The sequence below is a fragment of the Nicotiana tabacum genome, chromosome 11, assembly GCF_000715075.1.
Source record: "Nicotiana tabacum cultivar K326 chromosome 11, ASM71507v2, whole genome shotgun sequence".
NCBI lineage: Eukaryota > Viridiplantae > Streptophyta > Magnoliopsida > Solanales > Solanaceae > Nicotiana > Nicotiana tabacum.
The window spans coordinates 117,774,177-117,918,355 of record NC_134090.1 but is presented as its reverse complement, the minus strand read 5'-3'; positions in this window follow the sequence as shown (position 1 = coordinate 117,918,355).

Sequence of the window (144,179 nt, the reverse complement as noted above, 5' to 3'; positions counted from 1 at the left end):
TTTTATATGAGATTAGGAAAATTATAAGTTGAGAAAATATATGTATTTTTACATGAATATTTTAATAAAATAATAATGTAATATTTATTTTATATGGCACCACATAACTATGATAGTAAAGTATCTTATAGTAAGATATATATAAAGTGTATTAAAATAAGTAGTATTTTAAGTTATTTGAGATAATTTTTAATTATGTAGATAAATTTTATATACATTAAGTACTAAAATATAGGGATAAGCATTTGATTTATACCTTTTGTTTTAATAAAAATTATGTGTCAGAAATGTAGGACTTCCACCGCCAATACATGGCTAGGTGGAAGCCATGCATTTAATGACCATTTGTTCTCATTCTTGGAAAGAATATAATAACGTATACACTTCAGTTGGGGCGTGACAAGATGGGAAAGCTTTTTTAAACGTTAACACTTCATTTGGTGAGAAAAAAGATTTAAAAAACGTTCAGCACCTCTTAAGGATTTATTTCATTTGTTCTAAGAATTCATGCCAACAGTTTGAGCGTAATTCTTTTGAATGTGATCCAAGTTTGAATGTTCATCTACGACCTTCTCGAGTTATTATGAGTAATTAAGGTATGTTAAGGCTATCTCTTCTTTCTCTTAGCATGATCTATACGACCAAATAAAACAAGCAAATACACAACTTTCATAAATGACTCGATTCCTAGAAATACTAAAGATGCTTATGTTCTTGATTCCCCATGTGTCATATTATTCTATCATCTGTTTATGGGTCTCAAAAATACGTAAGTTGGTAAAGTTTACTTCATGATATTAATCAAAGGCGTGACTAAATTTTTTTTAAAAAATATTTATCTTCTTAAATTTCATAAACTTAAATACATACGAACTTTTTATTTGTTTTTTTATAATACATGGGTTATCCTTTGGTATTTATGCATCTTTCCATAAAAATATGGGAAGTTTTGTGGTTGCATAATGTGACGACCCGACCGGTCGTTTCATGAGTTACCACTCCGTTTTCTCCATTTCTACTACTTATTGCTTTGTTTATCGGTATTATGCATTATTGGGTTGGTTGGATCGGATTCGAAAAGGTTTTGGTAAGGTTTGAGACACTTAGTCTCTTTTGAGTAAGTTTAAGTTGAAAAAGTCAACCGGATATTAAATTATGTGTTAAAGGGATCGGATGTGAATTCCGATGGTTCGGATAGCTTCGGGAGGTGATCTGAGACTTAAGAGCGTGATCAGAATGTTCTTTGGAGGTCCGGAGTAGATTTAGGTTTGAATTGGCAAAATTGAAATTTTGGCATTTTCCGGTTGATAGGTAAGATTTTCATATAGGGGTCGGAATGGAATTTCGAAAGTTACAGTAGGTCTGTTGTGTCATTTGGGGTTGCGATCGCGTAGGCTTGTTTGGGGGCTGAGGCAGAGTTTCCCTACGTAATCGCGTGGAGTTGGTTACGATCACGTGGGTTTGTGTGGTGTATCTTCGCGTTCGCATGAGTCTTGTTGTGATCGCGTGGGTCTGAGTGCTAAGGCTTCGCGATCGCGTGGTGCTTTGTGCGATCGCGTAAGGTTAAGTGGGGGCAGTCAACATTTGTGATTTGCGATCGCGAGGCTATTTCCGCGATCGCAGTGAAGCAAATTTAATAGCTTGGCAGCATGTTTAAAAAGGCCATTTCCGCGATTTTGAACCTAATTTCCTCCATTTTTGGGTGATTTTGAAGTTTTTTGAAGGGAATTGAAGAGGGAATCAAGGAGGAACACTTGGAGATAAGATTTATGGACTTTGTATTCAATCCTAATGTGTTTTCTACCTAATTAATCATGGAATTTAAGCCTAATATTGAAGAACTATGGCTTGTAATTGGAGACCTATAATTTGGGATTTGTGGGGTCGTTTGTGGTTGGATTTTGGTGCTTTTGATATGAATGAACTCAGGGAGTGATAAAGAGTCTATTGATGTAATTTTTATCGAAATTTGAGACGTGGGCCCGAGGGTCGGGTTTGGCCAATTTCGGAATTTGTATTGTAATTTGATTTCTTTCAAGTGGGCTTTGTTCCCTTCGCATATTTTGATGGTTTTGCACTGATTTTGGTTAGATTTGGAGCATCCGAAGGCCGATTCGAGAGGCAAGGGCGTCGCGGGCTAGAGTTTGGACCGGATAGAGGAAAGTAATAATTGTAAATATTGTCTCGAGGGTATGAAATCCTAGATTTCACATCGTTCCGCTATATTGAGGTGACGCACACGCTAGATGACGAGCGTGGGGTCGTGCACCGTTGGGGATTGTGACTTAGTCCATCCCGGATGACTGTTTTACTGCGTTTTGATTGAAAACTGTTTGCAATCTTCATGTTTTGGGCTGAATGCCATATTTGGGTCTCGTGCCAACTATTCGGACCCTTATGGGATTTTTACTGCTATTTCCTCACCGTTTTGATTTTATTTCTGCATTCAGTCATGCTATATCCTACTGTTTTTATAACTCAACCATATTTACTCTGTTTTAACACTTTAAATGATATTTTGCGGTGAGCATCATAATTTATTGTGCCCGAGTGGCTTTTAGAGATTTCTGACTGAGTAGGGCCGGGGACCTGTGTTGTGAGGATTATTATGGGATCAGGTTGCACGTCGCAATAGTGTTGTACTGATTATGATTATGAGGCCGAGGACCTGAGTTGTATGCCACAAGGTGGCTTGATATGAGGCCGAGAGCCTATTGATTATGCCACGAGATGGCTTGATATTGTGCTTGAGCCGTAAGGGGCCCTTCCCGGACTCTGTACACCCCCAGTAAGCGTGGGTACCCATTGTGATATGAGATATAATCCGAGGGGCTGGTGTTGTTCCGTGTTATTGCCCGATGGGCTGATTCTGTTGACATTGTGCCCAAGGGGCGGATTTTATGTATTTATCTTTTGTAGCTGCTTTCCATTTGCTTGTTTAACTGTTAAAAATGTGTTTAAAGAAGCTTATTCTAAACTAAGGAGTTTTTATGAGATTTCATTGTTTCATTGCCTTTTATTGATTTTACATCGCTTCTTTATAGAATGTTATTGTGTTTTACGTGATTTCTTATCGCTCACTCTTCATTTATTGTTATTACTCACTGAGCTGGAATACTCACTTTACTCCCTACATCCTGTGTGCATATTCAGGAGCTTCAGGTCCCGCCAGTGAGGGTTGATTGCTCAACAGGCTATTCGGAGTCCACTAGGTAGCTGCTCAGCGTTCGCAACCCAGTGTTTCTCCCTCTTATTTTATTTCCCTTATTCAAGTCATGTAATAGATTATATAAACTCTTTCATAATCTTAAACTATGTTAGATGCTCATGATTGGTAACACCGCGATGTCGGGATGTGTTTGGTTTTCCGCAGTTGTTATATTTTCTCTTTATTATGGGATTTATCATTATTAATGACTTAATTATGAATTATTATCTATCAATTTAATTGGGTGTTGAGTCAGCTGGCCTTGTCTTCACGAGAGGCGCCATCACGACCAGGTCTAAGTTTAGGGTCGTGACAAGTTGCTATCAGAGGCTAGGTTACATAGGTCTTACGAGTTATAAGCAGGTTTAGTAGTGTCTCGCAGATCGGTACAGAGACGTCTGTATTTATCCTCAAGAGGCTGCAAAACTTTTAGAAAAACCTCATATTCTTGAAATTCTTATCGTGTGAATCTGTTGATCCGAGTGCTAAACTTCTGTTATTCTATTCTCTCACAGATGGTGAGGACACGCGCTACCAGTCAGGATGGATGACCACCAGTACCACCAGCTGTAGCCACTAGAGGCCGAGGACGTTGTCGTGGTCGCGGTAGGGGTAGGGGTGTAGCCCGTACAACAGCTAGGGCAGCACCTGCAGATCCACCAGCCGCCCTAGTTCATGATCAGGTCCCAGTTGTGGACGCTCCAACAGCACTAGCTCAGGCACCAACTGTGCCCATTGTGATTCCAGGTCTTCAGGAGACCCTGGCCTAGATTCTATCAGTATACACTGGCCTAGATTAGGCGGTCTTAGTTACTACAACCGCAGCTACTTCTCAGGCTGGGGGAGGCACTCAGACTCCCGCCGCTTGCACACCTGAGCAGGTCGTGCAGGGACTTCAGACACCGGGGGAACATCAAGCCCAGCCAGTTATAGCTGCTCAGGATTATGTAGCTCCTGCCATGCCAGAGGGCGAGCAACACAAGTTGGAGAGGTTTCATAGACTTCATCCTCCGACTTTCAATGGTGCAGAAGGCGAGGATGCCCATGGATTCTTGGATAAGTGTCAGAGGATTCTTTGCACAGCGGGTATTCTAAAGACCAGCGGGGTTGCTTTCACTACTTTTTAGTTTTCTGGAGCTGCCTTCACTTGGTGGGAGGCTTTTGAGAGGCGTAGGCCTGTTGTGCAGCACCCCTTACCTGACAGCAGTTCTTCGTTCTCTTTTTGGAGAAGTATGTGCCGCAGTCTCGCAGAGAGGAGTTGCGCAGACAGTTCGAGTGGTTGCATCAGGGAGAGATGACTGTGAGGTAGTATGAGATGAGGTTCTTCGAGTTAGCTCGTCATGCTATTTGGTTGGTTCCGACACATAGAGAGAGGATTAAGAGGTTTGTTGATAGCCTCACATACCAACTTCGTATTCTCATGACAGGGGAGAGGATGTCTGGTGCTACTTTCGAGGAGGTTGCTGACATCTCTCATGAGATTAAGTCAGTTCGTCTCCAGGAGCGAGATAAGAGGGAGTCCAAGAGGCCTCGAGGATCTGGTAGTTATGGTGGTGCTCCTTCGAGAGGTCAGTTTCAGCACGGTAGATGCCGTCCATTCAGGTATGCTCAACCAGCTCGCCCAGGTTATTGTGGGGCGTCATCGGGTCATGGTTCTCACATATCTCATCAGGGCCACTCATCACTTAGTTCCCTTCTAGCTCAGAGTTCTTCCCGTGCTCCATTAGTTCAGGGCTCTTCTATGCCAGGTGCATCTGCTAGTCATTCCGGAGCTAGGGGTTCCCTTCAGTCCCCGTCTCCAACACCCGGGAGTTGCTATGAGTGTGGAAAGATGGGGGTTCATCTCAGCAGAGGAGTCAGCCATCGGCTTCAGCACTAGTTACTTCACCACCACCCGCCCAACCAGCTAGGGGTAGAGGTCAATCAGCTAGGGGTCGCCCTAGAGGGGGAGATCGATCAGGTGGTGGTCAGGCCCGTTTTTATGCCCTTCCAGCTAGACCTGATGCTATTGCTTCAAATGCCATGATCACAGGTATTGTCTCAGTCTGCCACAGAGATGCCTCTGTATTATTTGATCCTGATTCCACTTATTCTTATGTGTTATCATACTTTTCTCATTATTTGGATACGCCATGTGAGTCTCTTATTTCTGTTCATGTATCTACTCCGGTGGGCGATAAAGTTGTTGTAAACCGTGTGTACAGGTCTTGTGTGGTGACTATTGGGGGATTGGAGACCCGAGTGGATCTTTTGTTGTTATGTATGGTAGACTTCGATGTTATATTGGGCATGGATTGTCTATCTCCGTGTCGTGCTATTTTGGACTATCATGCTGAAACAGTGACTTTGGCTATGCCGGGTGTGCCACGGATTGAGTGGCGAGGTTCGACTGATTATGTTCCCAGTAGGGTAATTTCATTATTGAAGGCCCAACGTATGGTTGGGAAGAGTTGTCTTTCGTATTTAGCCTTTGTGAGGGATGTCGGTGTAGAGACTCCAAGTATTGATTCTATTCCAGTTGTGAGGGATTTTCATGATGTGTTTCCTGCAGACCTGCCGGGCATGCCACTAGATAGGGATATTGATTTTGGTATTGACCTGGTGTCGAGCACTCAGCCCATTTCTATTCCACCGTATCATATGGCACCAACGGAGTTGAAGGAGTTAAAGGATCATCTTTAGGAACTCCATGATAAGGGGTTCATTCGGCCTAGTGTGTCACCTCGGGGTGCGCCGGTTCTATTTGTGAAGAAGAAGGATGGCACTATGAGGTTGTGTATTGATTTTAGGTAGTTGAACAAAGTAACAATTAAGAACAAGTATCCTTTGCCTCGCATTGATGATTTATTCGACCAGCTTCAGGAGCGAGAGTGTTCTCCAAGTTTGATCTTCGTTCAGGTTATCACCAGTTGAAGATCAGGGACTCGGATATTCTTAAGTAGCGTTCATGCATTTGATGAACAACGGTTTCTGGCCTTATCTCGACTCGTTTGTCATAGTCTTCATTGATGATATTCTGGTGTATTCGTGTAATCAGGAGGAGCACACAGAGTATTTGAGAGTTGTGCTGCAAAGACTGAGGGAGGAGAAGCTTTATGCAAAATTCTCCAAGTGTGAGTTTTGGCTCAGTTCAGTGGCTTTCTTGGGGAACGTGGTGTCTAGCGAGGGTATTCAGGTTGATCCGAAGAAGATAGAGGCAGTTCAGAGTTGGCCCAGATCGTCCTCAGCCACAAAAATTCATAGCTTTCTTGGTTTGGCGGGTTATTACCGCTAGTTTGTTCAGGGATTTTCATCTATCGTATCGCCCTTGACCAAGTTGACTTAGAAGGGTGCTCCTTTCATGTGGTTGGACGAGTGAGGAGAGCTTTCAGAAGCTCAAGACAGCCTTGACCACAACTCTAGTGTTAGTTTTTCCATCAATTTCAGGTTCATATACCGTGTATTGTGATGCTTCGAGAGTTGGTATTGGGTGTGTGTTGATGTAGGAGGGTAGAGTTATTGCTTATGCTTCTCGTCAGTTGAAGCCCCATGAGAAGAACTACCTTGTTCATGATTTGGAATTGGCTGCCATTGTTCACGCGTTGAAGATTTGAAGGCATTACTTGTATGGGGTGTCTTGTGAGGTGTTTACTGATCATTGTAGCCTCCAACACTTGTTCAAGCAGAAGGATCTCAATTTCAGTCAGCGGAGATGGTTGGAGTTGCTAAAGGATTATGATATTACTATTTTATACCATCCGGGGAAGGCCAATGTGGTGGCCGATGCCTTGAGTAGAAAGGCAAAGAGTATGGGGAGTTCGGCATATATTCCAGTTGGGGAGAGACCTCTTGTAGTTGATGTTCAGGACTTGGCCAATCGGTTCTTGAGGTTGGATATTTCAGAGCCTAGTCGGGTATTGGCTTATGTGATTTCTCGGTCTTCCTTATATGATCGAATCTCAGAGCGCCAGTATGATGATCCCCATTTGCTTGTCCTTAAGGACAGAGTTCAGCACGATGATGCCAGATATGTGACTATTGGTGATAACGGAGTATTGAGGATGCGGGACTAGATATGTGTACCCAATGTAGATGGGCTTCGGGAGTTGATTCTGGAGGAGGCCCATAGCTCGCGGTATTCCATCCATCTGGGTGCCGCGAAGATGTATTAGGATTTGAGATAGTATTATTGGTGGAGAAGAATGAAGAATGATATTGTGGGAATTGTAGCTCGATGTCTCAATTGTCAGCAGGTGAAATATGACCAATCAGAGACCGGGCGGCTTGCTTCAGCAGATGGATATTCTAGAGTGGAAGTGGGAGCGGATCACCATGGATTTTGTAGTTTGATTCCCACGGACTTTGAAGAAGTTCGATGCTATTTGGGTGATTGTGGATCGGTTGACCAAGTTCGCGCACTTCATTCTTGTGTGTACTACCTATTCTTCAGAGCGGTTAACAGAGATCTATTTCCGAGAGATTGTTCGCTTGCATGGTGTCCCAGTTTCCATCATTTCAAATAGAGGTACTCAGTTTACTTCGCAGTTTTGGAGGGCCGTGCAGAGAGAGTTGGGTACTCAGGTTGAGTTGAGCACATCTTTTCACCCTCAGACGGACGGGTAGTCCGAGCACACTATTCAGATATTGCAGGATATGTTGCGCGCTTGTGTCATTGATTTTGGTGGTTCATAGGATCAGTTTCTACCGCTCGCGGAGTTTGCATATAACAACAGTTATCAATCGAGCATTCAGATGGCTCCATATGAGGCTTTATATGGGAGACGGTGTAGATCACCAGTTGGTTGGTTTGAGCCCGGCGAGGCTAAGCTTTTGGGTACAGACTTGGTGCAGGATGCTTTAGACAAGGTGAAGATAATTTAGGAGCGCCTTCGTACAATGCAATCAAGGTAAAAGAGTTATGCTGACAGGAAGGTTCGTGATATGTCCTACATGGTTGGGGAGAAGGTTCTATTGAAGGTTTCACCCATGAAGGGTGTTATGAGATTTGGGAATAAGGGTAAATTGAGTCCTTGGTTCATTGGTCCTTCTGAGGTGCTTCAGAGGATTGGGGATATGACTTATAAGCTTGCTTTGAAACCCAGCTTGTCAAGTGTGCATCCGGTATTTCATGTTTCTATGCTCCGGAAGTATATTGGGGATCCGTATCATGTTCTAGATTTCAGCACGATTCAGTTAGATGTTGATTTGACTTATGGCGAGGAGCCAACATCTATTTTTGAGCGTCAGGTTCGAAAGTTGAGGTCAAAGGATATAGCTTCAGTAAAGGTGCAGTGGAGAGGTTGGCCCGTGGAGGAGGTTACCTGGGAGGCCGATCGGAAGATGCGGAGCAGATATCCTCACCTGTTTGAGGCTTCATGTATGTTTCTTGACTCGTTCGAGGACGAACATTTGTTTAAGAGGGGGAGGATGTGACGACCTGGCCAGTCATTTCATGAATTACTGCTCCATTTTTCCCATTTCTGCTTCTTATTACTTTGTTTATCGGTATTATGCGTTATCAGGTTGGTTTGCTCGGATTCAAAAAGGTTTTGGTAAGGTTTGAGACACTTAGTCTCTTTTGAGTAAGCTTAAGTTGGAAAAGTCAATCGAATGTTGACTTATGTGTTAAAAGGCACGGATGTGAATTCCGATGGTTCGGATAGCTTTGGGAAGTGATCTAGGACATAAGAGCATGATCATAATGTGTTTTGGAGGTCCAGAGTAGATTTAGGCTTGAATTGGCAAAATTAGAATTTTGGCGTTTTCCGATTGGTAGGTGAGATTTTGATATAGGGGTCAGAATGGAATTCTAAAAGTTGTAGTAGGTCCGTTGTATCATTTGGGATGTGTGTGCAAAATTTTAGGTCATTCGGATGTGGTTTGATAGACCTTTTAGATCGAAAGCGGAATTTGGAAGATTTTGGAATTCTTAGGCTTAAATCCGATGCAAATTTGGTGTTTTGAGGATGTTTTGAGCATTTCGAAAATTGGAACAAGTTTGATTGATGTTATGGATATGTTGGCATGTTTGGTTGAGGTCTCGAGGGCCTCGGGTGAGTTTCGGGTGGTTAAACGAATGAGATTGCATTTTGAGAAGTTGCAGATTTTGCTTCAGGTCTGTTGCAGACCTTTTGTTCTTCGCTATCGCGTATAAGGGGTTGCGATCGCGTAGGCTTGTTTGGGGGCTGAGGCAGAGTTGCCCTACGCGATCGCGTGGAGTTGGTTGGGATCGCGTGGGTCTGTATGGTGTATCTTCGCGTTCGCGTGAGTCTTGTTGCGATCACGTGGGTCTGAGTGCTAAGGCTTCACAATCGCGTGAAGCTATGTGCGATCGCGTAAGGTTAAGTGGGGGCAATCAGCATTTGTGATTCGCGATCGCGAGTCTATTTCCGTGATCGCAGTGAAGGAAATTTAATAGCTGGGCAGAATGATTAAAAAGGCCATTTCTGCAATTTTGAACCTAAGTTCCTCCATTTTTGGGCGATTTTAAAGCTTTTTGAAGGGAATTGAAAAGGGAATCAAGGGGGAACACTTGGAGGTAAGATTTATGGGCTTTATACTCAATTCTAATGTGTTTTTTACCTAATTAATCATGGAATTAAAGCCTAATATTGAAGAACTAGGGCTTGTAGTTGGAGACCTAGAATTTGGGATTTGAGGGGTTGTTTGTGGTTGAATTTTGGTGCTTTTGATATGAATGAACTCGAGGAGTGATAATGAGTCTATTGATGTAATTTTTATCGGAATTTGAGACTTGGGCCCCAGGGTCGGGTTTGGCCAATTTCGGGATTTGTGTTGTAATTTGATTTCTTTCAAGTGGGCTTTGTTCCCTTAGCATATTTTGATGGTTTTGCGCTGATTTTGGTTAGATTTGGAGCATCCAGAGACCGATTCGAGAGGCAAGGGCATAGAGGGGTAGAGTTTGGACCGGATAGAGGTGAGTAATGGTTGTAAATGTTGTCCTGAGGGTCCCCGAATTTCACTTCGTTGTGCTATATTGAGGTGACGCACACGCTAGATGACGAGCGTGAGGTCGTACACCGTTAGGGATTGTGACTTAGTCTATCCTGAATGACTGTTTTACTGTGTATTTGATTGAAAACTCTTTGCTATCATCATGTTTTGGGCTGAATGCCATATTTGGGTCTCGTGCCAACTATTTAGACCCTTAGGGGATTTTTACTGCTATTTCCTCACCGTTTTGATTTTATATCTGCACTTAATCATGCTATATCCTACTGTTCTCATAACTCAGCCATGTTTACTCTGTTTTAACACTTTAAATGATATTTTGGGTTGAGCATTATATTTTACTGTGTCCAAATGGCTTTTAGAGATTTCTAATTGAGTAGGGCCGAGGGCCTGTGTGTGAGCTTTATTATGGGATCGGGTTGCATGCCGCAACAATGTCGTACTGATTATGATTATGAGGCCGAAGGCCTGAGTTGTACACCACAAGGTGGCTTAATATAAGGCTGAGAGCCTATTGATTATGCCACGAGATGACTTGATATTGCGCTTGGGCTGTAAGGGGCCCTTCCCGGAGTCTGTACACCCCAGTGAATGCGGGTACCCATTGTGAAATGAGATATAGCCCGTGGGGCTGGTGTTGTTCCGTATTATTGCCCGAGGGGCTGATTCTGTTGACATTGTGCCCGAGGGGCGGACTTTATGTGTTTATCTTTTCTAGCTTCTTTTCATTTAATTGTTTAACTATTAAAAAGGTGTTTAAAGAAGCTTATTCTGAACTAAGGAGTTTTTATGAGATTTCACTGTTTCATTACCTTTTATTGGTTTTACACTGCTTCTTTATAGCATGTTGTTGTGTTTTACGTGATTTCTTATCGCTTAGTCTTCATTTATTGTTATTACTCACTGAGTTAGAGTACTCACTTTACCCCCTGCACCCTGTGTACAGATTCAGGAGCTTCCCGCCAGTGAGGGTTGATTGCTCAGCAGGCTATTCGGAGTCCACTAGGTAGCTGCCCGGCGTTCACAGCCCAATGTTTCTCCCTCCTATTTTATTTCCCTTGTTCCAGTCATGTAATAGATTGTATAAATTCTTTTATACTCTTAGACTATGTTAGATGCTCATGACTGGTGACACCCCGATGTCGGGCTGTGTTTGGTTTTCCGCAGTTGTTATATTTTCTCTTTATTATGGGATTTATCATTATTAATGACTTAATTATGAATTATTATCTATCAATTTAATTGGGTGTTGAGTCAGCTGGCCTTGTCTTCACGAGAGGCGCCATCACGACCAGGTCTGGGTTTAAGGTCGTGACACATAATAATACTAGGGATGTTAAATTTGTTTTTTTCCCTTTATTGACCATATTATGATTCCCCCTTTTGCCATAGATTAAGGTAAAAGATCCAAGATATTATTTATTATCCCTTGTAAAAGAAAAGATATTAATTGTCGTCCATTTATTTAAAATGTATAGGTGGTAATTAGTACACAAATACAATTAGTGGGAGTGAGGAAATTATGGAAATATGTGTTGAATTCTTTTGCTTAGGATGATTGAATTTCCTAGCTTGTATTCTGGTTTTAAGCTTCCAGCGATTCTTTTCCTTTGCTCCCAACATCATTTTTTTTTTGTGTAACTTTTTGTTTATTTTATATTTGAAACTGTTGCAGCTCATTGTCTCTCTGCCGTTTTATTCCGGCGTTCCTGTTTTTGTACATGTGAAAGCTTAAGTGGCAAACATGTGTTTATTTGTTTTCCTGGGGAAGATAAGATGACCTTGGAGCCTCTTCTTTAACTTTGCGAAAAACATTAGCAAACTGCAGTGTTTCTTTCTAAAATGAAACGAGATTCTTTATTTGAATTTCATGGCATGAATTCTATAGTTCAAGCAAACTGAACAGAACGTATATTTGTTGATTTGGTTACTTGCAAAACAATATTTGTTGATATGGATTCTATGAGATATAATGATGCTTTATACTTGTAAAGTGAATAAAATAATAAATAAACATAGAAGATATGATGTTGCTTAACAAAAAAAAGAATATTATCTCTTTTTGAGAGATTTTATTAACGTATTTCATATGCATTTCATGCATTTATACTTGCACATTGACGCATGACAAGATGACATTATATACGCGTATATATATATGTATATATGGGATATGTGAAAGGTTATGACGTTATATATGCACCACCACCTGATCAGCCGGTATACGTTGATGATTTGCCCACAGTGGCCAAGATAATATGATGGGATGTCCTCAGAGGCTTGATGTCACGACCCGAGTTCGCCCTCTGTGAAATATCATGACGGCACCTAGTCTCTACGACTAGGTAAGCCTAAGTATTTGCAAAAAAGGAAAAAATAAAAGATAAAACCAGCCAAAAACTGCAGATAAAACATAAATAACATGTTTAAGGTGACGCTCGGCATATACAAATATAAACTCTTAAACTGAATCAACTCCCAAAACCCGGAATCTTATGAAATCACAAGTTGTTGCATAACTACAAGCTTTCAAACTCGAGAATGTCTAAACAATAATATATACAGTAGAGCTAAAGCTAGAGAGGAGAATAGAGAGGGACCCCTCGGTCTGCGGACGCGGCAGATATACCTCGAAGTCTCTGGAGATCGCCTCGCCTCACTGATAGTATGGCTGAGCCAAAGAACCTGGATCTGCACATGAAAAACATGTGAAGAAAAGGGCATGAGTACACCACAGCGGTACCTAATAAGTGCCAAGCCTAACCTCGGTCGAGTAGCGACGAGGAAGGTCAGGGCCTTACTAGTTATAAATGAAAAACAAGATAAAGCAGTATAGAATATGACAATATAATTAAAGTGCTAACAGTCTATAACGAATAAAACCACAGAAAGAATATAACTTAGTACACATAAATAACAACAGGGGATCTCCCGGGATATCGTCCCGTAGTCCAAATCATAAATTTGCAAGAGAAACTCCCGGAATAACAATCCGTAGTCCCAAAGTAAATATCCAGTACGGGGAATCTACCGATGTTGTCTCGTAGTCCCAATCATAAATGTGCAGGGGATCAACCAGAATACCGATCCGTAGTCCCAAAATAAACAAGCAGGGGGATCTCCCAGGATATCATCCCGTAGTCCCAAAGTAAACACACAACCATCTCAGAAAAGTATACAGTTCTATTCAAGAGTTAGAGAGGAATTTCTACTCTAACATGTTGCACAGAGTACAAGTAGGCAATTAAAGCAGGTAAGACAATTAAGTCACGTATGCATGCTTTTCCTAATCTAAACAAGAGGCTTCAAGTACAAGTATTTGCTAAGCTACAAGAAACATGGTATTAGCTTAATGAAAATGGGATTTTCAACAATTAGCACATGTACAACTCGTCACCTTATGTACACAGAACTCATATAACAATAATACCAAATCCTAAGGGGAGTTCTCTCACACAAGGTTAGGCAAGCCACTTACCTCAAACCAGCTCAATCAACTCGAAATCATGTTCTTGCCATGAGTACCCGACTCCAAATGGCCCAAATCTATTCAAAGTAATTGCATAATGTAAATATAACTTCAAGTAACTAATTTAACTAATTAATTCGAAGCTAACACGCGAAATTAAGAAAATCACCCAAAAAGTCCCTCGGGCCCACGTCTCGGAATTGGATAAAATTTACAAATTCAGAACCCCCAATCACTCACGAACACACTTGAACAAAAATTACCAAAATCCGACGTCAAAATCCCACTCAAAACTTGAATTTTCAGTTGGGGAAACCTTCTCCCATTTTCCAAAATTTTACCCTCAATTTCCTTAATTAGAAGAGGAAACAACAATAGGTTATAGTTCTAGGATCAAAATCAAAACAGAAAACGTTACCCAATGTTTCTCCTTCAAAAACCCTCGAGAAATCGCCCTCAACCGAGCTCCAAATTATTTTTCCAAGTTTTGAGTTCAAACCCTCGTTCTTCCCTTTTTCTATCTAGCGATATCCACTTCTGCGACTATGGGACCGCACCTGTGATCCCTCTTCTGCGGCAAATGAACCGCACTTGCGACTTTTCATTAAAGCCCAAACTTCCGCACCTGCGACCTCTTACCCGCAGTTGCGATGCCGCTTCTGCGGTACCTAGGCCACATCTGCGACCAGTTTCAATATTGCCTCAGACCACACCTGCGGTCCCAAACACGCAGGTGCGATTATGACAGGTTCAGCAAAGTTTCAGATTTTTCTAAGTCCAATTTAACTTCCGTTAATCACCCAAAACTCACCCGAGGCCTTCGGGACCTCAACTAAATATGCCAACAAGTCACATAACACTATTCAAACTTGTACCAACCCTCGGAACACTAAAAACAACGCCGAAACACCAAATCACCCTCGGATTCACGCCTAAGGATTCCAAAACTTCCAAATTTCGCTTTCGGTCAAAAAGTCTATCAAACCTCGTCCGAATGATCTGAAATTTTGCACACACGTCCCAAATGACACCACGAACCTACTCAACTTTTCAGAATTCCATTTCGCCTCCTATATTAAAATCTCACTATCAAACTGGAAACTTCAAAAATTCAATTTTCGGCATTTCAAGCCTAAATAAGCTACGGACCTCCAAAACACAATCTGAACACGCCCCTAAGCCCGAAATCACCCAACGGAGCTAAGGAATTGACAGAATTCCACTCCGAGGCCGTCTTCACACTGCTCCGACTACGGTCCAAATTCTAAAGCTTAAACTCTCATTGAGGGACTAAGTGTCCCAAAACACTCCAAAATACAAGACTGTCACGGCCCTAAACCCAGACCCGGTCGTGATGACGCCTCTCGTGAAGACAAGGCCAACCGACACACTCCCCATTCATTTTTAAGCAATTAAATAATAGAACTAAGTCTTAATCATAGCAATAAATCCCAAAAGAAGGTAAATAATTCAGTTTGCAGAAAAAGAAAGACATAGTCCGACATCGGGGTGTCACCCGTCATGAGCATCTATAATAATACTACAAGTCTGAAAGAGTCTACTCCACTATTACATAACTAAAACAGAAGGAAATAAGATAGAGGGAGAAGCACTGAGCAGCTACCTAGTGAATCTCCGAAATCTGCTGGACAACTCTCAACCCTCGCAAGCAGGACCTGATGTGCCTGAATCTGCACACGGGGTGCAGGGAGTAAAGTGAGTACTCCAACTTAGTGAGTAATAATAATAAATGCAGACTGAGTAATAAGAAATCACGTAAAGGCATATCAACAGGTTATAAAGAAGCAGTAAAATCCAGTAAAAACAATGAGACTGTGAAAATATGTAAAGTCACTTAAGTTTAGTTTAAACTTCTTGAAATGCCTTTTTACCAATTAAGTAAGTAAAGGACAAGCAACTAGGAAAAATAAACACATAAAGAACCGCCCCTTGGGCACAATACCAATAGAATCAGCCCCTCGGGCAACACATGGAACAATACCAGCCCCTCGGGCTATATCTCACATCACAATGGGTACCCGAGCTCACTAGGAGTGTGCAGACTCCTGGAGAGGCCCCTTACAACCCAAGCGCAATGTCAAGCCATCTCGTGGCGTGCAAATCTCAGGCCCTCGGCCTCATAATCATAATTAGTGTTTCCTCACAACATAGGCCCTCGGCCTTACTCATTCACAATCTCACAAGCAACTCGGGCAATAGTAAAACTTGATGCTCAGCCCAAAATATCATTTAAAATATCATTTTAGGTGTTAAAATAGAGTAAACATGGCTGAGTTATGAAAACAGTATAATATAGCATGACTGAGTACAAGTATAAAGTCAAAACAGTGAGGAAATATCAATAAAAATCCCCTTAGGGTTCAAATAGTTGGCACGAGGCCCAAATATGGCATTCAGCCCAAAACATGATGATAGCAAATAGTTTTCAATCGAATACGCGGTAAAACAATCATTCGGGATGGACTAAGTCTCAATCCCGAACAGTGCATGACCCTACGCTCGTCATCTAGCGTGTGTGTCACCTCAAAATAGCACAACGATGTGCAATCCGGGGTTCCATACCCTCAGGACAACATTTACAATCATTACTCACCTCTACCCGGTCTAAATCTCTAGCTCGTGATGCCTCTACCCCTCGAATCGGCCTCCGGATGCTCCAAATCTAACCAAAATCAGTGCAAAACCATCAAAATATGCTAAGGGAACAAAGCCCACCCGAAAGAAATCAAATTACAACACAAATCTCGAAATTGGCCAAAACCATCCCCAGGCCCACGTCTCGGATTCCGATAAAAATTACATCAATGGACTCCTTATCACTCCCCGAGTCCATTCATACCAAAAGCATCAAAATCCAACCATAAACAACCCCTCAAATCCTAAATTCTAGGTCTCTAATTACAAACCCCAGTTCTTCAATATTAGGCTTAATTTCCATGATTAATTAGGTAGAATTCATATTAGAATCGAGTATTAAGTCCATAAATCTTACCTCCAAGTGTCTCCCCTTGAATCCCTCTTCAATCCTCTTCAAAAAGCTCCAAAATCGCTCAAAAATGGTGGAAGTTAACCCCAAAAGCGCAGACAAGATGACTATTTAAACATTCTGCCCAGGCCTCCAAACCTCTTCGCGAATGCGGTCAACGCCTCGTGTTCGCGAAACACAATCTAACTTTGACCAACACTTCCTCTTACGCAAACACGACCAGTCCCTCGTGAACGCGATGGTTCCACAGCCCAATCTTCGCGAACGTGCTCCCTTTCTCGCGAACGTGATGAACAATTCCACCTGAACCCCAACTACTCAATTTCCTCTACGCGAACGCGGCACAACCTCGCGAATGCGATGTACACGATCACAACCCTTCGTGAATGCGGAGCCTCCCTTGTGAAAGCGAAGGCTATATTCTCAGTCTCTCCTGCTAACCCTCCGCGAACGCGAAGACCTACTCGCAAACGCGAAGGTCATTTGTCTGCAACACTGAACATCAGTTTTCTACATTTTTCTAAAACATGAAATGGTCCGATTGACCACCCGAAACTCACCCGAGGCCCCCGGGACCTCAAGCAATCGTGCCAACATATCCCATAGCATTGTTCAAACTTGTTCCAACCTTCGAAACGCTCAAAACAATATCAAAACACCCAATTCGCATCGGATTCAAGCCTAAGAATTCCAAAATCTTCTGAATTACGCTTTTGACCAAAAACCCAACAAAATCACGTCCGAATGACCTGAAATTTTGCAAACACATCCCAAATAACACAACGGAACTACTACAACTCCCGGAGTTCTATTCCGACCCCTATATCAAAATCTCACCTATCAATCGAAAAATGCCAAAATCCAATTTCGTCAATTCAAGCCTAAATCTACTCCGGAACTCCAAAACACATTCCAATCATGCTCCTAAGTCCCAAATCACCTCCAAAAGCTATCCGAACCATCGGAATTCACATCCGACCCCTCTAACACATAAGTCAACATCCGGTTGAATTTTCCAACTTAAGCTTCCTCAAAAGAGACTAAGTGTCTCAAACCTTGCCAAATCTTTTTCGAACTCGAGCCAACCAACCCGATCACATATAGAACCGATAGACAAAGCAATAAGAAGCAAAAATGGGGGAAACAGAGTGGTAACTCATGAGACGACTGACCAGCTCATCACATCCCCCCCTAAACAAACGTTCATACTCGAACGAGTCAAAAAACATACCTGAAGCCTCAAACAGGTGAGGATATCTGCTTCGCATCTCATGCTCGGTCTCCCAGGTAGCCTCCTCCATGAGTCGACCTCTCCACTGCACTTTCACTGAAGCTATATCCTTTGATCTCAACTTTCGAACTTGACGCTCCAAAATAGTTACTGGCTCCACATCTTAAGTCAAATCATCATCTAACTGAACTGTGCTGAAATCCAGAACATGAGACGGATTCCCAATATACTTCCGGAGCATAGAAACATGAAAGACCGGATGCACACTCGACAAGCTGGGTGGAAAAGTAAGCTCATAAGCCACATCCACAATCCTCCGAAGCACCTCAAAAGTCCTAATGAACCGAGGACTCAATTTACCCTTCTTCCCAAACCTCATAACACCCTTCATGGGTGAAACCTTCAACAGAACCTTCTCACCAACCATGTAGAATACATCCCAAACCTTCCTGTCAGCATAACTTTTTTGTCTCGACTACGGTGTACAAAGCCTCTCCTGAATTACCTTCACCTTTTCTAAAGCATCCTACACCAAGTCTGTCCCTAATAGCCTAGCCTCACCCAACTCAAACTAACCAACTGGAGATCTACACCGCCTCCCATATAAAGCCTCATATGGAGCCATTTGAATACTCGACTGGTAGCTATTGTTATAAGCAAACTCTGCAAACAGTAGGAACTGATCCCATGACCCTCCGAAATCAATGGCACAACCACACAACATGTCCTCCAATATCTGAATAGTGCGTTCGGACTGCCCGTCCATCTGAGGGTGAAAAGGTGTGCTCAACTCAACCTGGGTACCCAACTCTCGCTGTATCGACCTCCAAAACTGTGAAGTAAACTGAGTGACCCTATCTAAAATGATGGAAACTGGGAAACCATGTAAACGAACAATCTCCCGGATATAGATCTCTACCAATTGCTCTGAAGAATATGTAGTACACACAGGAATGAAGTGCGCGGACTCGGTCAGTTGATCCACGATCACCCAAATAGCATCGAACTTCTTCAAAGTCCGTGAGAGCCCAACTACAAAGTCCATGGTGATCTGCTCCCACTTCCACTCCGGAATATCCATCTGCTGAAGCAAGCCACCCGGTCTCTAATGCTCGTTTTTCACCTGCTGACAATTGAGACACCGAGCCACAAATCCCACAATGTCCTTCTGCATTATCGTCCACCAATAATGCTGTCTTAGATCCTGATACATCTTCGTGGCACCCAGATGAATGGAATACCACGAGCTATGGGCCTCCTCAAGAATCAACTTCTGAAGCCCATCTACATTGGGCACACATATCCGTCCCTGCATCCTCAACACCCCATCATCACCAATAGTCACATCTCTGGCATCATCGTGCTGAACTCTGTCCTTAAGTACAAGCAAATGTAGATCATTATACTGGTGCTCTCTGATAGATCATATAAGGAAAACCGAGAAACCACGCAAGCCAATATCCGACCGGGATCCGAAATATCTAAACTTACGAACCGATTGGCCAAGGCCTGAACATAAACTGCAAGAGGTCTCTCCCCAACTGGAATGTATGCCAAACTCCCCATACTTACCGCCTTTCGGCTCAAAGCATCGGCCACCACATTGACCTTCCCCGGATGGTACAATATAGTGATATCATAATCCTTCAGTAACTCTAACCACCTCCGCTACCTCAAATTGAGATCCTTCTGCTTGAACAAGTGTTGGAGGCTACAATGATCAGTAAACACCTCACAAGACACACCATACAAATAATGCCTCCAAATCTTCAACGCGTGAACAATGTCTGCCAACTCCAAATCATGAATGAGGGAGTTCTTCTCATGGGGCTTCAACTGACGAGAAGCATAAGCAATAACTCTACCCTCCTGCATCAATGCACACCCAATACAAACTCTCGAAGCATCACAATACACGGTATATGAACCTTAAACTGATGGCAAAACTAACACTAGAGTTGTGGTCAAGGCTGTCTTGAGCTTCTGAAAGCTCTCCTCACACTCATCCGACCATACAAATGCAGTACCCTTCTAAGTCAACTTGGCCAAGGGCGATGCGATAGATGAGAATCCCTGAACAAACGGGCGATAATAGCCCACCAAACCAAGAAAGCTACGAATCTTTGTGGCTGAGGATGGTTTGGTCCAACTCTGAACCACCTCTATCTTCATTGGATCAACCTGAATACCCTCGATGGACACCACGTGCCCCAAGAAAGCCACTAAACTGAGCCAAAAATCACACTTGGAGAACTTTGCATAAAGCTTCTCCTCCCTCAATCTCTACAACACAACTCTCAAATACTCCGCATGCTCCTCCTGACTACGTGAATACACTAGAATATCATTATTGAAGACTATGACAAACGAGTCGAGATAAGGCCGGAACATGTTGTTCATCAAATGCATGAACGCTGCTGGGGCATTGGTCAGCCCAAAAGACATCACCAAGAACTCATAATGACCATATCGGGTCTTGAAAGCTGTCTTAAGAATATTCGAGTCCCTGATCTTCAACTGGTGATTACCCGAACGGATATAAATCTTGGAGAACACTCTCGCTCCCTGAAGTTGGTCGAACAAATCATCAATGCGAGGCAAATGATACTTGTTCTTAACTATTACTTTGTTCCATTGCATATAGTCAATGCACATACTTATAGTGCCATCCTTCTTCTTTACAAATAGAACCGGCACCCAAAGGCGACACACTAGGGCAAATAAACCCCTTATCAAGGAGTTCCGGAAGCTGCTCCTTTAACTCCTTCAACTCCACTGGGGCCATACGATACGATGGAATAGAAATGGGCCGAGTTCCCGGCACCATATCAGTATCAAAATCAATATCCCTATCTTGTGGCATGCCCGGCAAGTCTGCAAGAAACACATTGGGAAAATCCCTCACAATTGGGACAGAATCAATATAGGAGTCTCTGCACCGACATCCCTCACAAAGGCTAGATACAAAAGACAACCCTTCCCAACCATACGATGGGCCTTCAAGAATGAGATTACCCTACTGGGAACATAATAAGAAAAACCTCGCCACTCGATCCGTGGCATATCCGGTATAGCCAATGTCACTGTCTTAGCATGACAGTCCAGATTAGCACGACACGGAGATAGCCAATACATTCCCAAAATAACATTGAAGTCCACCATACATAATAATAAAAGATCCACTCATGTCTCCAGACCCCCCAATAGTCACCACACACGACCGGTACACACGGTCTACAATAACAGTATCGCCCACCAGAGTAGATACATGAACATGTGAAACAAGATACTCACGGGGCGTATCCAAATAACGAGCAAAATATGATGACACATAAGAAAAGGTGGAATCGGGATCAAATAATACAGAGGCATCTATGTGGCAGACTGAAACAATACCTGTAATAACAGCATCTGAAGTAATAGCATTGGGTCTAGCTGGAAGTGTATAGAAATGGGCCTGACCGCCACCTGATCGACCTCCCCCTCTAGGGCAACCCATAGCTGACTGACCTCCACCCCTAGCTGACTGGGTGGGTGGTGGTGAAGTAACTAGTACTGAAGCCGATGGCTGGCTCCTCTGCTGAGATGAAACTGCAAGACGACGAGAACACTACCTCCACATATGACCCATCTCTCCACACTCATAGCAACTCCCGGATGCTAGAGACAGTGATTGAAGGGAACCCCTAGCATTGGAATGACTAGCAGATGTGCTTGGCATAGAAGAGCCCTGAACTGATGGAGCACGGGACAAACTCTGAGCTGGAAGGGTACTAAGTGATGACTGGCCCTGACGAGAACAGTGAGAACCATGACCCGATGATCTGCCACGATAACCTGGGCAAGCTGGCTGAGCATGCCTGAATGGATGGCCTCTGCCGTGCCGAAACTGACCTCTCAAAGGAGAACCACTATAACTACCTGATCCTCGAGGCCTCTTGGCCTCCCTCTCCTTTCGCTCCTGGCGACGAACTGACTCAATCTCACGATCAATGTCTACAACCTCCTCAAAAGTCGCACTAGTCACCCTCTCCTTGGTCATGAGAATACGAAACTGATAAGTGAGGCCCTCAACAAACCTCTTAATCCTCTCTCTATCTATCAGAACCAACCAAATCACATGACAAGCTAACTCTGAGAACCTCATCTCATACTGCATCACAGTCATCTCTCTCTGATGCAACCACTCGAACTGCCTGCGCAGCTCCTCTCTGCGAGACTGCGGCACATACTCTCCAAAAAGAGAACGGAGAACTACTGCCAGGTAAGGGGTGTTGCACCAACATGCCTATGCCTCTCAAAAGACTCCCACCAAGTGAAGGCAGCCCCAGAAAACTGATAAGTAGTGAAAGCGACCCTGCTGGTCTCCAGAATACCCGCTGTACAAAGCATCCTCTGACACTTATCCAAGAAACTCTGAGCATCCTCGCCCTCTGCACCACTGAAAGTTGGAGGTTGAAGTCTACCAAACCTCTCCAACCTACGTTGCTCGTCCTCTAGCATGGCAGGAACTATATAGTCCTGAGCAGCTGCAACCGGTTGGGCTGGATGCACCCCCGGTGGTCCCTACACGACCTGCTCAAGTGGATCCCTCGGCCTGAGAAGTAGTTGCGGCTATAGTAACTAAGATCGCCTGAGCTAGGCCAGTGCAAACTGATAGCATCTAAGCCAAGGCCTCCTGAAACCTGGAATCACAATGGGCACAGCTGGTGCCTGAGCTGGTTCCTGAGCTGGTGCTGCTGGAGTGTCCACAGTTGGGACCTGATCCTGAACTGGGGCGGCTGGTGGATCAGCAAGTGCTTCCCTAGCTGCTATGCGGGCCACACCCCTGCCCCTACCACGACCACATCCTCAGCCTCTAGTGGCCATAACTGGTGGTACTGGTGGTCGTCCATCCTGACTTGTAGCGCGTTTCCTCACCATCTGTGAGAGAATTGAATAACTAAAGCTTAATACTTGGATCAATAAATTCCCACGACAAGAATTTCAAGAATACGAAGTTTTTCCTAAAAGGGTCTGCAACCTCTCGAGGATAAATACAAACATCTCTGTACCGATCCGCTAGACTCTACTAAACCTGCTCATGACTTGTGACACCTATGTAATCTGGGCTCTGATACCAATTCGTCACGACCCTAAACCCGGACCCGGTCGTGATGGCGTCTCTCATGAAGACAAGGCCAGCCGACACACTCCCCATTCATTTTTAAGTAATTAAATAATAGAACTAAGTCTTAATCATAGCAATAAATCCCAAAAAGGTAAATAATTCAGTTTGCGGAAAAAGAAAGACATACCCCGACATCGGGGTGTCACCAGTCATGAGCATCTATAATAATACTACAAGTTTGAAAGAGTCTACTCCACTATTACTTAACTAAAACAAAAGGAAATAAGATAGAGGGAGAAACACTGGGATGCGAATCGCCGGGCAACTACCTAGTGAATCTCCGGAATCTGCTGGACAACTCTCAACCCTCGCAAGCAGGACCTGATGCGCCTGAATTTGCACATGGGGTGCAGGGAGTAAAGTGAGTACTCCAACTCAGTGAGTAATAATAATAAATACAGACTGAGTAATAAGAAGTCACGTAAAGGCACATCAACAAACTATAAAGAAGCAGTAAAAGCTAGTAAAAACAATGAGACCGTGAAAATATGTAAAGTCACTTAAGTTCAGTTTAAACTTCTTGAAATGCCTTTTTAACAATTAAGCAATTAAAGGATAGGAAACTAGGAAAAATAAACACATAAAGAACCGCCCCTCAGGCACAATACCAACAGAATCAGCCCTTCGGGCAACATATGGAGCAATACCAGCCCCTCGGGCTATATCTCACATCACAATGGGTACCCGCGCTCAGTGGGGGTGTGCAGACTCCTGGAGAGGTCTCTTACGGCCCAAGCGCAATATCAAGCCATCTCGTGGCGTAAAAATCTCAGGCCATCGGCCTCATAATCATAATCAGTGTTTCCTCACAACATAGGCCCTCAGCCTTACTCAATTAGAATCTCACAAGCCACCCGGGCAACAGTAAAACATGATGCTCAGCCCAAAATATCATTTTAAGTGTTAAAGCAGAGTAAATATGACTGTGTTATGAAAATAGTAAAATATAGCATGACTGAGTACAAGTATAAAGTCAAAGGAAATATCAATAAAAATCCCCTAAGGGTTCAAATAGTTGGCACGAGGCCCAAATATGGCATTCAGCCCAAAACATGATGATATCAAACAGTTTTAATCAAATACGCGGTAAAACAATCATTCGGGATGGACTAAGTCTCAATCCCCAATAGTGCACGACCCCACGCTCGTCATCTAGCGTGTGTGTCACCTCAATATAGCACAACGATGTGCATTCTGGGGTTTCATATCCTCAGGACAACATTTACAATCATTACTCACCTCTACTCGATCCAAATCTCTAGCTCGCGATGCCTTTTCCCCTCGAATCGGCTTCCAGATGCTCCAAATCTAACCAAAATCAGTGCAAAACCATCAAAATATGCTAAGGGAACAAAGCCCACTCTAAAGAAATCAAATTATAACACAAATCCCGAAATTGGCCAAACCCGAGCCTCGGGCCCACGTCTCGAATTCCGATAAAAATTACATCAGTGGACTCTTTATCACTCCCCTGAGTCCATTCATACCAAAAGCATCACAATCCAACCACAAACGACCCCTCAAATCCCAAATTCTAGATCTCAAATTACAAGTCCTAGTTCTACAATATTAGGCTTAATTTCCATGATAAATTCGGTAGAACTCTCATTAGAATCGAATATTAAGTCCATAAATCTTAAATCCAAGTGTTTCCCCTTGAATCCCTTTTAAATTCTCTTCAAAAAGCTCCAAAATTGCTAAAAATGGTGGAAGTTAACGCCAAAATCGCGGACAAGATGACTATTTAAACATTCTACCCATGCCTCCAAACCTTCTTCGCGAACGCAGTCAACGCCTCGCGTTCGCGAAACACAATCTAACTTTGACCAACTCTTCCTCTTACGCGAACGCGACCAGTCCCTCGCGAACTGGTTCCTCAGCCCAACCTTCGTGAACGCGCTCCCTTTCTCGCGAATGCGATGAACAATTCCACCTGAACCCCAACTACTCAACTTCCTCTACGCGAACGCGGCACAACCTCATGAATGCGGTGCACACGATCCAAGCCCTTCGCGAACGCGGAGCCTCCCTTACGAATGCAAAGGCTAAATTCTCAGCCTCACCTGCTAACCCTCCGCGCATGCGAGGACCTACTCACAAATGTGAAGGTCATTTGTCTGCAATACTGAACAACAGTTTTTGCATTTTTCCAAAACATGAAATGGTCCGATTGACCACCCGAAACTCACCCGAGGCCCCCGGGACCTCAACCAAACATGCCAACATGTCCCATAACATTGTTCAAACTTGTTCCAACTTTCGGAACGCTCAAAACAATATCAAACACCCAATTCGCATCGGATTCAAGCCTAAGAATTCCAAATTCTTCTAAATTACGCTTTTGATAAAAAACCCAACCAAACCACGTCCGAATGACCTAAAATTTTGCACACACATCCCAAATGACCCAACGGAACTCCAAAACACATTTCGATCACGTCTCCTAAGTCCCAAATCACCTCCCGAAGCTATCCGAACCATCAGAATTCACATCCAAGCCCTCTAACACATATGTTAAGATCTAGTTGACTTTTCCAACTTAAGCTTCCTCAAAAGAGACTAAGTGTCTCAAACCTTACCAAATCCTTTCCGAACCCAAGCCAACCAAATCGATAACATATAGAACCGATAGACAAAGTAATAAAAAGCATAAATGGGGGAAACAGAACGGTAACTCATGAGACGATTGGCCGTGTCTTCACAAAGCCGAATCCTCTCGGCAATAAAGAGAAGAAATTTACATGTGCATTATAGTATTGGTAAATATTCTAAAGAAAAGGGAATTAGTAATTGTTGAATAGTATGTATATGAGTTAAAACTTCCACTTCCACTTTTGTTCTAATTCTGTATATCACGTGGAGTAGTACAAATAATTTCGAGAAATATTTGGTTCTGATATATATATTTCTCTACCCAATTTAGAGGCTAAGTATTTTTGTTGTTTTGACCAAAGTTAAACACTAAAATGAAGGTTTTTTCTGCTACTTATATTTTCCTTTTGAAGTATTTTCTTAGAGGTATTGTCACACCTCCTTTTTTCACTATACCCCCGGAAATGGTATATGAAAGTTTTTTTCCAATTTAAGTAACAATCGAAACGGGATTTATTGTTAAGAGATTCAGAGTCGCAACTTGGGAGATTTATGGTGTCCCAAGTCACCGATTGAATCCCGAATCGAGGAAAAGCTTGACTCTGTTTAACAGTCCGCGAACCAGAAATTCGAGTAAGGAATTCTGTTAACCCGGGAGAAGGTGTTAGGCATTCCCGAGTTCCGTATTTCTAGCATGGTTGCTCAACTATTATATTCGGCTTAATTATCTGATTTTAAACAATTATGAACATATGTGCAAATTTTAGTTTTAACCGCTTTTATTCATTTTTTAAAGAAAATTGCAACGTTATTAAAACACGTCTCGAACCACGTCACATAAATGCATCCGTGGTTTTTGACATATTTTATGTGGATTTGGGTCACATAAATGTGCACCCGAGTTTAGGAAAGTAGATTATTATATACGCGCCTAAAGCAACTACGCGTTTGCACTGTGCGAGGGCCATGGAATTTTGCTAAATGGCACGCCTCGGTGTCTAAAGAGCAAACACATTAATTAAATGAAGGCCGTGCATTTAAAATTTTATTTGGCACGGCGTGCCTCAAGTCTAGATTCGAAAAGAAGGCTGATTTAATTAACTAGAAGACCTAAAGAAATTCGCATCTTTTATTCTGAAGCTAAGGTTCATTGAGCTTAATACTTAGTGGGTTGATATTAAAAACTGATCCCTTGATTGTTTGATGAGACTAAGGCCAACAGCAAGCCTTATAGCCTTAAACAGGCCAGACCTGACTGGATAAGCAATACGTGAAGGGCCCAGGAATATTCCAAAGAGACGGCAATTTAGCATAATAGGTCCAAGAGGCCCATCTCGATGTACTGCCTGTTGCATGCCCATGCTAAACCCCAAATTGATGACAGGGAAAGTATGGTGTCAACCAAAAATATCCAAGACTATCATGATTTAAACAGCCTGTTGCAGTTAAACAAAACACTAAACTGAAGTTGAAATTCTCAATTAAAGGTACCAAAACCTCATACTAACAGGATACTATGGGAATGCACAACTAGAACAAACTAACTTATGTAAGTTTAACAATCAATCACAAACTGGTTTTAAGAGAATAATTCCGCAGGTGAAAAGACATACTATTACACTATTGATTATGGTATAATTAACAATCTATTACAGTGATCCCATGGCACACATTGTCCAAATAACCATTTCAGTACCTCGAACCTATATGATGAGAACTTCAATTCATTTGAATCCAAACCTCACACTCATACTCCCTCAGCATCAAACTGACAAGTAGACATAAATTCACTTTATGATATTCAGCAACGTGAGAAAGGGCTATACTAAACATGCATAATATAGGATTACATACTTAATAATACGGAGATAGATGAAATAGTAGAAATAAACTTGAAATACAACTTGCATCTCAAGTGTTTCATATTAAAAGTGCAGATTCACATTCACATGTTGTCTATGGTTCCCAAAATATACCTGGAAAACAAAGAAAATAGGAAAAACGAGGGATCAACAGCAGCAGAGTAGTATCAGCAGCAATATAACAGTGTTTACACAATTGAATCCAACCCAAACTTCCAAAAACCAGCTTCCAGCAGTTCAAACCAAACTTCTAAACCCAGATTAGAGCCAGGTTTCCGCATAGATGCATAACTTTGGAATTATTTTCAGGAAAGTTCTGGAGTAACAAAGATTCAAAGAGCCAAAACCAAGAAACCAAAACCAATTCGAACAATTTTCAACATTTCTAGGAAATTTCAGAAAGAAATCAGTTACTTCTCCAATTCAGTATATTTTGTTTTCTCTTTTCAATCTCTCTAGGGTGTAAAAACTGTGTGTTAAGTGAAAAGAAGTCTTCGTTTATAAGGCTAGGGGTCTGTTGTGTGCCTTCCAAGGCAAGGCAATCAGGTTTTTCCAAAATACCCTCACAGGGCATCTTTTAAAATTGATTTTTGGACAACTGTCCATTTCCTTCAGATATTTTCAATTTGTAGCCTGTTTTCCCTAATAATTTTGGGCAGCTGTCCATTTAGGAAGCTTCCCCATCAGTTATTAAAAGATTCTTTAAGTTAAACCAATCTGCAAAATTACCCCTAAAGTTCCTAATTATTCACTCACCCCCCTAAGTTCTGAATTCTCACAATCACAACAAACAACAAACAAACGAAAAGACACCTTCAGTTGGATTGAAAACCAATGAAATTCAAACAATTGTTGAGTCATATTAAATCATGAAGAATTAGTCTGCTACAAAGCCCTACAATGGAACTTTCAGAAATACTAGAAAGCTGACGATTCTAGAACATGCTTGAATGAACTAACAAATACAACTACACCCTAAGATCCTTCACACATAAACATGAACTCAGAAAATGCTCTTGAAACAGGAATTAATGCGGACGATGAGCTATACTTGGCCAATCTCAATGCTTCAGTTCCGAAATTAATTCATAAATATAAACATGAAACCTTGCAGAAAGAAGAAAATCGTACAAATTGAGACCAAGTTCAACTAAAACCCTATGAAACTGGTTGTTATTAACAATCTAGCAAACAAGTTAACTAATAAACTTAAAACCAGAGACGCAATGCAATTGAACAAGAAACGAATCTTTTGAAGAAAGAAACCAGAAAACAAACAAACAAACAAAAGAAAAGATCAAACGAAAAACAATCGACATAAAGAGATTATCCCAAACCTGCTTCAGCAAAAACCTGCATGAACTTGAATAAACCTTGTGAAGAAGAAAGTGAACCTTTGACGGTCATTAATCGATTGTCCTTAACAAAAGACAAATGATTAATGATGGTTTGGGTTCACTCAACCTTGCTGAACCAGAAAAGAACACAAGGCGAGACCTAGGGCATTCCGGACTTCTGCTCCACCACTGACGAGCAAATTTGATCGCAAATGCGACCATCTGATCGCAAATGCGACCATCTAATCGCAAATGCGGAGGGGCCATAGTCGCAAATGCGACGTATGCCTCGCAAATGTGAAGCCCTTATAAATTTTGGGTGGTCGCAAATGCGAAGAAAGCAGATTTCTAAAGGGTTCCCAATTGCGTACCCTGGTCGTAATTGCGACATCAGCAACCAGGGTTCGCAATTGCGACATCTGCAACCTGCTAAATCATAACTTAGACGCATTTTTCAACCCTTTTCAAAACCTAAACACCTTTGGGAGATTTTTCAAAGACAAGTATTCTTCAAAATCGATTGTAAGTCATTTCTAATGTCGCGCCCCCTTTTTCTCACGAAATCGGGTTTGTGACATTTAAGAGGACAACTCGTTCTCTTTTGGGAATTGGGTTTGGATTGAAGAGTCGCCACCTAATGATTAAAGTGCATTAGGACACTAAGAAGGATTTTGATTTGGAAAACCAGAGATTGGGTAAGGGCTAGAAATTATCCCGAGGGGAAGGTGTTAGGCACCCCTCAGGATCCACTAGTGTGGTTCCCGGCCATGCTACAATTGTGACTTTAAGTACAAATAAGCAAATAAAGGTTTCAAATATGAGAGATTGTCACACTATGGCTGCAAATAAATTAAAGTTTGAAGAAACAAAGAAAGATGAAATTTTGAGGAAATAGTTTGAAAACTCTGAAAAGTAATAAAATAAACAAGTAAATGGAAGGGGGTCCTAGGTTTACAAATAATATAGATCACATCAATGCAATACCCGGTAATCACTCCTCAGAAGAGGGGTTACACGTGGTATTAGCGCACTGGTCATCATATCCATATCTACCCTTTTCCACCCCGGTAAGGTATTAAAACGCGGAATATCGTTACTTATTGCATGCTCTTACCCGTCCCAATTCTATCAGTCCCGGAGGCATTTGGGACTACTAGTCCTAAAGGGAAGGGAGATTGGGCTTTTATGGTTTAAAGGACAAAATCTAGGGTGACAAACAAAATACATAGAGCAGATATAGGAAAACACATAACAGTTGAAGGCTCAAATAGGCCTCCTCAACTTAAAGATAGATTGTTTAGCATGTCTTGCATGTACTGGTTATGGTCTGAATTAAACTTAAAAATGTTAAAGCAGGTTGATCTATCACATATTTTCAGATAAGAAGTTCGAATTAGGCCTTCCCGCTGGTTGTAATTATCAAAGACTGGTGCAGTTATAACCTTTACCCTAAAGCTTGCCTAGGTGAAACCTATATGCATGATATTTATGCATAAAAGAAATATACTGATTTTAAAGAAAACGACTTATTAATTGCAGGAACATAAGTTTTGCAAATATTAAGCAACGTTACTATTGATTTTTAGACATATAAGTGAGATAGACAATTCAAATTTGGTTGATTAGTCCTATAGGCATGTTTTCTAAGCGTTATTGATTTTAAAACGTTTATAGTCGAAATAAAAATGCAGGAGTCCTATAGGCATGGTATCTAAAATGTTGTTTGTTATTAAAAACTGTGAACATGTTTGCCTAGTGATAGATGCATATGCAGAATTCAAGAAGTCCTATAGATATGTTATCTATATGATATGCATCATTATGAAATGTAGAACCCATAGACATGTTTTCTAGATAATACAGAAATGCATAAATAAACAGGATTTCTATATGAAAATGCAGAACCTATAAACATGATTTCTATATGAAATGCAGAACCTATAAATAGGATTTCGGTATGAAAATGTAGAACCTATAAACAGGAATTCCATATGAAAATGCAGAAACTATAAACAAGATTTCTATATGAAAACGCAGAAGTGAAAGCAAGGCATGATTGCAGAAGTATAATAAATACCTATAAACATGATATCTACCCCTTTTGCATGCATGATTTACCCTCCCCTTTTCACTAAAAGCCCCAATAGTTATTACAAATTATTACAGCCCAGAATGAATAAGAAAAGCAAAATTACATCAGATATTAAAGTACAACCAATGGGAGCCTAATTCAGACTCCAGGTCTGAAATATGAAATGAACCAACTCCAAAGATCAAATTTCCATAGCCTTTCTCCTATTTGGGATGTGTCGGAGTTCCCTAAGAGTCTCAAGTGGACTCCGGGCAGTGATTACACACAAATATATTGCAGAATTGAGTTTTAGTGCAGTGTGGAAGGGCCAACCCTCAAATGTCCAAGTTCAGAGGGAACTCAAGGTCCCAAAGCAAGGCTCATAGGAGGGGGGGGGCAGAACTTAAAATCTAAGAGAGAGTGTAAGTGCAGAGAGGGGATTCTGGGGGAAATCCAAGACAAGTTAGTGGTCATACCTAGAAGTTGGAGTGTCGGCACACCCCAATAGCCTGTTAGCCACATTGTTTGGGAGTTAGGATCCCCTAAGGGATCAAGTCCAGACATGAACAACAACTTGGATGTTGCCATGTTCTGAACTTCAACTCAAACACATAGAAGGGGACAGGGGTGCAGGTATTCACAGTAGAAACACATGCTAATTAACATTAAACATAGGCAGTAAAGTAGACAGGGGTGTAGAAGTTGTAAAATAAACACATTGGGATGAGGCTGAAAATCAAACTATAACATACCAGTTTCAGGGAAACAAGAAAAGAAAGCAGTAGTCTTGTGAAGCCAAAGTGCAAGCAAATAGTCAGAATGCTATGATTAGAGAACTATGATACTTGAGTAGAATAAAAGTGTTAAATTGAGAGTGTCCTGGTGAGCAAGGAGTTGTGCCCCTTTTATAGTGTAGAAGGCAAGAAGAATAAGGTAGGAGAATAGTTTTAAAATCATTTACAAAAGTTCCCCTTTAATTGAGGGATTCTGATTTCAAACGGGTAAAAATAATTAAGGAAAGAGATTGATCAAAACCTTTTCCAAAGCAGTACAAGAAGGGTAAATACACAGAGATTTATTTAAGGAAAAAGTCTGATAGCACACGGTTTGCGCAAGTAAGGAAAGGAAATTAGTTAATAGCCAAGAAATCAAAATTGAAGGCTTTGTACGAATAAACCAAGTCAGGAAAAGTGAGGAAAGGTTTTACTTAAGGGAAATCAGTAACAATCAATCAAACCTAAAAAAAAGGATTCTGAATCAATCATAAGTTGGAAAGACTTTTGAAGAAAGGTTCAACACACATATAAAAGCTTACAAACATGCTTAAACAAGAAAAAACTGTCATGCTAATCAGAAGAGTCTAGCATAGAAGAGTCTAAAAGTTCAAAGTCATAAACAAAGAAATTCAAACTTAGTTCATAGACTCAGAATGAGTCTAAAAGAGTCAAGGGTTCCAAAATAGAACCTTAGTCCAAACACAAGATCACCTTCGTCAAAACCCCCAAATTCTAGGGTTCCTACTTCGAATTAGATACAGTGACGAGGAGGCAAGTTATTGAAACAGGCTCAGAGATCTCTTTCAGAGACTCATGAGAAAACAAACAGATACAATAGCATGTTCGAAGTAAACAAAGTGAAGAAACTGATTTGAAGCATATGTTTAAGAATAACCTGGGACTTAAACAAGTTCAGAAGAGAAAAAAGGTAGTATAACACTTACGAAAATAGTAGAGGAAACATGTGTAAAAGGAACTCAAACAAAGGTCCAGTAAAGGCAACAAAAGACTTAAGAATTTAGTAGGAAATACATACAGTAGGAGAACATAGAATACTAGAAAAGTATATCAACAAGACATATAGGAAAAACACAACAGGGTGAACATTTGAGCATAGTGTAGAAACACAGTAGAAAGACAAGGCACAGAAGAACATATATAGTAGAAAAACATAGGAAAGCAGTAGAAGCACATGTGTGACAAATACACACAAAGAAAAAGGAAAAGAAAAGTCGGAGAAACATTTTGAACTTTTCAGAAACCCTAAATCGAAGAGAAGTAATTTTTTGAAAGAAATATTGGGGAAATCGTTTAAGAACTCAAGTAGAGCACATATATATAGCAAATCTAAGAAAAATCAGAGAAAACCTCGAATAACTAGGCTTTTAGAGGAACCCTAAACGAGAAAGGCTTGGAAAAAGGTCCGATCTTGAGTCGGATGAGTCAGAAATAGGCTCATAATGCTTGGATATGCCAGAGCAAGGTCGGAGAGGCCATAGAACCGTGAATCGAAGAAGATCTGAATGGACACCGTTGAGGTCAGACCTCGAAACTTCGAGCACCAAGCATTCAAAAGCGGAGGGAGGTGAGTATAGGCCATCCATGGCCTGAGAGGCCATGGATTCCGGTGTGATTGAGGTTGAAAATGGTAGAAGACGATTAGGGTTTCAGGAACCTTCGAGAGAGTTTGAGAGGAGAGGATTTCAGAGGCGGTTATTGGAATGAAATGAGGGGATTAGGGTAGTCATTTGTGTTTAATTATGGAAGGGCGAATAGTGGTCATTGATAGGGTAGGTGGGGAACCGGGTTAGGTCGTTTGAATTGGGTTAGGGGTCGGGTTAAATGGAACTGGGCTATTTCAAAATTGGGCCTGAAATTGGGTCAATTAAGGGGATCAAATTTGGCTATAATTGAAATAAAAATGGGTCAGATTTTAAATAGCCAGTTTTCCCTTTCTATTTTATAAATAATAGTAAGAATGGTTTTGAAAGCAAATTAAAAGTATTGGATCAGTTAATAATATATAAATATTAATTTAAAAATATTGGAACCAATTTCATAAATATAAAATGCTATTAGTCTCAAAATAGGCTAAAATTGCAATTATATATAATTTAGCTTTTAAAATACCAAATAAATTTGTAAAAAATGTATAAAATTAATCTAGCTATATTTTGGTATAAATATGAGAATAAAATAAATTATTCACTAAAATGATAATTTTGGGAATAATTATTGGTTTTTGTATTGCTAAAATGGGCAATAAATCAGTTTAAAAATCTTTTGAAAATTGGAAAAAATATTGAAACACTTGGACATACTTATATATGCGTATATATGCTATTTTGAAAGTATTTTCATGTAAAAATACATAGGAAAAAATTGGGTATCAACAACTGCCCCTCTTTACCCATGAAGGATGAAAGAGTTGTCGGGTAAAGATATGATGGCCAATTTGACCGAATGAAACGATTTGAAGAACTTGACCGTGCTCTGGTTCCTGAGCTGCCTACATATCCCTGGTCTTACAGGAATCAGGCCATGTGTAGTTCAAGATCCGTCGGCGGAATATGCCGATGGAGATTACTTCAAAGACAGACGCGATATTTTGGTTGGGATGGATGGTTAAAGTCTAACAGGGCTGCGGGAACTGGAGCGAGATTGCTCCTGTTGAGACGGATGTTGCTAGCCGGTTTACCTGTAAATAAGCAACACAAGTGTATGTTGTACGAAACATTAAACATGATGCAAGTTCCCGTCGGATCATAAATGCTGTCTTTGGACGGTTAGGATGACGTCCTCAGACCATGACGTCCTAGGACATGGAGCATATGATAAGGATTCGCAGGCTATGAAATTATGTTCTCGGGCTATAAGAATGATGCCTCCGAACCATGATGCCTTTGAATAATGATATGCAAAAGATAAAAGGGGTCCTCAGGCCATGAAATGGCATTCTCGGGCTATGAAAATGGTGCCTCTGAACAATGACACCTTTGGACAATTTGGCGATCTTTCAGCCCATGAGATGCAACAAGTGGTGATCTTTCAGCCAATGAAATGCAATAAGTGGCGATCCCTTTCAGCCGGTGCAGGATGTAAATAAAGTGGCGATCTTTCAGCCGATGTAAGGAATAAATGAAGTGACGATATTTCAGCCATGCAGATGTAAATAAAACGGGGATCTTTCAGCCGATGCAAGGTATAAATGAAGCGGCAATATTTCAGCCATGCAGATATAAATGAAGCGGCGATATTTCAGTCATGCAGATGTAAATGAAGCAGCGATCTTTCAGCCGATGAAATGCAATAAAGCGGCAATCTTTCAGCCATGCAGATGTAAATGAAGTAGCGATATTTCAGCCATGCAAGGTGTAAATGAAGTGGCGATATTTCAGCCATGCGGATGGAGGTAGATTTTAACCTCGGAAGGCAGAATGGTAGCCTTATGTGATGCAGAGAATGCAGATGGAGACAGAGCTTAGTCTCGGAAGGCAGAATGGTAGCCTTATGCAATGCAGAGAATGTAGATGGAGGTAGAGCTTAACCTCGGAAGGCAGAATGGTAGTCTTATGCAATGCAGAGAATGCAGATGGAGGTAGAGCTTAACCTCGGAAGGCAGAATTGTAACCTTATGCAATGCAGAGAATGTAGATGGAGACAGAGCTTAGTCTCGAAAGGCAGAATGGTAGCCTTATGCAATGTAGAGAATGCATATGGAGACAGAGCTTAGTCTTGGATGGCAGAATGGTAGCCTTATGCAATGCAAGATAAAAAGCGAATAGTAGTAAAATTTCTTAGCTGATAGCTGATTGCGATATTGTGGCTGATGGGGATGTTGTGCGTGGATAGAAAACTATGAATAGGTGTGACGGTTCTGAGGGTTGTATTCCTGAAAAGTATGAGTGTATAAATGTGCTCGATGATTTCGCGACTTGGGTGCCTGCATCCAAAGAAAAATCGTGAGTTTTGTAAAGGGGGAAGGTTAGTTCATATTCTCGTTCACTTCGCTTGTCCTGCTTCTCTCTGTTTCGGTGATACTGTATGCATCATTGGGGCAGCTTTGCTAAACAAAGAAATTTTGATAATAGACATGCATGATTTAGTAAAAATATAACATAAATAGTTTTCTTTAGATGAACCGACGACTGCAATGTGGTTCAAGACATTGCAACCTCTCTTGCTCCGGAATTTTGAGGGTCTCCTCAAAATTCAGCCCCAGTTTACTGGTCTGGTATTTCTGACGGCTGCTTGCGGTAAATGGTTGAAATCGGCTTCGAAATTTTGAGGATCCTCCTCAAAATTCTGCCCCAGTTTCCAATTGTGGGGGGGGGGGGAAATGAAAATTTTATTGCATTGTGACCGAACCCATAGGACTGCCTACGTATCCCCTCTTAAATGGGAATCAGGTCATGCATAGTTCAAATTACATCATAAAGGAAAGCATAAAGGTGACACATAGTATTGCTTGACTGCGTCTGAATTGATCGTCTTTGGCCAAACTTCTCTGTCCATTTCTGCAAGTATGAGGGCTCCTCCTGATAGAACCCGGTGGACCATGTACGGACCCTGCTAGTTGGGAGAGAACTTCCCTTTGGCCTCATCCTGATGTGGGAATATCTTCTTTAACACCAGTTGCCCCGGTGTGAATTGTCTCGGCTTGACTCTTTTGTTGAAGGCTCTAGACATTCTGCTCTGATAAAGTCGACCGTGGTAAACTGCATTCATTCCTTTTCCATCTATAAGAGCCAGCTGCTCGTAACGCCTTTTCACCTATTCTGCATCATCGAGTTCTACTTCCTGTATGATCCTCAAGGAAGGAATCTCTACCTCGGTGGGAATGACCGCCTCTGTGCCATAAACCAACATATAGAGAGTTTCCCCGGTTGATGTACGAACTATGGTGCGGTACCCCAATAAAGCAAATGACAACTTTTCGTGCCACTGCTTATGCTTTTCTATCATTTTTCTTAGTATATTCTTGATATTCTTGTTGGCAGCCTCTACGACTCCATTCATCTGAGGTCTGTAGGCCGTAGAATTCTTGTGTTTGATCTTGAAGATTTCACACATGGCTTTCATCAAATCACTATTGAGATTGGAAGCATTATCGATAATGATTGATTCTGGAATTCCGAACCGACAAACGATACGGTCGCGGACAAAGTCTGCCACAACTTTCTTAGTCACTACCTTGTACGATGCTGCTTCAACCCATTTGGTGAAATAATCAATTGCCACTAGGATGAACCTATGCCCATTTGATGCGGCAGGTTCGAATGGTCCAGTAACATCCATTCCCTAAGAGGCGAACGGCCACAGTGAGCTTTTTGCATTAAGCTCGTTTGGAGGCACCTTTATCATATCTGTATGTATCTGACAGTGGTGGCACTTTCGAACATACTGGATGCAGTCCGTTTCCATAGTCATCCAAAAATAACCAACTCAGAGTATCTTCTTGGCTAGGACAAAGTTGTTTATATGCGGACCGCAGGTTCCGGCATGGATCCCTTCTAGCAATTTAGATGCTTCCCTTGCGTCGACACACCTTTGTAATCCCAGATCCGGAGTCTTCCTATATAGGATTCCTCCGCTGTGAAAGAAATTGGTATACAACCTTCGAAGTGTGCGCTTCTGAGTAGTGTTTGCAAGTTCTGGGTACTCTCCTTTTGCCAAGTATTCCTTGATATCGTGAAACCAAAGCTTTCCGTCTACTTCTTCCTCGACATGAGCACAGTAAGCTGGCTGGTCATAGATCTTTACCGGAATATGATCAATGAAGTTTTTGTCTGGATGTTGTATCATGGATGATAGGGTATCCAATGCATCGACAAACTCATTTGGACTCTGGGAATATGCTGGAACTCTGTCTTTGTGAACCTCTTTCTCAACTTCTGTACATGATGCAGATAAGGGAGTATCTTGGAGTTCTTAGTCGCCCATTCTTTTTAGACCTGATGTATAAGCAAGTCTGAATCCCTGATCACTAGCAACTCTTGAATGTTCATGTCAATGGCCATCTTGAGTCCCAAAATGCAGGCTTCGTATTCGGCCATGTTGTTGGTGCACGGGAACCTAAGTTTAGCAGACACCATAATGCTGGCCAGTTTCTGATACTAAGACTGCTCCTATTTTCCAACTCTGAAATTAGCTGCTCCATCGAAAAATATTCTCCAACCGTCATAGGATTCTACAATATCTTCTCCTATGAATGATACCTCTTCATCAGAAAAATACCTCTTTAGGGGTTCGTATTCTCCGTCCACGGGATTCTAGGCAAGATGATCTGCCAAAGCATGTCCTTTGATTGCTTTCTGAGTTACGTAGACAATGCTGAATTCGCTCAGCAAGATTTGCCACTTGGCCAGCTTGCCAGTGGGTATGGGATTTTGAAAGATGTACTTCAACGGATCCATCCTTGATATGAGATACATAGTATAGGCACAGAAATAGTGCCTCAACTTCTGAGCTACCCAAGTCAGAGCACAACAAGGGCGTTCTAATAGAGAATACCGGGCCTTGTACGGGGTGAACTTCTTGCTGAGATAATAGATGGCCTGCTCCTTCCTCCCTGTTTTTATCATGTTGCCCAAGAACACAACTGAATGCTCCATCCAGCACTACAAGGTAGAGTAATAGGGGTCTACCTGGCTCGGGCAGGACCAAAACTGGCGGTGTGGACAGGTACTCCTTCATTCTGTAGAAGGCCCTTTAGTAGTCATTAGTCCATCTGGTACCGGCGTCCTTCTTCAACATATTAAAAATTGGCTCACAGATGGAAGTAGATTGAGCTATGAACTGGCTGATATAGTTGAGTCTTCCCAGGAAACTCATCACGTCCTTTTTATTCTTTGGCGGTGGCAATTCTTGAATGGCTTTAACCTTTGATGGATCTAGTTCTATTCCTCGACAACTTAAGGTTGTACCTTCTCAGTATACTGAAGAACCTCCTCAAATCTTCCATATGATCAGTGACTTTCTTGGATTTGATGATGATATCATCTACATACACTTCGATCTCTTTATGTATGATATCAGGGAAAATGGTAGTCATGGCCCTCATGTAGGTGGCCCCAACATTCTCTAACCCGAACGACATCATTTTGTAATAGTACATTCCCCACGGTGTAATGAAAGCCGTTTTCTCAGCGTCTTCTTCATCCATCCAGATCTGATGATACCCATCAAAACAATCCATGAATGACTGCAACTCGTGCTTGGTGCAATTGTCAATCAGGATGTGTATGTTTGGCAAGGTGAAGTCATCTTTTGGACTGGCCCGGTTGAGATCCCGATAGTCGACATAGACTACGACCTTCCCGTCCTTCTTCGGCACTGGCACGATGTTGGCTAACCATGTCGGATATTCTACTACCCTAAGAACCTTAGCTCTGACTTACTTAGTGACTTCTTCCTTGATTTTCAAACTCATGTCAGGCTTGAACTTTCTGAGTTTCTGCTTTACCGACGGACATGTTGGATCGGTTGGCAGTTTGTGAGCCACAATAGATGTACTCAGACCACTCATGTCATCATACGACCAAGCGAATATGTCTTCATATTCCCTTAGAAATTATGTGTATTCCTTCTTTTCTGATGGCGATAAATGGACACTGATTCTCGTTTCTTTGACGTTCTCTGCATCTCCCAGGTTAACAATCTCGGTCTCATTCAGGTTGGACTTAGGTCTATTCTCAAAATTTTCAACCCCTTTAACAATCTCTTCCGGTATATCATCTTCCTCTGAATCTATATCCATTTGTTGCGTTGTCTCGTTGCATGTCACAGTCATCGGTTCATCAAGATAAGTAATAGTGATGTTGTATAAATAAAGTAAATGAGAGAAAGTAATAAGAGTAAGATTTATAAGTAACTGAAGTTCTTTGATAAATTTCATAACTGGTTTGAACATTGGACCTCTTATTTTAAAAAAATGTGAAAAGAAAGTCAACTAGCAAAAATAAAAGATAATGCATGGTGCTTTGTTCAGTCTTGCTACCCCGAAGCTTTTCGGGCTCTGGTGGTTCTGACGGTCCAATTGTTGAGGCATATTCCTCGGCTTACGACTTGTATAGAAGGGCCTTCCTCCCCCTCCTCCTCGAAAATGATACAACAATCCATGTCATCGTCTTCCAAGAACAAATTCCTCATCGCTGCCAGTGCTTCCTCTTCTTTCGACCCATATATGACATCGACTGGCTGGAAAGTCTGTTCCCAATGGGGTATCGGCTGCTCTAGTGGGTAGTAAGGACTGCGCCATGGTGGTGACTAGTTGTTAAGCTCTTCCCAAGTGTACTCGTATCCCAGACCGAAAGTGGTGCCATGGTTCTTCAGCTTGATAGGTTTGGTGATTAATTGAAGGTTCTTGCCAAGTCCCTTGATAGGTTCATATCCGCTCTAGTTCAATATGCTTTTAATTTTGTTGTCCCACCATTTGTCCTTATCAATGGCGTTGACTCACTCGATGTGGTGGTAGGTTTCCCCGCCTATCTTTCTTTTACCTCCGATCACTGGGATGGTTTGGCGACTGTATATGGGAATGCTACCGTCATCGTGAATGATCACCTCTTGGTGGTTCCACTCAAACTTCACTGCCTGATGTAGGGTCGATGCTATAGCCCCAGCGGCATGAATCCAAGGCCTTCCCAAAAGAAAGTTGTAAGATGCTGGCACGTCTATTACTTGAAAATCAACATCAAACCAAGTAGGCCCCATTTGCAGATATAAGGTAATTTCCCCAATAGTGGACCTTTGGGAACCGTCAAAAGCTTTGACATCAATGGCCCCATCCTTGATCTCATGCAGGTTCTTTCCCAATGTTCTGAGCGTTACCAATGGACAAATATTGAGGCTGGACCCTCCGTCAATTAGGATTATGGTGATGAAATAATCCTCACACTGCACAGTGATATACAACGCCTTGTTGTGACTCAACCCTTCTGGCGGCAACTCATCCTCATGAAAAGTGATCTTGTGACTCTCCAATACCTGCCCTACCATGTTTGCTGTTTCTCCTCCAGTGATGTTGCTCGGTACATATGCCTCACTCAGCACCTTTACAGAGCATTCTTATGTGCATTGGAGCTTTGCAGCAAAGCTAGGATAGAGATTTGTGCCGGTGTTTTGTTCAACTGATCAATGAATGAGTCCTCCTTTGCTTGTATCTTCCTCGAGAGATCATCAGGCCCGGTTTCAGTGATGGTAGGCCGACCAGAGGTCTGCTTGCTTGGCTTAGCCAAATGTTTTGGAGTATAGACCCTGCCAGTTCTTTTCATACCTTGTGCCGCAACTGCTTCTCCGGATTTGGTTTTCCCTTTCCTTATTGCCTCGGTTGTGTAGTCCTAAGGGATGGCCTTTGTATGGAATGGGGTTATAGCCGACATTGCTATCAGAATGGTCACTTTTACTCCAAATGGAGTAGGTGTTTTGGAAGGTAACACAACAACTTCAAATGGTGCAGGTGCATTTGTTGGAGACCCAAACTCGACCTCAATCGGTGTTGGCATCTTTGTAGAAGAGGGCACTTCAAACTCAAGTGGTATGGACATATTCACTTTGGAATCCCCATAAGACTAAATCTGGACTACAATCGGATTAAGGGTGACTGTTGGTTTCTTTGGCTCGTCACCTTCTGCGATCAATCCGATCGATCCCTTAGGGTCCCAATCATCCTCTATCTCAATCATGTGAATGCCTCCACCCTTGTGGTCGGGCAGAGGGTTTTTGCGGACATTCGGAGCAGGCTTCTTTGCCACAATAATCTTGTTATCGATCAGTGCCTGGATCTTATCTTTCAAAGAACGACATTCATCAATCGTATGCCCTTTCATGCCAGAATGGTATGCACAGGATTTATTAGGATTGACCCATTGGGAAGGGTTTTCAGGAGTTATAGTGGGGATAGGGGTGACATAACCAGCAACTTTGAGCCTTTCATACAGCTGGTCAATTGGTTCTGCAATGGCGCTATATTGTTTGGGAGGTCTGCTGTCAAAATTTGGTCGGGGTCTAGGAAAGTTTTGGCGAGTGGGAGGTGATTGATAGTGAGAGAGTTGAGTATTGTAGGGTTGGTAGACATGTGCTGGTTGGGAATATCTGGGTGAAGTAGGCTGATATGTGGGCGGTGGAGGTGATGGGTAAGTAGGAGGTGGAGCTTGGTAAGAGGGCGAGGGTGCTTGATAATTTGGGGTAGGTTGATATGTGAGTGGAGGCATCGAGTAGGTTTGGTATTTGATAGGGAACTTGGTTCTCTGTGCAGCAATCACGGCGCTCACGTCCCTTTTCTTAGTCGTGCCACCATACTGTAGAGCTTTGTTGGTAGCCTGCAAAGCCTCAAAGTTTGTGACCATACCACTTTTGATGCCTTCCTCGATCCTCTCACCTAGCTTGATGATGTCGGAAAATTTCTGGCTTTCAATCAGCATCAACCTTCCATGGTACTACGGGTATTGATATCGGATAAAAAACCTATTCATTTGTTCCTCTTCTAAAGCCGGTCTGACCTTAGCAGCTTCTGATTTCCAGCGAGTAACATACTCGCGGAATGTCTCCGCGAGTTTCTTCTTTAGGTTCTGGATGTAGAACATATTTGGCGCATTTTCTGTGTTGAACCTGAACCTGTCCATGAAATCAGATGCCATGCTTACCCAGTTCGATCACTTCTTCGGATCTTGGTTAATGTACCAAGACAGAGCATCTCCCTTCCGACTCCTCATGAAAAGTTTCATGCGAATCCTTTCGTCCTTCCCTACTCCGACCAACTTGTCGTAGTATGTTCTCAAATGAACTCTGGAATCCCCTGTGCCATGAAACATCTCGAACATAGGAGGTTTGTACCCCTCAGGCAGTTCGACATCTGGTTGTATGAAGAGGTCTTCGTAGTTCAACCCTTCAATCCCCTTGCTTCCTTAGATGCCCTGAATTCGGCTAGTCAATTTCTTGAGTTCCTCTGCCAGGTTCCTGATAAGTGAGTCTTTATTATCAGACTCGGGGGTGCTTGAGATGAGTTGAATGGAGCTTAGTATGGTTTCCACATAGATGGGCCTGTTTTGGTGAGTGTGGAGATGGTTGTTTGCGGGGTTCAGTGGTTCAGGGATGAGTAGTGGAGTGTTGTTGGAAGTGTGGCAAGTATTGCAGTGATGATGGGGAGTGGGATGGTTTGTGGTTTCAGAATGTTTTGTAGAGGTATGGGGTTCTGAGCGTTAGGAAAATTGACGTCTGGGGTGGTGAGGGAAAATGATAAGCTTGCCAAATTCCGGACCTGATCAAGTTCCTCTTGAAATTTCAATAGTTTTTGTTTGAGTTGGGATGCACTTTCTTTGGAGGCCTGAGTACCCTGAGTGATTTCTACTCGTTCAACCGAGTTCTCCTTTCTGATGCTGCTCAGATCTTCCATCTTTCCCTTGTTCCTGTTTCTGACGGGACTAGGAGGAGGAGTGGGTGGAGGGCCCTTAGATCTTGTGGAGTATGATGACGATGCCAGAGTGCACCAACTAACCTTTGGGGAGGGGAAGAAAACAAAAGTAAAACAAAAAGGTAACAAGTTAGTGAGGATTATAAGAAAAATGTTGCGATATTTAAACACATAGTTCAAGAATGTAAGTCGTGTCCTAATTTGGGAGCCTCGTTGTGCCCGAGGTAGGCCTAACGACAAGTTGATTTAGAGAACTTATAATGCTAAATGCCTCATTTTATTGATGAAAAGTAGACGAATCCCAAATCGACACTAAATAACAGGAAATAAAATATCACTAGTGGTCATGGGCCTTATTAGATTCATAAAATGAAAAGTAAATTCCTATCTATTTGGTCCCAGAAGGACCTTCCTCAGGTTGGATGCTCTCTTTGATCAGATCCTCCAATTCGCGTAGGTTCATCAGTAGAAATGCGTTTGCTATGTGTTCTCCTTCATTTCCTTCAGCGTTCTGGCAGTCAGTGACTCTCTTCCTCACTTTCCCTTCCAATTCCAGCAGGCTGCACTCTAGATATTCCAACTTTTTGCTAGCTTTGTGTCACGACCCAAACTGGAGGGCCATGACTAGCATCCGACCATACTTGCCGAGCACCAACGTACATTTCATCTAACCTTCATTATTATCTTTTAGGGATGACAAGATCAATATAAATGGTAGACCTGGATCATGGACAACCAGCAATAAAATATGACGGCATGAACATACATAGCAGGGGATGACCAGACAATCAAGAAACTACATATAAGGTATGAGCTACCACGCTACCATGAAAGACTATATAACAAAAACCAGCCGACAAGGCATACCAAACTATACATGAGTCGACACTTGTCTATGAGCCTATAAATGAACATAAATGCTACAACATAGCCGGAACAGGGCCCCGACATACCCATAATGTCTATAACAAAAATGCATACCAAGACCAAGGCAAGTCCGAAGAAGAGATCTCGCCAATCGCCACTGAACTGGACAGCCTACTGTGGTTGGGGAGCTGCACCTGCCTGTCTATCAGGACCTGCAGCACGACATGTAGCATCCACAAATAAAAGGACGTCAGTACGAATAAAGTGCTGAGTATGTAAGGCAGGAAACCATAAATACGATCAGTAATGTAAGCAAGGATAGAGAATATACAACCTGTAACATCTTAGTACCTCTGAGAGCTACTGACATGAAATGCATGATACATATGTATAAATACATAAACCTTTAAAACATTCACCTCTGTGGGCATCATCATCATCATATCGTACCCAGCCATAATAGGCTCGGTAAAAAACGTACCCGGTCATAATAGGCTCGGTAGAATCGTACCCGGCCACGTGGAGCTCGGTAAAACCCAACTGATCAGTGGTTGCACAATAGGTGTCATACCCGGCCAACTATAGCGTGGCTCGGTAGAGTAAAATAGATACATATATATAATGCATGCTCGACTCATGGAAATCACATTCTAAACCTTTCAGAGTGACGTAAGGTCGGTATCCTCTGTACACGTTATTAGGACTAACTCTTCACTATGAACCTTATAAGAATCAGGAAGTACCAACAACATTGATAACATAAGAATAAGAGAAGCAACATTAACATCAATCGTTCCATAAGAGGGAAAACAATGTAAGTACTGCTAGCTTCTAAGAGTAGAGTATCTTGGAAGCTCGTTCATTACATTATGTACAATCGGAGTCTTGCAAAAGAAGAAAAGGGATAGCCTCACATACCTTGTATATACTGCTCCAATCTCAAGCTATGCAATTGTCAAAACTCCTTAGTCTACAATAAGAGAAACGATACTATCGTTATCATTTAAGCGTCATAACTATTATGTATCGACCACAACCTATTTTACGATGAAACGGACAGCACCTCCCCTATATATATGACTTCACACCATTCAAAACAGTCACCAAACAGCCCAAACAACATCAATAATAAACATATTGAGCCTCCCAAAATAGTCCACGCACGGCCTAATCACTCCATACATACGACGACCACCGTAGTCGTGTCAAACGACCCGGAAATGTTACGAATAACTATCATCCCACAACCCTACATATATATGGTGTTTCTCCACACCCTTCCTCCTCCAAAACTCCACAAAACAGTAGTAAAATACGCAGCCCAACAGCAACGCAAAACAGTCCACAAAACAATAACATTACTACCAAGCCTTTCGATATATATTTCACAAGTTCTAGCTTCAATGGCTTAGCCGCAACTTGGATAATCTTAAATACATATAGATTAATAGGTTCCTTACCTTTATACAGAAAGGAAAACTCCAATTTGACCTTAAATTTCCATGAAATATCCCTCCAATGCTGCCACAACAACAAATAAGCGAAACTAGCGATCAATTAGTGTTTTTCGGCACTAGAATCACTTTAAAAGGCTTGAAATCACCTAAGATTGATATTAAGAACACGAGGGAGTATTTACAGAGCATAAAACCTTTAAAACAACCTCCCACACGAGCTGGAACGACACAAAAATGAGCAACAACAAGAAGAACAAGAGACTTACTAGCGCCGCGGAATTCCCGACACTTGATTTGTGTTGTTTGCCCTTTTTTGGGGTCTTGAATCTTGAGAGAACCTTGAGAGGATGTTCCTAGGGTTCTAAGGTCTGAAAATAGTGAGATGAAATGACTTAAAATGGGTTGGAGGCATCCTATATAGGTCCAAATATCTTAAACCGCCTTAGTGGGCCCCATAGAGAGGTGCTTGGCGCAGTCTCGCGAAAATGTGAATATCTCTCTACTCCGAGATCGTATCGATGAACGGTTTAATGCGTTAGAAACTAGACTCATATATCTTAATTTTTTTGGTATATCACCCCGTAATTCCTTGTAAATTAGGAGAAAAGATTAGAAACATTTGACCTAATGTTTAAGTAACATTATGAACCTAAGTTGAGACAACTTTTGTCGACTTTTGTTTCATAATTCGTTTGACTTCAAGACTTATGATACAGATATTATATGATTAAAATACCTTAATACATGACCTCTTGAGTGTATTAAGCACGGCTAGATTTACCTGAAAATACGAGTTACAACATCCTTGATTCATTTAACTTCTAATACTTGTTAATCACCCTTATACACTCTTGTATCACTTAAGACCAATAGGATTGACTTCTTATCATCTCAAAGATAATTCCTTCTTGGATTTATGTTAACTAATATATGGAATGAACTAACACATGTGGATATGGGTTGTAACACTTTGGCGTCCCTCTCTTTCCACTCGTTGATTTGGCCATTTGATGGAAGACTCCTCCACCAGTTTAGCAAGAGTGGGGGCGGGCTAATCATACCAAAACTAGGGACCTCGTGCCTCATTTTCTGCAAAACAAACAAGGTTAGGCCCTTACCCCCACCAGACTAGACTATTTAATACCAACAATTAGCATAAAAGCATTTAATTCTCCAAATAAAAGCATAGAACGTGGTAGTGTCCGTTTGGGTTTTTGGAAAACCTAGTGGACTTTGGACGAGGCTGTCTTAAAGAGTCATTATGCGGACAACATAACTGACTCGGCTAAGTTTGACCATGATGCATGCACAATTAAATAGAGTAAGGTTTCTATGGGGTATTAGACTGGTACCCTTGAGCGGATAACTCAAGAGGGAAAGGCACAGAACCGTCAACTACACCGTTGATCGACTGGTTTTACCGCAAATATGCCTTTGCCGGATTTAGGGGTGATAATATCGGAAGAGTGAAACCACTCATTATAAGCGTTGCTATGGTATTTTGTTTGGCACGAGTGGAATATGATGTTGAATATGCAGTTACAATAATTAAACAAGTTGTCACGTATTTGCACGTTCATAAAGTAATAATTACAATAATTCCTCAGAATTTACAACGGTAATGAATGAAAGTCGTAAACAAATAAAGGAAAGAAACAAAGAGCCAAGTCAGTTTCGTAGTAGAAGAAGGGAAATAAATATTTAAAGGCATTAAATAAAGACATGTAAAGTAGCATAAAGTCACAAATAGCATGAAATGGTAAAAGCCTGAAAGGTATCCCCAGCGGAGTCGCCATGCTGTCGTGCCCCCTTTTTCTCGCAAAATTGGGTTTATGACATTTGGGAGGACAACTCATTCCCTTTTGGGAATTGGGTTTGGATTGAAGAGTCGCCATCTAATTATAAAAGTGCATTAGGACACTAAGAAAGATTTTGATTTAGAAAACCAGAGATTGGGTAAGGGCTAGAAATTATCCCGAGGGGAAGGTGTTAGGCACCCCTCAGGATCCACTAGTGTGGTTCCCGGCCATGCTACAATTGTGACTTTAAGTACAAGTAAGCAAATAAAGGTTTCAAATATGAGGGATTGTCACACTATGGCTGCAAATAAATTAAAGTTTGAAGAAATAAAGAAAGCTGAAATTTTGAGGAAATAGTTTGAAAATTGAAAAGTAATAAAATAAACAAATAAAGGGAAGGGGGTCCTAGGTTTATAAATAATATGGATCACATCAATTCAATACCCGGTAGTCACTCCTCAGAAGAGGAGTTACATGTGGTATTAGCGCAACAGTCATCATATCCATATCTACCATTTCCCACCCCGTTGAGGTATTAAAACGTGGAATAGTTTCGTTACTTATTGCATGCTCTTACCCGTCCAAATCCTATCAGTCCCGGAGGCATTTGGGACTACTAGTCCTAAAGGGAAGGGAAATTGGGCTTTTATAGTTTAAAGGACAAAATCTAGGGCGACAAACAAAACACATAGAGCAGATATGGGAAAATACATTACAGTTAAAGGCTCAAACATGCCTCCTCAACTTAAAGACAGATTGATTAGCATGTCTTGCATGTACTGGTTATGGTCTGAGTTAAAAATAAAAACGTTAAAGCAAGCTGATTTATCACATATTTTTAGATAAGAAGTCCGAATTAGGCTTGCCCGCTGGTTGTAATTATCTAAGACTGGTGCAGTTATAACATTTACCCTAAAGCTTGCATAGGTGAAACCTATAGGCATGATATCTATGCATAAAATAAATATACTGATTTTAAAGAAAAAGACTTATTAATTGCAGGAACATAAGTTCTGCAAATATTAAGCAATGTTACTACTGATTTTTAGGCTTACAAGCGAGATAGATGATTCAGATTCGGGGTATTACTCCTATAAGCATGCTTTCTAAGTGTTATTGATTTAAAAATGTTTATAGTCGAAATAAAAATGCAGGAGTCCTATAGGCATGGTATCTAAAATGCTGTTTGTTATTAAAACCTATGAACATGTTTTCCAAGTGATAGATGCATATGCAGAATTCAAGAAGTCCTATAGACAGGTTATCTATATGATATGCAGCGTTATGAAATGCAGAACCTATAGACATGTTTTTTAGATAATACAGAAATAAACAGGATTTCTATATGAAAATGCAGAACCTATAAACAGGATTTCTATATGAAAATGCAGAACCTATAAACAGGATTTCTATATGAAAACGCAGAAGTGAAAGCAGGGCATGATTGTAGAAGTATAATAAATACCTATGAACATGATATCTACCCCTTTTGCATGCATGATTTACCCTCCCCTTTTCACTAAAAGCCCCAATAGTTATTACAAATTATTACAGCCCAGAATGAATAAGAAAAGAAAAATTACATCAGAAATTAATGTACAACCAAGGGGAGCCTAATTCAAACTCCAGCTCTGAAATATGAAATAAACCAACTCCAAAGATCAAATTTCCAAAGCCTTTCTCCTATTTGGGATGTGTCAGAGTTCCCTAAGAGTTTCAAGTGGACTCCGGGCAGTGCTTACACCCAAATATATTGCAGGATTGAGTTATAGTGCAGTGTGGAAGGGCCAACCCTCAAATGTCCAAGTTCAGATGGAACTCAAGGTCCCAAAACAAGGCTCATAGGAGGGGGGCAGAACTTAGAATCTAAGAGAGAGTGTAAGTGCAGAGAGGGGATTCTAGGGGGAAAGCCAAAACAAGATAGTGGTCATACCTAGCAATTGGAGTGCCGGTACACCCCCAACCAGCCTGTTAGCCACATTGTTTTAGGAGTTAGGAGCCCCTAAGAGATCAAGTCCAGACATGAGCAACAACTTGGATGTTGCCATATTCTGAACTTCAACTCAAACACATAGAAGGGGACAAGGGTGCAGGGATTCATAGTAGAAATATATGCTAATTAACATTAAACATAGGTAGTAAAGCAGATAGGGATGTAGAAGCTGTAAAATAAACACATTGGGATGAGGCTGAAAATTAAACTAGAACATACTAGTTTCAGGGAAACAAGAAAAGAAAGCAGTAGTCTTGTAAAGCCAAAGTGCAAGCAAATAGTCAGAATGCTATGATTAGAGAACTATGATACTTGAGTAGTATAGAAGTGTTAAATTGAGAGTGTCCTAATGAGAAAGGAGTCGTGCCCCTTTTATAGTGTAGAAGGCAAGTAGAATAAGGTAGGAGAATAGTTTTAAAATCAATTACAAAAAGTTCCCCTTTAATTGAGGGATTCTGATTTCAAACGGGTAAAAATAATTAAGGAAAGATATTGATCAAAACCTTTTCCAAAGCAGTACAAGAAGGGTAAATACACAGAGATTTATTTAAGGAAAAAGTTTGATAGCACACGGTTTGCGCAAGTAAGAAAAGGAAATCAGTTAACAGCCAAGAAATCAAAATTGAAGGCTTTGTACGAATGAACCAAGTCAGAAAAAGTGAGGAAAGGTTTCACTTAAGAACAATCAATCAAACCTAAAAAAGGATTCTGAATCAATCATAAGTTGGAAAGCCTTTTGAAGAAAGGTTCAACACACATATAAAAGCATACATACATGCTTAAACAAGAAAGAACTGTCATGCTAATCAGAAGAGTCTAGCATAGAAGAGTCTAAAAGTTCAAAGTCATAAACAAAGAAATTCAAACTTAGTTCATAGACTCACAATGAGTCTAAAAGAGTCAAGGGTTCCAAAATAGAACCCTAGTCCAAACACAAGATCACCCTCATCAAAACCCCCAAATTCTAGGGTTCCTCCTTCGAATCAGATACAGAGACGAGGAGGCAAGTAATTGAAACAGGCTCAGAGATCTCTTTCAGAGACTCATGAGAAAACAAACAGATACATAAGCAAGTTCGAAGCAAACAAAGTGAAGAAACTGATTTGAAGCATATGTTTAAGAAAAACCTGGGACATAAACAAGTTCATAAGAGAAAAGAGGTAGTATAACACTTAAGAAAACAGTAGAGGAAATATGTGTAAAAGGAACTCAAACAAAGGTCCAGTAAAGGCAACAAAGAACTTAAGAATTTAGTAGGAAATACATACAGTAGGAGAACGCAAAATACCAGAAAAGTATATCAACAAGACATATAGGAAAAATACAGTAGGGTAAACATGTGAGCATGGTGTAGAAACACCGTAGAAAGACAAGGCACAAAAGAACATATATAGTAGAAAAATATAGGAAAGCAGTATAAGCACATGCGTGACAAATACACACAAAGAAAAAGGAAAAGAAAAGTCGGAGAAATATTTTGAACTTTTCAGAAACCCTAAATCGAAGAGAAGTAATATTTTGAAAGAAAAATTGGGGAAATCGTTTAAGAACTCAAGTAAAGTACAAATATATAACAAATCTAAGAAAATTCCGAGAAAACCTCGAATAGCTAGGGTTTCAGAGGAACCCTAAATGAGAAAGTCTTGGAAAAAGGTCCGATCTTGAGTCGGATAAGTCAGAAATAGGCTCATAATTCTTGGATATGCCGGAGCAAGGCCGGAGAGGCCATAGAACCTTGAATCGGAGAAGATATGAACGGACACCATCGAGGTCAGACCTCGAAACTTCGAGCACCAAGCGTTCAAGAGCGGAGGGAGGTGAGTATAGGCCATCCATGGCCTGAGAGGCCATGGATTCCGGTGAGATTGAAGTTGAAAATGGTAGAAGATGATTAGGGTTTCAGGATCCTTCGAGGGAGTTTGAGAGAGTTTAAGAGGAAAGGGATTTTAGAGGAGGCTGTTGGAATGAAATGAGGGGATTAGGGTAGTCATTTGTGTATAATTATGGAAGGGCGAATAGTGGCCGTTGATCTGAATAATCAATGGCATAGATTTAAGAGGGTAGGTGGGGAACCGGGTTGGGTCATTTGAATTGGGTTAGGAGTCGGGTTAAATGGAACTGGGCTGGTCCGAAATTGGGCTTGAAATTGGGTCAATTAAGGGGATCAAATTTGGTTATAATTGAAATAAAAATGGGTCAGATTTTAAATAGCCAGTTTTTCCCTTTCTATTTTATAAAAAATAGTAAAAATTATTTTGAAAGCAAATTAAAAGTATTGGATCAGTTAATAATATATAAATATCAATTTAAAAATATTGGAACCAATTTCATAATTATAAAATGCTATTAGTCTCAAAATAGGCTAAAATTGCAATTATATGCAATTTAACTTTTAACATACCAAATAAATTTGTAAAAAATGTATAAAACTTACCCTAGCTATATTCTGGTATAAATATGAGAATAAAATAAATTATTCACTAAAATGATAATTTTGGAAATAATTATTGGTTTTTGTACTGCTAAAATGGGCAATAAATCAGTTTAAAAATCTTTTAAAAATTAGGAAAATTATTGAAACACTTGGATATACTTATATATGCATATATATGCTATTTTGAAAGTATTTGCATGTAAAATTACATAGGGAAAAATTGGGTATCAACAGCTAACTCGTTTCATTAATCTTTAACATCTTTTCACATGATTTCAACTCATAATAAAGGGTTTTCATGGGGGAAATTGGGTGTTTTGGGTAGAACTTAGGTTTTTCAAATTTTGGAGATTTGGACCTCGATTTGAGGTCTGATTTCAAAACAAATTATATATTTGGGTTCGTAGGTGAATGTGTAATTGGGGTTTGGTACGAACCTCGGGTTTTGACCATGTGGGCCCAAGGTCGATTTATGACTTTTTGGGAAAAACTTTAGAAAACCTATTTCATGCATTAGAATTTGATTCATTTAGCATTTATTGATATAATTAAGTAACTTGTGGCTAGATACAAGGGGATTGATGGTTGAATCAAGAGGTAAAGCGGTAATTGAGGGTTGAATTGTGTTCGTGACATCGAGGAAAGTGTTTGGTCTAACCTTTGCTTGAGGGATTAGGAGTCGTGTCTTATTTGCTATGTGTTACTTGTTGAGTATGATGTATAGGCATGGTGACGAGTATCTATACGTTGGTGTCAAGCATGCCCGTGAGTCTTATACTATGATTAATGTGACTCCGTTATGTATTGTTCATGCCTTATGTGATGATTTCTATTGTTGAACAAGGCTTGTGAAAGTAATATTGGTAATTGAACATTGAAGAGCGTTGGCTCAAGTTTTAAGATGATTTATGGAAGTATTATTGGCAATTGAACATTTTAGAGCATTGGCTCAAGTTGTGAATTGAGTTGTGAAGTAAATGTGAAAAGAGAAGAGGATTATGATATTGTCTCCCTTGCCGGGATGTTGTTATTTTTAATGTTATCTCCCTTGCCGGAACGTTATTTCTTTTGATATTATTTCCCTTGCCGGGATATTATTGTTGTACTACTATTTCCTTACCGGGATTTTACTGTGATTTTATTGATTCCCTTGCCCTTATTGCTTTGTGATTGTTGTTTGGGTAAGGAAGAGTGTTAAAGCACGAAGGATAATGTCGTGCATGATATTTTTGAGAGAGTGTTATTGCATGAAGGGTGATGTCATGCTGCACGATGTACCATTCTATGCCTTTATATGAGTGATAAATGCACGAAGGATCATACCGTGCCATGATTATGTGAGGTAAAAGCACGAAGGGTGATGCCGTGCCGATTATATTAATTCTTATGGTGAGGACGAGAGTAAAACCACGAATGGTGATGGCGTGCACTTGACTTGATTTTTCTGATTCTTGCTGATAATTGAGTTATGGTGTTCTTTACGTTTATTTACTGATTTTCTGTCGTTATTTGATTTTATTGTGATGTTATTGATTCCCTTGACCCAATTGCTTTGTGATTGTTACTTGGGTGAGGAAGAGTGTAAAGCACGAAGGGTGATGCCATGCATGATATTTGTGAGAGAATGTTAAAGCACGAAGGGTGATGTCGTGCACTTGTCTTTGATTTCCTGATTTTTATTGATAACCGAGTTATGGTTTCTCTACATTTAACTGTTGGTTTTTTGTTGATACTTGTTGTACCCCGTAGCATGATTCTCCCTTCCTATCTTTAATTGTGAAGTTCAGCCTTTATTTTCCGTTGTATATGATTTAACTGCACATGTTTATTTGGTAGTCTGGTCCTAGCTTCGTCACTACTTCGCCAAGGTTAGGCTAGCATACCAGCACCATTGGGTCAGTTGTGCTGATAATACACTCTACACTGTGTACAGATCCCAGTGCTGCAACTTTTGGACCACTGTGAGGTTGCTGCCTTTAGTCCAACAGGCGACCCGAGGTAGTCCTGCTGGCGTCTGCAGGCCTTGGCATCTCCTCCTATATTTTTATTCTGTTTCTTTCATGTATTCCAGAGACAGCGTTGTATTAATATTTCAAACCTTTATTTGTTGTATTCCTAGACAGTCTGTGAAATTGTGACACCAGTTCTGGGTAGTTTATGCTTAAGGATTTGTATTGGTAATATTTTAATGGTTATATTCTGTTCTTTCGCTTATTAATGTTGGTTCATAATTGTTAAATGATTAGAATGGGAAAAAGGTAAATAATGCAAATGGATGGCTTGCCTAACTTTCACTAGTAGGCACCATCACGACTTCCGACGGTGGGAAATCCGGTTCATGATAAAATCCCACACAACCGCTCACCCAGAGCATGTAGCTATCACAAATAATTCAGGCAACTAATGCCTCAACCAAGTTTATATAAGACACTTACCTCAAACAAGCTAAATCAAATGTCGTGCAAGCCAAACAATACTCTATAAGCTCTATCCCACACAAATCGACCTCCGAACAACTCGAAACTAGCCAAAAGTAACTCAAAACATCAAATAACACCATAGAAGACAAACCCAAACGATAAAGATTGAATCTTTAATCAACTTCTCAAAGTCAACCAAAAAGTCAAACTCGGGCCTGCATATCGGAACCCGACAAAACTTACCAATTCCGGCAACCCATTCAATTACGAGTCAAACCATACAAATTTCACTCAAATCTAACTCTGAATAGATGTTCAAAACCCAAAAATTCACTTTAGGAAAGTTTAGATAAAAACCCACAAATATCTCTTTTGAAATCATCAAAAATGCCAAAATCGAAGATAGAATCATGGAATAAAATCAAAACTAAGTAAAAAACACTTACCCCAATCCATGTGGTGAAAATCGCCTACAAAATCATCCAAATCTAAACTCCATATCTCAAACTATGATAAAATGACTCAAGGCCCCGAAATAGAGTAATTATAATCACTGCTTAGATATATGAATCATGATAGAAGAAATACCATCGTGATCGCAAGAAGAAAAACTCACACTACCCTGAGACACTCTATGTATTTGTGAGTCCACTCACGCGAACGCAATGCCCAAAAATGCACCACGGATGCACGGAAAAATTCACGCGAATGCGAAAGAGGATTCACCAGCTCCCAGTTGCCCAGCTCAACACTACGCGACCCCGATTCTACTTACGAGAACGCGATTCTCATGTCCCCACAACTTACGCGAACGTAGTCTCCCAGATGCGGTCACAATGAAGAAAGTGCCCAGCTCCAGATTTTGCCTATGTTATCGTGTCTATATCTTCACAATCGCCAAGAATAACTGTGACACTAGATAGCAGCAGTAAACCAGATATGCATAGAGCTCCGAAATGATCCAAAATTTGTTCGAAACTCATTCGAGCCCCTCGGGACCCCGTCAAAACATGCCAACAAGTTTTAAAATATAACACGGACATACTCAAGGCCTCAAATCACACATTACAACATTAAAATCACGAATCGCACCTCAAATCAAACTTTATGATTTTTTTAATTGTCAACTTCCCAAATTTGTACTTAATCATATCAAAACAACCCGGAATGACCTCAAATTTTTCACACAAGTTCCAAATGACATAACAAAGCTATAAAAATCCCCGAAACAACAATCCGAACCTGATATCATCAAAGTCAACTCCCTCTCAAACCTATAATCTTTCAAAACCTTCCAATTGCCAACTTACGCCAATTAAAACCAAAACCTTCAAGAAACATCCAAACGTAAATCAGAGCATATGCCCAAGTCCAAAATTACCATCCAGACTTAACAGAACCATCAAAACTCTGATCTGAGCTCAAATATACAAAAGTCAAACTTGGTCAACTTTTCTAACTTAAAGCTTTAACATGAGATTCATTCTTCCAAATCAATTCCGAATCACCTAAAAACCAAAACCAACAATTCATAGAAGTCATAATATATCATATAAAGCTACTCAAGACTTCAAATAGTTGAACAGAATGCAAATACTCAAAACGATCGATCGAATCGTTATAATAGAGTATAATCGAGTCTATTTGCTATGTGAACTATGTATTAGGGGCGATGTATATGCAAGATGACGGGTGTATATGTGTTGTCCATGGAATAAGCATGCGGTTAGAATTAGCCTTAATTATGTCATGTTTTTTGTGTATTTGTCTTCCATGCTTTAGATAGATCGTTTAATTCTTTAATTTCTCGTATTCATATTGTTTTCCTATAATTGAGGATGTTAAGATATTTGTGTTGAGATCGTTGAATTGTTGATCAGTTGTTGGTGCTAATTTGTTGGAAGATTCTCACATGACAAGTTGTGTTCAAATATTATTGTTGATGTTGAATTTGCTTTCACCTTTATTAGTAATGTGTTGTATGTGATTGCTTGGTGACAAAGAGAGAAATGCATGATGGGTGATGCCATGCCATTATTTTTGAATTATCATATGAGAGTGAGAGTAAAAGATCAAAGGGTGATGTCGTGCAATTATTTTTACATTATCATTTGTGGATGAGAGTAAAAGCACGAGCAGCGATGTCGTGCAATTTTGTTGATTTCGTTGCTCTTACTTTGATATTTGAAATATGGACTTATCTTTTTGGTTTTGTTATTTACTTTTGAAAGAGGATTACTCGGCGGTACTTAATTGATGTTTTCATTTTATCCTTCCTTTCATGTGTACTTATTATCTTTTTCACTTGTCATTATCCCATTGTTGTATTTGATACTCTATTTGTCATTTCGTTATTTCTTGATATAATTGCATAGGTTTATCATAGGTGTCTTATCTTAGCTTCGTCACTACCTTGTCGAAATTAGACTCGACACTTACTAAGTACATTAGATCGGTTTTACACATACTAAACTTTTGTGCTTCTTGTGCCGATCTAGATATCAGTACCAGCAGGTCCTGAAAGATGCTTAGCAGATACTGGGAAAGTGATTCGAGGTAGAGCTGCATACTATTTGCAGGACTTGATTCATCATCTTATGTCTATAATATTGTCTCAATTTTGTTTTAGATATCATTGTATTTCTTTCAGAATAGTGTGTGTAGAAAACTCTAGAAGATCATGTACTTGTGACTTCACCTCTTGGGAGGGTTGAACGTTAGTATGGATTTTTGACTTATATTGTTCACTTTAAAGTTGCTTTTACTTTTTCTTATTATCTTGTTGACTAGTTGTTTACCTTGAAAAAGGTAATTACAATTAAATTTGATTTTGTGGTTCTAAAAATACGTTATCTATTTTTATGCTAGTCGTTAGGAAATAGATGATAAGTGTGAGACTAGAAAATAATATGAGAACTTGAAAATTGTGCATTTAGGCCAACCACGTGGTTGAGAATCGGGGCCTCGAGCCTGACTATACGGGGCCTCCAGGTCGAGCTTGATGCTAAGCTATGAACGGCCGATGAAGGACTAACAGTTTTGAGAGCTTTGACGAAGGCTCTTTATGGACAATAATGAGCAATTAATGAATAACAATAAATAGCACACTACAAATGTAAACAATAAATGTAAGCAATGAAATCAAGATAATATGTTTAAGTTAGAGAGCAAAGAGAATGTTCTTGTATTGAATGTAGTGAGTAGTATATATCCCTACAAAAATGACAAGGATCCCCTTTATATATCAAGGGGAATCCCAATATAGTACAAGTGCACTTATTACAAAGATATATGGCTGCTACAACCATTTAATGCAACAGTACAGGCCTGAACTAGCCTAAGAGATTTGGTCATCTTTAGTCACGTGCCTTGAGAATCTCCCACGCGTTCAACATAGCTGCTGATTTGTATGGCCTCGAGGTCGATCATTGAGAACCCTCGAGGTTGAGCCCTGAGCTGAACTTCGAGCCTTCTGGGGGTGGTATTTACGAGGTGCCTCATCGGTTGCAAAATCGGACCCTTAGATTTTTGTCGTATATAGATAGTCCCCGCGTTTCTTAGATTAAAATGATAAGAAATGATTTTGACACGGATGTCCTCGAGCCTCTCGTGATGACATCTTGCTTATGATGTAAGCTTGTGTGATAACTGAGACGTCCTATCGATACATCTTTCTAGAGGCATTCAATGTAGTGCTGATTTATTCTCTCAAAACGATAATATCGCTGCCGATCCGTTTCCCAAAAAAGCATTGATTTCGACTGCCGATACTTTCCCAAAGACATTAATTACACCGCAGTTACGCTACCACCTTCCTATAAATGGAAGCTTTCTTGAACCAAACTTCATTCGGTCATTCTTCAATAGCTTTCAATTCCTTTTCTTCTTCATCCTTATCCGACTCTATTTCCCATGTTTAACGCCCATGGCCAAAAGGCCACACGGCGGTGCCTTCGCCAGTTATGTTATGGCTCTTTATCAGAGCTTTCTCCTACTGAGTGGGATTGCACTGGTTTGTTGTTGTTATTGTTGGCCCGAAACAAAGAGAGAGAAATCTTAAATTATCTTCATATTAGAGGATATGTGGACTGTAAACTGCTGCTCATCTCTCTTAACTTCCACTTGGTGTGGCGCTTCACTCATTTTGCTTTCCATGGAGTGAGGTGGTGCCATCTATTAACTCTTGCATCCCACACCGGTGCAATGTCTCAAGAAGTGGCTCCCTAATAGTAGTGTTGATGAGACACATACTCGCCAAATTATTCACCCAACCACTTCTTCATCTCTTCATCTTTTTCCGCTTCTTCTTCATCTTTTCTACTTCTTCTTCATCTTTTTCTACTTCTTCTTCATCATTTTCTACTTATTCGACATCCTTGAAGATGTCGTTTGAATGATCGGGATGAGGCCCCCGAGGAAATGGTTCTCGAAGATCTGAGGGTGTACCCCCAGAGCAGATTAGACTTTTAGCCTATATATATATATAATTTTACTTCTTTGTTTCTATGTAAGGACCCTCCGTGGGCTTTTGTAATCATCGTTTATTAATACAAAATGCTTCTTCAATTTGTCTCTGATTTGTGCTGAATTTCCCTTTATTTACGTTTGTGAAGAATCTGAGCACATGACTCCACCGATTGGTCCGAATACTAGGCCTGAGCATAGGTATTCGCTCGTTTCCTGATTGATTAGTATGATATTCCCTGAAGCCCTTACTGTTCCTCGGACTAAGCCTGGTTTGAATCGATGCAAACTTAGGCAGCCGGTCCCCCGAATTCGAATTGAGTGAGAATATGGCTTCGAATTTTAGAACGAAACTTAGCATTTTAGGCCTTGTTGATAGTCCTCGAGTGGGAAATTGCTCAAACGCCTGAGGATAAAGATAGCCCTAAGACTTTCACAGACAGTCCCCGAGTGAGACTTAGCTCGAGCTCCGGCGGCCTAAAAAACCTGATTTGAACTTAGAGTGAAGATAGCCCTAAGGCATTATTGACAACCCTAGACGAGGATATGAGTAGACTCGGGTGGCCCCTGTATTAAAGTAATCGAGAAGGCATTTAACTTGATCTGAAGGTGAAAACAGTTCTAAGGCTTTACTAATAAACTTCGAGTGATAACTGGCTCGGGCTCAGGTAGCTCGAGGGCCAAAGGATCGGGTGAATGACCCGCACTTGTAATAGCAGAAACCCGCGAGATAGGGTACCACCTTAGGGTTAGGTTTATATGGATAGCTCCTTAGAGCTTATTTTTTGTTTTGACAGAGATCCTCGAGATCAGGCACCATCTCGAGGCTTAGAATGATTTTGATGGCTCCTTAGAGCCTACTTTCATTCTGATAGAGATTCTCGAGATCGGGCACCATCTCGAGGCTTAGATTGATATTAATGGCTTCTTACAGCCTATTTTCATTTTGATAGAAATCCTCAAGATTGGGCACCATCTCGAGGTTTAGAATGATATTGATGGCCTTTTAGAGCCTGTTTTCATTTTGAAAGAAATCCTCGAGATCGGACACCATCTCGAGGTTTAGAATGATATTGATGGCCCCTTAGAGCCTGTTTTCATTTTGACAGAAATCCTGAGATCGAGCACCATCTCGACGTTTAGAATGACGTGGGGGATTTTTGCTCCCTCAAATGCTGTACGTCAGTGCTTATCGTATGAAATGACCGAGGTGATCCTGCTGGTACATCTCCCCAGAAGTGATAATGACCTAGTTGGAATTAATTAGCCTTGTATGGTAGGTAGACAATCGCCGCTTGCTCTATATATGAGTTTATTTCCTTCTTTTCTGAGGATTTCGCTATTTTGATCCGCTATCCCTTTTCTTAGAGTTCTTCTTCCTTGCATCAACTTTTCCATCATTTTAATTCAAAGTTTTTGCCAAAGTTTTCATTTTCCTTCTCTTGTTTTATTATAGCCATGGCTGCTACACCTAAATCCGTTCACCATGAAGATGAGGGTTTCACTTCTTCTTCCCGCTCAATCGGTGGTACACCGACGGTGTCTGGTGAGCCAATCTCAAGATGCTTTGTCTCGAGGAGAAACCTTTCGCTAGAAAGGCCTCCCAATGTCGAAGGCCATTGGGATCATGCATCAAGAATTACTTCATCAATAGGAGAGGAACACCTCGAGCCAGTGAGGAGAGACTGTAGATGGGGAGAAAATGTGGTAGTGCAGGTACCCTCCCCGGAAGAGAACATTACGGCTTACACATAGGGTTTTTTACATGTATACATGTACCCCTTCACATTGGTTCCTATCGACATAGTCGTGCTTGACTTCTATCGGAGATATCGGGCTACCCTGGCACAAGTTCACCCGTCGTTCTGGAGGACAGTGCTGATGATTAGGTTCTTCGCGGAAGAAGCCGGGCTCGAGTTCACCCTTAGCCATCTCATCAGATTGTACTGATCCTTTCATTGTCGGGGCCTGATAGCTTTGCGATGCCGATCTACTAGACCCTTCGTTGTTGATGATGAAGAAAACGGGGACCGAGGATGGATGAATCGATTCATCCGAGTAAGGACTGTCGATGTTATCCCCATGGAGTTCCTGCCATTTTCTAAGGAATGGAATGTCACACGTATGTGGTACATTTGTGATTTTGTCATTTTTTGCTTGTGATGGAGATGGATTTTGTAAAGGTGCTTTCTTTTTTCCCTTTTGCAGCAGCCCATTAGATGTCATACATGGTTCCCAACTTGGTGGATTGGGCTTGAAAGCTGGCGGCTCATTCGACCTATGACGAGTGCAAATGGCTTATTAGATGCTTGTGATTGGCTTTCTTTGGAAGGCACTCTGTATATACTAACCTCATTGCCACTGGTATCGGAGAATTTCCTGAGGTGAGATCGTTCTCCCTCGGAGAGGAGGAGGGCAAAGGTCCTCATACTGGGACAAGTCCTGCCCAAAGGCCCAGAGAAGATGTCTCAACCGAGCTCGCAAAATGCGAGGTGTTTGACCTTGGAAAAAAAGTCCCTTCTTTGCCATCGTCTTCTTTTCCCGTTGAAGGTACTTCGAGGGAGAAGGATTCTTTGTTGCAATCTTCTCTTCCCATCGAAGGTACTTCGAGGGGTGTTCGAGGCCAGGGGCCACCTGGCTCAAGCGATGTCTCGAATGATCGTGTTCTTATTGAGAGAGGTTCTACTGGGGCCGATGAAACCAGGCCTGTAGATGCGCGTTCGACCTTTGAGGAGACTCAACGGCTCTGTTCTGTTGTGAGTTTTGGCCGATTGTATTAGTTTTTCAATTTTGCAATCTCACTCTCTTATTGAGCTCTTTTTTTTTTATTTTTTTAGGCCTTTGACAAACTCAAGTCCGAGCTGCTCCGCCGTGAAGCTAGGTTGAGGAAAGCTTTGGATGGGGAGAAATCCCTTATGCTTCTTTGTGATAAGAGGGGAGATGAGCAGTAGGTAACCTTTGTTCCGAGGGAATGCATGCTTTTTCTTCTAACCTTAGGGATTAATGTTTTTGATCCCTTAGTTGCAGAGCAAGACATAGGATTTGGAATGCCTTTGGGGCGAGGTTGGCCAAGCCAAGAACGAGTGTAGCGAGCTAAGAGCTCAAATAGATGCCCATGATGCGGCAAAGAAGAATGCTCTTGCCAAGGTTTCTACACTCGAGGTGCAACTCTGAAATGCCCGTGAGAATAGCTCGGTTCAGACGAGCACGATTGCAAGGCTCAAGTCTGACCTTTTGAAGATAAAGGCCGAGGTCGTGGATGCCCGGGCTGAAGCTGAAGGTATTCAGGCTAAGGCCGACAAGAAAGTGGTTGTTTACTTAAAAGACATTGTTGATATTCGAGCAAAGTTGAGAGATGCTTCTGATTGAGAGAGCAGAAGCAATGAGTATACCCTGTGCACATCTCGGAGGGAAACCCTTGAAAAGATTCACGCCAGGGGGTTCGATCTCTCGGAAGAGATAGCGCATACCAAGGCGAATGAATATGACGCCAAATTTCTCTTGTCTAATGCCAAAGATAGTGGAGAGGAGGCCGATGGGGCCGCAATCCCCGAGGGGAAAATAGACTAGGCTTTTTTCTATTTGTTTTTTTGTATAGTATTCTTAGAGAACTTTTTCAATGTAGCCTTGCATTGTTTTATACGTACGTATATGAAACGAAATCTTTTAGTTTTCTCCTTTCATGGATATCTATTTGCTCGTGTATGTCTTTCTTTGTCTCGAGTTTTGACATTTTTTGTAAATGATTAGCCAGATAAATTGGCCTTTGCAAAAAAACTCTTGGGTTTGTAACTTGTCCCCGAGGCTTGTCGGGGTGGCTCGTAGGCTCTCATGCGTTGGGTCGGTATGACCTCTTAATATAGGTTGGCGTCTTGGCTCTTATGCATTTTCCCTTGGGCATTTTTAGTTAACTGTTTTGGGTTCGGTCTCCGAGTCGAGTTCGACTCGAGCTCATTGGCCCTTAAGCTTTTAAGCTGGCCCTTAGGCTCTTACGCGTTGGGTCAATACGACCTCTTATATAGGATGGCGATAGTGGCTCTTATGCATTGGGTCGGTACGACCTTTAATTTTAGGCTGCGACAGTGGTTCCTACGCATTTGGGTTAGTACAACCTCTTATGTAGGCTTTTTTTTCCCTCGCTAAAGACTTTTGAAGTATTTGTGTTCGCCCGACTCTTCGACGATTCGATAAGAACCTCGATTGTGAGCCATTAGGTAGCGGTAATTGAGCACCTCGGGAGGTTTCGCTCGACTTTTGAATTGTTTCGAAGCTTGTTGTTTGGAGCTGATATAATCGATGCGCTTTTGCTTATGCCGAGGGTAGCCTGATTAACCGGTTCTTTTCGAAGTTTTTTCGAAGTAATTAAAGGCCTGTGATTTTATAGTGACGGTCGAGCGTCCCCGTGTTGCATTAGTTTTGTTGGTACAGCCTTGTGACCGTAGTCATTATATTTGGCTGGAGCCTTTCAGTCCCAGAGTGAAGTAGTTTTTGCATCTATATCGATGGTATGACTTTTTAGGGGTCTTATAAGTTTGGATATATAGCCTTAACTTTAAGATCGAGACTTATGCCTTGTGTAAGGCCTTACAAAGTTTAGCATGCCTTGTTTGAGGTCTTACAGATTTGGTTATTTGGTACAAGTATGATTCATGCCTTGCTTGAGGTCTTACAGATTTGGTTACTTGGTACAAGTATGATTCATGCCTTGCTTGAGGTCTTACAGATTTGGTTACTTGGCACAAGTATGATTCATGCCTTGCTCGAGGTCTTACAGATTTGGTTTTTCCTTATAAAGGCCTTATGAGCTCGGGGTTGCCCGCATGGAGTCTTATAGCCTCGACTCTTCAAATCGAAGGGGAGATAGTCCCGAGATATTGAGCGTTTTTTAGCTCTGGAGCCAATTTTTATAAACTTGGTGTTGCCTCATTGAAGCCATTTGAAAGCACCATACTTTTTTGAAGCGTAAATTGTTTCGATGGGGGCGGAAATATTCTTTGATTACTTGGCACAAGTATACATGTTTTTGCCATCAAGGGCTCAATTATTCTATGCGGACACGGTTCATTCGACCGTTTGTCCCGGTACATCGTTTTCCTATCGAGACCCTTTTTGGTTTATCTTGACTTCTCCGAGAAGGTGATCTTTTGGGGGGATGCCCCTAGTGTTCGAGGTTAATTGAAGAGAATCCTTGAATACTTGTTAGGTTTTCCTTAGGTAGCATGTAGATGTTGCCTCGTTAAAAACCTTGTCAGTAAAACCCTTCTTAGGATAAAACTCGATCGAAGGAAAAGAGTGCAACGTATGCTTTTGAAACCTTAAGGTCTTCGAGCTGGAGGGCGCTTCGACTGTTTTGATTAGTCATCTATGCAAAGGTTAGTGTGTGGTGTACATAAAAAGAGAGATTGGCATACCTTAGTGGCGATGGGGCTTCTAGCCTTGATATGCTTTCAATGTTTTCTCCGGGGAAGCGGCATGGTCCTTTGCTTGTTTTATTCGGGTATAGCCGAGAATGTGTCCCGTTAATGCTATTTCATTGTTTTCTTATCCTGTGGCTCCTTTGATGTCGAAGGCATCGATGTAGGTATTATGTCGTGTACTGGGAACATCTTTTTTGCTGCATTCTGTTCTCCGTACATGGTTTTTACTCCATCCTTAGTCGGAAACTTCATCATTTGATGAAGGGTTGATGGTACTGCTCTCATGCTGTGCATCCATGGCCTTCCGAATAAGGCGTTGTACCTCATATCTCCTTCGATGACATGGAATTTGACATTTCGGGTCGTGCCGGCCATATTGACCAGGAGGATGATTTCCCCTTTTGTTGTTTCACTCGCCATGTTGAATTCGTTAAGGACTTGAGAGGCAGGCACGATCTGGTCGAGCAGTCAGAGCTGCTCCACGACCCTTGACCTGATAATATTGGCCGAGCTACCTAGATCCACAAGTACATGAATAATTTGAAATGTATTTACAAGAAAAGAAATTACCAATGCGTCGCTATGAGGCTGAGACAAGGTCTCGATGTCCTCGTCACTGAATGTGAGAGCGTCCTCGAGTATGTAACCTCGAGTTTGCTTTTCCCTGGTGATGGATATTTTTATTCTTTTGATAGTGGGTTCCTACAGGATCTCGACTCCTCCCATAATCATATGGATGACATGTTGCTGCTTATCCGCTTCATTTTTCCTATTCGCCTCTTTTTCCCGGAACTGATTTTTTTGGCCCGGTCGCTAAGGAACTCCAGGAGGTTCCCTTTGCTGAGTAGTCGGGCTACTTCTTCTCGGAGTTATCTTCAATCTTCAGTCCTGTGACTGTGTTTGCCGTGAAATTCACACGGTACAGGTCTTGGCACCTGGTGTCTCTGATTTTGCTAATAGCGGATACGATGTCTGAAATGTCAACGTTGAAGTTGTATTCCGACAAGCAGGGTGCCTCCGTCGGTCCTATGTTCCTATTGAATTCGAATCTACTCACGAGTCCCCGAGGGTTCTAACCTCGGTCTATTCTTCGATTATTTTAGGGTATGCTACGCCTTGGGGTGTCTCTCCTATCTTCAGTGTACGGTTGGTACCTTTCCTAGTTTGGCTTTGGCTTTTTTCCAGGAGTCTTCTTGGATATACCTAGCCCGAGGGGGCTCCCAGTTGGTCTTCTTCGACCCTGATCTTCGATTGGTATTGGTTATGGGCATCCGACCAAGTCACGACAGGATATTCAACCAAATTCTGCTTCAGCTGCTTCGAAGCCACCGAGCTTCGCTCATTCAAGCCTTGGGTGAAGGCCTATACTGCCCAGTCATTGGAGATTGGTGGTAATTCCATTCATTCCATTTGAAAGCGAGATACGAACTCCTGCAACATCTCGTTTTCCCTTTGTTTGATTTTGAAGACGTCGGATTTCCTTGTATCCACCTTGATGGCACCAGCATGTGACTTTATGAAAGAATCTACCAGTATGGCAAATGAGTCTATTGAATTCGGAGCTAGGTTGTGATACCACATCATGGCCCCCTTTTAAAGTGTCTCTCGAAACTTCTCCAACAGGACGGATTCGATCTCGTCGTCCTTCGGGTCGTTTCCCTTTACGACACAAGTGTAAGTTGTGATGTGCTCGTTCGGGTCCAAGGTTCCATTGTCTTTTGGTATATCGGGCATTCTGAATTTCTTCGGGATAGGCTTTGGAGCAGCATCTGGCGGCAATGGTTTTTGTACGACCTTCTTTGAATCAACACCCTTCAGAATCAAGGGTGCGCCTATGATCTGGTCGACCCTCGAGTTGTGGGTCTCTACCTTTTTGTCGTTGGATTCTATCAACTTTTCGCCCAACTCAATCGACTTTGTGAGGTCTTCGAGCATCTTCATAATAGCGGGGTCGGCTGCTGACCCGTTGTTGCTCGACCTTTCAAGTACCTGTTCGGTTTGAGGGGCCATTTTCGGGGCCGCTGTACTTGGGGGTTTTTGGTGGCTTTGAAATTGAGCAATTGCCAGCTGTTGTGCCTGCAACATCTCAAAAATAACGTGAAGGCTAACCTCTTGTTCTTCCCGAGCTAGGGTTTTCTGAGATTCTTGTTGGTATCCTTGGCGTATGCTCCTATTAGTGTGGGAGCCTATATCGATGTGTTGGGCATCGCGTGAGACCATATCCGCAGGGATAGGCTCTGGCGCGTCCTCAGGGTTTAGTGGTGGTGCACCAATACCTAGAACAGCTACACCATTCTCTCCATGGTCCTCAAGACCGTCGTTTTCATATGCATTCACTGAGTTAGACATTTTGACCTGAAATCAAAGATTCTTGGACAAGAAAAAGCGTGAAAGATAACTTGCATTATGTAGTAAACCAGCAAGAAAACAATCACTATTATTTTTAGCCCCACGATGGGCGCCAAACTGTTTACCTTGAAAATGGTAATTACAATTAAATTTGATTTTGTGGTTCTAAAAATATGTGATTTGTTTTTATGCTAGTCGTTAGGCAATAGATGCTAAGTGTGAGACTAGAAAATAAGATGAGATCTTGAAAATGGTGTGTTTAGGCAAACTGTGTGGTTGAGAATCAGGGCCTCGAGCCTAACTATATGGGGCCTCAAGGTCGAGCTTGATGCTAAGCTATGAACGGCCAATGAAGGGATAATAGTTTTGAGAGCTTTGATGAAGTCTTTTTATGGCCAATAATGAGCAATAAATGAAGAACAATAAATAGCACACTACAAATGTAAATATATGTAAGCAATGAAATCAAGAGAATATTTTTAAGTTAGAGAGTGGAGAGAATGTTCTTGTATTGAATGTAGTGAGTAGTATATATCCCTATAAAAATGACAAGGATCCCTTCTATATATCAGGGGGAGTCCCAACATAGTACAAGTACATTTATTACAAAGATATAAGGCTGGTACAGCCATTTAATGCCACGGTACGGGCCTAAACTAGCGTTATAGATTTGGTCAGCTTTAGTCACATGCCTTGGGAATCTCCCACTCATTCAACATAGCTGCTGATTTGTATTGCCTCAAGGTCGATCATTGAGAACCCTCGGGGTTGATCCCCAAGCTGAACTTCGAGCCTTCTAGGGGCGGTATTTACGAGGTGCCTCATCGGTCGCAAAACCAGACCCTCTAATTTTGTCATATACACTAGTCATTTATTGCTATTCTTTTGTATTGTTTTATTGTGTGTTAGAGTGCCTAGAAAGCGGTGTTAGGCGCCATCACAACCCCGGTTGGTTGGAACTCTAGGTCATGACAAGTGTATTTTAGAGCCCTAGGATGCATAGGTCTCACGAGTCATGAGCAAGTGTAGTAGAGTCTTGAGGATCGGTACAGAGACGTAAGTGCTTATCTAGAGGCTATAAGGATTTAGGAAATTTCATTTCTTTCTTCTATATCGTGCGACTTTGTTATATCATTAAGTTTGAATCAGTCTTCTATTATTCTCTCACATATGGTGAGGACGTGTACGTCATCCGTAGCTGATCAGGAGCCGGAGCCCTAGATTGAAACCACTACCAAGGGTAGGGGCTATGGCCAAGGTAGAGCCAAAGATAGAGGCAAAGCTCAACCTAGAGCGTGTGTGGAAGCACCCGTTGTCGAGCCTCAGATAGAGCAAGATGATGAGATCCCATTTCCGACAGAGCCAGTAGGACTAGCTTAGGTCCCGAAGGGGTTCACCGCTACCCTAGTGCTTCAGGATGCCTTAGACCGCATCTCTGGCCTCACGAAGAGCATAGCTTAGGCTGGTGTATTTATTGTGGAACTAGTCATTTCTCATGCCGAAGGTGGAGCCCAGACTCCCGCTAATCACACTCTAGAGTAGATGGCTCATGGGCATCAGACCCCAACAATTCTACTAGTTGGGGCGGTTAAGCCTATTGGTGCTATAAAATCCGAGGATAGACCCGCGATGTCAGCTGATGAGCGAAGAGGTTGGACAGGTTTACCAAGTTGTATCCCCCTCACTTTAATGGTACACCTTTTGCGGACCCCCATGACTTTTTGGATCGTTGCTATGAGATTTTGCGCAATATACAGATACTGGAGTCCAACGGAGTTGATTTCATAGTATTTCAGATACATGGTTCTGCCAACAGGTGGTTGAAGATGTGTGTGCAGGGTAGGCCTACGGGTTCACCTCCCTCACATGGGCTCAATTCTCAAATATTCTTAGAGAAGTTCCTTCCCTTCACTTAGAGAGAGGAGTTGTGCGGTCAGTTTGAGCACCTTCAGCAAGGTAGCATGACTGTTACTCAGTATGAGACTAAATTTGTAGATGTATCACTCCATGCAGCTATCATGATCTCTACTGAGAGGGAGAAGGTGCAGAGGTTCATAGATGGTCTTATATATGGCATCAAACTCTAGATGGATAGAGAGACTGTGGATGAGATTTCTTTTACTCGGGTACTTGAGATCACTAGGAGGATCAAGCGCATCAGAGGCCATGCTAGGGAGGCGACCTCTAACAAGAGGCCCCATCACTTTGGAGGATTTAGTGGTGCCTTGTCTGCAGGAGTTCCTTTGGTAGAGGCTATCCTATTAGGCTGGTTTAGTCAGCTCTGCAGGTCACCCATGGTGCTTCAAACAGTCATAGACTTATGGACCAAGTCCTAAGCAACTAGCATACAGTGCACCTCCAACTCTGGTTAGTGTACCTCCAATACAGAGTTATCAAGGTGGTTATTCAGGTCAATAGGGACAGTTCCAAGGTCAACATTCATGTCAGCTGAGGGCTTGTTATACATGTTGAGATTTGAGACACGACACAACGATTTACCCCAGGTCACATAGCAGTATGTTATAGTAGAGTACTCGTGCTATGACCTTGGCAGTGATAGCTCCACCACCTGCATAGCCATCTAAAGGCGGGGGTCGGGCAGCCTGAGGTGGAGACCATTCATTTAAAGGTGGATGCTAGTTAGTGAGAGATCATCCAAGATATGGAGGACAGGTTGTTGGGGCTCAACCCCGTTGTTTTGTATTTCGGGCTAGACGTGAGGTGAAGTCCTTTGATGTAATTATTACATGTATTATCTTCGTCTATCATAGAGATACTTTCGTGTTATTTGATCTAGGCCTACATATTCTTATGTGTCTTAATATTTTACTTTGAATCTAAGTACGCCTCGTGATTCTGTTGATGTTTCTATTTCTGTGTTTGCACCAATTGGAGATTTTATAGTAGTTGAATGAATATACAGGTCTTATGTTGTTACTATTAATGGTTTTGATGTATTAATTAATCTTTTGTTGCTGAACATGGTGGATTTTGAGGTCATTCTTGGTATGAATTGGTTGTCCCCATATCACGTTATCTTGGATTTTCATGCTAAGACTGTGACAATAGCCATGCCTAGTTTCCTAAATTAGAGTGGAGAGGGACTCTCAATTACACCACTAGCAGGGTGATTTCACATTTGAAGGCTCGACGTATGGTCGAGAATGGGTGTTTGACATATTTCGCTTATATTTGTGATTCTAGTAGGGAGGTTCCTTCTATGGATTTAATGCTAGTTGTGAGTGAGTTTTCGAATATGTTTCCTACAGATTTGCCGGGTATGCCACCCGATAAGGATATCGACTTTTGTATTGATCTGGTTTAGATCACTTAGCCTATTTCTATCCCATTGTACCATATGGCTCAGCTGAGTTGAAAGAATTGAAGGATAAGTTGCAAGATTTGCTTGACAAAGAGGTTATCAGACCGAGTGTTTTACCTTGGGGTGCTTTAGCGTTGTTTGTAAAGAAAAGGGATGGATTGATGAGGATATGCATTGATTATCGGCAGTTGAACAAGGTCACTATTAAAAATAAGTATTTGTTGCTTAGGATTGATGATTTATTTGACCAGCTTCAGGGTGCCAAGGTGTTTTCCATGATTTATTTGAGATCTGGCTACCATTAGGTAAGTATTAGGGTATCATATGTCCCTAAGACAGTTTTTAGGACTCGGTATGAACATTATGAGTTCTTAGTGATGTCATTTACCTTGACTAATGCTCTAGCAACCTTCATGGATTTGATAAACCGAGTGTTCATGCCTTATTTGGATTCCTTCACAATTGGATTCATTTATGATATTTTTGTTTACTCTCGCAGCAGAGAGGAGAATGAGCAACACCTAAAAATTATACTTCAGACTTTAAAGGATCATTAGATATATGCCAAATATTTTAACTGTGAGTTATAGTTAGACTTAGTTGCTTTATTGGGTCATGTTGCGTCTTCCGAGGGTATCAAAGTGGACCCTAAGAATATTGAGTTAGTTCAGAACTGTCCTAGACCTACTTCACAATAGAGATTCAGAGGTTCTTAGGTTTGGTAGTTACTATCGCCGGTTTGTGGAGAGGTTTTCATCTATTTCAACCCCATTGACCAAGTCGACTCAGAAGGTCACTCTTTTCAGATGGTCCGGCGAGTGTGAAGAGAGCTTTTAGAAGCTCAATACTGCCTTGACTACAACCCTAGTATTGGTGTTGCCCACAGGTTCAAAATCCTACACTATGTATTGTGATGCATCATGTATTGGACTTGGCATGGTATTAATACAGGATGTTTGGGTGATTGCTGTTACACCCTGCAATATTAAGATGATGTTACATCCTGTAGTATTATATTACGATGATATTACACCTTTCAGTATTATATTACGATGATATTACGCTTTGCAGTATTAAGTTACAACAATGTTACGCCTTGCAGTATTACATTACGATGATGTTACACTTTGCAGTATTAAGTTACAACAATGTTGGACCATGCAGTATTACATTACGATGATGTTACACTTCGCAGTATTAAGTTACAACGATGTTGCACCCTGAAGTATTATAAGTTGAATTTGTCGTAAGGTAATTGACATCAGTCCAAGTAAAAGATTATTTGGAGATTATAAGGATTATGCTATTTCACAAGTGATGACTAAATACGGGAAGGTGAAAGGGGAAGCAAGTCAAAGAAAATAAATTTTCGTCAAAGTTTGACATTTTGGGGTAAAATACGGCCCGAGCTAAAATACCTGGTATTTATGGACTAGTATCATACAAGGTACTACATGACCATGATAGTAAGGTGTACAAGGTATGTTAAAAGAGAGAAGTATTTTAAGTATGTTGAGATAATTCTTAATTATGCGGATAATTGATTAATTACGAGGTACCGGGACATTACCTAATTAATCCAAATATTTGGATCAGTAATAAATCAAAATGTGATAGCAAAGGAATCATGATATTGTTACTCATAAGTCACTATGATTATGTGGCATGTCTTAAATAGCATGAGTCATACTCATTAAATAAGGAAAAGACGCATATTTACTCTTAAAGAACATGATTCACATCCTTTTAATAAAGAAAGTTACATATTCTTCACTAAGAACAGTAAGTCCAAAACTCATTCTTATATGCATGTAATATGAATTCCAATGTCTGTTTGTGTGTTACACACATAAATCACATGTCAAAGATAAGATCTTCAACAAATGCGAGCTTCGCTTTTGCAAAGTTAGGCTCGCATTTGCAAAGGGGGGATGGAAATTGAGAGCTTCACTTTTAAAAAATAGTGGTCGCATTTGCGAGCTGGATGGCATCGAATTTGTGATCAATGTGTCGCATTTGCAACTCAACGCTGGGTTGGACAGCCTTCACAAATGCGAAGGCTGTATCGCTTTTGCGATTGGTAGCCATTATGCAAATGATAAGCTTGTGTCGCAATTGCAAAAAACTATAGGGCTCAGAAGTTTTTTGTTTGGATGAATAGTGGTTCACTTTTATGAACATCACAATTTCGAATATTTGCATCTGGGTAAAATGTAAAAATTTCGGGACTTAGCTCATTTTACAGCATTTTTGAACCCCTAGAATTCATAGAGGCGATTTTTGGAGAGCAATTTCTTCCCAAATTTATAGGTTAGTAATCTTATCCTGTTTTTGTTCAATGTCAATTACTTTTTCATGAATTTTATCATCAAATCTATGAATTTCTAAGTAGAAATTGGGGATTTTGGATAAAAATTAGGAATTTTGTGAAATTAAGATTTAGACCTCAAATTGATGTCAGATTTTGAACCAAATCACATGTCCGGCCTCTAGGGTGAATTGATAATCAGAATTAAGTCTTAATTTTAAATTTTGACCACGTGGGGCCTGGGTTAACTTTTCCTTGACTTTTTCAATTATGTAAAGATTGAACATTTTTCATTTGTGGGTAATTTCTAAAGCTTGTTTTGAATTGTTTGAATGATATTTGACTAGATTTGCTTGTTTGGAGGTTTGTTCTAAAGAAAAAGTCATGTATGTTAGATTGTTGATTGTGTTCCAGAAGTGGCAAGTGTCTTGGTTAACCTTGATTTTAGGGGAATAGGGTAGAATCGAGTCTATTTTCTATGTGTACTATGTGTTGGGGCGGTGTATATGCAAAGTGACGGGTGTATATATGCGTTGGCCATGGGATAAGCCTGCAGGTTAAATTATCTTTAATTATGCCATGTTATTTGTGTATTATGTCTTTCATGCTTTAGATAGATTATTTAATTCTTTAATTTCTCGTATTCGTGTTATATTTCTATGATTGAGAATATTGAGATATTGGTGTTGAGATCGTTGAATTGTTAATCGGTTGTTGGTGCTATATTATTGGAAGATTCTCATATAAAAAGTTGTGTTCAAATACTATTATTGATGTTGAATTTGCTTCACCATGATTGGTAATGTGTTGTATGTGATTGCTTGGTATGGAAGAGTGAAATGCACAAAGAGTAATGTCGTGCCATTATTTTTGCATTATCATGTGAGGATGAGAGTAAAATCACGAAGGGTGATGCCGTGACATTGTTTTGCATTATCATGTGAGGATGAGAATAAAATCATGAAGAGTGATGTCGTGCAATTATTTTACATTATCATGTGATGATGATAGTAAAAACACGAAGGGTGATGCCGTGCAATTTTGTTGATTTTGTAGCTCTTACTTTAATATTTGAAATGTGGACTTGCTTTGTGGTTTCATTATTTACTTTTGAAAGAGGCTTATTCGGTGGCACTTACTTTATGTTTATGTTCTATACTCCCTTGCACGTGTACTTTTTATCTCTTTCACTTGTCATTATTCCATTGTTATATTTAATACTCTATCTGTTATTTCGCTACTTCTTGATATATAACTGCACATGTTTATTGTAGGTGTCTTGTCTTAGCCACGTCACTACCTCGTCGAGGTTTGGCTCGACACTTACTGCGTACAATAGGTTGGTTGTACTCATACTACATAGATCCGGACATCAATACTAGCGAAGTCCCGAGGGGTACTTAGCAGATACCGGGCAGGTGATTCGAGGTAGAGTTGCATCCCATTCGCAGATTCTATTGTATTGTTTCCATTTTATTCGGACAGTGTTGTATTTCTCTTCGAACAGTGTGTGTAGGAAAATCGAGAAGCTCATGTATTTGTTGTTGATACCTAATTTTTTCCTATGATATTTTAAAGTGCATATAACCTTCAAAACTATGCATTAGCATCAATGGATATTTTTTCATAATTTCTATATTTTTAAATTAATTTATTTTAGTATTTTATTTGTATAAATAATTATAAAACTACATAACAAATGATTTTAAAATATTTCTTGATTTAATATTACAAATGATTTACACATTCTGGTTACAATTGCACTGATTTTGCAATTATAGCTCACGTACACATCACTGCATGATCTTACCAGAAATTGGACCATTATATTTTTCAAATATTGAATAATTATTTTGAAGCACTTCTATGCATGAAAATTATTTTTTCTCATTGTTAATTATTTTATAAAATAATTATTTATTCAATTACTTAGGTATTTAACACATAGCCTTTTAATTTCTCTAATTTGTCGGATCCAAATACCAGCCCAAGTTCCTAACCCAATTCACACAGGCCCAAATTAATTTAAACCCGACCTAGGCCCCTCTAATCCTGGTCGTTGATCTCTGAGATTAACAACCCGTATTTGTTCTTACCATTTTAATTCAAAACGACCCCCCCTAACCTAATTCATTTCCCACCTTACTAAGTCGTCACCCTTTCCTTTCTCTCTCAAATGCTCTCTATCTGAACCCTAATCCTCAGGTGTCGTCACCGGCTTAGCCCTCTGTTCTATGATGTTTCTTTATCGTCTTAGGCCTATATTGGCCTCCTACTTGCTATGATTCATCAGTTTCCTAGATCCTTGAGAAGATCTCAAGGGACCTAGGAGGTCTAGTTTGCAGCTTTGATCTCTTTGCTTGTTTCAGGCCATTTGCTCAACCATGAGTAAGAAACCTTCCTTATTTTGCTATAAATCCATGTTTTTCTAGGCCTATGTTCTCGTCTCTATTATGCTTTCTAAAAAAACCCTAATTTATTATCTCCGTGTGAGACGAATCGAGCAACTCTTACATGATTTCCTTGAAATTTTTTGGTTTCAACTGATTTTCCGACTTTTCCTTAAACTAGGGTTCATTATAAGTCATTTTCTCAAGGTCTTTTTGATTTTTAAATGTTTAATCGATTATCCATTAGTGTTCATGCCTGATTTACGCAAAAGTTGCTTAAACCCTAGTCGATTTATGTGAAACTCTGATTTTTTGGCTTTTTGCTTCGATTCAAAGTTTTTCAATGTTGCCAGTTGTATTGATTCACTACGTATCTTCGACCTACACGATTTCCTTTGTCAAATGCATTGCTCTGTGATTTTTTGCCCTAACTAGTCTCTATTAGGGTTTTTGAATCAATTTTCCGGTTAACTTCTCTATGTTTATAAAATTTTACTTAGTCTACTTTATTTATGGGAATCGATATATTCTTTCCAGAATTGTTGTTAATATAGTTGATTGATTTGCTCTGTTAAGAATATGTACTCCTAAGTCCTGCCAGTTTCTATGATTACGACCCTAACTAGTTCTTCTTGCCTTATTTGATTGTTGTATATTCACTGATTCCTTTACATGATTCTTCCATTAATTAAACCCCTGATTATTTTAGTCTGAAGTTTTTTATTTGGTTTGATTTGAACTTATTTCCTTAATTAGACCTCTGATTCTCTACTCCTTTATTTAGTCTGATTTGAACCTCTTGCCTTAATTAGATCCTGTCATTGCCGTTGGCTAATTGCCCTTAATTAAGGGGAAGACTATGTGGAACCTCTTTGTGTGATTGATTCTGTGATCCCTTAATTGTTTACTATTGATTCATTTACCTTATTTGCTCTACTCTTGAACTACTATATAAACTCTCTTATTTAACTTCTTAACACACGAACACAAGTTCAAAGAACATAGACTCACACTCAAACTCTCTTTTCTTTCTCTGCTACATGTGATATCTCTTGATCTAGCCCGCTGAAAGCCAAGGTTAGATATTGGAACTACACCTTCTTTATATTCTGCACTCTTTTCTTCAACTGGTATTTCTCTAGTTAAATTTTGATACCCAAACTCAATGTGTTTTATTCATGTACTAGTTCATTGACTATGAATTCAACCTGTCTTCCTGTTTACTTCTTTGCTTAGTGTCACACCTCCTTTTTCGCCCGTGCCGCCCGCAAAGGGGCGCGGAAGGAAGTTTTTCCAATTAAGGGACAATCGAAATGGAATTTATTTATTTATTTCAGAGTCGCCACTTGGGAGATTTATGGTGTCCCAAGTCACCGGTTGAATCCCGAATCGAGGAAAAGAATGACTCTCTTCAACAGTCTGCGCACCAGAAATCCGGATAAGGAATTCTGTTAACCCGGGAGAAGGTGTTAGGCATTCCCGAGTTCCGTGGTTCTAGCACGATCGCTCAACTGTCATATTCGGCTTGATTAACTGATTTTGTACAATTATGAACCATTGTGTAAATTTTAACTATTTACCGCTTTTGTTATGATTTATTCAAAGAATTGCAACGTCGTGAGAATGCATCTCGAATTGCGCCACATAAATGTACCCGCAATTTTTGCTACATTCCAACTTCGTTGAGATTTGGATTTGGGTCGCATAAATGTGCACCCTAGTGTAAGGAAAGTAAATTATTAAAGGCGCGCCTAAAGCGACTAGCGTATCATTTATTTTGGATAGGGCCGTGAAATTTTGTTAAACGGTCCATCCCGAAGTCTAAGTAATTTTAAAATAAATATTTATTGAGGGCCCCGCAATTTTGTATTTTTTTTATGCGGCGAGGCTCATCTCATTCTTATTATTAAAAGGGCAATCCTAAAAGTGACTAAAGTTTTCTATTAAATTTGTCTCTAAACATGAAAGAAGACAAAGTCCTAATTAGTTTACATGCTTGAAAAGTCCGGGCCTTTTAATAATTTTTTTTTGCATATTTGATTAGTTCTGAAATGTCGTTACAGAGTAAAACGTACAGGAATCCTGGCATGTTCCGAGTCACGAGAAATTGTTAACCCACCAACTCACAACTGCCTATCCTTACTCGTTACTTTAACTAACAACCTTAGACTTACAATCATGCTTCTTTTTCCTTAACATGTTGCAGTACCCTTTTTAAGTAACAATTGATGGCAAAATTAATGCTAAGATCTAGTTGACCAAGAACTCACACAATCATGCTATAATCTAAGATTAGTTAACAATCTACTAGCTATTTCAGGGATCCAACCACAAGTGCTGCTTTTTAAATTATCGGAAGTTATATCCAATATCCATTACGTGGTCAAGTTATGATTGAATATGAGCTAAACTACGTTATTCTAACAACACGATTTAACGCATAGCAGTTTTCTGCAGCCCATTACAAACAACTAGAATGATGAAACTATATTTTTCACAGATTACAGATTCAGTAATGTTTTAAAAAACTAAATAAAACAGTAACAACAAGTTTCAAACAAACAGATTGCTTTTCTGGTTTTCATTTCAACTTCAACTTTTCACATGAACTTATGCTTCACATTTCAGCTTACAACAGCCATGATAAAGTTTTGTACCTGGTAGAAGAACAGAAATATAGTAGAAGAGGAGTCAGCAGTAGTAGCAGTAGCACAGCAGTAGATTCAACAACACAGCAGCACCCAAGGAAACCAATAATAATAACCAGTAGGAGACAGCAAGAAGGACCCAGCGACAGATTCTTAAAACCAAACAGAAACCCAGGAGTAACCCAGTGGAACAATGCTTAACCAATAGAAAACTAGGGACTAACAAGCTGAAATCCAGCAGTACCAACAGAACACAAACAGGTGCAAGAAACAGTAATTCTGATTTTCGTTAAACACTCAAAGGCAAAGACAAGCTGAAGTTCTTTGATGTAAAGCTTAGCCTATATGAGGATCAACCGGCCTTAACACTCTTGTTTTTCTTTTCTCTCTCAAGATCAGAAAAACCAGCCTACTTTTTTTTGCTTTTTTCTTGATTCTCAAATCTCCCTCCCTCCCCTTTTCTAAATGAGCCTCTTTATAGGCAAAAATAGGCAAGCACCAGGCTGCCTTCACCTTAACTCTGCCCATACCCCTTAAACATATCAGAAATGCCCATGACATTCCTGACAGCCCCCTCCCCATACCGCATGCTTTTCTCTTTTTAATCAAAGTTATGGGTATTTTAACTTATTTTAATCAACCTCCCCATGCCATTAAGTCTTGTTCCCCACTATTCTTAAACAATGTATCAGTTTAATGGTATTTTAATACCCGATTGACAGTCCCCTTAAGTTAATTCTGTCACACCTCCTTTTTCCGCCCCCGCGAGGGTGCAAGGGAGTTTTCTCCAATTAAAGGACAGTCGAAACGGGATTTGTTTGTTTGTTTCAGAGTCGCCACCTGGGAATTTTAAGGCGTCCCAAGTCACCGGTTTTAATCCCTGAATCGAGGAGAAAATGACTCTGTCTATTTAACAGTCTGCGCACCAGAAATCCGGATAAGGAATTCTGTTAACCCGGGAGAAGGTGTTAGGCATTCCCGAGTTCCGTGGTTCTAGCACGGTCGCTCAACTGTTATATTCGGCTTGATTATTTTGATTTGTAAAATACATTTTTATTGCATGATTTTATTGTTACCGCTTCTATTTATATTTAAAGACCCTTCTTTGAATCGAATCACGCGTACGTATATTCGTGTTATAAATTATATTTTTTTTAAAACATGCGGAGTTGTGTCACGCGCACGTGTACACGATAATATAGATAATATATTTATTAAAACAATTATTTTCGAAATTGTGCTTAAATAAAATCAAAAACATTCACCCTTTTTGTATAATTAAGTAGTGAACCTCACATCTCGGGGTTTTATGAAATTAATAATGATATTCTCCGAGGAATCTCTTTTATTAAATATTCGATCGAAGTTGCGCGAACGCCCGAATTGCTTTTAGAAATATAATCAGGTTACGCGAACGTATCCCTAATCACAAAAATATTCTTGATAAGGTTCTCTACAAATTGTTATTACGTGTTGACCGCGAGCCTTATTTTACACATATGAATCATATATCTCAAATTTTAAAGAATTAATGGCGTGAAGAAGAAAACAGACAATATGTATCTAAAACTAACATTTTTTGTGGATACAACATTTGGATGTCCATAAATCGAATGGTGTATAAAATTGGGAAAGAACTTAAAATGATAAACAAATTAATAGTTTCTGCAGAATCTTCATTGTTTCATTTAAGGCGAACTCTTCTTCTATATATCTTTTACATAAAATGCCACGATTTGTTTATAAATCCCATGTCCTTCTCATGTATTTGTTTTAGTCCAAAGTTATAATTATTTAGTTGATTTTTGATTACGAAGATTGAGTTTGAGATAAATAAACCAATTCTTATTCTCTGCCTATGCGAATATTTGCAAACACTAACTCTATATTTTGTAAAAAAAAATCATCGACATTATTTCATACATTAAAAGAAATGAGTTGATTTAACTACGTCATTTGTTATTAATAAAGGAATTAATCTACCAATTGATTTAATAAGACGACATCATCTAGCCTTAAACAAAATTGGATATTTGACAAAATAAGCTAGTAATGTAATTTCTGGGTATTTCCGTACTATTCTTTACTTAGCTAACAATATCACAAGATTTAATTAATGGCCAATTTTCTGCAATGTTCCCTATCAATTCAAACAGTAAATGTCATCACTAGTCCTCAAAACATATAAGATTATCGTGGAATTTACTACTCCAGAAGGTTAATTAGTTAACAGTTTATCATGTCAAGTATAATAATATACTAACCAATTAAAACAAAACTGAAACTTAAACTAATAAAATTTAAATGAGTAGAAGACATCCTTATATTTCCAACTTCATTTACTTGCCATGTTGAAGCTTTTCATGACATGAATTTACAGATATGTACCAGATATTGGAAGCAAAAGAAAATGATGATGAGAATCAACAGCAATACTAACAGTACAATAGCAACAACTGCCCAGCAACAGTAACAACCCAGTAACAGACCGGTGGAGTAGTAATCCCAAAAACAAAAGCTTTAAGCTTTAAATGAAACAACAACCATTAATACTAATTTCAAATAAAGAAAGAAAGCAGTAGATTTTTTTTAGTTTTATTTTTATTTTAAAAGCTTAAATATTTTTCGGAATTTTTCTCTCTTCTATTCTCTGTCCGTTTTTTCTCTCTATCTGTGTGTGTATTTTTTTCGTATCTCTCTCTATTTCTGTTCTTGTCTTGTGTTCAAGACTTCATATATATAATCTCATCCCATAAATCTTTTAATCAATTAAATCAATACTTTTTCTCTACCCAACCCATTATCTTTCCACTCATCCCCATTACATTAAATAAACATATCACACCACCCCATTATATTTTGTCCCCCATGCTTCATTTAAAATAATGCAAGATTCCCCCTTTAAATTAAATCTTGTCCCCCCTTTATATTAAACAACTATATCACAACACACCCCATTTCATTTTGTCCCCCATGCTTCAAATAAACAATTTCAAAATGTACAATTCCTAAACTACCCCTCACGACCTTACTGAAATTACCAAACTACCCCTGAACGTACTACAAATTTACCAAACTACCCATCAGCTATAACACATCAACTAATCAAACTTAACCAAAATATAGACAATATGATCAATTTCTAACAATGTTCAAACAACAATATGAACACGGATGAACATCATAACAACAATATCACATGAACACGATTTTAACAATATTTCAACAACAAATCACATGAACACAAATTGAACAACAAAGAACAACTAAAATTTGATTGAACAATATTTTAGCAACAAACAATCCTATTTTCGGATTCAACAACTACAACAAACAAGTATATTTAGATTTCTAACTTCAATCATATTGAACTTAAAATCAATTCTAACAACATTACAACCAACAATTCCTATATTAAACTTTATGAGATAAATTCAAGAAATAATCACAAATGGTAAACAAGAAATCAAGCTATACAAATTTCGGATTCAAGAACAAACAAACATAATATGAACATGAATTAAATCTAAAAATAAAAACGATGGATTCAAATGATTAAAACCAACATACTTCCCTTATTACAACTAAATTCTTTAGACAAATAACAAGATCGACGAAGAAACAATTATGAACTTAAACTTGAACTTAACAATATTAACAATTTCTAACAATACATAAACACATGAAACAAATTGAAGAAATAGTTAATTAAATTTCAATTTGAATCTAACAAACATCAAACTAACAAATATTCACTTAAACAATAATACAAACATGAAATGAATATGAAAACAACTAATTAAACTTCTATTTTGAAATCTGAAAATTAATTTAACAAACAACATGAACATGAACAAAACCAAAAATCAAATATCTAAGCATAGACATGAACAAAACAAACATTCGCCGATTTTAGATTCGAAAAATATCAAAACAAAATACGGACAAACATAAAACTCAAAATCTACTAACCGGATCGAACGACATACGTACGGACTGTTTTGACAACCCAAGCATCGAGTGAATGACGATGAACTTGGATGGAAACAATTTGTCCGGAAACGAATCTCGCACCAAGATAACTTGACGCCGAAGACGACCACGAACGGACGACCAAAGAAGGTGGTCGTTTGGCATCGTTTAAAAACGAAAAATGGCAGCCCGTCACAAGCAGAAGGCAGCAGCAACTCGATTAGCGAAGAAGACGCATCTACGGCAGCCATGGATGGAGATCGAAGCTCGAGCTTTGACGAAGAACGGAGAAGATGAAAGCAACCACCATGGATGACGATGGCAGAAGCTGTGACGGGCAGTCGCGGGGAGCTTGGTGTTGAAGATGATGAGCGCGATGCAGTAGCTCGGAGACAGAAGTAGTCGCGGAAATCTCAACTGTGAGCTTTCATGGTGGAGCTCGACGGATTGGTTGTTGGTTCGGTCGCGTTTGGAGTTCGTTTGGTTGAGCCGGGGTCGTGAGGGTGACGTGCGTGTGTGTGTGTGAGTGTGATGTTGGGCAGCCATGGTTGAGCTTTGAGGGGGAAGCCATGGATGACCTTGGAGAAACTTGAGGAAGAAGAAGAAGATAGGAGGGGGCGGATGACTTCTTAGTCTTTTTAGGGTTTTTTCTTCTTTTTTCTTTTGTTTTGTGTTGTAAAATGTAAGACAAAGGGGTTTGGGTCTTTTGGATTATGGACTGGGTCGACCCAGTTCGAAATGGACTGGGTCGTAGGGAAGATTGGGCCATTTTTTGGGCCGGTGGCTTGAAATCGAAGAAGAGGCCCAATTCCGACTTTCTTTATATTTTTGCTCTCTTTTCTTCTTTTATTTCTCTAAAACTAAATTATAAAAAATACTTAAACTATTATTAAGAACTAAATTAAGTTATAAAAGCGCAAATTAACTCCCAATAACAATTAACGCACAATTAAGTAATAATTAAGCATAAAATTGTACATTTGGACATTAAATGCTAAAAATGCAAACGATGCCTATTTTTGTAATTTTTAATTTTTTGTAAACAAATTTAATTAGCAACAATTATAGAATTAAATCCTACATGCAAATGCGACATATTTTTGTATTTTTTTTTATTAATTTAGCAAATAAACACGCACAGACAAATACAAATAATTATTCAAAATATCACAAAATTGCACACCAAAGAAAAATCATTTTATTTTTTGAATTTTTTGGGAGTAATTCTCATATTGGGCAAAAATCACGTGCTTACAGCTGCCCCTCTTTGCCCGAAGACACGAAGGGTTTTCGTGCAAAGATAAAGCGAGCGATTTTTGCCCATCCGAGTACTCCGTTGAAGCATTTTTTTTTGAAAAAGATTTGACCGAACCTTTGCTTCAAAGGTTTCCTACATATCCTGGGCTAAACAGGAATCAGGTCAATGTAGTTCGGAAACTTTGGTAGCTGGGACTACCGTTGGACTGCACTGTTACTGTTGTTGCATGCTATTACTACTGCTTACCGATCTCCTTGTTACACCATGCTTAAAAGAAAACAAGAAGTTAAGCTATACTGCAATTTTTCTTGTTGCCTTGCTTTCTTGTCTGCTTGCATTTTTTCCGGTGCTTTTCTTCTTTTTGACACATGCACTTGAGTTTGTGCTGTGACCTCTTATTGCAACCTTCTGTTTCCCGGTGCTGGGGATTTTTATTGTTTCCTGCTGGGAATTCCTATTGTAACACTCTGTTTTATTGTCCTCTGACTTGATCTTGAAATGTATGCCTCTGTTATCTGGGCGGGCTCCCAACTTCAATACTTGAAAATTAAAGACTTGAAATGTATGCCTCTGTTATCTGGGCGGGCTCCCAACATCAACAACAACTTTAGAAATAAACGTCATTCCTCTCTTCAGGCGGGCTCCTGACTTCAACAACAACTTTGAAAATAATCGTCATTCCTCTCTTCAGGCGGGCTCCTGAATTCAACCAATACATCGCCATTCCTTTCTTTAGGTTGGCAAGATTTCAACAATTTTTTAAAAAACGCCTTTCTTCTCTTCAGGCGGGCTCCTGACTTCAACAACAACTTTGAAAATAATTGCCATTCCTCTCTTCAGGCGGGCTCCTAACTTCAACAAATTTAAAATAAAATCCTATTCGAGGGCGGATGAACCCGAAATATCCTATTCGAGGGCGGATGAACCCAAAATATCCTATTCGAGGGCGGATGAACCCAAAATATCCTATTCGAGGGCGGATGAACCCAAATATCCTATTCGAGGGCGAATGAACCCAACAATATCTTATTCGAGGGCGGATGATCCCAAAATATCCTATTCGAGGGCGGATGAACCCATAATATCCTATTCGAGGGCGGATGAACCCATTATATCCTATTCGAGGGCGGATGAACCCAAAATATCCTATTCGAGGGCGGATGAACCCAAAATATCCTATTCGAGGGCGGATAAACCCATCGTATCCTATTCGAGGGCGGATGAACCCAAAATATCCTATTCGAGGGCGGATGAACCCAGAATATCCTATTCGAGGGCGGATGAACCCAGAATATCCTATTCGAGGGCGGATGAACCCAAAATATCCTATTCGAGGGTGGATGAACCCAAAATATCCTATTCGAGGGCGGATAAACCCATAGTATCCTATTTGAGGGCGGATGAACCCAAAATATCCTATTCGAGGGCGGATGAACCCAAAAATATCCTATTCGAGGGCGGATGAACCCAAAATATCCTATTCGAGGGCGGATGAACCCAAAATATCTTATTCGAGGGTGGATGAACCCAAATATCCTATTCGAGGGCGGATGATCCCATTTTCAAAATCTTGGAATTGTCTTACCTCCGACTGTTTTTCTTTGAATCGTGTTGTCTTGCTATCTCTTAAAACTTGAATTGATTTCCTCGTTCTTCCGAGAAAATTTTCGACAATGGCAGAAAATCTTCTGCCCCAGGTTTGGTGCTTTTCCTTGTTCTCCAGGTGGACGCCTGACTTCTGATATTTCAACTGTTCTTTCTTGTTCTCCACGTGGACGCCTGACTGCTATTTCAATTCTTCATCCTTGTTCTCCAGGTGGACGCCTGATTGCTATTTTTGATAATATCTCTTGTGGCACGCAGTTCTGGCATCAATGCCATTTCCTTTACCTGTTTCAAATCAAACAAAATTGTTAGTTTAAAACATGGTGGTTGGTTGTGATACTCCTACTGGGATGGCTTTCCCTTTCTCTCTTCCTTGCTCTGTGCTCCACAACTTGTTGGGGATGATATTATGTGCTGGGGATAATCCCTTCCTGCTGGGGATATCCCTCTTCTTTCGTGGCATAGCTCGGAAACTGGCATTTCCCCGACCTTTTAGTCTAGCATGAATTTCCCCAAATCATGCACACTGCTTTCCTTGCTTTGTTCATGGGCCTTGGCCTTGAGGTTTATAACTTTTGGTAAAGGCAATGGTATCCCTCTTGACACTTGTCAATCTTTTTGTCAACTCCCTTTTGGGGATATCTTTTTGACACTGGCCTCGCGCTTGTTCCTTGACGACTATACCATTTGGGTGCACTAGTCAGATCTCATTTTGGAAAGCTGATGGCCTATTTTGAAGTCAATTCACACTTGTTCTGACCAAACAGACTCTATTGGAGATTTTTCTATGAAAGGAAAAAGATAAAAGGGAACAGAATAAAGACAAAAGAAAAGATGACTCTTTAACAAAAGAAATTATAAATAAAAACCTATCAAATGCAGACACCGACTCTAATGGTCATGACATGCGCCTGTGGCCTATCCTCTACCGTTAATCATCTTTCAAGATCTTCAATTGGCGATTCCCCATCTGATTCTCAATCTTATTCGACTTGTAGTGCCCGAAGGGTTTTCACTATCAAGTCTCTCTCATTTTTTGTTCTTTTCTCAGCTTTCATCGCCTTATGGTGCCTGTAAAGGTTTTCACCAATAAGACTCTCGTTTTATATCACTTTCCAGCTGTGGATTTTGGAGTGTTGCCGGTATGACTCTCTCTGCTGGAGATTAGAGTTCTTTCTGCTGTAGAACAAAAATGTTATGTTCGCCGGTAAGACTCTCATTTGTCTGACTTGGCATCTTTTGCAGACTGGTCAGAAGGTCTTTCTTTGGACCGTAATGTGGGTTTTTCGACAGGCTAGAAAGAAAGGGTATTAAAGGCTCAAAAACAAAATAAACTTGGGGTTTAAAATTACAACCTTCGGAAGCAATTTTGCTTACAACGAGCACAACTCTTGCCCCAGTTTCTTGCTTGGGGATTATTTATTTATTATATTTTTTTAAATTTTTTAATTTTTATTACACCATGTACACTGTGACCATTGTGGCCATTATGCACCCTATGACCGAGCCGTGAAGCGCCTACGTATCCTCTTTGAGGAATCAGGTCAAACGTAGTTCCCAATTCCTCTTTTTTCATTTGACTTTCCTTTGTTTTTTTTTTTTTCATTTTTCTTTTTTTTTTTTTTTGATTTTGTCTTTACCTTCCAGGCTCGTATTTCCTAGTCGTTGCTATTGATTCCGAACGAGGGGTATGAAAGAAAATAAATAAGGCTCAAAAGGGGTAACGAAGGATAAAGTGTTTAGGTAGCAGAATAAAATGCCTTCGTCATTCCAGTCTTCAAAACATGCCAAGTGCAAACAACACAATTGAACATAGATTTATAGTCTCTTCCGATGGTGCTGGACTTAACAATTATGTTAAACACTTGCTTTTTCATTTGTCATTTCTAAAGCACTGCTGGGCGACACTCTCACTCTCATGCACGACCCTCATGCCAATTTGGCGAATCTTTCATTTAACGGTTTTCTTTGTGTTTTACTTGCCCTAATTCCACCTGACTCGGGCTTCAAATAATCTCACACCGTTCTTATTTCCTTTAAATGGTCTGATCACCTTTCCGGAGTTTTATGATTAACTATTAAGACTAGGACCAAACTGTGTGCGCATGTCATGTCCCTAGAATCGGCATTGAACAAAAGAAAAACAAAAGATGACTGGAAACAATAAAAGACCGGCTTTTGTATTAGACTACTGGTGAAATGGTTTGAATAATAAAACAAACAAAACAACCAGAATAAAATCCTAACACAACCTCGACAAAACTTAAACAAACTGATATGACAAACTGGAAAGATAAGAAGGTTTGACACAAGACAATATTCGGATTACAACCCTAAGAATAATCCGGACAACAGAAATGACAACAAAATAAGCCACCATAAGCTTCTCTCTTGCTAACCAAGGAACGGAGCGTCCTCCCACTTTATCAAAATTGGCATCTTAGCCACTGAGCTTTGCATTAATATTGTCGAGACCATTGCCAACTTCAATATCATCAACCTTAGTCAACAAGTCCCAATAGGATTCGAGTGTTTCTGTTATCAAGCCTGATCCCCGCAAAGTGTGCTTCTGGGTCTTGTAGTTTCGGCTTACCACAAACAAACCACCTTATTTCTTTGCGATTCAAAAGCAAAACATGTTAGAATGGACTCCGTCGGTCCCCATTATTAATAACATCTTTTTTTCATTTTCTTTCTTTCTTTTTTTTCGATTTTTTTTTCATTTTTTCTTTTTCATTTTTTTTTTCATTTTTTTTTGTTGTGGTCGAATCTTATGGAGATTGCCTACGTATCATGACTCCGCATGAATCAGACCTTGCGTAGTTCGGACCAATAAAAGATAAGCAATACTAATCATTTTTTTTTCAATTTTCATATTGGGTTTCAAAGGTTTAAAAAATGACCTGCAAACTTGAAAATCAAACGACCCACATATTATAATCAAAAGTTTTACAAACTCCAAAACAAACGGCCAGCTTCCTTTCTCCATTTGACAAATGCAACCAAACGGTTATTTTTGCAAATGTGGCCCCTTCCAAATTTTGAGGCCGGAGAGGATTATTTTTTGACACTTTACACACTTGTCCATTCTTTTACGAAAATAGCCTTTCGACAACTGAAAGGTACTCTGAGGCTATTTCGGCAAGAACGGTTTAAGACGCGGCCGAAGCTGGCTCGGCTTATTATGACAAAATTCAAACGGTATTCACCTGACCGCTGACTCTTTGTTTTTTTTTCAAATTACAATAAAAACCAGGTGTTGCAACACGGCCCTTCAGCGCCTCGGGGACGAAGATTTTTTAAGGCTGTGTGGGTCAACTGAACCAAATTTTAAAAAAATGACCCAAAGGTGGCTGTTTATGCAAAGTCAGCCTTCCGGCGTCCCTTTCGGGAACATTCGGCTATGTCTTGATAAAACAGCGTCACCCGACTTCTTTATGACTAAATTAAAATTTGACATATTTTTTTTTCGGCTATTTTTAGCAAAAGGAGAGGTTAGACACCACCCGACTTATTTATGACAAAATTAAAATTTTGACATGTTTTTTATTTATTTATTGGTTTTTGGCTATTTTAGCAAAAATGGGGGTTGGACCCGATGAGGGTTGCCTACGTATCTCACATCCGGTGAGAATCAAACCCGCGTAGTTCGGGCCATTAACCGAACTATTTTAAAACAGAATTTTTTTTTCAGCAACAAATAACAAAACCACTTTCAAAGCATGACTATTTTCATTTTCTTATTTTGAATTTTTCAGAAACGAATAAAAAAAACTATTTTAAAAGTAAGACTCTTTTTCATTGTCATTTTCAGGGGAAGACAAACTATTTTCCTTTATATATATATATATATATATATATATATATATATATATATATATATATATATATATATATATATTTTGAAAAATAAGACAGAACAACGATTTTTTTTCTTTCTATTTTTTCTTTGGTTTTAATAAAACAAACTAATAAAACATTTTTTTTCATTTTCTCAAAATTTCGGCAGAGTTTTGACAGTATTTGGGCATTGGTTTTTTTTTCAAAAATAAACAGTCAATTCCCTAACCGCTATTTCTTTTTTTTCAATTTTAAAATATTATTCATGATATTCAAAAGTCAGTCAACACACAAATCCGGATCAAATAAATGCGCAAGTAGCAGCAAGTAAGATGCATCAGGATGGTCTTTTTTTTTTGGTACACCTGTCCTAGACAGACCCAACCCCTGTGTTGAGTCTCCAAAGTCAAATGCACGTGATGCAAACAATCGCTCCTACTCGGGATCCGGCATGAAGCTGAGTTATTCTAAGTGAAAAAACCTGAGGCATATTGATCTAGCCCTGGCTTACCCAAACGGACAGTTTGAGCCGAAGCGGGGGCAACGTACCGGGAGCACGAAAGTCTACCCGGCCTAGTTACTTGTCCCAACTTTGTCTTATTTGGTATGACTTTAACAGAAAGGTGGGCCACGCGCACGTGTGCACCATAAATTTAGAAGACTCAGAAAGAAGGGGGTTTCGTAGCAGTTGTATATATTCATGATTCAAATAATATTAAAGCGGTAAAAGTGTCATTTAGCACATTGGGCATATATAAAAAAAATCAGATAATAAATAAAGCCAACTATAACAGTTATTTTAAGCTTGAATTCTTAAACCCTGAACCAGTGGTTCTGGGTGTTAGTCCGTGGTGAGTCGCCAGAGCTGTCACACCTCCTTTTTCCGCCCCCGCGAGGGTGCAAGGGAGTTTTCTCCAATTAAAGGACAGTCGAAACGGGATTTGTTTGTTTGTTTCAGAGTCGCCACCTGGGAATTTTAAGGCGTCCCAAGTCACCGGTTTTAATCCCTGAATCGAGGAGAATATGACTCTGTCTATTTAACAGTCTACGCACCAGAAATCCGGATAAGGAATTCTGTTAACCCGGGAGAAGGTGTTAGGCATTCCCGAGTTCCGTGGTTCTAGCACGGTCGCTCAACTGTTATATTCGGCTTGATTATTTTGATTTGTAAAATACATTTTTATTGCATGATTTTATTGTTACCGCTTCTATTTATATTTAAAGACCCTTCTTTGAATCGAATCACGCGTACGTATATTCGTGTTATAATTATATTTTTTTTAAAAACATGCGGAGTTGTGTCATGCGCACGTGTACACGATAATATAGATAATATATTTATTAAAACAATTATTTTCAAAATTGTGCTTAAATAAAATCAAAAACATTCGCCCTTTTTGTATAATTAAGTAGTGAACCTCACATCTCGGGGTTTTATAAAATTAATAATGATATTCTCTGAGGAATCCCTTTTATTAAATATTCGATCGAAGTTGCGCGAACGCATAATCCGAATTGCTTTTAGAAATATAATCAGGTTACGCGAACGTATCCCTAATCACAAAAATATTCTTGATAAGGTTCTCTACAAATTGTTATTACGTGTTGACCGCGAGTCTTATTTTACACATATGAATCATATATCTCAAATTTTAAAGAATTAATGGCGTGAAGAAGAAAACAGATAATATGTATCTAAAACTAACATTTTTTGTGGATACAACATTTGGATGTCCATAAATCGAATGGTGTATAAAATTGGGAAAGAACTTAAAATGATAAACAAATTAATAGTTTCTGCAGAATCTTCATTGTTTCATTTAAGGCGAACTCTTCTTCTATATATCTTTTACATAAAATGCCACGATTTGTTTATAAATCTCATGTCCTTCTCATGTATTTGTTTTAGTCCAAAGTTATAATTATTTAGTTGATTTTTGATTACGAAGATTGAGTTTGAGATAAATAAACCAATTCTTATTCTCTGCCTATGCGAATATTTGCAAACACTAACTCTATATTTTGTAAAAAAAATCATCGACATTATTTCATACATTAAAAGAAATGAGTTGATTTAACTACGTCATTTGTTATTAATAAAGAGAATTAATCTACCAATTGATTTAATAAGACGACATCATCTAGCCTTAAACAAAATTGGATATTTGACAAAATAAGCTAGTAATGTAATTTCTGGGTATTTCCGTACTATTCTTTACTTAGCTAACAATATCACAAGATTTAATTAATGGCCAATTTTCTGCAATGTTCCTTATCAATTCAAACAGTAAATGTCATCACTAGTCCTCAAAACATATAAGATTATCGTGGAATTTACTACTCCAGAAGGTTAATTAGTTAACAGTTTATCATGTCAAGTATAATACTATACTAACCAATTAAAACAAAACTGAAACTTAAACTAATAAAATTTAAATGAGTAGAAGACATCCTTATAATTCCAACTTCATTTACTTGCCATGTTGAAGCTTTTCATGACATGAATTTACAGATATGTACCTGATATTGGAAGCAAAAGAAAATGATGATGAGAATCAGCAGCAATAATAACAGTACAATAGCAACAACTGCCCAGCAACAGTAACAACCCAGTAACAGACCGGTGGAGTAGTAATCCCAAAAACAAAAGCTTTAAGCTTTAAATGAAACAACAACCATTAATACTAATTTCAAACAAAGAAAGAAAGCAGTAGATTTTTTTAGTTTTATTTTTATTTTGAAAGCTTAAATATTTTTCGGAATTTTTCTCTCTTCTATTCTCTGTCCGTTTTTTCTCTCTATCTGTGTGTGTATTTTTTTCGTATCTCTCTCTATTTCTGTTCTTGTCTTGTGTTCAAGACTTCATATATATAATCTCATCCCATAAATCTTTTAATCAATTAAATCAATACTTTTTCTCTACCCAACCCATTATCTTTCCACTCATCCCCATTACATTAAATAAACATATCACCCCACCCCATTATATTTTGTCCCCCATGCTTCATTTAAAATAATGCAAGATTCCCCCTTTAAATTAAATCTTGTCCCCCCTTTATATTAAACAACTATATCACAACACACTCCATTTCATTTTGTCCCCCATGCTTCAAATAAACAATTTCAAAATGTACAATTCCTAAACTATCCCTCACGACCTTACTGAAATTACCAAACTACCCCTGAACGTACTACAAATTTACCAAACTACCCATCAGCTATAACACATCAATTAATCAAACTTAACCAAAATATAGACAATATGATCAATTTCTAACAATGTTCAAACAACAATATGAATACGGATGAACATCATAACAACAATATCACATGAACACGATTTTAACAATATTTCAACAACAAATCACATGAACACAAATTGAACAACAAAGAACAACTAAAATTTGATTGAACAATATTTTAGCAACAAACAATCCTATTTTCGGATTCAACAACTACAACAAACAAGTATATTTAGATTTCTAACTTCAATCATATTAAACTTAAAATCAATTCTAACAACATTACAACCAACAATTCCTATATTAAACTTTATGAGATAAATTCAAGAAATAATCACAAATGGTAAACAAGAAATCAAGCTATACAAATTTCGGATTCAAGAACAAACAAACATAATATGAACATGAATTAAATCTAAAAATAAAAACGATGGATTCAAATGATTAAAACCAACATACTTCCCTTATTACAACTAAATTCTTTAGACAAATAACAAGATCGACGAAGAAACAATTATGAACTTAAACTTGAACTTAACAATATTAACAATTTCTAACAATACATAAACACATGAAACAAATTGAAGAAATAGATAATTAAATTTCAATTTGAATCTAACAAACATCAAACTAACAAATATTCACTTAAACAATAATACAAACATGAAATGAATATGAAAACAACTAATTAAACTTCTATTTTGAAATCTGAAAATTAATTTAACAAACAACATGAACATGAACAAAACCAAAAATCAAATATCTAAGCATAGACATGAACAAAACAAACATTCGCCGATTTTAGATTCGAAAAATATCAAAACAAAATACGGACAAACATAAAACTCAAAATCTACTAACCGGATCGAACGACATACGTACGGACTGTTTTGACGACCCAAGCATCGAGCGAATGACGATGAACTTGGATGGAAACAATCTGTCCGGAAACGAATCTCGCACCAAGATAACTTGACGCCGAAGACGACCACGAACGGACGACCAAAGAAGGTGGTCGTTTGGCATCGTTTAAAAACGAAAAATGGCAGCCCGTCACAAGCAGAAGGCAGCAGCAGCTCGATTAGCGAAGAAAGACGCATCTACGGCAGCCATGGATGGAGGTCGAAGCTCGAGCTTTGACGAAGAACGGAGAAGATGAAAGCAACCACCATGGATGACGATGGCAGAAGCTGTGACGGGCAGTCGCGGGGAGCTTGATGTTGAAGATGATGAGCGCGATGCAGCAGCTCGGAGACAGAAGTAGTCGCGGAAATCTCAACTGTGAGCTTTCATGGTGGAGCTCGACGGATTGGTTGTTGGTTCGGTCGCGTTTGGAGGTCGTTTGGTTGAGCCGGGGTCGTGAGGGTGACGTGCGTGTGTGTGTGTGAGTGTGACGTTGGGCAGCCATGGTTGAGCTTTGAGGGGGAAGCCATGGATGACCTTGGAGAAACTTGAGGAAGAAGAAGAAGATAGGAGGGGGCGGATGACTTCTTAGTCTTTTTAGGGTTTTTTCTTCTTTTTTCTTTTGTTTTGTGTTGTAAAATGTAAGACAAAGGGGTTTGGGTCTTTTGGATTATGGACTGGGTCGACCCAGTTCGAAATGGACTGGGTCGTAGGGAAGATTGGGCCATTTTTTGGGCCGATGGCTTGAAATCGAAGAAGAGGCCCAATTCCGACTTTCTTTATATTTTTGCTCTCTTTTCTTCTTTTATTTCTCTAAAACTAAATTATAAAAAATACTTAAACTATTATTAAGAACTAAATTAAGTTATAAAAGCGCAAATTAACTCCCAATAACAATTAACGCACAATTAAGTAATAATTAAGCATAAAATTGTATATTTGGACATTAAATGCTAAAAATGCAAACGATGCCTATTTTTGTAATTTTTAATTTTTTGTAAACAAATTTAATTAGTAACAATTATAGAATTAAATCCTACATGCAAATGCGACATATTTTTGTATTTTTTTTTATTAATTTAGCAAATAAACACGCACAGACAAATACAAATAATTATTCAAAAAATCACAAAATTGCACACCAAAGAAAAATAATTTTATTTTTTGAATTTTTTGGGAGTAATTCTCATATTGGGCAAAAATCACGTGCTTACAAATTCTGATAACAACCCTGTCAAATGCCAACACTACCCTTAACCCCCTGAAGATTTCTGTTATGCCCTAACTCTTAATAGCCAGTATATAAACTCTTCTAAATTCAAATTAATCACTAATTCTAGCTATGACCAATTCAATCCTGTCAAACACACAAAATGATTCCAGGCAGAAGGGATGAGGGAATGATGTTCATGTGCCTCAATCACATAAGAACAGAAAAGAGGCAGAAATGACAAACACTGAACAATTTGTGGTTCCCTAGTTTTTTTCAGTGAATTCAATTGACGATATTCATTTAGTTAACTATATGAGCTACAACAGATATCTAACAATCAAAATATCTCAAGCGGGTTACCAAATCAGCTTCAGTGATTTTACCAGGGAACCTTGATACGAACTAGACTATTCTACGACTCTAAACAGGATGGACACACAAACTCACAATAACAATGAATAACAAACAAACAGAAGCTAATTTGAACCATACAAAAGGTCTTATGAAGCCGGAGAAAATTGAAAGAAAAATAACAGAAAAATCAAACAAATCAACTAGACATGTAGACAAACACAAATAGAACTCAAACAAGGGCAGAAGGGAAAAAACAACTTACCTTGGAAGCTCAAAAACAAACGACCCAGGCTCGAACTGGACTTGACCATTTGAGGTCTAACAGACTTTAATTGAAGTGTCCTCAACTGAGAACACCTCGATTAAGGTCTATTAGACCCAACTCCTCCTTTAAATTGGACAGACCCCCCACGGTTTTGAGTTCTAGGGTTTATACGGTCCGATTTGGGGCTCGAGGGTCTCCACCTAGATTCGAACCAAACCAAGCTTGGTTTGGTTAGGAGTGAGGCCAGGGGAGTGAACGGTGTGAATCTGGGGTCGATTGGTGTGGATCGGGTTTTTGCTCGAACCTTCAAACGAAGATTCGAGACGTTCGGGGAAGATTCGAGGTACGCTGAGTGTGGATGTGGAGAGAGGGGATCATGGTGGTTCAGGGGTGTTAATTTCATAGCCAATGGCACTGTTGCCGCCGGATTTCAAGCGAAGGGGTGGGGTGGCGGCTAGGGTTTCCATGGGAACCTGCCTCTGAGCTTCAGAGAGACGAAGATGGGGGTTTGGTTTGGGGGGCGTGGGGTGAGGGATTGGAGTTTTTATACGGGGTGGGTGGTTTGATCCTGGCCGTTGGATCTAGTGAGATCAGTGGCCAAGATCTTTTCGTCAATGGGAACGACGTCGTGTGGTTTAATTGGGGGTCGGTTCGAATGGGTGATGGGTCGGGTACAGGGAACTGGTAAGGGATGCGATCTTGAGCCGTTGGATTCATGGAGATGGATGGCTCGGATCTAAAATGCTTAAAATGGCATCGTTTCTTTCGTCTGAGAGGTTGGGTCATGAACTGGGCACAAGGGCATTTGGACTGGGTCTAAGTATCGATTGGGCCTGATTCCTATTCAAATTTTTGGCCCAATCCGAGTTTTCATTTTTCAACTCTTTTGTTTTTCTTTTTCTACTTTTAATTAACAATCAATAACATTCTAAAAATAATCTATAAACCCAAAATTAGCCTACAAAATGTCTATTAAACCTTAACAATAATTAACGCACAAGGTCAAATATTTAATTAAAAAATAAAATTACACAACGGCACACATAAATGACAAAACGCAACAAATACATATTTTTGTGATTTTTTTTCTTTTAAAATAAAATATGGCTTAATTAATTCCAAAATGTCCAATTAAATCTTAAATGTGCATGCAACATGTATTTTTGTATTTTTTAATTAATCACCACAAGGGAAAACATTTACGGACAAAATAATCACCAAAATGTCACGCAAATTCTCAAAATTGTACACAGATGAAATTTGTTTTTTTATTTCTTTTGGAGTAGTTTTTGTGAAGCAAAAATCAAGTGCTCACACTTAGCATGTCTAAATTCTGCCATGTTCAATGTATAACTAGTATGTCTACACTTTACCTATTTATCTGATACTTGACCAGCCTATTTATTAATTTCTGTTTAATCCCTTAACTATGTGATCATGTTGGTTACTTAATGCATGTGATTGACCCTACTTCTGTGTCTGATTATGTCCACTACATCCTTGATCCATGTCTTAATTACCTATTATCCTAGTTAACTTGTTAAGGCTATGAAGCTCCTATGTGTTTCATGCATTTTTTGTTCCCCCGTACCTTTTTCATTTACCCTTAACGTGATTTCCACTTGTCCCTAATCCCTTTTACCCCTGTGTGTAAACCTTCTTGCTAAGTGCTTGTGAATCTGAGTATTCTATGGTTGACTGGCTATTTACTGAATCTGCTCTTTTCAGAATTGATCAAAAACTATGTATTCTTTTAAAAATTGGTTTTTCATTCTTAGCATCTTCTTAAAATTGGTCTATTTTAGAAAATCTTTTTCACTCCTAAAAGTTATCTCCACACTGTTTTTCACTAAGTCTTTCAAAACTACGTCAAGCACTCACTTACTCTTAGATTATTAAGTTTTGCCCCTCTGGTATGTGTACTGCTTAGGGATCCTTGAGATCTCTCTAAACTCTGGCATAATAGGGCTGGCTCTTCCATAATGCACATAACCAGTCCTTATTTGAGAAAAGTCTTGGTGTGAGTACTGCCCGGGATCCTCGAGGTCCTTAGGAAACTCTAACACACCTGGACACAAATTGGCTATGAGATTTTTGGCACTTATGACTACACTGAAGGCCCGGTACTCCCAGGTTTACTTTGGGCCTGGTTCAGGGCCCCTATAGTATAAGTTTACATTTCATTTATGTAATTTATGCAATCCTGGACTGTAATAATCCTTTGTAAACAGATATTGGGGTAACTAGCAAAAAGGGAGGGTAGCTATAAGATTCTATGGGGTAAACTGGGTGAAACCATGTTTTAGGTTTTACATTATGATGAGTTGTAGAAATCATGTTCTAGGTTTGTGTGATGCATCATATATCATGCTTTAGTATTGTTATTCGCATTAAACCATGCTAAATTTGTACATTAGATACCCTATCTTAGAACGATCATGTTTATCGCTTCTACATATTACATGTTATAGTTTATCACTTCACTTCTGATTCTGCATAAGTCGCCATCATTTAGAAATCATGCCATTAAGTTACTAATACTGCTTAATAAAAATTATCATCTTTATGCATTAGAAATCTTGATTTAGGACTTTGTTTTCGTTGGCTCTAAACCATGTCTATGTCATTTCGAATAAATAACTGTTTATGAAAAAGGTTAAAAAAATAGCCTCATGCATAGGAATCATTATATGGTAGAAATTAGTAAAAAATCACTTGTTATGATGGTCATCATTTAGATCAGCATGCCTATAGGTTGGGATAATTCCAACCTGTTTAAATTAGTTCCCAGATTATGACTGCATATAGACACATGCCTAGGCAAGCCTTAGGCCATTAAATAACTGTGAGATCAGGTTCTATTTATGTGTGAAATTGTCCAGGCTTAATAGGCTATAAAACCAGTAGGCAAGCTGGTTAGGATTCTGCCACCTCCCCTTAAAACAAATGTTGCATATTCTGTATCTGTAATGTTCATCTAGAAATCATGTTCCTAGGCTTTCTAAATTTCTTTAAAATTAGTTATTTGAGACGTGCTATGTATCTGTTTATGTGTGTAGGCAAACATGAGCTCTTAATCACTTCCCTGTGTGACAGTTATATGTGTTCTTTGTTGTCGCTTAGATTTTATCTTTTAAATACTTTAGGAGTGTCTAGAACTGCCTAAGCATAGAGGTCCTAAACTCCTCCGGGACCACGAGGAAAGGACGGGTAACAGCATGCTTAGAGTTCGTTAATCAAATTCGCTTATATAACCACTAAAGGGAGGGTAATGGGTAGTAAAAGGATATGATGACTTGTGCACTAATGTCACGTTTAGCCCCTCTAGCTAAGGAGGATTACCGGGCATTGTATAGATTGATCCTATAATCTAATCAACTTAGGACTTCCCTTCCCCAATTCATTTATGTGTGCTTAGACCATCTAAACTTTCTTGATTGTACATGTGTTAGACTGTGAAACTACCTTTATTTGCAAATGTATGCTTAGACCGCTTACTTGTTAAATGACTAATTTACATAATTAAGTTCGGCCGGGACCCACCGTTGTGGACTGCGAGGGGTGCCTAACACCTTTCCCTCAAGGTTATTTCGAGCCCTTACCCTAATATCTTGTAATGCAAACTTATTAATTGAGTCAATTACTCTAGGTGCCCTAACGCACCTTAATCCGTTAGGTGGTGATTCTTCAAATACCCAATTCCCAAAAGGAAATGAGTTGTTCCCCCATGAACATCGAAACCTGGACTCCCCGTAAAGGAAAAAGGGGGCTCGACAGCATGGCGACTTTGCTGGGGATATTTTTAGGCTCTTACCATAACGAACTTAGTGTTTGTGAATTAGTCTTAAGCATGATTTATCTCGTGCACCCTCCCCCCTTTTATTTCAATTTAACTGTTTATTTATGATTTCTTTTATTTCCTGAAACTGACTTGTCTCTTTGTTTTCTTTTTCCGTAACTGTCTCTCAATTATTTAAATGCTGCATTTATCATTTTTTTTATGTGCAAATACTTGAAAACATATTTTTTAGTGTTGCATAAATCATGCTCAACATCATATTCCACTCGTGCATAATCAATACTATAGCAACGCTTGATGAGTGTTTGCGCAATTCCCATATATCACCCTTTTAAATTTGGAAAGGCGTATTTGCGGTAAAACTAGTCGATCAGCGGTGCGTTCGACAGTTATATGCCTTTCCCCCTCAAGTTGTCCACTTGAGGGTCAAAGTCTAGACCTCTATAGCAACCTTACTCTGATTAATTGTGCATGCATCATGGTAAAACTTAGTTGGGTTAATATGTTGTCCACGTAATGACCCTTTAAGACAAACCTCACCCAAAAGTCCATCGGGTTTTCCATAATCCCAACGGATGCAATCATGATTGTGTGCATTAATTTGGAGAAATAAGTGCCAATATGCTAATCATTGCTGTATAAATAAACGAACCTGGAGGGGGAAAGGGACTAACTATCTTTTGTTTTGCAGAAAATGAGGCATGAAGTCCCCAAATTCGGTATGGTTGGTAGCATACCACCACTTTTGCTAGATTGGTAGAGGGATCTTCCCTCAAGTGACCAAAATCATATGAAAAGATTCTTAGGGAATTTGCCGTCACTGTTGGATCTTCAACCAAACAAAATGTTGATCGAGACCGCCACTCTGTTTTGGGATAAGGAAAGGGTCGTGTTCCGATTTGGGGATATAGAAATAACTCCCCTCCTAGAAGAAATAGGAGTATTTGCCGGGTTGCCTTGGGATAGCCTTGGTTTGTTAGCACCTGAAAATCGCACCGGTAGAGGATTCCTTAAGATGATGGGGCTGAAGAAAAATGATAATTTTGAGGGCCTGAAGAACTCCTATGTACCTTTCGACTTCCTATATGAAAGATACGGTCATAGAAGTTCTTACCGTATTTTTGATGATGAGTTCTCAATCACCTCCTTGGGTTGGGTTCATCGTAGGGTCTTCGTGTTCATTGTGTGTTTCTTGGGCATGCTGGTTTTCACAATCCAAGGGGATATAATCCATACCGGCTGGCCATGGTGGCCAAAACTTTGATGGACGGGATCGAGGGGCAGACATATACTATTGTCCCTATGATCGTTGCGAATATGTACCGGGCCTTGGAACGCTGTCATAAGGGATCCAGAATTTTTGACGGTTGCAATTTGCTGCTACAAGTGTCACACCTCCTTTTTACCCGAAGGGAGGGTATAGGGGAGTTTTTCCAATTAAAGTGACATTATTCAAAATAGGATTATTTATTTATTTCAGAGTCGTCACTTGGGATAATTTATGGTGTCCCAAGTCACCATTTCAAATCCCGAATCGAGGAAAGATTGACTCTGTTTTATAATCTGTGAACACAGAAATTCGGGTAAGGAATTTTGTTATCCCGGGAGAAGGTGTTAGGCATTCCCAGGTTCCGTGGTTCTAGCACAGTCGCTTAAACTATCATAATTGGCCTACTATCTAATTTTAATACATGTTTTAACCTATGGTACAATTTAACTTATTAAACCACTCTTAATTATTTTTAGGAAGATTCAACGTTATTTAAAACACGCCTTGAACCACGCCACATGAAATGCACCCGCGGTTCGCGACACGTTCTATTTAACGTTGTTGAGATTTGAATTTTGGTCACATGAAATGCACACCCGATTTTAGGAAGGTAAATTATTAACTAGCGCGCCGAAAGCAAGCCACGCATTTGAATTATTTTCCTAATCTTTGAGATTGTTATAAGGCCAAATTTAGGAACAAGATATTATTGGGGCCAAGGACTGGCTAACATGATCTACTACTTGGCCTAGATTCTTTATAGTTCAAGACACACCTTATGGCCCATTCTTGTTCCTTGTCAAGAAAGAAACAACTTCAATTTTCATCCGCCCAATTAAAAGTATTTATTCAAGAACCCAAGACTACATGCATCACAATCGAAATAAAAACTAATTAAAATAATTTAAATGAAAACTAAGACATGCTAATCACAAATCAACCAACACGCGCACCGAGCTATCATAACACAATAAAATGAGAACGAAAATTAAGAAATGGACTTTTTATTGATGAACCAAAACGGAACATCGAATCGACACCGGAACACTTGGCACCCAAACTCGATCAATCAATTATCACAGTTTGCAACTCCTCCCTGTAGCGAGTCTCACAGTTTGCAATCAAACGCGGTCAATCAAACGCGGGTAAAATTTCCAGAAGACAGAATATTGACCGAAAAAGGGCAAAGCCTGAAAATTCCATCGAAGTTAATTAAGGGTTTTGTTTTTCTCTCCCCAATTATATCCTCCTTTCGAAAGTATATTGGAGAGTATCGCCTATTTCTCCTTTTCACAATTAGGATGTCATATTGTCATTATTCCATCTTGTTTTGTGCAAGAATTCTTGTTCGAGTATACTATCAGGTAAGCAAGGCAAATCAAGGGAGATTTTTCATTACATGTTGTCGTTTCTTAGTATAGGTAAAGGGATTATTCTTTGGGAAATGGGAAATTGGGGTGCTGCCCCTATTTTGATGAAGGACGCCGTTCTCTTTTAGAGTTGTAGGAATTGAAAGATTAGAGTAGGGTTTCTATAATTGGGTATTTTATATGAAAGTGGGAAAGGATGATGGCCATTGGATTAGAAGAAAATAGAAGGCTAGGATTAAATCTTGCACTTAAATGGGCTAATGGGTTGGGAAGAATGGGCTAAGGGTAATTGGGTTGGAACTTGTCTTTTTGTGTCTCAATTTTGGGCTAAGAAAACTTCAAAAATTATTATTCAAAACCATAGCTAAATTTCCTTAATATAAGATAACTATACTACATGATGCAAAAATAAATTCTAATTAATTAAACTAAACTATATTAAAACATAAAACTATTACATATATTTTTGTATTTTTCAAGATTATATAAAGATAAAAATAAGGTACTATCTTTTTGTATATTTTTTTTACTTTATGAAAGGTACATAAAATAAAACAATTTTGTAATCTTCATTTTCTTGTAATAAAATAAAGTAAAAGAGTAAAAATGAGTTGAAATAGCTATATTGGGCCAAAATTAAATATTTACGTGCTAAAATATGAAAAATCTTGGGGAGGGTCAAAAATCACATGTCTACAGCTGCCCCTCTTTGATTGGAAAGACGAAGTATTTTCAGACAAAGAACGACTAGACAGGTTTTTTGACCCGACCCTTATTTGGAGAGACTAAAACTAAGAGAGATGGGGAATGTGACCGAGCCCTGATATCTGAGCTGCCTATATATCCTTGGCTATAAAGGAATCAGGCCATGTGTAGTTCAGAGGTGAGTGAGATGATGGAGTGTGCCGAGGTGGAGAGCCGGTCGAGGTGCCGTTCCATCGAGGTTCCGATCCGTAGTCCCATTATTACATCAAATTCAAAAATGAAAAAGATTAACTAATCCTATCAGCTATGAGTTACAAGATTCCTATCTATGAGTCTTCTGAAGCTTGATCTTGAGTCTTGGTTGGTTCTTCATGCAGACCCTGATCTGAATCTTGATGCTTGTTAGCTGCAGGTGTTGGTTCAATCTTCTTTAGCTTTTCAAATCAAGACGGGACATGCAGAGCTTGTGACCTCATTCATGGCTTGAGCAGCTCACATCTTTCATTAACTTCTGCATTTGGATTCACTTCTTGTCTTTCTTTTTGTTTTTTTTTTGTTTTTATTCTGGATTGTGACTAACTTCTGTTGATCATCAAGGACTGCTGACTCGCATTCTTGACGCGAGCTTCTTTTGTTGCTGACCCGAATTGCATTCTGAATTGAATTCCCTCTTTTTTTCCAGGTGGGCGCCTGATTGCTGAACTTGAACTGTCTTCTCTTGTTACTTGACACTATTTTCCCTTGCACCTTGAACCATTTTCCCCTGAAACTTGAACTGTCTTCCTTCGAAACTACTTTCCCTTGAAACTCGAGTTGTCTTCCTTCAACACTGCTTTTCCTAGAAACTTGATTTGTCTTCCCTTGTTCTCCAGGTGGGCGCCTGATTACAACAAAACAGACAAAACAAAAGAAATTTTTTCTGCCCCAGTTTGCACTAGGAAGATTTGTGAGTTGTTAGCAAAATTGTAAACCACTTGTACTATTGATGCAATGAAGAGAGTAAACTAAAGAATAGACTATGAAAACTATAAACTATGCTTGACTAAAGTAAATACTGACCCTATTCTCCAGGCGGAGCCCTCCTGATTTCAGGAAAACTAAACATTGATAATCTTAAGAAAACTAGAAAAATGACTCCCCCTTTTTTTTCAAATCCAGACTTCCTTTTTTTTCAAGATATCCTAGGAGAAAATTCGTCAGACTAGGTTTTCTATCTTAGGAGAAAGATTCATCAGACTAAGACGTTAATCCTAGGAGAAAATTCATCAGACTATGTCCTTTTTCTCTTTTTTTTGTTTTTGTTTTTAGTATCTTAGGAGAAAGATGCATCCGACTAAGACGTTTATCCTAGGAGAAAATTCATCAGACTAGGTCTATTTTTGTTATCTTAGGAGAAAGATTCATCAGACTAAGATTTCTATCCTAGGAGAAAATTCATCAGACTAGGTTTTCTATCTTAGGAGAAAGACTCATCAGACTAAAATTTATATTGGGAGGAAAATCCATCAGACTAGGACTTTTATCCTAGGAGGAAAAATGTAAAGATCAATGGCAAGATTTTATGCACAATAGTAAGACAAATAGAGGCAAAGATTTGAGAAACTTCCCTTTGTCGGCTCTTCTCGTCTTTTCTTTTCCTTCTCTTTTTTTTTGTTTTTTTCTTTTCTTTTTCTTCTTCTTTTTTTGTTTTTCTTTTTCTTTTCTTTTTCTTATTTTTTTTCTTTTTTTTGAAACACTCTCCTTGCACTGCTTTGTTCCTGTTTCACACAAAGAAAAATTGGTCAGTGTTCAAAATGGTGGTCGGTTTGTGGTCTTGAGTCTTGAGCAGCTTGGCTTTCTCTCGATCAGCCTGAGTCAGTCTCAAGAGACTTTTGTTCTGCACCAACCTTGATTGTTTCACACTCAGTACCATTTGTATTTGTATCTCAAACAGCCTTATCCCAACTGGAGATCTTTGCTTAGGTGACCTTTTCTGATATCTTGAATGACTTCCTACCTTTGAACAGTTTGTCTGTCAGAGAGAATCACCAGTTATCTTTCTTGCGCCGAGTAAGCTGACAAGAGTCTTTTGGGGGAGCCTCTGCATGAATCCTCAAGGCACTTTGACAGTAACAACTGAGTGCGGGCCAAATTTACTTTATGCAACTGAAAAGCTGGTAGCAGATTTTGAAATCTTTTCTTGCTTGTTTTGACAAGGACTGACTTAGAGTGAAGGACACAAATGATGCAAAGAAACAAGTATTAACAAAAAATGCCCACTATCAGAAGGACAGAAGGAAGAGTTTTTTTTTCTTTTTTTTTATAACTAGCCTTAATGATTATGACATGCATTTTGGACTCAACGGCCTGATCTATAAAACTAATTCAATCTTCCCTTTTACCATTCTTATGACCTTTGAAGTCGGGCTTGTTTATGCCAATTCTTTGTATCAGCTTCAAGACTCACTGTCGATTAGTGGTGCCCCGAGGGATTTTCACCAATAAGCCTCTCTCATTTATTCATCTCTGCTCACTGTCGCCTTACAGTGCCCGTGAGGGTTTTCACTAGTACGACTCTCTCATTTTTCTTTTTCTTTTTCTTTTCTTTTTCTTACTTTTTGTGAGTAACTTGACAGTGTTATATGTCGTGTGACAACCGTTTCTCATTGCATACTTCTCTTGGCACTCTTGAAGGCATATCGGGAGTTCTTTATTTGGACGGTTTTGGATAGGGTTGAAAAGAAAGGTCGGCGTGAAGACTCAAAACAAACTCAGAACGAGGGGTTGTAGACTTACAACTCTTGAAATCGACTCTTTCAAAAATGAATAAAATCTTTGCCCCAGTTTTAGCTATTGGGGATTTTTTTTTGGATTTTTTTTTGAATTCTTATTTGGTTGGACCGAACCGTGAGGCTGCCTACGTATCCTTATTTTTAAGGAATCAGGTCGAACGTAGTTCAAACATCTGACCTAAACTATTTTTCATCTTTCCTTCTGATTCTCTTTTCCTTTTTCTTTTTCTTTCTCTTTTCTTTTTTTCCTTTTCTTTTTTTCTTTTTTTCTTTTTTTTGTTTGCCCCAGCTTCTATTTTTGAGGGCATGGACCTTTGATAATTCCTTTTTTTTCCTCAGAACTTTCTAAGAGTTGCCCCAGTTTGTACTCTTGGGACATGAATTTTTTTTCTTTTTTGTTTTTTTTTTACTCTAAACTTGATTCCAAAAAAGGGTAGTCAAAGAAAAATAACACAGGCTCAAAAGGGGTAGCAAAGGATATAAAGTATTTGGGTAGCAGAAAAAGGGCCTCCCAACCTCAAGAATGTCAAACATGGTATCTTTTCGCGATCACAACATTGACGAACATGTCTGTCTTCTTGGTGTGCCGTGGTCACAGGACATTTTTTCACCCCTTAGCGACAAACTTTCCAACAAACATCAATTGATTAAACATCCTCAAGCCCGATCTTCATAATAATTTGAAGGTGAATTTTACTCGACATTTATTATCCTCCCGACCGCATGCATGTCATGTCGTTAAAACTAGCGGGAAAAGAACTAAACATGGAATGACACAAAAGGAAAAACTGTATTTCATTGAGTAAACAACAAGACAAACAACCTAAAATTCGAGTTACAACCCTAAATAACTTGGCTAATGAAAATAGCAAAAGAACAGAAATACAAAACTCACACAAACGAAATGGAGGGATAGAAGGGCTTGACTCAATAAAACAAATAAAATCTGGATCACAACCCTGAAATAACCCAGATAATAGAAAAAACATCAAAACAAACTACTAAGATTCCTTCCTAGTGAGGAGGGAATGACTTTACAATTGATAAGCTTGACATTTAGCCACAAATTTGCTCATCAGAATCAGCAGAGCCTTCTCTAATTTCAAAATCATTAACTTCAGTTAGCAAATTCCCGAGAGGATTCTCATACTCCATGTCATCACGCATCATCCCCACAAAGTGTGCATAATCATGTGCAGGTAAAGGATTTTGCACGATATTCTGGGTGCCATTGTCTTGGATAACAATCAGTTTTTCCTGGATCATCCTTTCTATTTCTCTTTTCAAATCCCGACAGCTTTCAACATTGTGCCCCTGGGAATTGGAATGGTATTCACACCTTTTAGAAGGGTCAAAGCTTCTTGCACGTGGGTCCACGTGATTTGGAGGAATAGGTGCAATCATGTCATAATGTTTTAATTTCTCAAACAAGCTTGCATAGGACTCTCCTATTGGTGTAAAATTATCTTTCAACTTTTGTTCCCCTCTATACCTCTGGCCTGGATGTGGGTTATAGGGTACCTGAAAATTTTGTGGAAGCTGGTGGAGATTTTGTGATGCTCATGCTCTCCTTCTGGGGTGTTTTGGTGGCTGGACAACATACTGATGTGGAGCGACAGAGTATCGTGGGTTCTGAGGTAGATAGCAATGCTCAGGGGAGTCATGGAAAACTTGAGGAGGCTGCTCATACCTTCGAGATGTTCTCCTAGGACCTCTTCTCGACCCTGATGTCATCATGATTTCTTCAACCTTCTCATTTGTGTCACTAAAATTATCAAATTCAACCCGGACAGCCTGAGTTGCGGCTTTAAAAACTGCTTGACTTATAATTTTGCTTGTCTTAAGACCATTATCTACCATTTCTCCCATTTTGATTGCTTCCGAGAAGGATTTGCCAACTGTGGACATCATGTTTTGAAAGTAATATGGCTCTTGCGCTTGAAGGAAGACAGTGATTAGCTCGTGTCATCCATGGGTGGCTTAACTCGAGCTGCTTGCTCTCTCTATTTAATGGCATATTCCCTGAAATTTTCACTTGGTTTCTTCTTCAGGTTTGAAAGGGAAATGCGGTATGGGGCAATGTAGATGTTGTATTGGAACTGTTTGACAAAGGCATGTGTCATGTCATCCCAGACATACTAGCGAGATGTGTCTTGATCCATAAACCATTCGGAGGCTACTCCCGTAAGGCTTTCCCTAAAATAAGCCATCAACAATTCTTCATTTCTTCCCGCACATGTCAGTTGATTGCAATACCTTTTCAGGTGGGCTATGGGGTCTCCATGTCCATCATACTTTTCAAATTTGGGAGTCTTGAAACCAGGTAGAAAGTGGACATCGGGGAACATACATAGATCTTTGAAGGCAACACTTTTTTGACCTACCAACCCTTGCATGTTTTTCAACCGTTGTTCTAAGCTTTTCACTCTTTGGGTCATTTCTTCCTGTACCATCTTTCGGGCAGGTTTCTCAATGTTTGCAGGAAGATCAAACGAGTACGAGTGGTACTCAGGAGAGTGGTACTGCTCTTGCTGTGTAGCGAATTGTGACTCATGACGAGGCTGTCCTTGACCACTGGCCCATGCTTGACACATTTCGGTCATTTGCTGTTTAAGTATTCTATTTTTCTCAAATACAGTAGGCTCTTGTTGAACCCTCTGACCCTGAGTCTCTTGAGCACTTGTAACAGCTTCGATGTCAGTTATCATTTTTTCTTGGATCTTGTGTTTCCGGCTTACCACAAATCGACCACCTCAACTTTCTTCACAATTCAAATCAAAAACATGTTAGAATGGACTCAGTCGGTCCTTATTATTATCAATATTTTTCATTTTGTTTTTCATTTTTCTTTTTTTTTTCATTGTTCTCATTTTCTTTTCAATGGTTGATCGAACCTGATGTGGGTTGCCTACGTATCATGTGGGAACATGAATCAGATCTTGCGTAGTTCAGGAAGATTATGAATAAAGTAAATAAACTAGCTTCTTCTTTTTTTTGAATTTTATCGAAAGAAAGACTTATAAAGAAGAAAGGGAATATTTTTGGGATTTTGATTCTTCTTCAAAATTTTTGCAAAGAAAGACTTCTAAAGAAAAGAGATATTTTTTTTGAATATTGACCTCTTTTTTTGGAATTTCGAAGAAAAACTTCTAAAGAAAGAAGAAAATATTTTTGAATTTTTGGACTTTTATTTTAAAATTGTGAAAGAAAGACTTCTAAAGAAAATATTTTTGAATCTTGAATTTTCTTTTCAATTTTTGAAAGAAGAATGAAAATATTTTTGGATTTTGAGAAGGAATTAAAAGAAAATATTTTTGGTTTTTGTTTTTAAAAAAAATGGAGTCTTAAAGAAAGACATTTTTAAAGAAGGAAGTAAAGGAAAATATTTTTGGATTTTTTTTTGAAAATGGTGGGCCGGAACCGATGAGGTTTGCCTACGTATCTCACATCTGATGAGAATCAGACCCGCGTAGTTCGCCCAGTTTTGACAGAACAGGAAAACATGACACTTGAAAATTTTGGCTCGTTTTGAAATGACTTTTTTTCAAGAATTTTGGTAGATTTTCATAATTTTCTAAATACCTACCTCTCACTTTTTGTTTCTTTTTTTTATTTCTCCTCTTTTTTTTATTTTCTTTTTTTCTTTTTTTTTCATTTTCTTTCCATATTCTAGAAGCCAGTCAACATGCAAGCCGAAACAGACAGATACGCAAGTAGCACGTAAGATGCATCAAGATGATCTTTTGATTTTTGGGTACACTAGTCCTAGACGGACCCAACCCCTCTGTTGAGTCCCCAAAGTCAAAATGCACATGATGTAAACAAGCGTTCCTACTAGGGATCTGACATGAGGCTATGTTATACTAGGTTTAAAAACCTGGGTTTATTTGTTCTAGACCTGGCTTACCCGAGCGGACAGCTCGAGCCGAGGGGGGCAGCGTACCGGGAATACAGAAGCTTCACCGGCTTTGTTACTTGTTCGTACCTCGTTCTAAAATTGGGATATGACTCTAACAGAAAAGAAGTCACACGAAGTGCACACTTCCCAGATGATTTAGAAGACTCAGAGAGAAGAGGATTTCGTCACAATTTATATACATTTCAAACAATATTAAAGCGGCATTTAACACATTAGGCTCAAACATGTAACAAAATCAGATAATGGATAAAGCCAACTATAACAATTATTCTAAGCTCGAATTCTTGAACCCTGAACCAAAGATTCTGGGTTCGATCCCCAGCAGAGTCGCCAGAGTTGTCACACCTCCTTTTTACCCGAAGGGAGGGTATAGGGGAGTTTTTCCAATTAAAGTGACATAATTCAAAGTAGGATTATTTATTTATTTCAGAGTCGCCACTTGGGATAATTTATGGTGTCCCAAGTCACCAGTTCAAATCCCTAATCGAGGAAAGATTGACTCTGTTTTATAATCTACGAACACAGAAATCCGGGTAAGGAATTCTGTTAACCCGGGAGAAGGTATTAGGCATTCCCAGGTTCTGTGGTTCTAGTACAGTCGCTTAAACTATTATAATTGGCCTACTATCTGATTTTAATACATGTTTTAGCCTATGGTACAATTTTAACTTATTAAACCACTCTTAATTATTTTTAGGAAGATTCAACGTTATTTAAAACACGCCTTGAACCACGCCACATGAAATGCAGCCGCGGTTCGCGACACGTTCTATTTAACGTTGTTGAGATTCGAATTTGGGTCACATGAAATGCACACCCGAGTTTAGGAAGGAAAATTATTAACTAGCACGCCTAAAGCAAGCCACGCATTTGAATTATTTTCCTAATCTTTGAGATTGTTATAAGGCCAAATTTATGAACAAGATATTATTGGGGCCAAGGACTGGCTAACATGATCTACTACTTGGCCTAGATTCTTTATAGTTCAAGACACACCTTATGGCCCATTCTTGTTCCTTGTCAAGAAAGAAACAACTTCAATTTTCATCCACCCAATTAAAAGTATTTATTCAAGAACCCAAGACTACATGCATCACAATCGAAATAAAAACTAATTAAAATAATTAAAATGAAAACTAAGACATGCTAATCACAAATCAACCAACACGCGCACCGAGCTATCATAACACAATAAAATGAGAACGAAAATTAAGAAATGGACCTTTTATTGATGAACCAAGCTGAAAATTGCAAATCAATCGGGCTAAGTAAGGCAACAATCCTTGGACAGAAATACCGAAATTACAAAACGGAACCTCGAATGGACACCGGAACACTTGGCACCCAAACTCGATCAATAAATTATCACAGTTTGCAATTCCTCCCTGTAGTGAGTCTCACAGTTTGCAATCAAATGCGGTCAATCAAACGTGGGTAAAATTTCTAGAAGACAGAATATTGACCAAAAAAGGGCAAAGCCTGAAAATTCCATCGAAGTTAATTAAGGGTTTTGTTTTTCTCTCCCCAATTATATCCTCCTTTCGAAAGTATATTGGAGAGTATCGCCTGTTTCTCCTTTTCACAATTAGGATGTCAGAGTGTCATTATTCCATCTTGTTTTGTGCAAGAATTCTTGTTCGAGTATACTGTCAGGTAAGTAAGGCAAATCAAGGGAGCTTTTTCATTACATGTTGCCGTTTCTTAGTATAGGTAAAGGGATTTTTCTTTGGGAAATGGGAAATTGGGGTGCTGCTCCTATTTTGATGAAGGCCGTCGTTCTCTTTTAGAGTTGTAGGAATTGAAAGCTTAGAGTAGGGTTTCTATAATTGGGTATTTTATATGAAAGTGGGAAAGGATAATGGTCATTGGATTAGAAGGAAATAGAAGGCTAGGATTAAATCTTGCACTTAAATGGGCTAATGGGTTGGGAAGAATGTGCTAAGGGTAATTGGGTTGGACCATGTCTTTTTGTGTCTCAATTGTGGGATAAGAAGACTTCAAAAATTATTATTCAAAACCATAGCTAAATTCCCTTACTATAAGATAACTATACTACATGATGCAAAAATAAATTCTAATTAACTAAACTAAACTATATTAAAACATGAAACTATTACATATATTTTTGTATTTTTCAAGATTATATAAAAATAAAAATAAGGTACTATTTTTTTGTATGTTCTTTTACTTTTTGAAAGGTACATAAAATATAAAAAAATTGTAATTTTCATTTTCTTGTAATAAAATAAAGTAAAAGAGTAAAAATGAGTTGAAATAGCTATATTGGGCCTAAATTAAATATTTACGTGCTAAAATATGAAAAATCTTGGGGAGGGTCAAAAATCACATGTCTACAACAAGTTTGGCTATTAGAACATCTCCAAGGGGGTTAATACCGCCAAGAGTTTCCACGAAGGCCATGGAATGACCACATAGCCTTCCACCACCCTAAGAGAATGAGTTACATTCCGGACATGTTTCCTCAACCTAAGGATGCTATAGGGTGGGTGCAGTTCTTCAACAAGTTGACTGAGGACCAGGTTCACTGGATGTTCGAGTGGTTCCCCACCGACGAGTTCATCATTAGATCCAGAGACATCCCACATTTGGTGTTGATTGGGTTAAGAGGGATATTCCCTTATGCTCCCCTCAGGGTTATGAGACAGGCAGGCAGGAGATAGGTCATACCACGCGTTGCTAAAATGAGTCACTTTATAGCTGATTTCCAGGGTGACGCCATCCCATATAAGAATAAAGCACAACATATGTGGACTTTGAAAATTATTGTGGAGAAGGATACCATCGAGTTGGGCCGATATCATGCGGGTCATTCATTCTTTTACCCCTCTTGGTTGGATGATAATCTATCAGGAATCTTCGAGCCAAGGGTTGGTCCAGGAAACAGGGTCAGAGATGAGTTTGTCGAAGCAGAGGTAAAGTACAACAAGCTGCGCAAAAGAGTTCGAGAGTCTGAAGCTGAGTATATGGCACAGCATAAGGCCAATATGGAAATGATTAACGAGTGGAAAGAAAGAGCTATTAAGTCCAGCGAAAGGCTGGAGTATCTGGAGTATAGTTTAATGGAATTAGAAGGGAAGATAAGAAAGAGGATCACCAACTCCCAGAACGCTGAGGGAAACGAAGGAGGGTTGGCAAGGGCATTCTTACTGCTGAACCTGCGCAAGCTGGGAGAGTTGATCGACAACAGCATCCGGTCTGGAGAGGGTCCTTCTGGGACCAGGTAGATTAGGATTACTTTCTTTCTTCTTAAAATGTAATAAGGTCAAGTGCCATTAGCAACATTATCTTATTTAGTGTCGTTTTGGGTCGTTTATTTTTACATTAATGAAATGAGGCAATTATTGGCACTGAATTTCTCCAAATCTATTTGTCGCTAGGCCTATCTCGGGCACAAAGAGGCTCCCAAATTAGAACGTGAATTTATATTCCCGCAATACGTGTTTAAATACTGCAAACATTTCAGAACCCTTACTAACTTGTTTACCTTTTGTTTTTCCTTAATTTTATTTATTACCATCCCCTAAGGTTGGTTCGCATGTACTGGCATCATCAGCATATCACACCAGATCTAGAGGCCCTCTAACTCCTCCTCCTCCAAGTAACACAAAGAGAAAAGGGAAAGCTAAAATGGATGACTTAAGTTGTATTGGAAAGGAAAATGTTGAGAATGTGGAAACTTCAGACGGTCGGAGTACTCTGGCACCAAATGATTTAGTTTTGAGGTTGGAACAAAAGATACTAGAGTTACAGGGAGAGCTTGAGCAGGTCCGCAACTTGGCAAACCTGTCCCTCACCCTGAATGTCCCCGACATCAACCAAAAAAACACTAAAAATCTAGCACCTCCCCAAAACACACCAAACCAGCATCCATAAAACCTTCCCGCACCGCATCAATATGCAACGTCACCTCAAAATCTCAATCCCTTACCGATACCAACTCCGACACAACACCACCATCAACTAATCCAGTACCCACCAACCACTACTTATCACACTCCCCAGAACATACCACAACCCATTCTCGATCCTTAAAACTCAACCAATGACCACCACTACACCCAAGTTCCTGGCACTCACCAAAACAACCTTATATATGTGGAAACCATACCTCACTTTACTCAACCAACCTCATATACACCATAGGCCACTGAGAAGGACCTATTCATCAAGAACATGGCTGAGGAACTCAAGAAATTGACAAGTCGGGTTCAGGGTGTCGAAGGAGGTAAAGGGATAGAAGGTTTGAATTATGAAGACCTATGCATACAGCCAGACGTAGAACTGCCAGAGGGTTACAAACCTCCCAAGTTCGAGATGTTTGACAGTACAGGTGATCCCAGGGTTCATCTAAGGACCTATTATGACAAACTCGTCGGGGTCGGAAAGGATGAAAAGATTCAAATGAAGCTTTTTATGAGGAGTCTTACGGGAGATGTTTTGTCCTGGTACATCAGCCAGGATCCTAAGAAATGGTCCAACTGGGTGAGTATGGCGTCAGATTTCATGGATCGATTCAGGTTCAACACAGAAAATGCACCAGATATTTTCTACATTCAGAACCTGAAGAAGAAGCCCACCGAGACTTTCCGCGAGTATGCTACTCGATGAAGGTTGGAAGCGGCCAAGGTCAGTCCAGCATTGGACAAAGAGAAAATGAACAACTTCTTCGTCAGAGAATAGGATCTGCAATATTATGAATGTTTGATGGTTATTGAAACCCATAAATTCTCTGATATCATCAAACTTGGTGAAAGGATCGAAGAAGGCATCAAGAACGGGATGGTAACAAACTTTGAGGCACTACAAGCCACAAATAAAGCACTACAATCAGGCGGGATATCGAAAAACAAAGACGTTGGGGCAGTAATGGTGGTTCAGGGCCCAAAATCGCCACTCACATATCAAACACCTCCGCCCACATATCAAACACCTCCACCCACATACCAAACACCTCCACCCACATACCAAGCACCTCCACCTACATATCAACCATCATCTCCCAGATATTCCCAACTAGCCATTATCTATCACACCTATAATTCCCAACCACCTTATTTCCAGTCACCTCCAACTCACCAAAATTATCCAAGACCACGAACCAATTTTGACCGCAAACCGCCCAAACAATACACTGCTATTGTTGAACCCATCGACCAACTGTATGAAAGGTTGAAAGCCATTGTTACATCACTCATATTCCCATTGTGGCAGTAGAGAACCCATCCCAAAGGGTCAACCCAAACAAAACCTTTGCATACCATTCCGGTATGAAGGGGCACACCATTGACGAGTGTCGAACATTGAAAGATGAAATCTAGACACTGATTGACAACAAGGTCATACAGGTGAAAGAAGCTGCACCCAATATCCACAACAATCCTCTGCCGGATCATAAGGGTGGTGGGATACATGTGATAGAGATGGATGAAGAATGGGATCTTGAGGGGTCATTCGGGCTTATTCGATAAGGTGATGAATTTAAACCCGCAGTCATACTTACCCCTATTGTAGTATAGACTCAGTCATCAATCGAGGTTGAAGTAGCTACATCGGTTCCATTTGAGGTAGAGGTAGCTCCACCTGCGGCCACCCCTATTCATTTGAAGTGGAGGTGACCACACTTTTCACAGTGACAGTATCAACCACACCTCCTTTCAATTCAAAAGCAATACCCTGGGATTATGTTGCCGAAGCTAGGCGAAAAGGAAAGGCAAAGATGGAGGAATCCGATGCTGCACAAGGAATGACTAGGACCGGAAGAATCTATTCACCTGAAAACTTGGGAGGACCAAGTAAGGATTCCACTGCCAAGCAGCCTATCATTAAAATAGGACCAGATGACCTTTGGAGGAAAGTACAAGCAAGGGAATATTCTGTCATTGATCATTTGAACAAAACCCCAGCTCAGATATCCATCCTATCACTGTTGCAAAATTCAAAGGCGCACAAGAATGCTTTGATGAAGGTGTTGAGTGAAGCTTATGTGCCCAATAATAACACCTGCGGAGAGATGGCCAACATGGTAGGGCAGGTGTTGGAAAGTCATAAGATAATCTTCCACGAGGATGAGCTACCGCCTGAAGGGTTGAATCATAACCGAGCATTGCATATCACGATACAATTTGAAGACAAATTCATTGTCAGGGTCTTGATTGATGGAGGTTCAAGCCTCAATATTTGTCTGTTGGATACTCTGAAAAGATTGGGCAAAGTTTTCCATGAAATATGGGTAGGAAGCATGAACGTGAAAGCCTTTGATGGGTCTCAAAGGGCCACTATTGGGGAGATTAATCTTTGTCTGCTGATGGGGCCAACTTGGTTTGATGTTGAATTCCAAGTGCTTGACATATCAGCTTCATACAATCTTCTATTGGGCCGACCATGGATACATGCCATTGGGTTTGTGGCTTCCACACTACACCAGGTCGTGAAATTCGAATGGAATCATCAGGAGGTGATCATTCACGGCGACGGGAGTAACCCTATTTACACTAGTCAAACTATCCCAGTTATCGAGAATAGAAGAAGGCTAGGAGGGGAAACCTATCATCACATCGAATGTGCCAATGCCGTTGAGAAAGATAATGGTGAAGTAACAAAATAGAAAGCATACTAGCATGGTCTGGGTATGAACCCGGTAAGGGGCTTGGGAAGAATCTCCAAGGCATCACCAAACCAATATAGCTGAAACGTCATAGTACTAATTTCGAGCTCAGATACTAGTATACATGGTAGGATTATGATGATTGGTCACCTCCATGGCGTGGACCTTATTATCCTCTCAAGAAACTAGTGCCACATCCGGGTAAGACTGTTCACCAAGCTGATACAATATGGGGAACTGCAGAAGAATGAGCATTAGCTGGGCTGAGGAATCTATTCTTGGAGGACGAAAACATGGATTACAGTGCAATAATTGAGGAGAAGGAGGAAGAAGGCCTCACTGTTCAGACTATACAGAATGGAGTTGTTCTCAGGAACTGGACTGCCACACCATCTCGGGCCCGCTGAGTCCCTAGGTAGCTTGGAAATCAACTTAATTTTATTTCTATAGCCATTCTAGGCATCTAAGATTTTCAATAGTTTAGTTTTTAAAGACTTACTTGTTTTAAATAAATGCTCGGTTCATCGAGCCATACTTTTTTTGAATGTTTTCGGTGCTAATCAATGCATTGCTATTTATTGTTCATCATTACCTTTCACATTTTTCTTTCTACAGTGTTATTATTACTTTTCCTAATGAACCAGTGACTGTGACATGTAATAAGGCAACGCAATATAAGGATAGTGACTTGGATGGAAAACCTTGGCTCCATGACATTAAGGAGTATTTAGCAAAAGGGGAATACCCAGAGCATGCGAACCATACTCAAAAACACAGACTCCGGAGGTTGTCCAATCACTTCTTCCACAACGGAGGAAACTTGTATAGGAGAACTCCTGATCTGGGATTGCTAAGATATGTCGATGTAAAAGAGGCTTCTAAGCTACTCGAGGAGATACATGCTAGGACCTGCGACACGCATATGATGGCTTTGTCTTGGCCAAAAAGATACTTAGGGCCAGTTACTTTTGGATGTCTATGGAGACAGATTGCGTCCAGTTTGTCTGCAAATGCTACCAATGTCAAGTGCATGCCGATATGATAAAAGTGCCACCAAATGAGCTCAATGCAACAAGCTTACCTTGGCCTTTTGCCGCCTGGGTAATGAATGTCATCGGTCTGATCGAGCCCACTACTTCAAATGGGCACAGGTTTATTCTAGTGGCCATTAACTATTTCACAAAATGGGTAGAGGCCGCATCCTACAAAGCTGTAACCAAGAAGGTCATCGCAGACTTTGTCAAGGATCGTATTGTTTGCCGATTTGGAGTCCTCAAGTCCATTGTCACTAATAATGTCGCCAATCCCAACAGTGATCTGATAAAAGCCATGTGTGAAACTTTCAAAATAAAGCACAAGAACTCCACAGCATACAGACCTCAGATGAATGGAGCCATAGAAGCCGCCAACAAAAACATCAAGAAAATACTAAAGAAGATGGTAGAAAACCACAAACAATGGCACGAGAAGCTACCCTTTTCTTTGTTGGGATACCGCACTATAGTTCGCACATCAATCGGGGCAACTCGTTACTTACTGGTTTATGGTACCGAAGTTGTCATCCCAGCCGAGGTAGAGATTCCTTCTCTAATAATCATACATGAAGCCGAACTCAGCGAGCAGAATGGATAAGGAGCTACTATGAGCAATTGGACCTTATAGATGGAAAAAGAATGAACGCAGTATGTCACGGTCAACTTTATCATAACAGAATGTCCAGAGCTTTCAACAAAAGGGTCAAACCAAGACAGTTTGCACTAGGATAGCTGGTGTTGAAGAAGATCTTCTCACATCAAGATGAAGCCAAAAGGAAAGATTCTCCCAACTAGCAAGGTCCTTATATGGTTCACAGGGTAATAACAGGAGGAGCGTTCATACTTGCAGAAATGGACGGAGAAGTCTGGCCAAAACCTATCAATTCAGACGTAGTCAAGAGATACTATATTTAGACTATTTACATTTCTTTATCAGATGTAATTGAATTGCGCTTGACCTGATTCCCATTTAAGAGGGGATATATAGGCAGCCATGTGGGTTCGGTCATATCATAATAAAATTTCCATTTTCCCCAGAATCAGAAATTAGGGCAAAATTTTGAGGAGGACCCTCAAAATTTCGGAGCAAGTCCAGCCAACACCATTGCATGTCAGAAAGTCAGAAATTGGTTTAGAAACTGGGGTAGAATTTTGAGAGAGGTTCTCAAAATTCCGAAGAATGTCCAACAAGTTTGTTGCTCACAAACGACTGAAGGATCATCTACCAAACTGGGGCAGAATTTTGAGGCTTAAAATTCTAACATGATAAAGTTGTGATGTCTCTGAAATGTGTTACAATCACTAATTCATCTAAAAATATTTGATATTTTACCATGTTTCTAAAATAACTCAATTTTTATCAATAATTGCATATTTTCGAAAATTCTATTTCCGTAATAGCTAGGTGTTACCTAGGGAAACTCAAACAAGGCATCTAGAATGGAGGAACAAGGCCAGCAGACAAAGGCACGAACCAACCTCCCTTTACAAACTTACAATATTTCTTTGGACGCAGGCACATCTGACGTAGCACTAGCATTTGCAAATATATATACACAGAACAAAATACCTATCAATCAGGCCACCAGACACTGAACATGTCTCTATCTAAGAAATACTCTACTCTTATTTGACACTTGTTCTTTGCATGGGACTAAGCCTTGTCCTGCATCTTGTATGGGACTAAGCCCTGTCCCTAATCTTGCATGAGGCTAAGCCCTGCCTCCATATTTGCATAAGGCTAAGCTCTGCCTTTCACTTGTATGGGACTAAGCCATGTCCCAAATCTTGCATGAGGCTAAGCCCTGCCTCCATATTTGCATAAGGCTAAGCTCTAACTTTCACTTGCATAGGACTAAGCTCTATCCTGAATCTTGCATAAGGCTAATCCCTACCTCCATATTTGCATAAGGCTAAGCCCTGCCTTTATATTTGCATAAGGCTAAGTACTGCTTTCTCTTTGCATGAGACTAAGCTCTGTCTCCATTTGCATAAGGTTAAGCCCTACTCCATATCTGCATAAGGCCAAGCTCTGCCTTCCATTTGCATGGGACTAAGCCCTATCCCGCATCTTGCATGGGACTAAGCCCTGTCCCGAACCCCGCATGAGGCTAAGCCCTGCCTCCATATTTGCATAAGGCTAAGCTCTACCTTCCACTTGCATGGGACTAAGCCCTGTCCCGAACCCTGCATGAGCTAAGCCCTGACTCCATATATGCATAAGGCTAAGCTATGCCTTCTGTTTGCATGGGACTAAGCCTTGTCCCGCACCTTGCATGAGGATAAACCCTGCCTCCATATTTGCATAAGGCTAAGCTCTGTCTTCCATTTGCATGGGACTAAGCCTTGTCCCGCACATTACATGAGGCTAAGCCCTACCTCCATATTTGCATAAGTCTAAGCTTTGTCTGTCATTTGCATGGGACTAAGCCTTGTCCCGCATCTTGCATGAGACTAAGCTCTGTCTCCATTCTGCGTAAGGATAAGCACCGCCTTTGCAAGGGACTAAGCAATGTCCCTCCTTGCATGAAGGTTGCTCTATTCCGGCACTATCTATTTGCTCCTCTTTCGGTCTATGCTTTGCCCTCAACCTCACAAGACTAAGTTTTGTCTTGTTAATCTTAACATTATATTGTTGCATCTCATGGGCTGAAATATCACCAACCTGTCCAAAGGCGCCATAGTCTAAAAGCATCATCCTCATAGCCAGAAGACACCATCCCATGGCCTGAGGATTTCTCAAATTTGCATATCATTATTCAAAGGCGTCATGGTTCAGAAGCACCATTTTCATGGCTCGAGAACATCATTTCATGGCCTGCGAATCTCTTATCTCACAATTCATGGCCCAAGACATCATGGTCTAAAGACGTCATCCGCACCGTCTAAAGATAATCTTTCATGGTCCAAAGGGAATTTGTATCACGTTTAAATTTTTGTAGTAATCTACGTACTTGCATGTATCATATTTTTAGTTTGCAGGTGATCTCGGAGGTAACCGTTTTTCAAACGGGAGCAACCGTTCGCTCCGGTTTCTGTTCATACCATTTTCATTTCGCCGTTCATAACCGATTCTCATCAGCTACCCATCTTACCTCATGATATCCAGCCTTCTGCCTTATAATACATCTGATACACTCTAGACCCGTAATCATAACTCCATCCGACACTACCCTTCACAAAAGAACCTTCGCTGAAATTAACAATCATTCCTATAACAACTCCATCGGCTTCATTCACCGGTGGTCCAGAACTATACATGGCATAATTTTTATAAAACCAGGGATATGTAGGCAGCTCAAAGACCAGAGTCCGGCCTATATCTTTCAAAACAACCTATTCGGTCAAAATTGACCATCATTTCTTTACCCGAAACTCTTTCATCCTTCTCGGATAAAGAGGCGCAGCTGTTGATACCCAATTTTTTCCTATAATAATTTTAAGTGCATACATACCTTCAAACTATGCATTAGCATCAATGCATATTTTTCCATAATTTTTATATTTTTAAATTAATTTATTCTAATATTTTATTTATATAAATAATTATAAAACTACATCACAAATGATTTTAAAATATTTCTTGATTTAATATTACTATTTATGGCCCTATTAAGTCTAAATTTTTTCACAAATGGCCAAATTTACAACTTTTGGTTACAATTGCACTAATGTTGCAATTATAGCCCACGTACACATCACTGCATGATCTTACCAGAAATTAGTCCATTATATTTTTAAAATATTGAATAATTATTTTGAAGCACTTCTATGCATGAATATTATTTTTTCTCATTGTTAATTATTTTATAAAATGATTTTTATTCAACTACTTGGGTATTTAACAAATAGCCTTTTAATTTCTCTAATTTTTCGGACCTAAATACCAGCCCAGGTCCCTAACCCAATTCATCCCAGGCCCAAATTAAATTAAACTCGACCCAAGCCCCCTATCTTGGCCGTTGATCTCTGAAATCAACAGCCCGTATTTGTTCTTACCATTTTAAATTCCAAACTACCCCCTTCTAACCTAATTCATTTCCCACCATACTCCTCAGGCACCGTCACCGGCTTAGCCCCCCATTCTATAATGTTTCTTTGTCGTCTTAGACCTATACTGGCCTCCTACTAGCTATGATTCATCAGTTTCCTAGATCCTTGAGATCTTCTCAAGGTACCTAGGTGGTCTGGTTTGCACCTTTGATCTCTTCGCCTATTTCAGGCCGTTCTCTCAACCATGAATAAGAAACCTTCCTTATTTTTCTATGAATCCATGGTTTTCTGGGCCTATGTTCTCATTTCTAGTATGCTTTCTAAAAAAACCCTAATTTATTGTCTTCGATCTTCTCAGGTTTGTTGTAATGACTCGACCAGTCGTTTTAAGAATTAACGCCCCAATCCCCTATTAACTATGTTCCCCGTGCTTGTTTCTGCTATTGAGAGTAGCCGGGAGGATTTATTTGGAGTTTTGGAGAGTTTTGGGACACTTAGTCCCTAAAAGAGAACTTAAGCTTTAACATTTGGACCGTAGTCAGAGCAATGTTAAGACGGCCTCGGAATGGAATTCTGTTGGTTCCGTTAGCTCCATTGGGTGATTTCGGGCTTAAGGGCATGTTCGAATTGTGTTTTGGAGGTCTATAGCTTATTTAAGCTTGAAATGCCGAAAGTTGAATTTTTGAAGTTTCCGGTTCGATGGTGAGATTTTGATATCGGGGTCGGAATGGAATTCCAAAAGTTGGAGTAGCTCCATAGTGTCGAATGTGACGTGCCTGCAAAATTTTAGGTCATTCGGACGAGGTTTGATTGACTTTTTTATTGAAAGCGTAATTTGAGAGTTTTTGGAGTTCTTAGGCTTGAATCTGATGCTAAATTAGTGTTTTGATGTTGTTTTTAGCATTCCAAAGGTAGGAACAAGTTTGACTGATATTTTAGGGTTGGTTGGCAGGTCCTGGGGGGCCTCGAGTGAGTTTCGGATGCTTAACAGGAATTGAATTGGACTTAGGAAAATTTGATATTGGTTGAACCTGTCATAACCACACCTGTGTGAATGGGACCACATGTATGGCACTCCAAAAGTGGCTAAGGGATCGCAGAAACGGGATTATACCAGGCCCCAGAAGCCACAGGTGCGAGGGATTGGACGCACCTGCGGGACCGCAGGTGCTGTAAGTGAGTCGCAGAAGCGGAATCTGAGTTTTAATGAATTGTCGCAGATGGGAATTTAGTTCCACAGAAGCGGGTCCGCAGGTGCGGTCCCATGGCCGCAGAAGTAGATTTGCTGGGCAAAAATAAGGCATTTGAGGGTTTGAAATCAAAAGTTAGAAAATCGATTTGGAGCTCAGGAGAGGGCGATTTTGGGAGGATTTTGAAAAGGAAATCAGTGGGTAACAATTCCTAATCCCTCTCTAGGTCTATTTCTATAATCTAATTTTAGTTTTGTCATTTAATTTTAGATTTGGGATGAAAATTGAGGAAAAGTGGAGAAAGGTTCTTAGGCAAAATTTTGGGATTTTGATCTAGATTTTGATGTCGGATTGGAGTAATTTTGGTATAAATAAACTCGTGAGAGTATGAGGATTCTAAATTTGTAAATTTTACCCGATTCACGAGACGTGGGACCGGGGGGGCATCTTGGTCATTTTTCCTAATTTCGCGTATTAGCTTAAAATTAATTAGTGGAATCAGTTATTTGTAGTTACATTTACATTATGCAATTGATTTAATTAGTTTAGGCCATTTGGAGTAGAGTATTTGTGGCAAAAGCGTGGTTTCGGGTTGATTTTGAGCCGGTTCGAGGTAAGTGGCTTGCCTAACCTTGTATGGGGAACTCCCCTTAGGATTTGGTATTGTTGATATTTGAGATGCCTTGTACGTGAGGTGGCGAGTGCGTAATTGTGCTAATTGTTGAAAATAATATTTTCATTAAGTAACTATAACTAGGCTTGGCACTTACTGAGTACCCTGACTTTCTTCGTCACTACCCGACCGAGGTTAGGCTTGGCACTTACTGAGTACCGTTGTGGTGTACTCATGCCCTTTCTGTGCATGTTTTTCATGTGCAGTTCCAGGTACTTCGACTCAACCCTACTACCCTTGTGGCGAGGCGATTCTCCAGTGACTTCAAGGTATATCTGCCGCATCCGCAGACCGAGGAGTCCCTTTCCATTCTCCCTTATAGTATCAGCCCTTCTGTATTTACTTTTGTTAGACACTCCGGAGTTAGACACTTGTAGTTATTCAATAGCTTGTGATTTCATGAGATTTCGTGTTTTGGGAAATGTAGTTTCAGTTTGAAAGTTGTATTGAATATGCCGAGCGGCATCTTAAATGCTTTATTTTGTTATTCCTGCAGTTTTGGCGAGTTTTATTCTATTGTTTCTTTTTCCACAATTTGTTAGGCTTACATAGTCGTAGAGACTAGGTACCGTCATGACAGTTCACAAAGGGCGAACTGGGGTCGCGATAAGTTGGTATCAGAGCTCTAGGTTCATAGGAGTCATGAATCACAAGCTAGTTTATTAGAGTCTCACGGATCGATACGGAGACGTCTGTATTTATCTATGAGAGGCTAGGTAACTGTTAGGAAAATTTCACTTTATTTGATTTCCTTGTCGTGCGAGATTTTTGATATCACAATTCTAAACTTCAATCTTCTATTCTCTCACCGATGATGAGGACACGTGCTAATAGAGATGATCAGGAACCCGCGCCCCTTATTGAAGCCGTCAAAGGTTGGGGTCGGGGTAGAAGCCAAGGATGCACACGTGGTGCAGCTAGAGCACCTGTGCGAGCTACCATTGAGGTTCCACCAGCAGTTCCAGCCGGAGTCCAGGCACTTGATACGCCTACTGCTACTACTACTCCAGCTCTCCAGGAGACTCTTGCACAGTTTATAAGCATGTACACCACTCTGGCTCAGGTAGGGTTGCTTCCCCTTGCTGTAGCTATATCTCATGCTGGGGGAGGAGCATAGACTACCGCCGCCCGCACTCCTGAGCAACGAGTGCATGTTAATCAGGTCCCAGAGATTATTCTTGTACAGCTTGTAGTCCTAGATCAGCCCGAGGACAGGGCAGCGGCTTCCGAGGATGAGCAGCTGAGGCTTAAGGGGTTCAAGAAGTACAAGCCTCCTGTATTCAGTGATCTAGCATCAGATAATGCTCTGGGATTTCTAGATGAATGCTACTGTATCCTCTGTACCATGGGTATATTAGGATCGAGTGGGGTTTCCTTCACTACCTTCCAGCTTCTATGAGCCGCCTATAAGTGGTGGCGTACTAATGAGTTAGACAGTCTGGATGAGGCAACTTCCCTGATTTGGATTCAGTTTTCAGATATGTTCCTAAGAGAGTATGTTCATCAAAGCCTCAGGGACGTATGGCCCGTAGAGTTTGAGCATTTGCACCAGGGTAATATGACTGTCTCGGAGTATGCTGTCTGTTACACTAGCTTGGCTAGACATGCACCATCCTTGGTTTCCACAGTTCACAAGAGGGTTCACAAGAGGGTTCACCAGTTTATTGAGGGGCTTATTCCCAATATTAGGGCTAGCATGGCTTGTGAGTTGGAGATGGATATTTCTTATCAGCATGTGGTGAGCATTGTTAGGAGGATAGAGGGTATGCATGCTAGGGATAGAGAAGAGAGGGACGCCAAGAGGTCTCGAAAGTCGGGCCATTATTCCGGTGCCCGTGCTCCGGCTGTAGTTCATCATGGTAGGGGTTATATGAGTCGCCCCATTCATTTAACTCTTCCAGCAGCGAGTGGTATTCTAGCTCCTCGTAGGCCATAGGAGCCTTATTATGCACCTCCAGTATCTAGTGCACCTCCTGCGGTGGGTGCTTTTAGTGGTCAGTCCAGCAGACCTAACCCGAGCCAGTCACAGCCGCCACGTCCTCCCAGAGCATTTTTTGAGTGTGGTGACACCCGCCATATGGTGAGGGATTGCCCCAAACTTAGGAGGGGTGCACCTTCATAGACTTCTCAGCCACAGTGCGCCTTGTAGAGTTCTCAGGCTATAGTTACAGCTCTAGTTGCTACCCCACCTGCTCAGCTAGCTAGAGGTAGAGGTCGGGGAGGTAGAGGTCTCCCTTAGAGGGGGGAGGCAAGGATAGATATTATGCCCTTCCTGCCCGTACCGAGGTTATCGCCTCCGATTCTGTCATCACAGGTATTGTCCTGGTTTGTCATAGAGATGCGTCAGTTTTATTTGTTCCAGGCTCCACCTATTCTTATGTGTCTTCTTATTTTGCCCCGCATTTGGGTGTATCTCGGGATTCTTTGAGTTCCCTTGTTTATGTTTCTACTCCTGTGGGAGATTCTCTTGTTGTTGACCACGTTTATTGGTCGTGTGTGGTTTTCCTTAGTGGTTTTGAGACTAGAGCCGATTTATTATTGCTCAGCATGGTAGATTTTGATGTTATTTTGGGCATGGACTGGTTGTCGCCCCATATGCTATTCTTGATTGTCATGCCAAAACCGTGACGCTGGCTATGCCAGGTGTACCGCGAGTAGAGTGGAGGGGTACCTTAGATCATACTTCCAGTAGAGTTATTTCATTCCTTAAGTCTCAGCGTATGGTTGAGAAGGGGTGTGATGCGTATCTAGCTTATGTGATAGATGTTAGTATTGATACCTCTACAGTTGATTCAGTCCCAGTAGTATGGGATTTTATGATGTGTTTCCAACTGATCTTCCAAGCATGTTGCCGATAGAGATATTAATTTTGGCATTGACTTGTTGCCAGGCACTCAGCCCATTTCTATTCCTCCGTATCGTATGGCCCCTCCTGAGTTGAAGTAGTTGAAGGATCAGTTACAGGAATTACTTGATAAGGGTTTTTTTCGGCCTGGTGCATCAACTTGGGGGTGCTCCTATCTTGTTTGTGAAGAAACAATATGGTTCTATGCATATGTGCATTGATTATCGTCAGTTGAACAAAGTTACAGTGAAGAACCGGTATCCTTTGCCTTGTATTGATGATTTGTTTGACCAGTTACAGGGTGCACGAGTGTTTTCTAAGATTGACTTGCATTCAGGTTACCATCAGTAGAAATTTGGGAGCCGGATATCCCGAAGACTGCTTTCAGAACTCGGTATGGTCATTACGAGTTCCTTGTTATGTCATTTGGACTGACCAATGCCCCAGCAGCCTTCATGCATTTGATGCACAGTGTGTTCCATCCATATCTTGACTCGTTCGTCATTGTCTTTATTGATGATATTCTAGTATACTCTCGAAGTCAGGAAGATCATGAGCAGCACCTGAGGATAGTGATTCAGACTTTGAGGGAAAAGAAGTTATATATAAAATTCTCGAAATGTGAGTTTTGGTTGGATTCCGTGGCATTCTTAGGCCACATGGTATCGAGTGAGGGTATTCAGGTGGATCCAAAGAAAGTGGAAGTAGTGTAGAGTTGGCCCAGACTATCCTCAGCTACAGAAATCTGTAGTTTTATTGGCTTGGCGGGTTATTACCGTCGATTTGTTGAGGGGTTTTCATCTATTGGAGCCCCTATGACCAGGCTGAGCCAGAAGGGTGCTCTATTCCAGTAGACGGAAGAGTGTGAGGCGAGCTTTCAGAATCTCAAGACAAGCTTGACTACAGACCTAGTTTTGATACTGCCTACAGGTTCGAGGTCTTATACTGTCTATTGGTGATGATGGGTTATTGAGGATGTAGGGTCGGGTGTGTGTATCCAATGTTGATGGGCTTCGGGAGTTGATTCTAGAGGAGGCCTACAGCTTGCGGTATTCCATTCATCTGGGTGCCGCAAAGATATACCAGGATTTGAGGCAGCACTATTGGTGGAGGCGGATGAAGAAAGATATAATTGGGTTTGTAGCTCGGTGTCTCAATTGTCAGCAGGTGAAGTATGAGCACCAGAGACTGGGTGGGTTGCTTTAGTAGATAGAGATTCTGGAGTGGAAGTGAGAGAGGATCACCATGGACTTCGTAGTTGGACTCCAACTGACTTTGAGAAAGGTTGATGTCATTTGGGTGATTGTGTATCGGCTAACCAAGTCCGCACACTTCATTCCTATGTGTATTACCTATTCTTCGGAGCGACTGGCAGAGATTTATATCTGAGAGATTGTTCATCTGCATGGTATTCTAGTTTCCATCATTTCAGATAGAGGTACTCAGTTCACATCATAGTTCTGGAGGACCGTACAACACAAGTTGGGTACTCGGGTGGAGTTGAGTACAACATTTCACCTTCAAACGGATGGACAGTCCGAGCGCACTATTCAAATTCTTGAGGATATGCTCTATGCATGTGTGATTGAGTTTGGAGGGTCTTGGGATCAGTTCTTGCCATTGCCAGAGTTTGCCTACGTCAACAACTATCAGTCCAACATTCAAATGGCACCATACGAGGCTATATATAGTAGGGGGTGTAGATCCCGGTGGGTTGGTTTGGGCCGGGTGAGGCTAGATTATTGGGCATAGACTTGGTTTAAGATGCTTTGGAGAAGGTTATGCTGATTCAGGATAAACTCCGTACAGCCCAGTCCAGACAGAAGAGTTACATGGACCGAAAGGTTCGTGATGTTTCTTATATGGTTGGGGAGAGGGTTTTGCTCCGAGTTTCGCCTATGAAGGGCATTATTAGATTTGGGAAGAAAGGGAAATTGAATTCGAGATTTATTGGTCCCTTTGAGATATTGCAGCACGTTGGGGAGGTTGCTTATGAGCTTGCCTTACCTCCCAGCTTGGCAGGAGTTCATCCGGTATTGCATGTTTCGATTCTCCAGAGGTATCACAGTGATCCATCGCATGTGTTGGATTTCAGTTTAGTCCAGTTGGACAAGGATCTATCTTATGTTGAGGAGTCAGTGGCAATATTGGACAAGCATGTTTGGAAGCTGAGGTCAAAGAACATTGCATCAGTGAAGGTTCAGTAGCGGGGTCAGTAGGTCGAGGAGGCGACCAGGGAGACCAAGCAGGATATACGCAGCTGTTACCCTCATCTTTTCACTACTTCAGGTATGTCTCTATGCTCGTTCGAGGACGAACGAATATTTAAGTAAAGGAGGATGTAACAACCCGGCCTGTCGTTTTAAGAATATGCCCTGATCCCCTATTAACTGCGTTCCCCGTGTTTGTTTCTGCTATTGTGAGTAGCCGGGAGGATTTATTTGGAGTTTTGGAGAGTTTTGGGATACTTAGTCCCTAAAAGAGAACTTAAGCTTTAGCATTTGGACCATAGTCGGAGCAGTGTGAAGACGGCCTCGGAATGGAATTCTGTCGGTTTTGTTAGCTCCGTTGGGTGATTTCGGGCTTAAGGGCGTGTTTGGATTGTATTTTGGAGGTCCGTAGCTTATTTAAGCTTGAAATATTGAAATTTGAATTTTTGAAGTTTCCGGTTCGATGGTGAGATTTTGATATCGGGGTCGGAATGGAATTTCGGAAGTTGGCGTAGCTCCGTAGTGTTAAATGTGACGTGCATGCAAAATTTCATGTCATTCGGACGAGGTTTGATAGTCTTTTTGATCGAGGGTTTTTGGAGTTCTTAGACTTGAATCCCATGCTAAATTGGTGTTTTGACATTATTTTGAGCATTCCGAAGGTTGGAACAAGTTTGAATGATGTTTTAGGATTGGTTGGCAGGTTTGGTTGAGGTCCCGAGGGCCTCGGGTGAGTTTCGGATGCTTAATGAGAATTGAATTGGACTTAGGAAAATTTGATGTTGGCTGCACATGTCATAACCGCACCTGCATGAATGGGACCTCAGGTGCAGCGCTGTAGAAGCGGCTAAGGGATCGCAGAAGCGGGATTAGCCCAGGGCCCAGAAGCCGCAGGTGCGAGGGATTGGACGCACCTGCGGGACCGCAGGTACGGTAAGTGAGTCGCAGAAGTGGAAGCTGAGTTTTAATGAATTGTCGTAGATGCGACTTTAGTTCCGCAGAAGCGTAATCGCAGGTGCGGTCCCATGGCCGCAGAAGCGGATTTGCTGGGCAGAAATAAGGCATTTCTAGGGTTTGAAATCAAAACCTAGAAAATCGATTTAGAGCTCGGGAAAGGGCGATTTTGGGAGGATTTTGAAAAGGAAATTAGTGGGTAGAGATTCCTAATCCCTCTCTAGGTGTATTTCTATAATCTAATCTTAGTTTTGTCATTTAATTTTAGATTTGGGATGAAAATTGAGGAAAAGTGGAGAAAGGTTCTTAGGCAAAATTTTGGGATTTTGATCTAGATTTTGATGTTGGATTGGAGTAATTTTGGCATAAATGAACTCATGAGAGTATGAGGATTCTGAATTTGTAAATTTTACCCGATTCCGAGATGTGGTCACGGGGGCGTTTTGGTCATTTTTCCTAATTTCGCGTATTAGCTTAGAATTAATTAGTGGAATCAATTACTTGAAGTTATATTTACATTATGCAATTGATTTGAATAGATTTGGGCCATTTGGAGTCGAGTACTCGTGGCAAGAGCATGGTTTCAGATTAATTTTTGAGTCGGTTCGAGGTAAGTTGTTTGCCTAACCTTGTGTGGGGGAACTCCCCATATGATTTGGTACTGTTGATATTTGAGATGCCTTATACGTGAGGTGGCGAGTGCGTACTTGTGCTAATTGTTGAAAATCCTGTTTTCATTAAGTAACTATAACTGTGTTTCCTTTCCTATTTAGTCTACTTGTAATTTAAGCCTAGTATTAGCTTAGGAAAGCATGACTAATTGACTTAATTGCTTTACTTGCTCAAACTACCTTATTTGGATTATGTACAACATGCTAGGTTAGAAATGCCTATTTTACGTTGGTATGAAATTTGAATTGAATTGAGTATTCTTCGTGTTGTTGTTGTGTGTTTACTTTGGGACTACGGGACGGTATCCCGGGAAATACCCCTGCTTGTTTACTTTGGAAATACGGATGTGTATTCCGGGAGATTCCCCTGCACTTTTATATTGGAACTACGGGACTGCACCCGGTAGATTTCCCCAGTACTAGGTATTTACATTTGGGACTACAGATCGGTATTCCGGGAGATCCCGACACACTATGAGTTGGACTACGGGACAACACCTAGGAGATCCACTAGATATTTATATTTGGGACTATAGGACGGTATCCTGGGAGATCCCCGGTTGTTTCCTCTGTGTTGAGCCATATTCTTTCTATGATTATTTTGTCTCTGTTATAGTTGTTGTTGTTCTTACTATCATGTGTTACTTCTTACTGTCTGCACTTAATTATATTGTCTTATTCTCTACTATTATACCTTATTTTTCATCTAAACTCAGTAAGGCCCTGACTTTATTCGTCACTACCCAACTGAGGTTAGGCTTGGCACTTACTGAGTACCGTTGTGGTGTACTCATGCCCTTTCTGTGCATGTTTTTCATGTGCAGATTTCCGTACTTCGACTCGGCCCTACTACCCTTGAGGCGAGGCGATTCTCCAGAGACTTCGAGGTATATCTGCCTCGTCTGCAGACCGAGGAGTCCCTTTCCATTCTCCCTTATAGTATCAGCCCTTCTGTATTTACTTTTGTTTAGACACTCCAGAGTTAGACACTTGTAGTTATTCAATATCTTGTGATTTCATGAGATTCCGGGTTTTGGGAAATGTAGTTTCAGTTTGAGAGTTGTATTGCATATGCCAAGTGGCATCTTAAACGCTTCATTTTGTTATTCCTGCAGTTTTGGCTAGTTTTATTCTGTTGTTTCTTTTTCCGTAATTTGTTAGGCTTACCTAGTTGTAGAGACTAGATGTTGTCATGACAGTTCACAAAGGGTGAACTGGGGTCGTGACATCTATATAGATTTGAGACGAATCGAGCAACTCTTACATGATTTCCTTGAAATTTTCTGGTTTCAACTAATTTTCCGACTTTTCCCTAAACTAGGGTTCATTATAAGTCATTTTCTCAAGGTATTTTTTATTTTTAAATGTTTAATCGATTATCCTTTAGTGTTCTTGACTAATTTACGCAAAAGTTGCTTAAACCCTAGTCGATTTATGTGAAACTCTGATTTTCTGATTTATTTCTTCGATTCTGAGTTTTTCAATGTTGCCAGTTGTATTGATTCACTCTGTATCTTTTACCTACATGATTTTCCTTTGTCAAATTCATTGCTTAGTCATTTTTTGCCCTAACGAATCTCAATTAGGGTTTTTGAATCAATTTTCCAGTTAACTTCTCTGTGTTTATAAAGTTTTACTTAGTTTACTTTATTTATGGGAATCGATATATTCTTTCTAGAGTTGTTGTTAATCTGGTTGATTGATTTGCTCTGTTAAGAATCTGTACTCTTAAGTCCTGCTTGTTTCTATGATTATGACCCTAATTAGTTGTTCTTGCCTTATTTGATTGTTGTATATTCACTTATTCCTTTACATGATTCTTTCCTTAGTTAAACCCCTGATTATTTTAGTCTAAAGTTCTTTATTTGGTTTGATTTGAACTTCTTTCCTTAATTAGACCTCTGATTCTTTACTCTTTTATTTAGTCTGATTTGAACCTCTTGCCTTAATTAGATCTGGTCATTACCATTGGCTAATTGCCCTTAATTAAGGGGAAGACTATGTTAAACCTCTTTGTGTGATTGATTCTGTGATCCCTTAATTGCTGACTATTGATTCATTTACCTTATTTGCTCTACTCTTGAACTACTATATAAACTCTCTTATTTAACTTCTTAACACACAAACACAAGTTCAAAGAACACACACTCACACTCAAACTCTCTTTTCTTTCACTGCTACTTGTGATAACTCTTGATCTAGCCGGCTAAAAACCAAGGCTAGATATTGGAACTACACCTGCTTTATATTTTGCACTCTTTTCTTCAACTAGTATGTCTCTAGTTAAATTTTGAAACCCAAACTCTATGTGTTTCATTCTTGCACTAGTTCATTGACTATGAATTTAGCATGTCTTCATGTTTACTTCTTTGCTTAGCATATCTAAATTCTGCCATGTTCAATGTATAAATAGTATGTCTACACTTCACCTGTTTATCTAATACTTGACTAGCCTGTTTGTTGATTTCTGTTTAATCCCTTAACTATGTGATCATGTTGGTTACTTAATGCATGCGATTGACCCTACTTGTATGTCTGATTCTGTCTACTACATCCTTGATCCATGTCTTAATTGCCTATTATCCTGGTTAACTTGTTAAGGCTATGAAGCTCCTATGTGTTTCATGCATTTGTTGTTCCCATGTACCTTGTTCATTTACTCTTAATGTGATTTCCATATGTTCCCAATCCCTTTCACCCCTGTGTGCAAACCTACTTGCTAAGTACCTATGAATCTGAGTATTCTATGGTTGATTGGCTATTTACTGAATCTGCTCTCTTCAGAATTGATTTCAAAAATTGTTCTTAGTATTCTTCTAAAAATTGGTTTTTCATTCTTAGCATCTTCTTAAAACTGGTCTATTTTAGAAAATCTTTTCACTCCTAAAAGTTATCTCCACACTGTTTTCCACTAAGTCTTTCAAAACTACGTCAAGCACTCCCACTTACTCTTAGATTATTAAGTTCTGCCCCTCTGGTATGTGTACTACTTAGGGATCCTTGAGATCTCTCTGAACTCTGGCATACTAGGGCTGGCTCTTCCACACTGCACATAACCAATCCCTATTTGAAAAAAGTCTTGGTATGAGCACTGCCCGGGATCCTTGAGGTCCTTAGGGAACTTTGACACACCTGAACACAAATTGGCTATGAGATTTTTGGCACTTGTGACTACACTGAAGTCCTGGTACTCCCAGGTTTACTTTGGTCCTGCTTTAGGCTCCCTATAATATAAGTTTACATTTTATTTATGTAATTTATGCAATCCTGGTCTGTAATAATCTTTTGTAAACAAATATTGGGGCAACTAGCAAAAAGGGAGGGTAGCTATAAGATTCTGTGGGGGTAAACTAGGTAGAAACCATGTTTTAGGTTTTACATTATGATGAGTTGTAGAAATCATGTTCTAGGTTTGTGTGATGCATCAGATATCATGCTTTAGTATTGTTATTCGCATTAAACCATGCTAAATTTGTACATTAGATACCCTATCTTAGGATTTATCGCTTCTACATATTACATGTTATGGTTCATCACTTCACTTCTGATTCTGCATAAGTCGCCATCATTTAAAAATCCTGCCATTCAGTTACAAATACTGCTTAATAAAAATGATCATCTTTATGTGCATTAAAAAACCTGATTTAGGACTTTGTTTGCATTGGCTCTAAACCATGTTTATGTCATTTAGAATAAATAATTGTCTATGAAAAAGGTTAAAAAATAACCTCACGCATAGGAACCATGTTCTGGTACAAATTAGTAAAAAATCACTTGGTATGATAGTCATCATTTAGATCAACATGCCTATAAGTTGGGATAATTCCAAACTGTTTAAATTAGCTCCCAGATTATGACTGCATATAGACACATGCCTAGGAAAGCCTTAGGCCATTAAATAATGTGAGATCTGGTTCTATTTATGTGTGAAAATGTCCAGGCTTAACAGGCTATAAAATCAGTAGGCAAGCTGGTTAGGATTCTGCCACTTCCCCTTAAAACAAATGTTGCATATTCTGTATCTGTAATGTTCATCTAGACATCATGTTCCTAGGCTTTCTGGATTTCTTTAAAATTAGTTATTTGAGACGTGCTATGTATCTATTTATGTGCGGAGGCAAACATGAGCCCTTAATTGCTTCCTTGTGTGACAGTCCTATGTGTTCTTTGTTGTCGCTTAGATTTTATCTTTTAAATAATTTAGGAGTGTCTAGAACTGCCTAAGTATAGAGGTCATAAACGCCTCCGGGGCCATGAGGAAAGGACGGGTAACAGCACGCTTAGAGTTCGTTATTCAAATTTATATAACCACTAAGGGGAGGGTAATGGGTAGTAAAAGGATATGATGACTCGTGCGCTAATATCACGTGTAGCCTCTTTAGTTGAGGAGGATTACCAGGCATTGTACAGATTGATCCTATAGGCTAATCAACTTAGGACTGCCCTTCCCCAATTCATTTATGTGTGCTTAGACCATCTAAACTTTCTTGATTTTATATGTGTTAGACTGTGAAACTACCTTTATTTGCAAATGTATGCTTAGACCACTTACTTGTTAAATGACTAATTCACATAATTAAGTTCGACCGGGACCCACCGTTGTATACCGCAAGGGGTTCTTAACACCTTTCCCTCAAGGTTATTTCGAGCCCTTACCCTAATCTCTGGTAATGCAAACTGATTAATTGAGTCAATTACTCTAGGTGCCCTAACGCACCTTAATCCGTTAGGTGGCGACTCTTCAAAATACCCAATTCCCAAAAGGAAACGAGTTGTTCCCCCATAAATGTCGAAACCAGGACTCCCCGCAAAGGAAAAAGGGGGCGCGACACTTGTGACTCCACGTCCTCGGAGGGTTGAACGTTAGTATGGATTTTTGACTTATCTTGTTCACTTTCAAGTTGCTTTTGCTTTTTATTATTATCTTGGTGACTAGTCATTTGTTGTTATTCTTTCGTATGGTTCTGTTATGTGTTGGCTTGTTTTGCAAGCGGCGTTAGGCGCTATTATGACCCCGGTTGGTTAGATTTTGGATCGTGATAACTTGTGGTCAGCATTTTTTGTGATATTTGAATCAACCATCAAGTCTATATATTTATTAAAAACATTGGTGATGATACAATTTAACCAAAAAATAGTTTTTGTAGTCGAAGAAAATATTGAAATAAATCAGATTTTTAATAACTAATTTTACTTTATTTTTTCGAATATAGAAGAATAGGAAATAAAGGAAAGCAAATATTAGGAGAACAATGAACAATAAATCTTATTGATTGTCGTAGCTTCCTTCCGAGAGTTGAGAGTGAGAATCTCCAATTAACCAGAGAAATAAGAAGGAAAGACTGATAAAATATATTTGTAATTCCTTTGAGAAAGGGAGATTTATATGAGGACATAATATGTAGTTGTTTTTCCCCCACTTAATTCATGCATGTTACTGACATTAACTACGTTAATTGCCCATTACTTGAATTATCCATAACTGTTATGGTAATAATACACAATCGCGTACAATCAGGAATTGTGCCGATTCCTTTTCCATATTCGTAGCTATTAATGAATCTTCCTCTTTTGTAGTCTCCAATAATGCATCTCGTTCCTACCTCTTCATTCTCAGTTATCAAATACGGTTGTAAACAATCCCGTGGGTGTTTTAACCACGCCTCATCATTCTCATTTATTACTTCAATTCTAATGACATCTGTCAACATATCATTAATTCATGTGTCACATCTTTTTACCAATACAGATAGTCTCCCCACTTTCTAAATATTCTCAACTGAATATTTGGAAAGTGGTAAGTTTATTTATGGTGGGAATGTCTTGCCGCCTCTTCCCCAAATCATTATGGTTTACCTCAAAAGCACAGAGACATACATCTTTTCCATTTAATGTTCGAGACACGTGTCTTGCTATGATTGGCTTTGTAGTTTGCAGCATGTTTTTACAGTTTTGTGGCTATCTTAGTTTGAAGTGATGGTTCCATGATAATTGTTCATAATGACGTATTTCTCTTGTAAATACTGTATCACGCATCCTCCAAAACATCTTCTACTTTCTTGCATTCCTTCCCAAGCTTTTTCTGCAATTTCTCTTTTCCCTTCGAGTTTCTACTGCTAATCAACAATAGCTTCACGTTCTTCAAACCCTTCCTCATCATCGGACCCCAGAAAAACTATCATAGTAGATGAACTTCCTCCTTCTACAACTTTGGTCGGGAGTAGAAATAAATGTGGCAGGTTTCACAGCCTAGGCTCCATATCGAGCCAAAGTACCACTTCTTCTTCTTAGAGGACTTCCTCTAGACCTACTTTTTCTTCCAAAATTAAATCCTTATCCACCCCTAGATCTTCTTCTAAAACCGAATATCAGAATGAACCATAACGTGAGGTCATATTTTCTTAGATTGGTCCTCAGGAATTTCTTTTCAAATCGGATTACGAAACATGGGAGAAAGAGGTTTCCTCCTTAGCAGCACTTAATTTCACTATCCTTCTTTAATCAACTCAGGTCTTCTTCATTTAGTACGACGTGAATTCTATTGGAAACCTGACTGTCTTGTCAAAGCTCTTAGTGATAACGATCGAATAACTTCTTATCATGAGGATTAGTCATTTGTCTACACTTACCCTTTTACTCTAGGATTCAAACCCTCAATTGATCCTGTGATCATCGAGTTCTACCGTTACTTCGATGTGTGCCTTGGCCAAATAGGCCATATAATATGGAGGGAAGTAGCTTGTCTTCGCCACTTATCAGGTTTAGTCTTAGCCCTTTTATCTTTTCATCATCTCCCCCATCTATATTCCCCGAAGCTTTTCCATGAAGGTGTTTTTACTCTTGCAGTAAGAAGCAAAAGAGTTTTGGTCAGTCTAGAAGATGATCGTGATCAAGGTTGGTATGCTTGATTCGTGATTGTTCCCACTCATGCCTTAGTGGGAGATGAAAACATGCCTTTCCTCGAGAAGTGGAATTTTGCACGTGAGTAACTCTTTTTCTCTTTACCACATCACTACTTTTTTTAAAATGCTAACTTCATCTTATTTTCTTACTTTTCAACAATCATGGAAGTTTCGGCGATCTTCCCGACTTCCATGATTGGGTAGAAAAGATGTCATTTGCCTCTCCTATGGAGCAAAGGTCTTGAAATATTCCTTCACAAAAGTTTGGGTGGAAAGTGAAAACTCACGGTATATTACTTTACTTTACTGTAAATTTGTCCTTTACTTCTCTTATTTTTGACACCTTTCATTACTTTCAAAGTTTGCTATCTATGGAGTCCGTCCTGTTTCTGCTCCTGTAGCTAGACTTACTGTCAGCACTGCTCAGGAGCAAATTTTAGTGTGTCCTCTTCAAAGAGGAAAAATAAATAACCTCGCGCCTCTGACGAAGAAAAAGAAGATGAAGTCTCCTTAGTGAGGAAGCCACGAGTCAGCAGATGAGTTGTCCTAGATGATGAATCCCATGCTCCTCAAAGCCAACCTTCAAATTTCATGCCTTTACAACTAGTTGATGAGCCTGAGAATCTTCCTCTGGATATCTCATAGGATGCGAATGATAGTCCTGCCTTGAACCCCTCCCCCCCCCTCAATTCCTACTAAAAGTCTTTTTGCTCAAGGATTTGAGGGCGAAGAAGAAGAGTTTGTCTTTGTTTCTGAAGAGCCGACTCTTGCAACCTTTCTTATGACTCCCACTGCTCATGTCACTGCACCTGCTTCTACTCCTACTATTACTATTCCCTGTGAAGAGGTTGGCCCTTTTAGTGGAAGGAGCATGAAGCAAGTTTTGATTAAAGTCCCTGAGGGTATAAATTTATTGAAGAAATCCAACCGAGATACGGTTTGGTTGAAATCGTTAATTGGACCTTTTAAAAGGGAAAATCTTGAATTTCACACCTTCATCACCCTAATGAATGATGTTATTCATTCTGCACTTATGTTATATTCTTATTCTCTTATCTCTTTCACTTCTCTCTTCTTTAAGTTTTTAACTCTTCCACCTTGCCTTTTTGCACATCAATCTAATAGGTACAGAGCTGATGAGGATGATAGCTTAGACTGAGCACCAGGTGAGAAAGAATCCCTGGAATGGTAGCATGAAATAACCACTACTAAGTTAGCAGTATTGAAAGCTTTCGCCGACCAAGTTGAAAAAGAGAAGGATAAAATGGACGCATCCTTTGTTGAAAAAGCACTCAAGGGACACTGAGGAAATTAGAAGCTTAAAAGAACTTCAAAATCAAAAGGAAGTGTAGGTGGGTGATTTGGTTCAGACATTGGTTAGAGCTCAAGAGGATCTCCGTGCTTCTTTTGACAAATTAAGTACCTCGAGGATATTCTAGAACCTTTAAATGTGTCTTATGAAGCTTTTGAGGCTAAAAAAGAAGACTTAAGGGATGAAGTAGACCAATTGGAAAAAGACTATGAAGCTCTCGAGGATAAGCTAACACTTGGTGTTAGTTGGGCCTCCTTGAACATACGTCTTGAGACTTTGACCAAGGCTAGCCAAGAAGGCTTTGACCTCGAGGCTGAGATTGCCAGAGATAAAGATGCTATCGAAAGTACTTAGCAATGTCAAAGTTTCTCAACACTCGAGGATGGAATCTCCAAGGGTAATTTGAGTAACGATGGTTCAGAGGCTAATCATATGGATCCCCAACCTTCGTCTTCTCCTCAAGTTGATCCTTCCGCTCGTTCTGAAGACGCTCCCTCTTCAGATGCTCCCTAATTTCTTTAATTCAATATATTTTTATATCATTTGGATATTTTTGAATTTTTTCTGGTTTTTTAATATCAACATCAATGTTAATTTTCAACATATTTTTGCTCTTTTAACTTCTGATCTTTTTCTTTGCATTTATTTGAATAGAATAAATGCTCTAGTATGTTGGGGCTAAATACACGTAGTCATTATCAAATGGGGCCCTTTTATATTAACAACACTGATGAAGGTGACGTCTCACCTTCATATTGGCGTAAAGATATGAAATATGAAGTAATTTGAAGAAGTTTTATTTGAACTTTCAAATAAATATTCATGTATATTATTTTCATAACGGCTTTCTTTATAGCATGTATACAAGTACTGGTTTAATTATCTCATTACCATATTTGTGGCCTTAACCTAATAGCTCTTGGGAGTTTTCTGTTGAATCTTCAGTTCCTTACTTCCCATTCCATCTACGAGCTTGAAAATTTGCAATTTTCTTCAAAGTTTTTCCTTTAGCTATTGAGAGTTATGCTTTTGGGCTATACTTCTTACTTCTTTCTTGTACTTCTTCCATATGCATAGTCCCTTAGTATTTGAGATTTGAAAATGAAAACTTGAACACTAGAACAACTCCTTTCTATAGTCCTTTCCCTGAAAAATGAAATACATACAGGACTCGGAGGTAACATTTTAGATGATGACTACTTAACCATCTCCATCAGAATTGTTGTAATCTAGATCGGAAATAATTAAGTATTTCGCGTGTCATTTGGGTCTAATATCATCATTTGGTGCGGGCTAGTTTTTTGCCTATAATATAAAATGGCAAATTCAAATGAACAAGAAATAAACTTTGAGATACCCGGATGTGGATACTTGCTCAAAAATAGTATTATTCAAGTGTATCGCATTCCAATTGGAATGTAATACTTTCTCGTCCATGGTCTCAAATTCATAAACTCTTTTTCCAGTAATGTCTTTAAGTCGATACGGCCCTTCCTAATTTGGACTCAAATTCCCTGCATTTGCCGCATGTGTTGATCGAAACACCTTCTTAAGGACAACGTCCCTAATATTGAAGTATCAAATATTCGCCCTTCTGTTGTAATATCGCCCAATCCTTTGCTTTTGTGCTGCTATTCGTATCAAGGATGCTTCTCTTCGCTCCTTAGCCACATCTTAATCTGTATGAAGTTATTTCTCATTCAATGCTTCATTTGTATGCTCGAACCTTGTGCTTGGCTCCCCTATTTCTATTGGAATTAATGCCTCAGTACCATAAACAAATGAAAATGGAGTTTCTCTTATGCTTATTTTCGATGTTGTCTTGTAGGCCTATAATACTCCATGTAGCACTCATGCCACCTTTCTTTTGATTCTTCTAACCCTTTTTTATATTGTTGACAATTAATTTATTTTTCAACTCTTCTTATTCATTAGCTATGGGATGATATGAGCCCGAAGTAATTCGTCTAATTTTCCAGCTTCTAAAAAAATCATTAACTTCTGCTCCCATGAATTGTGGCCCATTATCACAAACGATTTCTCTTGGAACTCCAAATCAACATATTCTCTAAACGAAATTGACAACTTCCTTCTTCGTACCTGTTTTAAGGCACTTGCTTCCACCCACTTAGAAAAATAATCAGTTAAGATTAATAAACACCGTACCTTTCCTGGTGCTTGAGGCAAAGGACCTACGATATTCATTTTCCATTTCATGAATAGCTACAGTGCGATAATTGAATGAAGCAACTCTACTGGTTGATGCATATTGTTTGCATACCGATGACATTTATCATGCTTTTTTACAAAGTTCTCTGCCTCGTTTTCCACCTCTAGCCAATAAAATCATGCTTTTATTAGCGCTCTTACTAACGACCATCCTCTAGCGTGATTCCCACAATGTCCTTAATGTACTTCTGACAACGGATATTCAGTTTGTGATGGACAAAGGCACTATGTTGAGGGTCCCCGAAATATTTTGCGATACAAATTGCCTTCTATTAAGCAATCTTGAGAGGCTTTTATTCACAACAATTGGGATTTCTTCTTATCCTTAGGTAAAATTACATACTATAGATAATTGACAAATTCATTTCTCCAATCCTAAGTTAAATTATTAAAATTTACTTCATTCTTGGTTTGATCAAGCGTTGAATGAAATAAGTGCACCACGATTGCATTTTATGTGTTTGCCACATCAACTACGGATCCCAAGTTTGCTAACACATTAGTTTCTGCGTTCTTTTCTTTTGGTATTTGAACTGCTTTCCATACTTGAAACTGTCGCAGTAGTTCCCGCACCTTTTCCAAATATAGTTGCATTCGTGTCTCTGTAGCCACGTAATTTCCTCGCATTTGGTTTACCACAAGCTATGAGTCATTTTTTATTTTAACTTGTTCAATCCCCAATTCTTTTGCAAGTTCCAAATGTGCAATTATTGTCTCATATTTGGCTTCATTATTAGCAATTGGATAGCAATATTGCTTGCCTAATAACCTCTCCTGAAGGTGAAATTAAAACAATACTCAAACCTGCTCCTTTTATATTTGAGTAACCATCAGTATATAAGGTCCAAGTCCCCAGATTAGATCCAATAAATACTCGTACCTCTTTTTCAGCTTCAGGAAGTAGGTTCAAGCTGAAATCTGCTACGAAATCTGCTAGAACCTATGACTTTATGTAGTTCTAGGTTGATAAACAATATCATAATCACTAAGTTCTAATGTCAATTTATCTAATATCCCTAATAATTTATGTTTATGCAAAATATTCCTTAATGGAAAAGGCAGTTACGACATAAATGGGATGACATTGGAAATAGGGTCACAACTTTCTTGATGACATGATTAATGCTAAATCTAGTTTTTCTAGATGAGGATACTGTGTTTCAGCACACAACAAAGATTTACTAACATAATAAATTGGAGATTGCGTACCTTTATCTTCTCGCACCAGTATCGTGCTTACCGCTGCTTTTGATACAGCTAAATATATAGGTAATCTTTCCCCGTCTCTTGGCTTTGATAACAGAGGCTGTTTTGACTAATATGTTTACAAATCCTTCAGATCTTGTTGACATTCATCAGCCCATTCAAATTGATTTTGATTTTTCAATATCGAAAAGAATTTAAAATACTTATCTGAGGATTTAGATATGAATCTCCCCAGAGCCGCTACTCTACCTGCTAAAGTTTGTTCTTCCTTTTTGCTCGTAAGTACATCAGCAATTTTTTCAATTTTTGAGCAGCATTTACTTCGATCCCCCCTTCTAGAAAGAAAAAACCCTAAAAATTTACCTCAGACCACACCAAAGTCGCATTTCGCCGGGTTAACTTCATATTATTTTGCGGAGTATTTCAAAGGTTTCACTCAGATGATTGAAATAATCTCCCGCTTGTGTTGATTTTACTAGCATGTCATCAATATAGAATTTCATGATTTTTGCCAAGTGTTCTTAGAGCATTTTGGTTACCAACCTTTGGTATGTAGCACCAGTGTTCTTCAAGACAAACGGCATGATCTTATAGCAGTAAATCTCTCTGCCTGTAATGAAAGAGTTTTTTTCTTGTCTAGGGGATCCATTTTTATATTGTTATATCTAGAATACTCATCTAAAAAAATCAAAAGCTCATGACATGTGGTAGAATCAATTAGTTGATCTATATGAGGTAATGGAAATGAATCTCTAGACATGCTTTATTTAGACCAATATAGTCTACACACACTCGCCATTTCCTATTTTTCTTTAGGACTACAATATTATTTGCTAACCACTTAGGGTACTTACCTCTCGAATCGAACCAATTTTCAGAAGTTTCTGTACCTCCTCTTGGATTACCTGATTTTTAAATAATCCTTGCTTTCATTTCTTTTGCTTTGTCTCTTGTTGCTGTCTTGAGCCGAGGGTCTCCTGAAAATAGCCTTTCCGCCCCTCGGGGTAGGGGTAAGGTCTGCGTACATATTACCCTCCCCAAACCCCACTTGTGGGATTATACTGGGTTGTTGTTGTTGTTGTTGTTGCTTTCATTTCTTTTGTTTTACTGGAAGGTGTACCAAATCTTCATTTACTTGTGAGTTATTACCTCCAATGGTATACCTGTCATATATGAGTGCAACCAGGCAAAACAATAGCATTAGCACGTAAAAATTCAATTAACTTACTTTTCATCTCCGAGCTCAAATTCGTTTTGATATAAACTTTCCTATCGGGCTAGTGGACAAACAATATAATAGTTTCAAGCTCTTTTGTAGTGGTTTTAATAGTTTCGTTCTTCTCTGGCTCGTGGATCACATCGGACCTCACGTATATATCTATTTCACTCTTTGAATTTTTAGTTGAGATAGGAAAGTAAATTCTCCTCAGTTGAATTTCGTAACTGGTATTTCTCATTTTTGTCTTTGCTCCACTTGACATTACAACTGTGTTGATTTCTTGTATGTCTTGTTGATCTCTCCTGATCGGAAAATTTTTCCATTGCAACAAAAAATTTCCCATTGCGATGAAAATTTGATTACCTGATGCAATGTCGACGACATTACATCTATGTCATGAATCAATGGTCATCCTAAAATTATATTATAAACCATGTCTGCATCCACCACTTGAAACTTGGTATCTTTGACGACACCCTCTGCGAACGTTACTAACATAATTCCTCCTTTTGTTACAACACTTGAATTATCAAACCCATACAATGATCGAGCCTTGGGTATGATATGATCAGTTGTTTGCGTCTTATTCACCACCCTTAATAGTATGATATTCATAGAGCTACCTAGATCGATCAGAACTCGCTTGACATTAGTATCATGAACAAGTAATGATATTGCCAGAGTATTGTTATAGGAAATGAAGCCATCCACATCTTCATCATCAAACATTATGTTGTCTCCTTCTAGAACTTGATGAACCCGCTTCCCATGGGTAACTGAGATCTTGGGTGTCCTTTTCGCTGCCGTGTATGTTACTCCGTTGACCTCTTCACCCCAGTATAACATCCACCATTCTCTTCCGTGATGGAGGTTTTAGTAGTTCTTGCCTATTTTTCATACAAGAGTGTTTTCCTTTTTAACTAAACAAGTCAGTGAGATAACCTTTTTCTAGTAAACATTCAACCTCCCTTTGTAAGAGCCTGCAATCTGTTGTACTGTGACCATGATCATTATGGAATTCACACCAAAATTTCTGACTTCTTTTGCTGGAATCTGTCCTTATCTCTTTCGGCTATCGTACCTTATCACCCATACCTCTTAGTACATCTACCAACTCGAACGTACTGACGTTGAGATTATAATCTCATATTCTTGATCGGAAATTTTAATCGTTGTTCCTTGCTGTCCCTAGTTCCTACCAAATCGGAAGGACAAACTCACCTCTTTCTATCTCGATCTTTATTCAAACCGCGATTGTTCTTGTTTTGATCTAGGATCTCATTCCGCGGGTCCTATATAAGGTTTGTACCTATTTTTTGGATCTCTTTTATTTTTCTGAATGCCTATGTCTGAACCTTTCCTAACCACCTTCGGCTGAGACACTGTGTCTTCTTCTATCCGTAACTTTGTGTTGTACTTGTTATAAACATCATTCCAAGCAGTAGCAGGAAATTCCCGCGGGCTTTCTTTTAACCTTCTCATGGCTTCTGAGCTTTTCTCATTCAAATTGCTTGCAAATGCCATAGCCGCCCAATTATCAGGTACACACGGTGACATCATTCTCTCCCGCTGGAATCGATCTACGAATTCCTTGAGCAATTTTGTACTCTTTTATTTTACCTTAAAGATATCTTTCATCCTCTTCTCTACTTTTTGAGCTCTCGAATGTACTTTTATAAATGAATTGGCAAGCTCAGCAAAAGAATCGATCAAATTTTCAGGTAAGAGTGAATACCAAGTTTATACCTCTTTTTGAGGGTTCCGCCAAATTTCTTCACCAATACTAATTCAATTTCCTGCTTGCTTAAGTCGTTTCCCTTGAGCCCTATGGTAAATGTGGTAACATAATCTTGTGGGTTAGTAATCCTATCATATTTAGGAATATTTGGCATTTTTAACTTTTTTGGTATTGGTAACGGTGCTGCACTTGGCTTCCAAGGTTGTTGTGGATACTTGTCAATATCCACTCCTTTAATCATGGGTGGTACTCCTTGTATCTGCTATATCCGCTCGTTTTGTTCCTTGAGCTATTTGTACAAGGTTTATACTAAATTTTGGAAATTAGTATTATTTGGTGTACCTAACCATTCGGCTCTAGAACTATTTGGCGTTTCTCCACTTCTAGAGTTTTCAAGCCCTAAATGAGGGTTTTCCACAGTTGTATTCATTGGCGGTGGAGGTTACATAATACTTAAAAGTCCACTTGCAAAAGCACACAAGGCTTCACTAATCTGTTGAGCAATAAACTGCTTCAAATTATCTTGCTCATTTGATTGTTCGTCAAATTTGTTGTCCAGCGTTTTGATTAGCAAATCTTCTAGGTGAATCTTCTCGTGAATGCGGTGGAGTAGCTGTGGGTGTGTGGTGTGGAGGAGTTCCACCTTGTTGCCTTCCTTGTTCTACATCACCCACCTGAATAATTTCATTAGTAGTAGACATAATTCGTTGTTAAAGATAAAATATGAAAAGTAAAAAGATTATTAGATTTTTCGTTAACGAAACCAATTTGTAGGTTTGTTGTCTGGAGGAGTTCCACCTTGTTGACTTCCTTGTTCTACATCGCCCACCTGAAAAATTTCATTAGTATTAGACATAATTCATTGTTAAAGAAAAATTATGGAAAGTGAAAGATTATTAGATTTTCCAGTAACGAAACCAAATTTGTTTAACCAGAAAATAGTTTTTATGGTCAAAGCAAATATTGAAATAAATCGGGTTTCTAATAACCAAGTTACTTCACTTTTCCGAATATAGAAGAATAGGAAATAATGAAAAACAAATATTAGGAGAATAAGGAAAAGTAAATCTTGTTGATAGATGTAGCTTCCCTCGAGAGTGAAAATCTCCAATTAAACAGGGAAATAAGAATGAAAGACTAATATAATATATTTGTGATTCCTTGATGATCTTACAAAGTACAATAAGGGAGATTTATATGAGGATATAATATGTAACAGTTTTGCCCCACTAAATTTCTATATGACATTAACTACATTAATTGCCCATTACTAGAATTATTCATAAAGGTTATGGTAACAATAGACAATCGCATACAATCAGAGATTCCTTTTCCATAGCCCTAGCTATTAATGGATCTTTCACTTTTGTAGTTTCTCATCATGTATCCCGTGCCTACCTCTTCATTCTCAGTTGTCAGATACATTATCTTTGTAAATAATCCTATGGGTGTTATGCACACCTCATCATTCTCCTTTATTACGTTAATTTTAATGTCATCTGTCAACATATCATTGATCCACGTGACATATCTTTTCACCAATACAGCAACACGTTAATTTTTCAGATCTTATCTCTGTAACTGTAAATTTTCTGCTAGCGACATAGTAATCGCGTCTAGAAGAATATGTGTTTTTGGTAAATAGTGTATTAGGAATACAACAGGCATTATTGCAACACTGTCATTTAAAGCATAATCTTACTTGAGCATTGCATGTTTACAAACTCTTATAATAAAAGTTATATTTGGCGAACATATAATTCTTTTAATATATTATATACCAAGCCATTCAAACACCTCTTGTGCTGATTGAGAGGAGAGAGAAGCTCTGCAGGCGCAAGTTAAGCAAAGGTGTGCTAACGTACGCTCTCAGCGATGTCGCGCCGGAAATGGCAGGCAACTCAAGCTCCAATCCTTGCGACGAAGATAGAAGGTGA